Source organism: Polyodon spathula, chromosome 4 (genome assembly GCF_017654505.1).
Source record: "Polyodon spathula isolate WHYD16114869_AA chromosome 4, ASM1765450v1, whole genome shotgun sequence".
NCBI classification, from domain to species: Eukaryota; Metazoa; Chordata; class Actinopteri; order Acipenseriformes; family Polyodontidae; genus Polyodon; species Polyodon spathula.
The window spans coordinates 9,938,594-10,082,772 of record NC_054537.1 but is presented as its reverse complement, the minus strand read 5'-3'; the positions used below and the strand labels follow the sequence as shown (position 1 = coordinate 10,082,772).

Genomic DNA, 144,179 nt, shown 5'->3' with positions numbered 1-144,179 from the left:
GGCATCTAAAATGGCTAATAAATCTTGCTTCCCTGTCAGTGGCTACAATACAATAAAGACTTTTATTTACAACTGCAATAAATACTCATAAGCATGTAAATTAGCTTGACTGTTATGAACAAGAAAATGTAACAGGCTCAGTGTTAACATCCTCTTTCTGCTTGTTCTTTAGCAGAAAAAAAAATGTTAAAGCTTTCAGTAAAAAAAAAAAAAAAAAAAAAAAAAAGAAAGACAATTACACAAATTGGGTTGAGCTCGAGAGACAGAGTGCCCCTTTACAGCCGAGTGAGTTTCATGCCAAACCAGAAAACCCAGGGGCTCACTAATGTGACTGAGAGAGATGGTGTCAGAGCCTCCCTGGCTGCCCCTGTGTGATTGATGGCACAGGGGTAGCTACCCAGCCATTAATTCTACATTAATAAGTACCACTGATTAAATGTTGACAAAGTATCGTGTGTTTAAAGTGGCGGGTGTGCAGGACGCCGCGAAATGGACTACGCTGCCTAACGGAAGCCGAATGCAGACTGCAATTAAAGTACGTCACTCAAAAATGACTTTCATTACGCCTACTAAATACAAAGCAAAGGGTTAGTCACAGCAATGCTAACATAAAAAATGTATGAAAGGCCAGCACGAAGGCAGTCTCTTCGGGATTACTATGTATTTAATAGCTTGAGAAGGATTAATCTGCCAAACGCAAGTCTTACAAAATTCTACAGAGCTGTTTCTGTAATGGCACCTTTTTCACTTAAACGTCACTTAAAACTTAGAAAGTAACATCAAAAATATGTAAGGAAGGTAAACACAATATTTGTTTTCCTCTTAAAAATGTTAAATTAAGAAGCCAACCTTTCCTGGTAAGTTTCTAGTACTTTTCTTCAGTTCAATTTATTATTATTTTTTTTTTTTTTTTTTTTTTTTTTAAAATCAGTGATTTCAAGCAAGTCTCTTAATAATTGTTGTCATAACAAAAGACAATATAAATGCTTTATTAACAGGTAAGAGGCATGGCTTTAATAATATTGTATATAGTTTAGAAAACTAAAATGCCTCCCTTCTGTGCTTCTTTCCTGAATGAATAAATAAACAAAGCAGGCTCCTAACTAATACACTGTTAAAACTATTTGTCATTAGGCCATAAACATAAGAAATATTAAGAAATAAAGACAGCCCAAGATGAATTGGTTAGAAACAGTTATATGTAAACACCCAAAAACATATGATGTGCAGTTATTGAACTATTCATTCTTTCTTGCTAGTGTAATAATGTTAAATTGTTCTATTTACTTCTGAATAATTGGCAGAACATTTTACACACTTCAATATATGGTCCAGAATGGTATTTGAACCGCTCAGATATGCAGCGTGTTTCTTGTTAGTTTTGTAATTACCCCGCCAAGCAGTCAAGTTAATGAAATTTGTTTGGAATCTAATGTTTTTTTTTGAGGCAAGTTGTAAAGTTATGCAATTTAACAAGACTGATAACTCAAGCAGTTCAAGTCAGTGGCACTGTAGTACCAGCGGTAAGGATGTTGAACAGAAGTAAACAGCGAGTTTGATAGAAGGAGGATAAATGTTTCCTTGCATTAAAAAATATTGGGGGAGGGACTCTGCACTGGTGGAAGCAGAATAAAAAAAATGGACCCCATAACCTTTTTTCTTTTTTTTTTGGCGGAACTTTTGCACCAACTTGATCTATAAAAGTTTCAAAGAGACAAAACATTATTCCTGATGTATCAGCAGCACTTTTTTCTACTGAATTTGACGACACATTTCTGCAAGCTTTTCTTTTTTTCTATCTCCTGGATCATAAGGGATGAAGCTGAGTTGTGATCTGTAGAGCCACAAGGCAGTGGATACTGTAATAAACAGATCTCCTGTTGGAATTGTAATCCCTTTTCTTACGTGAGAACTCAGATTTGTAGTGGCAGCTAAAAATCTCCAGGCACTTCTGGGAAATACACCAGCTGAGGCAGAAACTTTACTCGTGCTCAACCAGATTGTTTTTTTTATTTGATTTTTGGTCAAAATAAGCACTTGTTTCTTGGTCTATGTGAACATGGAGTGTGATATCTGATCTTGTGCTATATAAATGTCATAAATCCATCTTCTGTTATTTTTAGAGCTTACTAAAATGCTAGGTCTTGTTAAATAAACAGTTTCAAAATCACACATGGTGGAATTGTTATGTGGACCTTGCTAACACTTTGACTTTATGTGTCAAATAGATTCAAAGTATTTAAAACAAGTGGAAATGTTACAGAAGGTTTGACTTGTCTGTTATACCTTGAAGTGGTAATGTTTGTGTACTTATCTTATGAGCTTTTGGCCTTCAATTGTCAAACAAACATTTGAAACTGATTCTAGCAACATGTGTCTTTTGTGTTATGTCCAAATTGCCCTGTTTTGCATTTTTAAAGTTGAAAATCAGCCGACCATTCATTTTCTGACAGATCATGCAAAGGCAGACCAATGTGGAACGAAGTGGAATGATGTGGTTTGAATTTGTAAAGGCTTTAAAAAGGGCAGATAACAGGAAAGGGATGTTGCACTATTCTATCAATCCTTTTCTACTAAGTGTATTTTTTATTTAGGTCCATTGCAAATAGACAATGCTCTATTACCATATTAAGGTGAACTTAAAAGAATAAAGTGCTCTCTGTAAATGTAGGTTAACCATGAAATATCAGGTACCAAACAAACACACAATCTATCAAAACAATACTTAAACAAGTAGCTACTATATTATCCAAGGGGTCTGGTTGTGTATGGGGTGTCTGTCGTCACTGAACGAAGTGTACAGAGCAGCACACTCAGTATCAAGAAGAGGAGGCACAACAACCTTCTAGGAAAGTAAACTACCACATAATGGCTGCATATGACAACATATATTATACTTGCCGCTTTTCATTTTTCAATGTTTATTTTGAGCTACTTTCGAGTTTAATGTAGATACCCTGAAAATGTTTTTTTTTTTTTTTTCCAGGGCTTTCGCTTTTTAGATACTGTATGAGATTATTTTTTTTCAGTTACTTCCCAAAATTATTGTGCAGGTATTCCAGGCACAATATGTACAGCACACAAGTACCTTGTTTCCTCTGCTGGCCTCCACAATGAAATCCTTATGGTCACGGGCATATGCTTCATGGGTTTTTTTTGTGTGTAGGCATTTTTTAAAATTTGTAATTCTGTTTTAAATCCTACGAGAATGTACAATCCTCCTTATTTTACTGTAATATTGCTTTAAATCCCGCTAGGAATCTCGTTTTAAATCTCACAAGCGTCCCTCTCTGCAGAGCCTCCAATAGAAATGTAGGAATTTGCTGCCACTCCAGAGTTGGGGTGGGTTTAAAGTATTCAGAGCGAATGAATGCGAGATACAAGTCAGGAAGGTGGGACATTGCGACACTGCATAACTAACGGCACTGGGAAAGGGGTGAAGTCAATGTGAATCGAGTAATCATTTCCAGTTTTTTTCTGGCGTTTACTGGAAAGAGACTGATTGCATTTTTTTTTTTGTATCAGCTGTGTTTTATCAGTGTTTATCGTTAAAAACCAAAAACCAGAAGCCCTCATTATACTAATAAACCAGATATACCTCATTATATCTCCTCATTCTTCCTTTCATAAGGAAATGGTTTAATTGTATCTCTTGGTAATGACTCCTGTGAAATTGTATCATATGAAGCCAGTCATGTTTCCTGTTAAACCATACATTTAAAAAGGATTGAATCCAAATCCTAAAATGACTCGCCACCTGGTTGCACAACCCCAAAACCTCATGTGTTTCTAACCACTGTCAAACAGCTGTCTTTTACCACTCAAACTGAACACACTGAAACACACCCTACATAAAAACAAAAATAAGTAACCATTAAAATCAGGAGATCTGCAGCAGTACCAACAATAAACAGATACATATTTTGTCATTTAAAAAAACTTCAAATTACCAGACTCTGGAGAACAAAGGGCATTTCTGCAGATGTCAGCTCAAGCTCACCAGCACCTGGCCAGCAGGGGCCACTGTAGCACATAAAGCATAGGCCCTGGACTGTAAATCCCATTGAAGCGCTCCCTTTGGCCCCAGTCAAGACAGGTCACAAAATTAAAAACAGCAAGGTATCTCGCATGACACATCCATACACTCCACACGGTACTGCTTTTACTAGCTAAACTACTGAGGGTCCCCTCTTCACTTTGTGTTTAGATATTATTGGTCGGTACACCTTTTTAACTCTTTTTAAAAATCACGACAGCACAATATATCAGTGAAGCACAACTCCTAACACAGGTCATTCTTAGGGAATAAAAAAAAAAAGTAAGCAGATGTTTCCCTTCAGTAAATACAACAACAAAGTGTTTTTATTTGTAGAGAGACACTAAACCAGATTTATTAAGCTTGTGTCTTTCATTATTAAATGCTATTTAAATTGTCTGCCTTTATGAGCGTTTTGAAGGGTATGTTTGGTAGCTATTGCAATGCATATCTTGTATTTTTTTTTATTTTTTTTTATATATTTTATTAGACTGATCTCATAAAAATATCTTTGAAAAAACTGCAGAGTAGGAATTAGCCTTCTTCAGTTGGCTGCACAGCAATATGAACTGCACTACTGGTTTTATTGTTGATTTTATGTATTTATTTATAAAGCCTCTATACTAGTGTAACAGCTTCATGCATGCACTGGAGTTTCTACACTGGCATAATAAAAAAGAGCAAATGTGAACGGTACACACAGTCAGTTTCACGTTTCAATTTAACAAGTGAAACCAGGGCAAAACCAGCAAATATACAAAAACAAATATAAATGTATCACAAAATCAAATAAAAAGTCTGAACTAATATAGAATCTACAAGAGGCACGCCAACAGAAAAAAAAAGCCACAGACACTGGAGCTGATGAAATGAATACTTGCAGGGCCTACCAACAACCTCCTCTTACAAAGCTACTTGGGGCCTGGAGGGCAAGCCCACTCCAGGGTTCACAGTCCAATGGGATCATTAATTACTCCAGTACGGGTAAAGGTTTAAGTGGTTCAGTTAAACAATTAAAAACAGGGTTGGAACAAAGAACAGGACAAAGAAGGGCCAACTTTTGCCATTCCAGATCTAAAGGATGAAAAGGGAATAACTACACTGTTAAAAGGGTTCATGAAAATGATTATATCAAATATGAATATATAAATTCCCAGGAATCACATCTAGGAATGCACAAACAAAGCAGGCAGTCGCTTATTACTTTCTAAGATCCCTTGTGTTATTCTGCTCTCCCACAGATTTCATGAAGCGTAGACGGGTGCTCATTTTTTGAATGCGGACTCTAGAAACAAGCAAAAAAACAACGCCCATCACTCAAACAATGGTTGGATTAATCGGTTTTGTAGCTAACTGCACCATACAGACATTGGTACTTGAGCAGTTGTACGTGCTGGCACTGAAATACTGAAAATACTCTCAAAAAGATCAAAGAGCAGTTTCTAACCTTCAAATAAATAATGTGTACTATGGGAAATGACAGGGCCATTAAAAATGAGCATTATACTTGGAATTCATCCAGATGTACATTTAGTTACAGACATACTCTCTTGGAAAATATATCTCCAGTACCACAGGCTATGTACACTATTTGTTTCCCCCAAAAGGTAAATGGAAACTGAAGGAGCCGTATTTAATTATGCCTCCAGGTAACCAGTACAGCTTAGCCCTGTTAGTCCTAGCTGAACGAGTTTTAACATTAATGCGTTGTTGTGTAGAGCCAACAGAAGCTGGACTAGTGGATGGGTGTCCTAGTCTATAGCCTGTCAATGTCAAGTAAAGGAGCAAAAAGGAAAGAAGAACGAGTAATTGCCAGACAGCAATTCATGTAAATAATCAACAATAAGATCATATTATTTCTAACAAAGAGCTTCTTTTTTTCTGACAGCCGGTGAAGGGCTAGGTATACTGATGGTGAATCTATTTGAACAGCTCAAACACTAAAAGCAAATGGCAATTTAAAACAGCAGTTTCTAATTTGAGCTGCTCTTGCCCACCTCATGGTTTCAACATGGTCATCCAACCTGGAAAGGTGACAACATGCTATCCTGATTGTGACTGTTATGGCATAGCCTGCAGCAGTGTATAGGAGCTCTATTCAAGGGAAGGAAATACAAATAAGGTAATCCAATCAAATAAGGACTCGTAGGTTGATGTGGGCTGACAGGCAAGGTATAGCTAAAACATGCTTTAATATAAACTCCAACGTGTGTACTCTAGTACAGTATTTATAAAAATTTTTTTAATAAAAATATTATATATATATATATATATATATATATATATATATATATATATATATATATATATATACATATATATACATACACACACACACACACACACACACACACAGCCAGTCAAAAGTTTGAAACCAGGTTTTTCATGATTATCTATTCTTTTAACTGTATAAACTTGTCTATAAACATGTAATATTTCATTATATGATACGTGTACTTATATAAGCTGATAATCATAAGTGAACTGCATTTAAAATTTTAATTTTTAAATGAAAATGTAAATCTTGCCAATTTTAATGAAACCCAAAGCAAGGGGATTTTAGTCTGAAGTTAAAGTCAGTTAAAAGTGTAAAATGTGTAGAACACGGTGTTAGAACACTGGCCTAAGTATAAAAGTGTCTTTCTTTGATGTTCTCCGAGTTAACTAGCATGTTACCCAATTAACCTTTTGCAGTAATTATTGTTAACAGGTGACGGTCCATGATTACTATAAATATAGGTAGCATAGGCACAAGTTTGTCATTCCTGAATGTAAGGGAGAAGAAAATGGCAAAATACGCTCAGTTAAGCAAAGAAAAAAGTCTGTAATTACTTTATGAAATGAAGGTCAATCTTTAAGACAAATCACAAGAACTTTGCAAGTGTCTGTAACTGCTGTGGCCAAGACCATCAAACGATTTGAAGAAACTGGCACTCATGAGGACCGAACAAGGTCAGGCAGGCCAAGGGTGACCTCAGAATCAGAGAACAAGTTCACTCGAGTCACAAGTCTGCGAAATCGGCGATTAACTGCCTCTGAAATACAAGCTCAGCTGAATGCTACTAGAAGTACAGATGTTTCAACATCAACTGTTCAGAGGAGATTGCATGAAGCTGGCCTAACTGGAAGAATTGCTGCAAAGAAACCATTGTTAAGAGTGCACAATAAGAGGAAGAGACTTGCCTGGGGCAAAAAACACAGAAACTGGACGTTTGAGCAGTGGAAGTCAGTCTTATGGACCGATGAGTCAATATTATATATATTTGGGTCCAACCGTTGAGTTTTTGTAAGACGCAGACAGGGTGAGAGCATGCATGTGTGGTTCCCACTGTCAAGCATGGAGAAGGCAGTGTCATGGTCTGGGGTTGCTTTGCTGGTGACAGAGTTGGTGATCTTTACCAAGTCCATGGTAAGCTCAACCAGCATGGCTATCATAGCATACTTCAGAGGCATGTCTTTCCATCAGGGTTACAGTCCTTCATTCTTCAGCAAGATAATGACCCAAAACACACCACAAAGTTGTGCAAGAACTATCTGGCGAAGAAGGAAAGTGAAGGACAAGTCAATCTAATGACCTGGCCTGCCCAGTCTCCAGACCTCAATCCCACAGAACTTGAATGGGACGAACTGGAGAGAAGAGTCAATGCAAAGCTACCCACAAGTGCCCTACATCTCGGAACTGCTGCAGAAGAGCTGGGAAGACATGTAGGGTGATTTCCTGCTGAAACTTGTTAACCGAATGCCTCGTGTTTATTAGGCAAAGGGTGGCTATTTTGAGGAATCCAAGATTTAGACACAATTTTAAATTTTCTTGAACTCTGCTCTGATACTCCTTATGTTTTGTTTTGTATATTGTAACATGTGTTTCACATGTGTTTAACAAGTATTTACAGAAACGTACACGACGTAAAACACTGTCAATTATGAAAAAAACCTAGCTTCCAGCAAGTGTACTCAAACTTTTGACTGGTACTGTGTGTGTGTGTGTGTATACACACACACACACACACACACACACACACACACACACACACTCACTCATGGATTGTTTTTTGAAGAGGTTTGTAGGTCAAACAGTTCTTTAGAGAGAAAATTGAGAATGATTGTGAAGTGCCAACCTTCTTTCAGTAATCAAAACTGTCTTTACAATTCTTAAAACATTTCTTAACGGGGTATACTTACAGCACTGTGTTTTAGTATGACATACCATGTGAGAGTTCCAGTGAGATTTTATAGTTCATGCGATAATGTATAAAATATATCACATTCACATTTCACCTTTTTGCATAAGGGGCTACTAGTTATGCAGTATAAGCCTAAGGAACACATACAAATGAATCCATATAGTGGTGCTCAATAATCCAACCTGACAATAATTGAGACACCCTCACAAGATATGCACAAACAGCCTATAATGGATTTTTGAGAGACATGCTCATCATCAGGTTTAAATCTTTGCGGTTACGTTTCCGTCCTTTGCCCATTCATCAGCAGCTCACACTCAGATACCCCATCTTAAAATGTCTCCCAGATATCAAGGAACGTAGATGAGAGGCAAGTCAGGTAATCACCCACATATCATAACCAGGTGCCAGTGACAAGGTCTACCTAACAATTGCAGATAGTAAAAGGAGGCTGTTTGGTCCAGTGGTTAAAGAAATGAGCACATGTAAAAGGAGGCTGTGTGGTCCAGTGGTTAAAGAAATGAGCATGTGACCAGCAGGTACCCGGTTCAAATCCCAGCTCAGCCACTGACTCATCGTGTGACCCTGAGCAATGTCACTTAACCTCCTTGCGCTCCGCCTTTCAGGTGAGACGCTGTTGTACATGACTGCAGCTGGTGCATAGTTCACACACCCTAGTTTAGTATCTTGTAAAGCACTTTGTGATGGTGGTCAACTATGAAAAGTGCTATATAAAAATAAAGATTATTATTAATACTGTATAGCCATTGTCAGTTGCTAATTAAAATGTTTTTTTTTTTTTTTTTTATTACTTGTAAATGCTTTGTGGAAGCTGTTACCACAAGGGGGTGGAATCAAAAAACATTTTGCTCCACTGTATACTGTATGTATAATTTCAAGGTACTTAAAAAAGAGACAGCATCATACCTACATTGCATATATTGGAGATGAAAATGCCAACACTTTTCTTATTAGTGTAAGCGTAATCACATAATTCTTTTCAATATAGGCAGGTGTTAACAAAGCTCTTTTCATCTACAAGCAAAAAAGGGTTCTCATCACCTCGGAATTTTAATCTACACCTTGTCAGACACCTCTGGGTGACTGCTAATTTGCATTTATGTTTGTATTCATTTATATTTTATCTTAAAATGGCCCTGTCACATTTTGTAATACTGACTATAGGTTGCTGTATTCCCTGATGCATTTTGCAATACCTGGCTCTTAAATTTTCCACAAAGCACAAGAGTGATATACTGTAGTCATTCCAAAATGAGACAGGCTACTTTTTAAATAGCTGCTGCTATCCTTACACAAAACAAACAAATAGAACAGAACTGACCTGTTCACCTGTAGCATGGTATTACTCTCCTGTATCCAATATTTAACATGCATCAACAACCTGATCACTGGAGCATGAGTTCTGTTCAGCGTCATGCTTGGGTACGCCTACTAGGTGCATCCAATCACAGCAAGGAGCTTCCAGGTGCATATATTTGGCAGCATCATCACAGGTGTCCACCAACAGCCAATCACATTAGTTCCTACTTCACCAACACAAGCAATACAAAAAAAAAAAAAAAAAAAAAAAAAAAACTAAAACCATGTCAACTTGAGGCGCTGGGAAGTTTTTCAGAAGCGTGCAAGTTTTTTTTTTTTCTTGTTTAATAGAAGCTTGTGAGACACTGAATTCCTGATGACACAGGATTTACAGTGAAGCGATTGTTTCCGTTTTTTTATGATTTAACACAATCATATTCAAATGAGGGAGGGACTACCAATATGAGTCTGGGTAGGGAAGAATTAGGTTGTTTGCAACCCAAACAGAATGCCCTGCCATCACCAGTCCAATAAAACTTCTCATAAATCTATCCACATAGTTCTCTCCCTATTACCTTTCTACAAGATCTTTAAAATCAAAACATCGTCTTTGTCCAATAATCACGAGTTACCCAGCACTCAATGGATCCGATGAGACCATGCAATGATGCACATGCTTTGTGCTACAGCCAGTAGAATGCAATCCATACCCTGACTGGCAAGAAGGCAGATCGTTTCATTTACAGTGATACCAGGTTATGAGAACAGCATTCTGAAAGAAAGATCCTTTTTCATCATAGTTCAACAGAGGCCAGGCTGGCATGCTGTCAACTGCAAGGTCACCTAACAAATCCACCCAAGGTAAATTGGCATGTTAAATCCGCACTTTATGAAGCTCAATTCACAAACAGTTCAGAGATACTGTCATTCATATGCAATAGATTATTCAACAGCTGCGATCACAGAGACACAGGCAATCTATCCAAGCAGGGATGATTGTTTTGAATTTTGACCAGTGTTGATCCTTGTTGCAGTTCTAGTTACATGCCATTCAAGTTATAATACACAGTCAAGATCATCACGTGCCACAAAGCATGTTAGATTCTCAGAGTGAACAGATTTACAGTACACCAGTAATTCTAATTAATGGAGTTATGGAGGCACATTTCTTTAACACAGCGCAGCAATAAAACTAAATGGCCAATTATTTTCTAATTATTACCTGCCGTCTAGGAAGCTGAGTGCATTCATAGGAAATGTTTCTTATAAATGGCAAGGTTTTTTTTTTGTTTTTACACACACTGCTGCTCACCACAATTAATTTATTACAGCATTAATTGAACTTTTATAGAATGATTAATGCTAATCCACTTTGGATTTAACAACAATTACTCATTATTTGAGCATAACAGCAGTTGACAAATTGTATGTTTCCTATATTATTAAAATCAGAAATCTGTCTCCAAATTTTGCTATTTCCCTTTTTAAAGCTGTAACTAGTTAGTGGGTAATTTCCCTATGAAGTAAAAAAAGAATAAAATACATAAATAAACAAATAATGCCTCAAAAAAAGACTCTTACTGCACTTCTGTTTAAATATATGTTTTTTGTTCCACTTAGTTTAACATCCAACCTATACTTCATAACATCAGTCTAATACTAGTTATTGCACTAATCTACAAGGAGCATATTGGATATTCACACAGTACCTCAGAACTACTTACCAGGAGTATGCAGATTCACTTTTGTAAACATCCTGTTGCTGAGTCTGAAAGGTTGTGCATCGTTTACTTTAACCACACTATTGCATTAAAGAATGCAAATAAACTACTCTAAGACTTGTGTTAAAGGGTTTTAATGAATAGTTGAGATTTTAGTGGTTTGGTTGTCAATAAGTATTTACATGAATAAAACATTTTAAGAAACAGGCAGTGCTTGTCCAGTAACAGGTTTACAATATGTAAATGCAATACAAGCAGAGATCTGGTTTCCCTTGCATTCCTCTGAGGTTCTGCTGTCAGTATAACAAGCTGTGAATGAAATGTGTCTGACAGGTGCTTGCTCTTACTGAAATGGGAAGCCAGCAACCATATTAGTCCTGATTCAAAGAGTCATGACAGTTCAGCACCACTGTTTTTTCCTTCTTAAATAAGCACGGTTGTTAAGCTTTTGAAACTAATGCATCCTTTTTTATGTTGTGGTGTTTTAACCACGTCCTAACATGGGTTCAGTAACAGCTTGCTACACTACTCTTTAACACTTTTCATTTCCCCCTAATTCAACAAATTCTCACCTGCAAAACAAGAACTGTATCTGTGATTACGCTGAGACAAATTCCTTTTATTGTTTACTAATATAATATTACGCTAGGGTTTCTCACCATTTTTTTTTTTCACCCCAAATACTTAATTTATATTTCTATCTTAAAAGAACAGATAACATCCGGTCACTGGATCCCTTCAAGGGACGTTTCACAGCTGAAAATAATGGACAGTAATAGAAGAAAGGCCAAGATAAATGAGTATGTCTTTTAGATGTATGATTGGAGCGAAAGACTATTACATTTGAATAAAATGTATTTTCACTGGTCAGATGCATACCTGTTGCAGAGAATAAACCATAATAATGATTTAATAATGAAGGTTGCCATATTCTAATCCAGAATACATATTGCAGTAATATATTGCATTTTACATCATTCCATGCTGGAATACAAAACAAGTCTATGAATAAATGAATAAATCCCTCCATTTCAGTAACATTGGCTATCTTTAATTGCTCATATTTCTATACACAGTATACAGCTTAATAACTGCAACACAGAGCTCTTTCTGTCATCCTGGTTCGTAGCTGGTTCTCTGGGTGTGGAATCAACACATACTTAGTTTGCAACTTACCTGTGATGTATCATGCTCCACTCTACCTAACGGGTGGAGTGGAAGATTCATTTTGGGTTATGTTATGCAGACCAGAGGAATGCATGAAGAATATAACTAAGACTCAGCATGACAAGACAAGCCTGCAGTGACCTTAATAAAATTTAATTCCAGAGGTGGGATCAATTTCACTCTCCATTAAAAATGACCAATTCTGTGCTAATCAAACTGACAGTTAGGTTTCCAAACAGCTTTCTTTGACCAAGCGTAACACAAGATTTTCTAAAAATACACACGCTTGCTATAACATAACATGTATTTCCTTAAAAACTGCACACATAAGACCTATACAGCCAATGGAGATGCATGGCAGGAACAACCATTTTAAGACCAATTTAACTTTTAAGGATGAGCAGGAGTGAGACTGCTGAACACAGATGGAGCTCCTGAAACACCAACCAACATGCATGTTAACACCATTCTAAATGAAGTTATTCTTTATCAAAAGCTGTCTTGTAGGGATTGGATTTCATATTCTTGTTACTTTCAGCTCAGTAATAAAACTGATTCTGTCCTATCATACTACTCAGCATAGTGTCACTGAGCTGCTGATACCAGCACAGAGCCCAAGTGTTGGGCTTTATTCTGGCTATTGCTACATATCAAAGGCCTGGGTGGTGTAATTATGTCCTCCTGTTTTGATTGAGTTGTGTATTAATTTAAACACAGCAGTCATTTAATGCACAATAAAAATAATAAAATAAAACACACAAATAAAAAAGATAAATACAGTCTGAAAAGGTCAACAGTACAAGCATATTTTACTATTATTACACTACAAGGATGCCAATGCCTTTGTTTGCGAGTTATAAGTTAATTGCGCATGATTAGAAATGATGAAATATAAAGAGGTGCACTGGTGCAGACAGAACTGACTAAACCATTTAAAGAAAAAAAAAAAAAAAAAAAAAAAGCAAACACCGGTATGTCAAAATTGTCATCTTTGTCAGCAAAGCGCTGTCAAATGCATCACTTCCATCTATAAATCAGCAATGTGCTGTCAATCATGCAGAGCAATTTGAAAATGCATCTTCTTACTTTATTATGTTTGCAGTTAGTATTTAATAATCCTAATTTCTACAATCTACAGTACAAGATAATAAAGCTATGGAAACTGATTGCACCATTACTGACCGTGGATCCAAGAGAGCAGAATAATCATGGAATGCATATGGCAACATTAATAGGAAATAATAGTGTGCAAGTGTGGGAGCAAGCTATTAAAACTGTCTTTCTCTGTGTAACCCAAGAACCTTGTCTCTGGTCTCCATTTTTATTACAGCTACAGTAAGTGTACTACTGTATAGCAGGGGAAATAAACATACATCTAAAATAATATTGTTCAGAAAAAAGGAGAGTTGACTTCAATAGTCTAATGTATCATAAAGTGTAATATTGATGAATATACAGCACATTTTGGTCCATTACATTCATAAATACACATTGTTAGATTTCATTTGCTTCTTTACTAATTGTATGTGTCTTTTGTACGTCTGTGTCAGTTTAAGACGGAGGTGAAGGAAGAAAATCAAACGGCTTTACTACACACGGTTTTCAGAGTTTCAAAATTCATATACCTTTTTTAATAACGTGTGCCAATCAGTGTGGCTAATGAAATGTTAACCATTTCTATCAATCATATAAACTGAATGCTGCTTTTCGGCCTGCTTATCGCTCTATGTATATCTGTGTGTGTGTGTGCGTGTGCGTGTGCGTGTGCGTGTGTGTGTGTGTGTGTATATATATATATATATATATATATATATATATACACACACACACACACACACACACACACACACACACACACACATATATTTTATATATATATATATATATATATATATATATATATATATATATATATATATATATATTTATTACATAAAGTTAATCTTTGACTTCTACATAATGTCAGATTGCAGACTGGATTGTAGGCTGTCAGATTGCAGACTGGATTGTAGGCTGTAGATGTGCCATCTAAGCATTTATGAACAAGTTCAGCTTGCATTCTGACATATGGCACGTAACTTTCTTAAAAGTTTAAGGTGTCAACCCTGTCTCAGCAGTATCTACATAACCTAGTCCAAGAAAAAAACAGTCTTTATTACTATAATAGTCTGTCAAAGGTGTTGCTCATTTTTTTAAAGCAAAGCCCAAGAATACACACATGTACCTAAAGACATAAAAATAACAAACTAATTATTGATGAAAGAGATACAAATCTTTTATATAAAGCACAACGACTTTACAAAACAGATGGTTTGGGATTTAACAATCAAATACCTGACAGAATGAAACCCTATATGTTTATATACAGTCAACATGTTAACTCGCCTGGTGGATAACTTGACACCTTCGCTTAATTCGACAGACAGTCTTGGTTCAGAATATTATCCTGTGAGAGAGAAAAAATGAACCTTGGTTATAAATCTCCCTCCCGACCTGTAAAGGGAACAGTGTGCCCCGGACTGGATGGTTTGACAGTTCATTCCAGGGTCAGTCGGAAGTAGTCCATTAGGAAGGGAGCGGAGCCACAGTACACCAAGTCAACACCCCAGACGGGAAGTGATGTGGCAATCGAGGATTGCAGGTACAAAAGGGGAAGTGGCTGAGCAAACTGCTCCTTTGTTATGGTTACCAATGAACCGCTGAAGGACTGTGACATACCGTGAACGTTTAATGTTTGTTTGTTTTGTCATACTAATTGTAAATGTTTGTTTTTGTTACACGTACCAGGAGCTGTCACTAAAGGCAAACACCAAACTGGACAACACTGCACTACTGTTCACAAATAAATGTATTTCACCACTCACACTTGAAAAGCACTCACAGTGGACTTGTGACCGTATCTTTGTCCTGTGTGTGTATTTACAGTAGTTATTATTTCGGGACTAAACCCTGTGGGTTTTACTGAGCAGTACACATAGCTGTGTATTGCCATTTATTATTAATTACGGTTGTCAAGTGACTTTTGGATTATAAATAAAACATCACTGCACCGTGAACGTTGTTGTTTGTCATACCTTGAGCACTGCATCACCTCCACACCAGCACACTGAAAATCACTTTGCCACTCTGCATATAAAATATATGCATCCTGCCTCTTATTGGTTTTAATTCGACACCACGCTTTACTCATAACTCAACACTTATTACCAGTACCAAAGGGATAAAAACTATTAAAAAGACTAGTGGATAACTCAACACTGTTGTTTCACGTGACGGAACTCTGACTGGAAACAGACTGTTCATTCATTCCTTTGCAACTACCAAGTGCAGCTGGTTACAGGATCAGTGCACAATGAGTCAGAAGTGAAAATGGGTTATCATTCAATTGCCTTTAAAGCTCAGGTTATTCGGGATAACAAGCTCATCAGCAGAACTTTTAAAGCCTGTGTTTTTGTATGCGAAACAACTCGACAAAGTTTGATTTCTGTGTGAAACTAAGTTGTTTATTATTGGGGTCAATAATCACCAAGTTAATTCTGTATAATGTACTGTACATTTCATAACTTTTGCTATTTTTGTGTCGTCAAATTCAACAGTACAAGCCAACACCTAGAAGTATAGTCAACAGTTTATGCACAGTTTGTGGTTGGATTGTTTTCATAAAAATAACGCTGTAGTTATTTTATTAATTCTTATTTCAAATTGAACTATACGAGTTGTACCGTGTATAGCACGACTCGGTCGTGTCTGCTGTTTTTCATTCAAACCAAGCGCTTAATTACTTAATTATACCCTTAGTTTAACGGATAGTTTGCTTAATTAGACAATTTTACTCGTTTTCAGCTCTTGAGTATTTGCATATTTCAAGTTAGCTATAACATCTGATAAGTAACTGCAAGTGTTACCTTGAAACAAGTTAAGCGCAACAAATGTCAAACCTTTTTCAAGTTAAACAAAGCGAGCTCACTTGCCTTAGGCGAGAAAACATTTGCAATGTCTTGCTGACTTGCTTTCTTATTTTCAGATGCACACATGCAGATTTTTTTCTTTTACTCTGGTGTTAAATGCAGGGTCGACTCGCCGTGTTGTACTTTCTGTTTTGCTTTGGGAGCGGGAGTTTTGATGACATTAGTATGAAAGTTCAGTTAACAACGAATCAGGAAAGCGAGCCAAAGGTTAACTGCATAACTTTGTTGTTTTCATTGGCCATGATTATTTCGCTGGCACTACAATGAGGGAAACTACAATGCTTATTTTTACATTTGCTTGACTTGGGAAGTTGGCGGGTGGCAGACAGCAGGGTGGCAAAATAGCAGGGAAAAACAGCACTGTTTTTATATTGGTGACATTTGTTCAGAGAGAATAGCTGGCGGTATGCGGTATGGCACAGTGTAGCGTTTCCCAAGGGTGCAATATTGCGCAGGTATATATTATATATATATATATATATTATATAGATATATTATATATGTATATATATATATATATATTTCCCCCAACTGTTCCTATTTCTCAGCTTTACTGTGACTCAAACTGGTGCAAATCAGTCCTGGGCACCGACAGACATATACAGGTTGATACCACCTCCTTGAGGAGTTCACACAGGTTCACAGCAGATTCGAAAGCCATTTATAAATGCCAAGTGCTTTCAGCAGCTTTGTGTCAAAAGCTCTGGTTTGATGCAAGTCAGCCCATTGGTTTTTAAAAGACAGCTTTGCTCTCAATCCACTGTTCCTGATGGAACCTCGACAAGTGTCAATTCCTTCCTTTTATTAACCATCTTGTCAAGGGCTCTTTACTCCAACATGTTATCTTTACAAGAAAAGAAGGGGAGACATCCATGTAGCAGCCATCAGAACCAGCACTTTAAATGAAGTGCCAGCCAGCGATCTGAACCAGACTGCACATTTTATGATGGAATACCACAATCTATTGATAGACGAGTGTCAGTGATATAACAGCACCCCCCCCCCCCCCCCCCCCCCCCCCCCCCCCCCCGGAGAGAAATCATACAAATGGAAGACCTGCTATTGCAGTATCTTCTCAGATATCTAAATCAAAATTATGATGTAATATGGATATAGTGCATTTCCTTTCCAAGTATCAGTAAAAGCTGTACTTTAGGGTAAACTGTTGGTTAAACACGCTGAGGTCAAATCATACAATTGTGTGCCAATAGCGCATATAGTCATGTATGCCAACATGCATAATCGAAGTCTCATTTGTTTGAACACCTACACAACAATTACACAGCCTTGTACAAAATGCACTTGTTTTCCTCTTGTAAGAATGAAATACTGTACTATAAGCTTTAGTCAGGAGATGTCTAGTCCTTCGTCTTTCTATATGATGGCCTGGGTATATTACAGCCACCAAATTATACAAATCAATCATCTCTTTCTGTCACTATGTTAGACATTTAAGTTCCTCCGAGAATGTGTTCACACAAAAAAAAAAAAAAAAAGGGTCACTTTGAGACTTGGTTAAAGGCATGAAGAACAAAAACATTATATCCCTACAAAAGGAATTTGACTTGTTTAGAAGCAGTTGCTCAGCATAGTTTACGTAAACTGCATAAAAACCTGAGAGAAGCCCCCACCCCCCCACGTGGTTATGGACAGGAAGATTAGCTTATACTCTTAGCAATTCAAAACATTCTGATTAAACTTGAAGATTAACAATCTTCAAAACACAATCACCGCAATCCCAATCATAACTCCTAATAAATGTTAAATGATGTTGATTTCCCTTTGCTTCACAGCTTCTCTGCTCTAGCAGAATCTTCTTAATAACGTGGTGGGGTATTACTGTGAATCAAGAGACAGGCATTCAAAGTGCTCTAGCAGTATGAACCCACTGTGTACATGAGCTCAATTCATCAAAAGGGTACAGTAATCCAAAGGAATTACAACACCCTTCGCTCAGCTTAATGGTTTATTTAATGAGAACAAAAGGTTTAAGTAAAGCAGATAAAGCTCATAGCTTCAGAAAAGCTGAAAAAAATCCAAGTGCAGCTATCAGAGGTGCACACGTGTCTACAGAATACAGGATTCGTTTATCTAGCTTGTTTGCTGAGGAAAGTGTTACCATGTTACGTTATATACACAATTAATCATTCTTGTGCCTAAAAGTGCTGACTGTTATCACATCTTTAAGCAGGTTCTTAGTTGGCCGTAAAGGGACAGTTTTACAACACAGTGCTAGCCTATTGCTGATTTGTCATTTCAAAATTGCATACTTTCTTGCAGAATATGTATGTGTGTCAGATATATATTTAAAAAATTCTAGCATCACAGTAAAACTGTATTTACCTAAGAACTAATCCAGAAATAGGAGGTTAGCCAGTGCTAGGTGAGATTTTTAAACCAGAACAAGACTTTAGCAAGGACACTGTGTTAACTGTGTTCAATATTTAACCTGTATGATTTTCTTCCAACTGCCCAGCACCACCTGACACAAAGCCTGCATGTTGTACTAGCTAACAGGAGTTACCAAAAACACGGTTTACCAAGCTTAGAGTTCCTTGCATGTCAAACATGCTTAGATATTGAGATTTTAGGAAATCCGAGTCCAAGGTGGTATGGCTATAGTCCTTTAACTTTCCAAGAGGTTTGGTAAGCAAGTTCACTTTGGATCTTTAATCACAGAATAATGTTTTAAAAAAAATGCAATGAAAAGAATAGCAGTAATAATATCCATGGTGCTGTGCTGCCATTAGTCTGAGGGTCCCAGCAGGATACTATGATATGCGGCCCATTGGGGGGGGGGGGGGGGGGGGGGGGGGTCATCCCCCTTGAAAATAGCAAGGAGAGCAGTTTTCCCCACGGGAGCCAGTTGATATATCACTGACAACCCAGTTAAGACAGCTAATGCTACGAACCAGGGGAAGGTATTGACCCACAGTTGCTAGGAGTGAAAATGTGAGATTCTGCAAGTCATTCAGTCTTGGTTCTTTATCAACCTGTATATTAAGTGAGGGGTGACATGCAGAAAAACACAGAAGTCTAAAAAGATAGTGTAAGATTAAATGTACTTACTACTTGTAGGTTTCTGAACGAACATATTCAAAAACGTGAGACACTCCCAGCTGGAACTGGTCTGCAATGGGAGTGACCCAGGGGTTGTTCTCGGCTTTGAAAACCTGTTTGGGACCTGTCAGATCCAGGTTACCTGAAATATTAATACAAGACAAAACTATTAGTTTGGATGGTTAGCCAGATTCTCTGGCACTGCTGTAGCTCATCAAGGGACTCCTGAGGCTAATTACATGTCTTAAGGATTACAGTGCTGAAAGTCTACAGAGTACATTCAATGATGTAAACTTTATATGATTTCAATTAAATATCAGCAAACTTTTATCTAAAAAAAGAACATGGGAAGTTTTTCATCAAGATGAAAATATTATTATTATTTCTGGTTTTGGTTTTAAGTTAAAGCCTCTTTAACATGGTAAGTTAAAGCCTCTTCACCGTGGTATTGAAAAGGCTTTAAAACAACAGACACAAATGTGTTGGTTGAAATTTGTTAGGAAAGCTAAATTGCTCAGCTCTCTCCCTCTAGACAAGTTTGTCTATTAGGACTGGAGGTTGGAGACACCAGCTTGTAAGATGGAAGCAGGCTTCTTTCTTTCACGTAACATATTACCAGACATGCATTTCAGTTTAATTTACAATGAATCACGTTTTTATCAGTGATGCTGTTAAATAATAATAATATAGTGTACCACTTTACCTTACAGGACCCAGGAACGTTTAATAAAATAATAAAAATGACATTTTATTATTTAGTTAAACCATCCCGGTCTGTTTTACATAGCATCATACTGCCGCAATAAAATAATTATAAACACATGATTCTAAGCTTGAATGACACACAAGGCATTAAACTAAAATACATTAAACAATGCAGCAAACCAAGTCCATCTCTGACTTAAAATAACCAATCAGGTAGCAACAACAGACTACCAACCTCTATAGAGGGCTCCTTATATTGTTTTTTGTTTTTCTGAATACTGCACTGTATTTTAAAAGCTTCTAAAAAATGTTGTAACATTGGTGAAAGAAACAGTTAAAATCATATTTAACAAGTCTAAATTTAACTGGAAAAAGCCTTAAAAAGGGATGCTTCACCTTTCACAAATACTGTGCTCGGACTGTCACAATGTGTAAAAGAATGACAGTTGCTTCAAACCAGTCGATCAACAAGTCCCAAGTTCTTCACGAGCTTCTCTGTCAGCTCAGTGAGGTATGTTCTATTAAACACTAGCATGCTGAATGCGTTTGACCCTCGATGTCAGTCAGACAGCAAGAGCCCTAACAGCCTCTCGCTTCACTGCTCCCAGCTCGAAGCCTCACACCCATCTCTTTTATTAGAGTTGAGCATTTCTGGCGTTGTAACAAGGATCAAGCAGCAGGCAGAGGGATTAAGCAATGTGACAAAGAGAACCTAATAAGCTAAAACCGCTGTTTCTAACAATATATGATGGCTGGCAGGAAACTGGCTCTTGCTGTTCATTGCTCAGTTGCTAGGATAAGGCCACTAGGGTAAGCCAGACAGCACAGCGATTAGTGGTAACCCTTCTGACCAAGGATCATGTGTCATTCAAAGGTTTGTTTTGCTATTACAAATTAGCTCATTGTATTCTTTACTTGAAACTCACAAAAAAAAAAAAAAAAAAAAAAAAAAAAAAAAAAAAAAAACATACCTCCCTAGAACAATGGTATTAATAAAAGATGAAGATAAAAAATATTTTGCAAGGTACATGAAAACCTAAATATTTTATTAAAACTAAATAATAGAACAAGATCATTCATAAAAATATATATAGGTAAATTAGGAATTATGTAAGAGCCAATCAAGTCACGTGAAAGTCGCCGAAAGACTGATGAACCCCAAACAGGGCGAAGCATTTCTGCAGGTACTGTACTTTAACTTTTATAACACTGTGAATGTATATGTGTGTGTATATATATTATATATATATATATATATATACACACACACACACACAATCGAAAACCAACAAACCTGATGAAGACACGTTCGTGTCGAAACGCATCGTGCTGTACGTAAATTCTTTTAACATGAATAAAATATTAACATCAATTTTAATTTAAAATGTGTTCCTTTCATCTTATTTAAACTGCTCATTATTTTGAAAGATCTACATGAGAGTGCTGCCAAGCCTGTCTTCTGTATATACAGGCTAACTTGACTACAATGAACCCCCATGGGACCTGGACAAATGATTGTTATATCACTATAATAGGGTTTGGCATTTTTCTGTATCAGAATAATGACAAAACAGCAAATTTGAATTGATGATCAATATATTTTTACTTTTATGAAGATTCATTCGCATTGATCAACATTTGAAAGGTATTGTGACAAGGTGCTCGTGTCACATGTGTGGGTAACCGCATTGCAAGACAGAGAGACATGGGAGCTGGAGTTGAAACACTGGTACAGGCGCACAGGACTTAAACACAAAACAGAAAGTAAAAAAAAAAAACAGGTCATGTGACGCTACCAACGATGGTACGCACAGAGGACACAATACAGAAGACAGGCAGGCAGCAAGCCTCAATCGAGCGCACGTCTGCAAGCAATCAATTGATCAAACATAACAACTCCAAAAAGCACACAAAACAAACCCGTTTCCACATATACATTAGACCAACAGTAATTTCCCATCGTGCAGGGCAATTGCACTGCACGATGAAAACAGTAAAGAAATGAAAAAGGAAAGAATGTACACTTACATGCTGAATACAGTAATTACATGTCCTTTCTCTTGAAAAAACTATTCAGCATCGATTGTTCCTCACGCCCGTTGCCTGGACAGGCAACAATTTCATTCGTCATGATTCATACTATAATAGGTAATCACAGAATTAGTGAACAATGGTCTTTGTTTTCACTGAGAAAATAACACACCTGACACTGGAGAAAGTTCAGTGTATAAAATATTTTATATATATATATATATATATATATATATATATATATATATATATATATATATATATATATATATATATATATATATATATATATATATACACACACACACAGATGCACAAAAGAAACGCAACACTCAGGTCTAATGGACTTAATCAGATATTTCAAACATAGCTATCAAACAAAAATCACAGAAAGGTGAACAAAAATACAGATCAAAGAATCATGATACGTTATGAAATGTGATACACTGTCAAAATGAAAACATTACAAAGTTAGTATCGGGTAAGACCTCCCTGAGCATTAACACAATTCTGGCAGCGTTGATGTATAGATCTAATCAGCCTCTGGATAGACTGCTGTGAGATGTTCCGCTAATCTTCCTGTGCAGCTGCAGCCAGCTGGATGTGGTTGTCTCCTGTGGATGGCACTAGCAATTTGGTCTCACAGATGTTCTATTGGGCTCAGTTCAAGAGAAAAAGCTGCCCACAGCAAGACCTGGAAGTTGTTTTCTTGAAGTTGTTCAATTGAAATCCTAGCACTGTGTGGTCTTGCATTGTCTTGCTGGAAAATCAACACTTCCGGACTGGCTTGCAGGAACGGAAAAATTGTTGCCTAGAGGGCTTCGTCAATGTATCGCTGAGCAGTGACGTTGCCATCAATCGCACCAAATCTGTTCTTGTGTTAAAGGGGATTCCTCCACACATCATCACACTTCCACCTCCCCACCGTTTGGCTTGAACAAGTAAAACACTCCATCACTCTTTCTGCCACCACCATGTTCTCTGGCCCACAGAAGACGGCAATTCCATCTCTCCGCTTTACCCCTGAACGGCCTCCGAGCATGCAAATCATTTTCATGCAGACGGCGAGCTGCAGTCATTCTGCTGATGCGCGGGTTATTTCTTCCTGGAATTTCTCGTGCTGTAGCCACTGCAGTCTGAAAACGATTATGCAGAAGGATCAGTTGGATGTGACGGTCCTGGGCCGATGTGGTGACCCTCTGCCTTCCAGGATGTGGCCTATCCCTCATAGAGCCGGCTTCCTGGTTTCTCTGGACTAGCTATTTGTTTTCATGTTTTCATTCTTCTAAAACAAATGTTGCTCAATGAAATAGATTTAAGAGATTTTACTTCAACTCTATAGGTGGTCGCTCAAGCCTATTGTAGTCGGAAGCCCACAGCAATACACAGGAGACTACTGGCATCAATTGCTAGCTATGCTAAATTCAAATTCAGTCGTGGGGTTGAGAAGCAGTGTCAGTAGCCACCGCTTCAATGGATACCCGTTGTCCCTTAATCAACCAGCCTCTCAAGACTGTCAATTGTTGAAACACAGCTATCAATATACAAATAATACATAAAGCAGCAATTTTAATGAAGGGAGAGCATTCCATAATTTAGGTGCTCTACAAGAAAAAGCCCTAACTCCCGTGTTACTTTTGTTGACCCTAGGAATAACCAGCAGCCCTGGATCCTGTGATCTCAAGGGAGTGGTTTGGATGATACGGGGTCAGTGACTCCTGCAAATAACTAGGCACTAATCCAATCAGGGCCTTATAAATTAACAGCAACATCTTAAAATCAATTCTATACTGCACAGGAAGCCAGTGTATAGAGGCCAAAACAGGGGTAACATGTTCACTTTTTCTGGTTTTATTCAGAATTCCAGCGGCGGTATTCTGAACAAGCTGCAAGTGGGATACCACATGTTTTGAGACACCAGAAAAAAGCGCATTACAATAAACAATTCTAGATTAAACAAAGGCATGCATTCGTCTCTAGGCATCAGATACAGAAATAATTGGTCTAAGTTTGATCAAAGGAGACACCCAAATTCTTAATTTCTAGTTTAAGTTTTAATGAGAGACTGCAAGGGTCAAACTCATGTAATCCCACCTTTCCTTTTAGTTAGTTCTGTGATCCCACTCGCATAACCTTTATTTCGTCAGAATTCAACATTAGAAAATTCTGTTACATCCAATGCTTGATGTCAGTAAGGCAAGTAGCTAATAACATCCAGGAATAATAAATTCCAGGCTTTGGAGACATATACAGCTGGGTATCATCAGTAATAGCAATGAAAATTCACTCCAGGCCTATGGATAATGTCACCTAATGGTAGCATATATAATGAAAACAACAAGGGACCTAGTATGGAGCCCTATGGAACACCACAGACAACTACCGATAATGAAGATTTGACCTCCCCAATAGAGACAAACTGAAACCTATTAGAAAGATAAGATTTGTACCATGACAGGACACGGCCAGACAGTCCTACTGTTTTCAAGATGATTCAGTAGGATGGAATGGTCTACAGTATCAAAGACAGCACTTAGATCTTGAAGAACTAATACTGATGGAACGCCAGAGTCAGAGCTTATCAGCAGATTGTTCACAGCTCTGACAAGGGCGGGCTCGGTGCTGTGTGCAGCATGAAAACCAGACTGAAACTTCTCGAACACACCATTAAGACATAGAAACGTTTGTAATTGAATTGCAACAGCTCTCTCTAAAACCTAACCTATCTAAGAATGGTAGGTTGGAGATTGGCCCATAGGCTTTACCACAGCTACCTTAAGTGCTGAGGGAACTGTACCGGAGGAAAGTGAACAATTTATATATTTTTTTTAATGTGGGTAAAATATGCAGCTTTTTTTTTTTTTTTTTTTTTAAATTCTCTTCACAATTAACAATTAATTTCCTAGAAGTGCTTACTGTAGTTACATTTATTTCTAATTTATATATATATATATATATATATATATATATATATATATATATATATATATATATATATAATTTCAGTCCACAATCACATTTAAAAATAGATATCCTATTTATTCTGTTTTCTGATCTCTGTATGCTGCCGATCACGCTTGAGCTGCACGTTTTATTGTGTTGGTTGTATGTGTAATTTCTAAATCATTGCCCCAAGTAAATTTTGGTGACACAGTCTCAATGGGTACATTTCCTGGTTAAATAAATACATTTTAAATGATTCTATTTACAGTTAAGGATAATAATAATAATAATAATAATAATAATAATAATAATAATAATAAGATAATAATAATAATAATAATAATAATAATAATAATAATAATAATAATAATAATAATAATACATTTTAATTAAATGGATGAAGTAATTGTATCAATTTAATATGTCATTAAAACTGAGATTTACCAAGATTATTTATTTATTTATTTTAAACCGCAAGATTAATCACATTTTTTTTTTTTTTTTAAAACGCCTGACAGCCCTAATAAAGAGACATTCCCTTTCTCAAAACTGTTTCTGGTTTCCACAGGGTGAAACAGCTCACAGAGATATCAAACCGCTATGTTATGTAAAAGCAGTAAAATCTGTGCATAGGAGAAAGTATTCAAATTGAATGATTTTCAGAAAGCCTCCAACCATAACTGAGCTCAGCACAGGTGGTGCTATCTCTTATCTGGTGACGCAACGAGGTAAAGCTGGAGACAAGCCGGAGATATAATGGGACCTTTACATCAAGGAAGACTGCAGCTTCTCTAATTCCACACCAGTAAGAAGGAACATTTATAAAACAGTAAGTCACATTCTGCACAAAGCAGAGCATGCCTGTCAGATTTAGCAAAGCATGATAAATGAGCTAAAGAAGGACAAGCTCACAATGGCATTTCTTCAGTGCAACACACAGCACTCTCTCAGCTACGTCTTGAAGAGCACGCTACAGCTCAGGTTTTGAACATTATCTAGTGAACTTTAATGTCTCAACATCCATACGGGCTTTGCAACACAATTACTGAAGCCTGTTTAGTCAAACAATTGATTATAAAAAACTTTTAACCTTTTAATATTTTAAAGTGGCAATCACATACCCTATACAGTTACAGTATTTGGGTGATGTTTTACATGGCTCCATCACTATATTGCTATACTGGCAGCACATATGTTTGAATTAAAAAAAAGTGTAATAAAATAAACCATACAAACAGGTATTAGCAAGCGGTTGAGGTTATAAATAAATACATAAATAAATACATACAAAAAACTATAACTGACATCAGAAGCCTGCAGTCTAATGTATAAAATGCTGATTCCCTAAACAAGATGAAAGGCTAGATTACACTGTGCTATGCATTCATTTTCCCTTCTTTAACTTGACTGCATTCAGTATTTAAAAGTTTAACAAAACAGCTTTACAATGGTTTTTAGAAAACAAAGATTTCTGCCTCAAACTGAGAGTTTTACAGAAAATAAGGCAGAACATTTTGAATGAGTGCTTTGAAATAACAGTTCAGCTTGAATTGCCACGACTGTACAGCTTGTTCTTTTATTATCTCAATGGTTATGCCTAAATCCCTCTGAGAATGCCAACTTAGAAACAAAGCTCAGATGGGGTCATGAAAACAGCAGAGCTGTGCAGACAAGCACTCCGAGGAGATCCATTTCAGAGCTTTATTAACTAAGCGACCAGGGTCTGGTAATGTATAGTGATGAATATTGCTCTACACAATACATTTCACCATTGAAAGACAAGGGTAGGTGCTACCGTAGGCGTTTAGGTAGTATTCCTCTGCTGGGAAATGGTATGGATTTCAAATACATTAACGAAACCTAAACTGACCTTGATAGCCGTTCTCTTATTGTACATTTTTTGTAAAGGGACCCACAACACTGAATGTTGCCCCAACTCCTACCTTAAGGATGCTGTGCTCACTGCAAGCACCCTAGAAATTAAAACTGAATGGTATTGTGAGACACTCACCCAGTTCAGGGGGCAACACTGTAAGCCGGTTCCCTTGGATATGGAGCTCCTTTAGCTGACTGAGGTCCCCAATCTCTTTAGGCATCGAAATAAGGTCATTGTCCCTTAGACTCAGCTAGAAGGAAATGCAACAGTATTAGACCTGTTTTCAATTATAAATCTAAATAATCAATAAAAAGGACTTTCACCCCGCCCCCCAATTCCCTTTTTTTTTTACTCCTCATTTCTTTAGGAGTCTCAGCAGATAAACACTGAAGCACCAGGTGTTGCTGTTTCTTTCTGCAAAGTAAACCCAATCGCTGTTCAAATTGACTTGATTCAAGACCAACAAAGACTGTGAAAAGTGAATTGATGTTCCCCGAATTTAGATAAATTACTCACAATCTGCAGCTTCGTGAGCTTCCCAATATCTGGAGGCAGGATTTCGAAATCGTTGTCACTTAGATAGAGTGCACGCAGGGTGGCTGCAGATTAAACAGCAATATATAAACAGGGTGACATTAAACCAGACCATTTGAGCCTGATCAATAAAACAAGCCAAGTTTGATTAATAACTGTGTCTTGGTGAATAGCTTCTGACATACCCCGGGCACCCAATAATAACAGGCAAGTCAAGCTTAGATTTACTGGCTTGTTCTGTTAGCACCGTGCTGAGGAAAACATCCATATCCAAAACGGATTGACACACTTAACTACTTCAGAAAAGCTAAAGTCTGTCAGGGGCTCCGCACACTCTTTCAGATTAGCGCTGTCACATTACACAGACCCTAATTCCTTTTGTCATGTTTGTGTAATGCTTTTTTTTACAGGAATGTGGATTGTAGGAAAATAAAAAAAAAAGCATTCTTACTGTTTTATTTTCAAATAGTAGGGTAAACAATCTGCCCATTCTGAAAAATGACTGGACTTGACTACTTGAGATTATTTATTTTTTTGTGTGTTTGTTTGTTTGTTTGTGTGTGTGTGTGTTTGTTGCAGTTTAACTCCACTTGTGTGGATAGTACTGCTACCAATGATGTGGCTGTGCTCGTTTATCGTTCAGTGAAGCTGTGGCACAGAACTGCCGTGGCCATTTCAAGCTTAAAACACTCGAATTGAATTTGATAAATGCAATATTAGTCTGGGGCCTAGGCAGCTACTCCTGTACTAAATGTTATTGTTGTTATTTTGAACTGCCAGAAAAAAAAGAAAAAAAAACTTAATATTGAAAAACAAAACAAAAAATTGTCACCTACAAAAACAATACAATAAACGGTTAAATATTTTATGACAGTTACAGCACCTTACTAGGTAATTAATCAAACCTTGAATTGACAGTTATGATTCAGACTTGATGAGTGATTAGCAAACAGTGAAAAGAGAGGATTGACATTTTTCTAGAATGGTAATTCAAATAGCAAATTAGTCCTTGTCAAATTGTAAGCGTTAATGAACGTTCCAAGAAAAACAAATGGTATATACTTTTTTTCTTTTTACTGAATGACATGTATTACATTTAATAAAATAAATATGCAGTGTACCTCAATGGAAGCATGCGCAATGTCTACACAGAGTTTCAGTAGCTTCTCTCTCTGCATTAGAGTATGTGGACTAATGAATATCTGTAGGTTCTGTTCTATCTGTGAGATAATGTGGATTGCAGTAAGTTAGTTGTGAGGAATCAGAGGTTTTTCTTACTGAGGTAGAAGAAGTTTCCAGGGAGGGAGGACTCGTTGAGGTTGTTGTACGTCAAGTCGAGAACCTCTAGACCTGGCAGTGACCCGAATCCTCTGGGCAGGGAGTTTAATCTGTTCATGCTGAATGACAACACAGAGACACTACCATGACACATCTGCACAGCATTCTCACTTACACAGAAAGAAAAAACTATAGAAAAATGCACAAGCAATACAGACACCTGGATTAAAATTGAATGTATTTTGTGTGTCTCTATGACCTGATTGCTGACAGGCAGAGCTGACGCCAGTTTAAAAAAGGAACCCGGGACGTGAATTTTTGAAAGCTTATAGATTGGAATACGCTCTACTAAAATAAACCAGTTGCCAGTTATTTTACACTATATATTTAACATATTTGTTAAAATATTTCCAAATTATCCTCCAACATCTAGGCAAACAATTCATTTGCTCTGAATGAATTTCAGCATTTGTTCTTTACTGATGACACTTGTTCACTTATTATTCACAAAAAATATCACATCTGTTAGGACTGTGTAGGTTAGCAGCAGCATGTGACTTTGTAACATTGAAGGCGATCATGGACTTAATAATACAGTGAAGTTGACCAAAGGTGTTCTGTCTTCACTCTCTATATACAGCATAGTAATTACATAAACTCATTCATAAAGCAGGATCCTGACCAAGGCTGCCTCTTCCCAAATGAGGAGAGTATCATTCACAAAAGCAAGATGTGCGCAATGATAGAAGGTGAGGAGATGTTCAGTATGGTATGATAAGCATTTTAATACACTTGCGTGCATGCCAGGACTGAATGAGTGTAGTCATAGTCTGCATATACAATTAGCCTTGGAACTACATTCATTGGATAGAAAGAGGGTTTCTTGTATCTGCTGTCAAAGTGAGTTTCAGTACTACAGAAGTGCATCTAGTCTGCTGTTCAACATGCTTTCACTTCTCAAAAACCCTTTCTAGTAGTTATTCTGCTACAGACAAGAACAATACAACAACATATGAAACCTGACAAATTTCGACAGAGTATTGCAAGGTCGGTAGCTACCGACTATAGACCTGCTAACATTGTAGCTTTGTTTTATTTCAATAACCACATTTATTTTAAACGATATTACTTACAATTATGTTCACTGTGATTTAGCAGTTGGTTCCAACAATTTAACAACAAATGCTGGATTAAATAAATATAAAACTATAAAGAGGGACAAACAAGTATGATCTAGAATCCAGAAATAGGTATATGGGGTTTTTATGCTGGGCTGTTTTTTGGATGAGAAGAAGAAGAAGAGATAAAGTCCATGCTTACCCCAGGTTAAGGTGTTTGAGTTTCTGAAGGCTGCTTAGTTGTGTTGGGAGCTCTTCAATCTGGTTATTGAAAAAGTTCAGTACTTCTAAATTCTTCAGATCAGCTATGTTTGGTGGAACAGCTGTGTATACAAAAAGAAAGCTTTACTAAATAGAATGCACAGTAAATAGTGACACGTCAATGTATCCAGGAATAAATACCACAGATCGAAGAAGGAAGAATAAACCTACTGTTTGCAAGTGCAAGATGGATTAGTCTGCAAAAATCTAATTGTGTCTACAATTTGGAAGAGGCATTCTGTTGTCCTTCTTTCAGCTTGTACAGTGTCGTTGGAGATGTCCTGAAAGCTGTACTGGAAACGTGATTGATACCTATGTGCTACTGGGAAAGGTTTATCCTTTCGAATGCCGTATTGGATTGCTTTGTCTTCAACTATACTGGTACTGAATGTCTTCAGACTGAGTGTTACAGGTACATTTCATTGATACTGGCAAAACTTTTGACTATACTTGTCCAATTAAGGCACTACACACACTTAGCCAAATAATTCTCTATCATTCATTAATTAACAGTCTAGGATGAATTTGACTTCTTAATGATGAAGTGTTTTAACATGAACGATTTATTTCTCCTTTGATTCAGGTCTTATGAGGGAGGACTTTTTGATCAATTCCGATAACAAGGCTCCCATCAGACTGCACACTGATCAATGTGTATTCATTACCTAGAAGTATAAAGTAAGGAACTAAGAGCATGACATGAATAGCATTGCACAGATAAACCACCATGCTAGAACAAGACCATGCAAACAAATACAATGACAAGAGGGCAAATTCCCACTTTAAAATGAAATGCATTAAACAATGTCTATTTGTACTGTTATTTAGCGCTTAGAAAGGATACAACAGGACCTTTTTTTTTTTTTTTTTAATCAAATGGATCAAAATCTCCTGCTATGCACCTGGCATTTAAAGTACAGCTGAATGCTGTGTTCCCCATAAGCCTGTAGAACTGTGTTCCCTATTCTAATTGCACAAGCTAGAAAGAGGCTGTAATGCATTTCATTTTCTTTAGGATAGTACTTGATCACATTTAATTAGACATGGCAAATCTTGCATAAAACATCACCAGATTCAGCAGAATCTGAGACCTAATTTAGAAAGCTTAACCATCTTACGTTTTAGTGACAAATGTTAAAGGACACTGAAGAACCTGTCTACCTTCTGTCACAGAGTACATAGATAATATATATATATATATTAGATATATATAGATATATATATTTATATAAGTAGTATGTATCATACTTTATCTGAAATAAGTTTTCACTAGCATGATAAAGCAAACCGAAGTCAAATTCATTGTAACTTTGAAACTTTATTTTTTAATCTGACACGACAATGTTATCTAATCACTTTGTGAAACACTTTATAACACTTCAATTTTATTAATAATAATAATAATAATAATAATAATATAATAATAATAAATAATAATAATAATAATAATAATAAAATACAAATGTATTATAAAATTATTTAAATATTAACAAAAGAACACATCTTGCAACCCCTTTAAGAAAAACAGCACAGACAAGGGGGGTTAAAATAGCTACACAGCTTTAAAAACATGCTCTGTGTTGCAGGAGCACTGCAGAGCTACAGGCAATTGAGTTTCCCGGACTTGCTCAGCTGATCAGCTTAGACGGCACGAGAAAAAAAAAAAAAAAAAAAAAAAAGAATTCTCTCAAAATATCTACTTACTTACTCTAAATAAAACGTCAAAGAAACTGAAACAACAGTCAAATCTATTTGCATTTGGATTTGGAAAACTCCATGAAAATGAGAATGTAACTGAGGAGTAGTTAATTTAGCATTTTAGCCAGCTTGTCTTTGACAGTAACTGAAAAATAAAGAAATATGTTCACTTCCCTGGGTTTGTTATATAGTTATCTTCCCTGCCATTTGATTAATATAGTTATATTTCCTGGCATTTTATGTATATAGTTCCCTGGTATTTTATGTATATACTTCACTCACTGGCCTTTTTTATGCACACAGTAAATAGTTCCCTGGCATTTAATGCATATAGTTGCAAGTAGTTAGTTCCCTGGCACATCGATTTTATACAGTTTACCTCCCTCAATTTAAAGATAATAAATAAACACCAATTACATGAAAACAAAGTGCACATATACATATACATGTCTCCTCTTATTGTCCCTGTTTGTATATGTTGGCCATCATAAAAGTTCACTTGACCACCATGTTTTGAAAGCTAGTGGCCAAATTACCATCAGCATACAAAGTGATTTGTCCCACCCTGTTCTTAAGATACAGTCATCAACAGCTCAGCCAATCACCATGACCTCCATTCACAGTTCAGGATCTTGTAACAAAAATACATGAACAGTTTATTCATGCTTGAGACAGCTCTACCAAAGATGCAGGCCAGTGAAAATAGAACTTCAAAGAGCTTCTGTGGTTACAGAATTTTCTCCCAACTTATACTTTAATATCTTAACCAACCCCCCAAGGTTCTCCAGTGTTGCAATAAACTGAACTAAGGTTGCCATATTAAATTGGTCTGTAAACTTGTTGTGTCTCCTTGCTTGAAGAGGTGCACTCGAAGTATGAATGCCAATTACTACATTTGCTGCACGGCTTATTATTTTGGAAGAAGCTGATTAAGAATTCACAACACTGTACTAAAGGATTAAAATAAACCGTTCTTGTGCTTTGATTCAGGTAACAAGGCAGGCCATTTCAATTAACTGCAGCAGATCAGTCAAGCACAGAGATTTAAAGGGAAGATAAGAATGAAAGTGTTGCACAGCTTAGTTAATGAGACAAAGAGGGGACAAAATAAAGAATGGGCAAGCAACTGACTTCTCAGGCAATATCTCTGGACAACAAGCTAAGACACAAAATAAGTTCATTTCAATTGTAACGAATATTTTGATTGGCAAAATAAAAAAAATAAAAATAAAAATAAAAAAATACAATGCCGTGAAAAAGTATTTGACCCATCTGATTTTCTGCATTTCTGCACATTTTTCACATTGAATTTGGTCAGATCTTTTTGTGGGTTGCAGTAGTATATGGAGGGAGTCGGAGACAAAAAAATGACACTAAAGTTTGGTGCTTCTTTCATTTGTTTGGTGTGCAAGGTAATCAAACATGCAATCTTCAGGTATGAAAAAGTTATTGTCCCCCCTAGTTAACTCAACCCAATTAAATGGATAGTTAGGGTTAGCTGTGAATACTTTGGTTAACAATCAGGCCTGATTTGGGCCAGCCCTGCCCAGTATAAATGGCCCTTACCATCACAGTGAAGTTGTCAGCACACAGGTTCTAGAGGCACATCATGCCACGATCAAAAGAAATTCCTGAAGACCTCCAGGAAAAAAGTTGTTGATGCCTATCAGTCTGGAAAGGGTTACAAAGACATTTCTAAGGCTCTGGGGCTCTACCAAACCACAGTCAGAGTCATATTCTCCAAATGAAGAAAGTTTGGGACAGTGAATCTTCCCAGGAGTGGACATCCTGCCAAGATTTCTCCAAGAGCAAGGCATAAAATCGTCCAGGAAGTCAAAACGAACCCTAGAACAACATCCAGTGATCTGCAGGCCTCTCTCGCCTCGGCTAAGGTCAGTGTTCATGACTCCACCATCAGAAGACACTGGGCAAAAATGGGATTCATGGCAGAGCAGCAAGGTGAAAACCACTGCTCCCTAAGAAGAACAAGTCTCAAGTTTGCCAAAAAGCACCTGGATGATCCTAAAGAGTTCTGGAACAATGTTCTATGGACAGATGAGTCAAAAGTGGATCTTTTTGGCCAACATGGGCGTCGTTATGTCTGGCAAAAACCAAATCCTGCACTCCACAGTAAGATCCTCATACGGTCATGTGTGGTGGTGGTAGTGTCATGATTTGAGAACGCTTTGCTGCATCAGGACCTAGATGACTTGCCATCATTGAAGGAACCATGAATTATGCTCTGTATCAGAGAATTCTACAGGAGACTGTCAGGCCATCCGTCTGTGAACTGAAGCTCAAGCACAGCTGGGTCATGCTGCAAGACAATGTTCAGAAACAAACAAGCAAGTCTACAACAGAATGGTTGAAAAACAAGAAATTTAAAGTTTTGGAATGGCCTAGTCAAAGTCCAGACATAAACCCCATTGAGATGTTGTGGCAGGACCTGAAACAAGCAGTTTACGCTTGAAAACCCACAAATGTCACTGAGTTGAAGTAGTTCTGCATGAAGGAGTGGGCCAAAATTCCTCCACGGTGCTTTGAGAAACTGATCAATAACTACAGGAAGCGTTTGGTTGCAGTTATTGCTACTAAAGGTGGCGTAACCAGTTATTGAGTCTAAGGGGGCGATTTCTTTTTCACACGGGGCATTGGGTGTTGCATAACTTTCTTTAATAAATAAATGAAATAAGTATCAACATTTTGTGTTATTTGTTCATTCAGGGTCTCTTATCTAATATTAGATTTTGGTTGAAGATCTGATAACATTCAGTGTCAAAAATATGCAAAAATGCAGAAAATCAGACAGGGGGCAAGACATGGCACTGTAAGTCATCTCCCTGGTATTTGGCCAAAACACATCATTATAATAAATCAAACAGACATATATATATATATATATATTAATACTTAGTTGTGAGGTGAATTAGTTCACAATCCTAAAAAATATTCAGTTACTCACCATCACACTTTAAGCCAACTTCATTAGAGGCTGAACAACAACAGCAGCAGCAAAAGATCTAACCCGATTCCTTCTCATTTATGGTACTCCTTTAAGGCTTAGGGCACAAGTTAAATACAGGCTCTGGTTTACAGGCTTTCACACAGATTAAAACCTGTGCTGTATATGATTTTGCAAGTAAGTTACATTGGAAACAACTGTTCTTCACGATATATATATATATATATATATATATATATATATATATATATATATATATATATATATATATATATATATATATATATATATATATAGTATTCATGCACATGCAATCTACATGCATTAGCTCTAGTCTGTGGTCCATAGTTATAATCTTTTTCAGCTCCATTTTATCTGCAGAACTGCTGGCAACCTTACTATATTCCATTGACGTGAACCGGGGGGTAGCTCAGATTGAACTGTTAAGTGTAAATTTCAGTTTACACCCACATTTCCCTTAGGGTACAAACATTTCATGATCTCAGAGGATATTAACCTTGCTGGCTGGCAGGTGCTATTAGAGCAGTTCTCCAGATAGTAGGTCAGCTATTAGATCCCAAATTGAACTGTAGCACTGAGGTGTAAATCCTTAATATCTGGACACAGCAGTTCAAGCCAAATGAATAAAGGTTATCATATTTTGCTTCTTGGATGGTCACATTCTAAAACATAGTGCTGTATTTGGATGCAAAGGGAAAGCAAAACTGGAGGTTGAGAGCTGATGAAACAGACCGATTCTGTCCTTCCAGTAAGGATTGAAATCACATATCACCTGGGCACTACAGCTTGTAGCAGAAAATTAACGCAAATTCAATCAAAAATAAAATGACAACTTACAAGAAATATGACAACAGATGGAGGACAAAGCTACTGTCAGAATGGGGACCAAGAACCAGATAACAGTAAAGTGGGAAAATGTGAAACAGAAATATGTGGGCACATGATGGACAGGTATTATCAAGAACAGGAAAATCAGGAAGGAAGTTGTCAAGACTTTCTATCCAGCTGCAGACTGATAGTAGCTGATAATCATGCTGCTTCTGAAGAATGCATGTTCCATATTAAGAGCTCCAAGGCATATTGCAACTTAAATATGCTGCAATGTATTTTTATAACCTACCCTTGCTTTTAGGTTGTACGGTAGGAGAAAATCTGGATTTCATTTTAAACATTTGGCACTGTGAGCTCCTTTAACAGCTGTTATTGCCAAGACCATTTTCTTCAAGCAGTTAGGAAGGGTTCAATAACATTTTAGCGGGGACCACCATCATTCTGCCTTTTTGAGCTCTTTGTGCACAATATTTTCTTCTGAATGCTATCTGGTATTCACAAAACACAAGCATGTATAGGTTACAAGCAGGATTTTTAGTCGCTAAATGAAACAATCATGAAACAGTGGATCACCATGTGTGCTCGATGTAAAAGGGTTCTTCAGATATCGAAATGCACTGAAATGATAAGCACCGGTAGTTGTGGTATCCTTGTGCGAGTCATGCTCACAGGGTACTGCACCCACGGCAACACTATAAAACATGTTAAACACAGCAATCGACCTGTTAAATACATCATTCACTTGTGCAACCTTTTAAATAGCATATTATATTACAATATATTATTTAATTGGTTCAATTGATGACTAAGAATGAAAAATCTGAATCTGTTAAATAAAAAGTTCAAAAAAATATGTTGCACATATTTATGTAAAGGAACAAGCCAGCTGAAAACAATATCATTTGGAAAGACTCATGACTCAATCCCAAGGGCTGAACGAAACTGAAGTACAGTAAGCAAGAACACCCGAGAAGGTGTGCCAACCGTGTACTACCACACACGTGTTTAAATGTGTAAAGGGGCTTATACAATGTCTTACTGTTGCTTTACAAATAAAAGTGCTTTTGTTTTTCAAGTGTGTGAGGAGGCTGTGTTCCAGGCGGTCAGGGTTGAGGTCAATTCCATTTTTCCAATTCCCATTCCCTTTTAATGAATTTCAAGTCCTGAACTGGAATCAAAATTGATTAAAAGGGAACGGGTATTAAAATTGGGAATTTATTTTATAAAGGAACTGACTACAACCCTGCATATGGTGTGGTTGTAATGACATATTACATGGTCAGTACAAGCAATGCCTTCAGATGTGTATTGAGCTTGAAATATCTCAACATTATTATGAAACTGATTTTACTGATTAGACTGATATGAGATCCAAAGCAATTGTTGTAACCACGACACTGGAATATTAGCAGCCAATCAGAATATGGGAAATGTCCAAGCCATTTTACACATTCTTACACCGTAATGCCAGCTTGGTAAAGGCAGCTCTGACCTGCATACCAACAATGGGGGTTTCAGCACAAACTTTTTTTTTTCTCATATGAAAGAAGCAGAAAGATTTTTCACAACTTGGAAAAAAAAGTCAGTGCTTTCAATTCTGTACTCAGTAATAATAATAATAATAATAATAATAATAATAATAACCACATTGGATTAAACTATTACAATAAACACAATGTTTTAAGTGCAGATCTAAATGTAAAAAATCACATTGGCAAGAACAATCCACATAGAAAAAGGAAAGGTAACCATAGTAAAAAAACAACAGCTTTGCAATCAGAGTTACAGCAAGTTCTTAAGGGAGCAGAGTTTACAGTACTCATCTAGAAAAGCTCCTCTATAACATGTAATAAAAAAATGCTTAGTCTGTTGCCAACTATTATTATTATTATTATTATTATTATTATTATTATTATTATTATTATTATTATTAACATGCAGGGCATCCATTTATTGACTCACTAGGATTCAATTTTAGTTACTAGAAAGTGAACAAAAACAAAGCATCTCTGGTAGCATACTCTAAGGGGTGTGTCATATCAGATTGAATGGTTTGTAATCGTGAAGTAATAAGGAAATTAAATAAATAAATAAATATCATTACTCTAACCACCTGCATATCCAGAGGTTAAAAACACAATGTGGCAGTGAAAAGGTTAATTTCCACTGGCCACCACCTATAATACAACTTTACTGAGAGAATCATAGAATGCAGTTTGTAGAGATGCCTGAAAGCAAGTGAGCTACATCGTTATCGTTAAGAATATGGTACAAAATCGGTTAATATTCACTGGATATCGCCTGTAGGTAAGCAGAGCTATGATTTACATTTAATCCAAGGGTAAATCAAGTAGCTAACATTTCAGATGGAGCCTTCTGCAGTGTATTGCAATGATGAAGGCTCTACCCAAAGTCTTTTTCTAATTGTTTTACTGAATAATGTAGTTTTGTTTCCCCCAGCTGCACTGAAGAGCTATTACGATTCCCTAGGTGTAAAATAACTGTTTTCAAAAAGAGGTGCTGTATATTTTTTTCATTGGGCAAAGGAAAGCACAGAACATGAACTGGATGCATCAGATTGCTCTTTCTCATCAAAGCATTGCGTGCCAGGGAAAGAAAGATTCTTCCTGGTCAAGACATGGGAAAAGGTCTGCATTGAAGTAAGAAGCACTTCACCCAATAAGTGACCTTTAAAACAGACAAAGGCAGTAAAGGTTAAAGATCGAAAATTGGCAAGGGAAAAAATGTGCTGTACAAATGTGAGGAATGCAGCAAGCGTACAAAGAAACCATTTCCTAATTATATGCAGTTTCATGGATTTAATCCGACTGCTTTAAAAGTTACCAGACTTCAAAATGCAGGTGAAAGCAGCACTAGCAGCCATGGGTCTAGTTTAATGATCGAAATGGTGGCAGATCTTTGTAGCTCTGCCCTTTAATTCCCTTAGTAACAGATCTAAATACAATAAAAACACACTGGAAAGATTTCTGTTGTAAATGAGGGTTTTATGGTAGCATTCTGGCTTTACTGGATATTGAAACTAGAATTATATACAGAGCATGTCACTAAAACAGGAATTTCAATGGACAAAATAAAGCAAGACATTTAAATAAGTGTGCAGTAAACAGTAGACAGTTCTCTCAGTGTTAAGATTCTACCCACACAGCTGTAAACAGTGTTGTGGAACAGTTTTGAAGTCTTCCTGCTCTTCACATTGATCCCAGTGTATTCTTACAAATCAATCAATCATCAAGTTGTTTAATTGGTTACTGTTGTCTCACAGCAATCCATCAGCAAAATGGCACATGATATGACATTTTGTCTGCTGTTGTAAATTGAGCAATACAAAAAAGAAAACCTGCTGAATAATAACAATGGAGTAAGTGGTTCACTTGATCCGTACGTAGAAATCTAAGCGTGACACACAAAGTGCCTTCGCATAACCCCATATGCAACTCCACTGAGAGAAAGTTCAATGCTCAGATAAATGAAAGGTTTGCTTTCTAGCTTGTTTGTTTTTTTTCTGGAAAGTGTATGGGGTACAATTCAGTCTAAAGTAACAGAAGGTATGGAGTGCAATTCAATGTAAAGTACCAGAAGGTGTGGGGTGCAATTCAATGTAAAGTACCAGAAGGTAATTAACAGATCTAATGTGTCATACAGCAGGTGACCCTCATAACAATGAATTTGGATAATTTTATAAATAAGGAATGAACATGTGTAAAATTACTGACGATCTGCCTGTTGCAAACAGATTTGTAAATATGGTACAGAAAGCTGGTTTCCTTTCCTACATATCGATTGAATGTACATCCCAACCTTTATAGAAAGTAGCAACGTCACAATATGTGATAATGATGACAGCAGTTTGGCTGTGTTTCACTGTAGATGAGAGTATTATAACACATTGTAGTACTAGGCAGAATCTTTTTTTTTTTTTTTTTTTAATTACTTGTGCACATGACTTTAAACAAATTATTTGAAGATACTCAAGTGGTTAATTGCACGTAACTGCTCTTGACTAAAAACAGTGGCAAGAGCACCCTCATGTGGTCAACATATATTTAACATACACCTTTACAGTCTATCTTAAAATGAGCATAAATGGAGATTATGATGGAGATGGTAAAATCTCAGACTTTATACAAGTGATGGAGTCAAGTACAGTAGTGGTTACAGCTATTATATGGCAAGTGTTTTAGTCTCTCTTTCTTTAAGGCTGTACATTTTTTAAAAGTATGTCAAGTAATACGCTCCGAGTCTCTATTTAACTGAATCAGTCATTCATCTTGCTGGCGGCTGCTGTCACCCTGCTGTGTTATAGCAGAATAAAAGGACTTGAAATCCCAACCAACGTGAATGCGGGCAGATTCTACTTGTTAAATAATTAAAAACAGTATCTTTACATAAATACATTATACAAACACTTACTTGTGAGTTTGTTGTGACTAAGTACCAGCTGGGTGATGTTAGACAATGCATCTGCAAAACACAAATAGTGCAGAAAACCTTAGTAATGATGCTGAATTACAAAGACAAGGTTTTGAGTCACTTGTAAACAGAAAGGTAAGCTTTTTATGCTGTGGTTATAAATTCAAGAACACCAGGAGATTAGAAAACAAGAGGTTTAATAGGATTAAAGTGAATAAATTCCCACCCCCAGGCATTTTCATTGTCAAGTCAACAGCTTCTCATCCTCAGAAGGTGGAATAACATCAGTACCCACCACAAGGGGACAAAGAAAAAAGACTAAGGAATTACTTTTACCCTAGTGGAAGAAATTAAAACTTAAAATGCACACAAAAACATCAAATAAATAATATTTCAATGATACTCCCAAAATCAGGAATTAGCTAAAACTGAAGACGGATAGCTGCATTATGTGGATTCCAGGTAGTTCTTGTGTAATATACAGCACTATTGAAGCAGAACACAATCTCTGAACGTGTCATATATATATATATATATATATATATATATATATATATATATATATATATATATATATATATATATTTTATTATAGTATAATATAAAATGTAACTTTTTTTAATATGTTGGCTAAGATGAGTAGACTTTTACTCTGAATTTCAGCTTTGTGGCTATTAGTACATCGCTCGCTTTTTCTAAAAAATGTCAAATATAATTAACATGAGTGCAAACAGTAGATACATTCCTCTCCACAGTGTACAACCACATTCAAGTGTAAATAAGGCAGACGCTGTAGTTCAAGCCCGAGTAACTAATACAAACATGCAATTTATAATAAGATATAACCAACAACCTATTTTTTTTTTTTTTAAATCAGTATAAGTATTAATATAAGTATTATAAATCTGCACTGGCGTTTCCTGATACTATACGTGTTATGTCACATTATCACAGATACATTTTTTTTTTTTTTTTTTATAGCTAAAAATTCACCACCATTTATTCCACACATACCAATTACTTCATTTTTTCACTATCAATTATCACTGTAAACAAACTTAAAAAACAACAAGAAAAACAGTACTAGACATTAAGAACTGTACCATACCATCTAGTGGTGAAGTATACAAAGGAAGTCATACACAGTACAACTATACATTAAAACTGGGGGTTCTGATTTTAGGTTCTAATCCATTAATAATTGATCGCATACACATTTAAACCGGTGCTCACCTTACTGCACACTGGAGACTGGTTCATTGTGTAGCTGCTGGGATTTTGTTGCAATATGAGGTGCAGCACTGACTGTGACTCCCACCTGTGCTGTTATTTGATTTGAGCAGCTTTGTGTGCTTCAACACTTAAACTCCAGATCAGAGCTTCTGGGCAATAGCAGAGAAGCCACTGTTTGGACAGTAATAGAAAGTAAACCCCCCAGTAAACTCAACATTTTGAGCTAGAGGGGGACACGCACCAAAAGACAGCCCATAATTAAAAAAAAAAAAAAACATTAAACATGCGCTGCACTGTGGAGATGGTTAGCAAAACAATATCCAGCTCTCCCAATTTCAGAAAAACGCGTGTAATAAAATATTGAAGTGTCATCACTCCTTAACTTTAGGCACAAAATAAATAAAATAAAAAAAACATGGATGCCTCATATGTTACAGGCGATGTTGGCATGTTTATGGTAATGGCTATGTTACCAGTTTAAACAGTACTGTTTAATTGTAGAATTGGGGATCTGACCATTTCATTTTTCAACAACACTTAATCAGCGATCATAGAAGCTGTAGAAACATTAAACCAATATAATTAGCATTGTGATGATGCACACCAATACAGTAATTTGTGATGTTTTACTTGCACTAGAATGTAGTGCATGTTTAAAGATGATCTCGATTATAACTTGTTAAATACACACAATTGTATTTTTTTTTTTTATTGTGAATACGGTTTACTTGCAGCAAATGGGCTGTGCATTGTTGCTGTACGGTATTTAGATTACCCAGCAACAAACTTTTTAGTCACAGTATAGAAATGACACGACAGCAATTAAGAGTGCATACAGTACGAGGGACACAGTCATTCGGTGGCGGACATTTTAATATTCTATTTTTATTTCCACACTAGAATACAGATACAAACACAAATAAGTACTTACAAAGTCCCGCGATATCCAGCATATTAGAGATGCCTCTGTCACACATATCCACCTCTGTCAGGTTCTTTTCCCTGCTTTCTTCCACGATTTTCTTTAATGATTTCGACATTTTCTGTACCAAAATTGCATAAGTTAAAACACAAATGGTTAGAAACTGTTTATCAATCGGCTAATGTATTGTACAACTAGTGGACGCATTAAGGCCACATTAAAGTTGCGAGAAGTTTCATAGGGTATTATTAGTAATTGCTACATAAATGCTGTTAGATACTATTTATTAAACGTAAAACTAACCTTTTGTCAGCAGAGTCCAGATTTTTTTTTTTTTTTTTTTTTTTTTTTTTTTGACAAAGTAAAATATTTAGTAAGTTAAAATAATAATGGATTTTTTTTAAATTTATTTTATTTTAATAAACAGTAAGACAACTCTTCCCCAGGCAGCTGAAAAATAAAAAAGCAGAAGAGCACACCCAACAGGAAGCGAGCGTGTGTGTTGTACAAATGTCCACATTCCCTAAAAGGAGACTTCCTCCGGAGAAACCAAGCGGCGGCTGCGAATTAGGAATGTCGAGAATTGTTTTTCCAAAGGCTGCAATCACATCCACAGACCCCTCTGTATTCTGGTGAATCTGCCTGGAGAAATGCAGCTTGATGAAATTGAAAAAAAAAAATATCCCCGAAGAATATTTACATTGTAGCGAATGGGCTATTTGTTATGGAGGAAGTTGCTACAGTGTTATAAGTCCCGAACAGAAACAATACGCATATCCTTTCCTAGCCACAAAAAAGAAAATATGCGTAGATGTAACGTGTATCATTTGAGATGTGTATCATATGTTTTGTTTTTGGGGGGGGGGGGTTAAAAAAAATTTTAAGCAAGGAGTAAGCAAGATATTCTTAATCGTGGAATGTTATAATGGTAAGTTAACGCTAGTCATTTTCTTACTTTGCATTTAAAAAAAAAAATAATAATACGAGCCCCATCTTTTATTTAATGTGTTATCAAGCATTATGAGATGCGATTAAAAAAATAATAATACAATTGTTTAACGATGACGCAAAGCAGGAAAATTACCTTAACGTGAGTAACATTGCACACCAGATACACATGGAAAAATAACAGCGTGGCAACAGCTCTTATATGTGGTAGTTCCATTGATTAAAGATAAAACAACTTCCATATAATAAATATCGACACATGGGGGTAAAGTTCTCATTTTATACACCGTGTCCTTTACCATATAATATGGTGTGCCATTAAGCGGGTCCAAAAAAAAAAAAAAAAAAAAAACGGGTCCATTACAAACCCTTTTACTGTACAGTTCTAAAGTCAAATGTTTGTTGTCTACATCCCTCTAGACATTATGTGGAATTGTTTGTGCTGAGTTCCCAGTAAGAGGCCAGTCCATGTTTCAACCAAATCCCAACACTCAGCTGGTCACCAGCTAACAGTTGCGGAAGTGTCAGCAGGCTACTGTTGATAATGTTCAAAGAGATCCCACTGCTCTAATGAATAAGCTATCTATAGAGTTCTGATTAATGCATATGTTGTGCAGTGTTTGTGAAATGGATCTCGCTCTCGCTCTCTCTCTCTCTCTCTCTCTCTCTCTCTATATATATATATATATACACACACACACACACACACACACACACACACACATACAGTGCCTTGCAAAAGTATTCAGACCCTTCCTATGGTGTCCCATTTTGTGCAATTACAAAATGATGCATACATTTTTATTTAAACTTAATATTTTATTCAAAACTTGAATGCTCAAACTGAAGACTTCTAAGGGTAAGATAAGTTACAGTAAATGTCAGCAAGAACTAAAAAGAAAAAACTGAAATATGTTGATTGCATAAGTATTCAGACCCGTCAGCTCAATATTTGGTGGAAGCACCTTTGGCAGCAATTACAGCCGCAAGTCTTTTTGGGCAAGTCTCTACCAACTTTGCACACTGGCTTGGTGCAATTTGTGCCCATTCTTCTTGGCAGATTTGTTCAAGCTTGGGGATCGCTTCTGGACAGCAGTTTTCAAGTGTTTCCACAGATTCTCAATAGGATCCGGACTTTGTCTGGGCCACTCAAGGACATTCACTTTCTTATTCATAAGCCACTCCAGTGTAGCTTTGGCCTTGTGCGTTGGATCATTGTCCTGCTGAAAGGTTAATTTTCTCCCCAGTTTTAAGTCTTTAGCAGACTGAAACAGGTTTTCCTCTAGTATTTGCCTGTACTTTGCTCCATCTATTTTTCCTTCAGTCTTAATAAGCTTACCAGTCCCTGCTGAGGAGAAGCATCCCCATAGCATGATGCAGCCACCACAATGCTTGACTGTAAGTATGGTGTTGACTGGGAGATGTGCTGTGTTGGGTCTGCTCCAAACGTAACGCTTGGCATTTAGACCAAAAAGTTCCAATTTGGTCTCGTCGGACCACAACACTTTTTGACACATTTTTGCAGGATCATTCAGGTGTTTTGTTGCAAACTCCATGCAGGCTTTGAGATGGCTTCCTTCTTGCCACCCTGCCATACAGGATACTTTTGTGAAGTGTTCTCGATATTGTTGACTGATGCACATTTTCTCCCATCTCAGCCGTTGAACTCTGTAGCTTCAAAGTTGTCGCTGGCCTCACAGTGGCATCCCTCACCAGTTTCCTCCTTGCCCGGCTGCTCAGTTTGGAAGAACGGCCTGATCTAGGCAGTGTCTGGGTGGTACAATGCACCTTCCATTTCTTGATGATTGAGTAGACTGTGCTCACTGGGACATTCAATAATTCAGTAATTTTTTGTACCCTTCTCTTGATCTGTGCTTTTCAATGACTTTATCCCTAACTTCTTTTGAAACCTCATTGGTCTTCATAGTTGAGTCTTTGCTTGAAATTCACTACCTGACCAAGGAACCTCACCGAGACAGGTGTTTTTATTCTGAAATCATGAGAACCACTAATATTGTGCACAGACAGATGCCATTCAACTTTATATATACAGTGCCTTGCAAAGTATTCAGACCCCTGACCAAGGCTGAGGGACAGCCTTTTCTTGGCAGTGCCTGGATGGTGTGATGCAGCTTCCATTTCCTGATTATTGATCCAACTGTGCTCACTGGGATATCCAAACACTTTGATATTATTCTGTACCCTTTCCCTAATCTATGCATTTGCATTACTTTATCTTTAACTTCTGTAGAATGCTCTTTGGTCTTCATTTTCCTTCAGATTCACAGCCTTACCAATGATCCTTCAACAGTGAGGTTTTTATCCAGAAAATGTGACAGCAACTTTAATGGTTCACAGATGGAGGCCAATGGTAAGGTAACTGTGTCCTTGTTAGGGCAATTTCTTTCATCGGTACAAACCGGGAGCTTCCACAGCACAGGGGTTGAATACTTATGCAACAAGATATTTCAGTTTTTTTATTTTTCTTAAAAATATTTCCCAACATAAAACCAATGTCACCTTACAATAATTGATTCTGAGTTTCAGTGTTTAAAAATAAAATATCAAACAGAACGAAATTTCAATGTACCATTTGTAATTCGGTAATATGAGAGAATTGGTCAGGGGTCTGAATACTTTTGCAAGCCACTGTATGTATGTGTATTATGTATTATATATATATAATATAACAATAATATGATATATATATATATATAGATATATATATATATATAATATATATAGTGCTGAGAAAATAGGGTTTATATTAACAAATTGCATGTCATTTGAAACAAGATGATGTATGAATTAGACAAACAATGAGTAATTAAGATTCAGGGTATGTGAAAAAGTAGGTGAATCCCAGATTTTATCAGCTCAATTAAGGGGATAATTAGAATCAGGTGTTTAAATAATTAGGTAGATCTTCAAGGGTGAGTTTGGGAGGCCCCACCCTATATAAAGATCAGAAACTTTGTGAGTTTGGTCTTCACCATACATCTCTGAGGACCTCAGAAAAAAAAAAATTATTGATGTTCATTAGTCTAGAAAGTGTTACAAAACCATTTCTAAGGATATGGGGCTCCGCCAATCACTGTCAGACACTACAAATGGAGAAAGTTCAAGACCACAGTCATCCTACCCAGGAGCGGTTGTCCTACCAAAATCTCTCCAAGAACAACCCAGAAAATCATCAAGGAAGTTACAGAGAACCTCCGAGCAACATCCAAGGATCTGCAGGCCACTCTCGCCTTGGCTAATGTGAGTGTTCATGACTCAACTATCAGAAACAGACTGAACAAGAATGGTGTTCACAGAAGGATAGCCAGGATGAAACCACTGCTCTCTAAAAAGAACATTGCTGCCCATCTGAATTTCGCCAAAGAGCACATAGATGATCCACAAAACTTCTGGAACAATTTTCTCTGGACAGATGAGTCAAAGGTAGAACTTTTTGACCTCAATGAGAAACATTATGTTTGGCGAAAACCAAACACAGCGTTCGAACAGAAGAACCTCATCCAAACCATCAAGCATTTGCTACCTCAGGACCTGGACAGCTTGCCATCATTGACACAACCATGAATTCTGCATTGTATCAGAAGATTCTAGAAGAGAATGTCAGGCCATCCGTCTGTGAGCTGAAGCTGAACCTAAAGTGGGTCATGCAGCAAGACAATGATCCTAAACGTACAAGCAGATCTACAAAAGAATGGCTGCAGAAGAAGAAATTCTGTGTTTTAGAATGGCCTAGTCAAAGTCCGGACCTAAACCCTATCGAAATATTGTGGCAGGACCTGAAGTGATTTTTCCATGCAAGGAAGCCCTCAAATGTCACTGAGCTGAAACAGTTCTGTAAGGAGGAATGGGCCAAAATTCCTCAAATGATGTGAGCGACTGACCAACAGTTACAGGAAATGCTTAGTTGAAGTCATTACTAGTTGAAGTCATTACTGCTCAAGGGGGTGCCACCAGTTACTGCATCTAAAGATTCACATACTTTTTCAAACATGGATATTGAATGTTGAATCATTTGTGGAGAAATAAATGTTGAAAAAGTATCATGTTTGTTTAATCGGGTTAACTTTATCTATTATTAGGACTTAGATTAAGATCTAATAACATTTTAGGTTTTGAAATATGTGAAAATCCTAAGGGGTTCTTTATATATATATATATATATATATATATATATATATATATATATATATATATATATTTTTTTTTTTCCCTTTTTTTTTTTTTTTCCCCCCCCCCCTTATATATATATGTGCTAATTGTTCCCTTTATTTTCTTTTTTAGTGAGAGACCATTAGAACTCCGATTAGATCACCACAGTGCATCTGACACAGAAATGAAGTGCTGCAGTTTGTGGAAAAATATACAGTACAATATTTACTATGAATTACTGTAGCTATACATAGATCTGGTTTGGGTAACCTATTCAAACATATTTGCAGAATGTTTCTTTGCAATGTTGTCATCTTGCACAATATTTGTATTTCTGCATTGTATCCTATTGGATTAGGTAACTACACAGAGAGATAAATACAATTCCAGGAGGATAACCAACCAGTATAAAAAGTCTGTAACCTTACATTTGCATGTAGCCTTGGTGTCAAATTGCTTTACCAGCTTGGAGCATATTTAACATAAGCATGGTTGCTAATGAGAATGGTGCGCTAATGAAGGTCCATAGCTTGTTTAATCACAACTGGATAACCAGTTTTCTAGATAAACAGGATGCAAAACCTGTATACAATGCGCGTAGGTCATTTCCCCAATTTGAACACAACCTCTCCCCTTACCTTCTTAGGCAGACACATTCCTTAGTGGGGTTTTTCTCTGGCAGATGACAGTAAGGCAGGCACAAGAAGTTTCAATGTCACCGTACTGCTGTGCAAAAACAGAAGGTATCACTCCTCAAATAGGAATACAGCACTGTGGCAGGTGACAGTAGTATTTTTTCAGGGTTTAGTTACAAGAAGAGTGATATTTTATCCTATTTTTAAACCCTGATTATTTTTGGCAGGAACAGATGCCTCACAGTAGTGAACTTTAGCAAACTTTGATGAGCAACAGCATCCAGCAGTCTATTCTTATTGACAGGACATCCTATTTTCAGTTAGCATATGCTGTGAAATATTGCTTTCAGAACTATAACATTTGTTTTAAAGAGCAAGTAGCTTAATTTTTTTCTCTCTTTCTTACTGTCCCTGAGTGGTATATATTTTGATTATTCAAATACTTTTTTGTTTTGTTTTAAAAAATGTGTCTCTGTTAAAAGTCTGTGTTAAGGTCATTTCACTTGCGGTCTGAGGTTGATCTCCAGTTCTATTTCCCTGCTACTGATTTAGCACGGCTAGATCCAACAGTGTTTTTATTGATGTAAAAGCCAGCCCCATCAAGTTTCCTTTTGTTTGGCAGGCAATACACGGCTGAGCACAAGAGGGTGCTAGCTTTTAGAGATATAAAGACGTACATACACTTTGGCTGACCTAGCCTACAGATCATGCATCTATGGTAGACAACTTGAACAGAACTACCAGTCTGAGTCATTGCTTTATGAACCACTCAGGTGATGCAGTGCTAAAGAATGATTTGAAACAGCACAGTTAAACAGTCTCTATTGGCTGATAAATAATAATAATAACTGGCTCTACACACACCAATGTGTAGTGCTCAGTTAAACCATGGGGTTCAGTCCCAAAATAATAACACAGTAAACAAGACACACAAATACACACAAGGTCACTTAATCCAGTAGTGAGTGCTCTTGTGCAGGTGGTACAATACAAGTTCATGGTGAAAAATGGTGCCGTGCACCCGGGTTTAACATTGGCTTTGTAGCAGCAGCTCCTGGGTAGTTTAGCCATCTAATAATGACAAACAAATATTAGTTAATAAAACAAAACTAAATGAAACACTCACGGTTCTTTTTCACTTCACTCCTTTACAGGTCCTTTCGTAACCATAACAAAGGAACAGATTGCACAATTGTCACATCCCCTGAAATACCCATAGTCACGTCTCCTCCAATCCATGACTGACACATCACTTACGTACTAGGGCGATGACTTCTGATACTGTGACTCTGCCCCCCTTCCTGGTTGGCCGGCTTCCAACTGACCCTGGAATTAACTTCAGAACCATCCAGTATGAGGCACACTGTTCCTGTTATACCGTGCACTCACAGGTCGGGAGGGAGATTGCTGACTAGGATTCATTCGCTCTCTGTCACAAGTATTCAAAAATATTTTACTCACAATTGCATGCAAAGTAAACCATATTGTACTGTAACATACCCGGATTGTAACTATATACATTGTAAATTAGAGTCAATCCACTTCTACAAATCCTTATGTAGCTCTATAAAACACCCTGGACTCCCAGACCATGCTATAATGAACAGGAGTATGTTTAAGCTCTGCACTGTGTCTGATTTAAGCAAGACAATTTTTTTTTTTTTTTCTGATTCCAATCTTCAATGATATTTCAAAAGAGAAAGCAGTAAACATTTGGTTGATACCAGGCACTGTAACTGCAGATGGATGGCAAGTGGCTGAGGAATTCTAGTCATTACAGTCTCAGTCTGCAGAGAGTTCTGTAAGCCGATAATTGGAAGTATCCAGATATAAGCGTTATATTGCCCGAAGAGTTTCACAGAGTGTAAGGTTTTACACTGATACGTAATATACATATTTTATTTAAATCAAGAATGTATTACATGCAGGCTTTGGAATTGATGCCAAAAAACATAAAGGACAATGGGTTTTCTTTGTAAACGCATTATCTTATTTAGGGAATCCATTAGTGAACAATGCTGAATTGCTTAGCCATTCAAGGTGTTACTGTTTACCTTTGAATGTTTCTATTATTATTATTATTATTATTATTATTATTATTATTATTATTATTATTATTATTTAGAGTTAGGTGTTACCTGGCAGCATCATCTCCCAGACACGCAGTAGGATATCTCTGATAGGGCAGCAGTCAAGATATCTCTTGACATGTGTCCAAAGAGAACACTAGACAGGATCATTGAAATAGCTGTCACTATGTTGCTAGTTTTCTAATGTTAGTCTGACCCAGTAACAAACAAAAGGGAAGCTGTGGAAGTAAATTATAAACTTTTAATTAACTTCTAAAAGAGCATCTGATTGCATTGTTATTTATTGACAGAGTGGTCTAATGGGAAAAATAAAAGCTGACTGTGCTAATTCATATGTTTCTGTCCCACCCAGCTACGTGTGCTTGTCTCTCCTTTAAAGTTACTGTAATTAAATAATTCTGTTAACCTTACAAATCAAGTGCATTGCCATTAGTTGACAAAAAATAGTAATAAACCACTGTATGAAACGTAGCACACTTTTGTTGTGAAAATGAGCCTGCCATTACTGATCAATTTGATAGTTTAACAATATCTCTGACACACTCCATGTTGAGACAGTTTCAGTCATAATGCGTAAGACTGGAAAATTGAAAGAGGACTGATAGTAGCCTCTCCATAGTCAGGTTCTGAATCCAAGACTGCCAAAATTATTGATGCTCACAGAGGTAAATCACTGCTGGTCAGTCCACAAGTTAATGGCACCATTTTTGCAGGTCAAGTTCATTGCATTTCAGTGCATAGTGAACAGATATAGCACGCATGCAAAAATATCTAATAAAACATTAATTAACAAAAACACACTAATACAAATTATGCAAATGTAGCATTTCAATGTATTTATAAAAAAAAAAGTACTGATCTCAAATAATTTTTAAAATACTTTTTAAACATAAGTAGACATTTCGATATTTCTGAAACTTATATACGATATAAAAAGATTGCACAGGAAAGGTCAGTTAAAATTTGGCTTGAAACTGCAGTGCAAAGAAGAGAGACTTTCTCTCTACTATGCTACTATTCGCTCTACTTATTACATTAAATTTAATTTCGGCTTGTCCAGCAGCATTGTCATGATGTCTTGAAACCAGTCTTGCACGCTTCTTGCAGAATCCCCTTCTTTAGCTACTCCACATCAGCCTGAATCCTGATGGCAGTGTTGCATATCCAGAGTGAAACTTGACAAAGACTTGGTGAGATGTAGACTTAAAGGGAGCGATATTTGTTTCCTGTATGAAATAGAGAAACACAATATTCATTTATCTATCAGCTTCTCACTTAGATACAGATAATAAACATCCCATCAGATGACAGTAGATCATGAAGCACAGCTGCACACCAGACTTCAGGTTCCAATCTAATTCTTTTTTTCATATGTTTTGAGAAATACATTTATTTAAAACATAAAATAAGACAATCAAAACAAGACAATCCATACCTGTCCACAATATGGCCCTACTGGGGGTGTGCTTGCATCTGGACCATCGTACAGTTTCAGATAGTTGCTCACGCAGTCTCCTGGGTCATCAATGCTGATGAAGGCAAAGTTGACTGTAACCACACGCCCGACTGGTGCTACAATGGTCCACTCACAGTCTGTGTTGTTATTGTAGGTTCCAGGGTAGTTTGGACTGGTAAAGGAGCCATGGTCTCCGTACAGTGTGCCCCCGCACCCTATAAAATAATACAGTTCAAAATACATTCAGAAATCAATTCAAATGTTATCATTTAGTGAAACAAATCTTAAATAGGCTTGCCAAGATTATGGGTTATATAAACTGATAAAAGGACAGTAGTTGTTTTTTTTTTTCAGAAGGGTGATAGGACAATCCGAAAGGCAGATTGTACTATTACAATAGTATTATTATTATACAAACATGCACAGTAAGTGTTGTGTTCATACTTTGCCAATCAACCAAACATGCTCATAGGTGGACTATTATTCTGTACCCTATGATGTCCTAAAAGGCAAATGGGTATTGGTGCAAGTTACACAACAAGACCTAGAACAAAACCCACTGTTTAGAATCAAGAGATGTCAACGTAGCCAAAAGATCACTGTTTGACCTTGGGCAAGTTATGTAACCCGCTCATTATCGGTCCACTCCATCTCCAAGCTTGTGCAACAGGATTTAAAGACAGGATTGCATAAGAAACTGACTTTGCTTTTCTGGTGAGCTTTTGCTGTCAATAATTGCTTTGTTTTTTAAGCTATCTTTGATGAGAATAACTTTGTAATGGGTATGAGTAGAAAACAGTTCATGTATTTTGAACAAGATCACTGTATGGCCATTTGTCTTACCATTTGGAGAGGAGGTCCAGGTGATCTCAAAGCCATTGCGACTATGTGAGAAATCACTTTGGAAGTGGAGGTACAGCAGATTGCTGTTCGGGAAGACTGGATTAGGAAGGGCCTGGCCACAGTATTTACCCAGCAGTGTGTCAGAGGCAGTGCTGCCATTTCTGATCTGAAACACAAGTGAAAATGTGCTCAGTGATCAAATATCTAGATTTACTGAAATGTAATCAATCTAGTATACTTGAGCATGAGGGTGAAGCCTTTTAATTGCTTTTTATTATTTGATCCACATTTGTTTGTGTTTACACCCTTGGAGCCATACACTGGATTTGGTCTAAACTGGGGAGGATGCTATAAGAAATGACTGTGTTAGAATTCACTGTGTGGCTTTGAACAAGGAACAAGGACAGGTCTCCAGTACAAGTAGCCAGTGACATCTTATCCTGATAAACAGGTTTCAGGTGCAGTACAAGAGCATGTAAAGTTTCCACTTTATAAATGTACCCAACACAAATATTGTGCACTTCATGAACAAAATGAAACCCTGTTATCTTTCTATGTGTTGAAACATCTATTTGAAGCTCTTCCAAACTCCTATCAAGGACACTTTAACTACATATTTCAAAATGAAGAAAAACTGTGTTTTTTTCAAAACAACTTTAACAATTCACTCACCTCCAAGAAGTCATAGCTGCAGGTTGGGTGGGACTCCAGATCAAAGGCATCAAAGAAGAGTGAGATGGCGTTGTTTTGTGGGGCTCTAAGAATAATGATGCAGTTCAGGTTTTGATGGTATATGTCGGGCCAGCCTGGACTCTTCAAATAGCCAAAGGTTTGATTGTACACTCTGCTGCAACCTAAAGTAAAATAAATTGTAATTATTTTTAATATTAGTTTAATATTATCCATTATATATATATATATATATATATATATATATATATATATATATATATATATATATATATATATATATATATATATATATATATATATATATATATAGTGAGATAGCAGGGAGGGGGTTAAAATCCTTCCCTGCTAAAAACCTTGTGAGAATGCACATTTGGGTGTTATGGGGTTTAATTGGGTAATTGTTTTATTGTTTAGTAATCCCCTGCACCTGGTGGTAATTGTAAATTAGAGCCAGGTGCAGAGTATTTAAGAGAGGCAGCCAGTCTGTTACAGGCTGCTGCTGAGAGAAGAGCCCGACTGTGTGAGTGAGCAGTCGTATTGAGGTATTGTGTAAGGGTGTTTTTGAATGTTTGTGGCAGGTAAACGGTTTAGCCGTCCTGCGTGATAGTTAGGTTCCTGTTTATGTTTAGTGAGTGCTCCAAATAGGAGCTAGGTGTTTGTTTTGTGTTTATTTCATTTTGTGTTTATTAAAAGTGCGCGTGAGCTCTGTTTCAGTAGAATCCTGTGTGTTGGGTCGTGATTCAGAAGGGAGAAGACCCGTGAGAGCCTGTGTGGCAAGCAAAAAGGTGACTATATATATATATATATATATATATATATATATATATATATATATATATATATATATATATGGTATATATAAGGATAAGTACTGCCGGAAATTAACAAAATGTTTTCGGTTTCTTTTTAATCACTTGATCATTCATCCTTGAGTGACATGCTTGAGTGACTATGGCTGTAGCACATGTACTTAATCACCTAATTAGTGAGACAGTTGATTCAACACAGGATATGGAATGATTTCAGTTATTGAATTGCAAGCTTGAATAAAAGCAAAAGAAAATCACAGAAAAAAAAAAAAAAAAAAAAAAATATGCCATGTCTGTCAAGACAGCAGCGCCTTCGTGCAATCGGCATGTTGGAGGCTGGACTAGGGCAGCATACTGTGGCTCGCCATCTTGGGTGCTCACAGCCAGCAATTTCAAACCTGACGAAATGGTATAACCAGACACACTCTGTCAATGACAGGCCACGAACTGGGAGACCAAGAGTCACAACACCTGTCCAAGATCGACAGATCATTTTGCAGCATCTTCGTGATTTCAATTGTTAATCAGCTCAATAAAAAGTCACTGAACCTGCTCTAAAAGTTTTTCGATCTCTAGTTATCAGTTTCTTTTGATGCTCAGTATATATATATATATATATATATATATATATATATATATATATATATATATATATATATATATATATATATATATTTTTTTTTAAGTTTGGTAAGCCTGCATTTTGAAAGATCCAGCTGTCAAGTCCACTCCTTGCTTCCACTGATGACATCTTTTATCAATGACATGTTACATGCAATGTGTTGCTCCACAAGACTGCTTTTGAGTCTATTGGGAGCAGCCCTATGCTTGTGAATATTAGCAAAACCAAAACAGAGAGCATATGACAATTAATTAATTTATTGTAGTTGTGTGATATCTGCTTGCCTGTTCAAGGCCAAATGGTTATCTAATGTGTGTGATATAACCCCCCACCTCATCCAATATGGGTTAACTAGATCCCCACCCATATTTAATGCAAATATAAAAATATTAATATTCAATTAAAATGCTGTTGTGGAAAAAAAATTAAGTTTTCTAAAACAAAACATTGGTAATACAAACACATATCCGTTGCATTCAAAACATACCTGCAATCTCATATGTTACACTGAATCCGTTTTCTGCCAAATAGTGGTCAGATTTATATGTCACCATAACCGTACGACCGTATGTATAGAAATCCGGGATGGTAGTGTCTGTCCCGCAGAATCTGTGAACCTGCCCATAATCACCCTGTAAGACACAGAAAGTGAACTTTAAAAACAAGCCTTATGACATTGCTATCAAGGTAAATACAGCAATGGACTGGTTGTGCAAATACATTTACTGTTAGGTAGCTTTAAACGTTCTCTTTAATCACAAGGTTATGGGTTCTTGACTTAGCACAAACGTCCACTAATTTGAGTGATGAAAGGGATGTATTTAAAGCTGTTGTGACCCACAATGGTGAATTTCACACTGAAATTCATTCATTTGTGTCTGTTTCTATATTATTTTTGTATTTTTCTGTACAATTCATTAGAAAGGAGGCCATATTTTGTTTGTTTACATCCCCCCAACCTGCAACAACATCAACATTTCACCTAATAAAAAACAGCTCAGAACATTCATTTAAATGATTCTACCTAAACCCTAAAAGGTTTTTCTCCTTGTTGAAAGTGGACTCAAACTGGCACTGGTGGAAACAGAACAAAACTCAGTCCTAAAGGGAAAAACATGTCTGTAGGTAGATTGAGAGTGTTATAATTGCTATCTTTACCATAGGCCAGTCCTTGAACTCCAGGTAGTCTTGGGAACAGCTCTGACTGGGTGGCAAATGGAAATTCTGGACAGACAGTTTGACATTTTCCTGTGCAGGTGCATCCAGGATCCAACGACAGTTGGTGGAGGATGGATATGGGTTGGAGGAAGTAGGAAATGTGATGGTCTGAGGAGTGGTGCTGGCATTGTGAGACCCACCACAAGTCACTGAACAAAAGAAAACATTATGAATAGAACTGTACATCAGATTTATTTTTTTTATTTTTTTATCCTGGTTTCACTAACATTAACTATTGACTCTTCACCCAGGAATTAATGTCTACTGACAGAATGAAAGACATTATTACCACAAACACTACAGTGGCCTATTGCCAAGCATTAGGTTCCGCTGCTGATGATAAAGGATTAGTGAGTCTCTGTCTAATCATGCCTCATCATCGGGGGAAATAACCCTCCCATTGGACACACCCGTTTGAGATCACCAATGAAGATCAGCAGATCCACCAGGGTGTGACAGAGGTGGTCCTAAGTTAGTGAGGTCATCTTTTAGGCTGATCAGAGGTCAACAGGGAAGTTCAGATCCTGTTTAGTTATTTTTTATTAAGACCTAATGACTGGTGTGGGAACTGACAGAAGCATCGATAATTCAAATAATCTGAATGAACAAAAACTAAATTTCTCTTTGAAGTCAACACTCATTCACAGTGCATCCTAAAACAACACCAATTCATCAAATGTTTAAACATGTACAACCCTTTTTTATTTTTTAAAGGAGGATAAAAACAGTTAACATTACAGATAGTGTAACATGTTAAAATGTACTCTCTCCTCTAATAGTCAGCTCTGCTGGAGCCCGGCTCTTTTAGCAAAGCACACAGTACTACTTTTAAATTGCCATTTTGAGTTCTTGACTTAGCAGTGTTAAAACATGACGTTATTTTAGAAAACAAAATGGGGCACTTTGACTACAGATCTCCTCAGGTCTTTAGTTTACACTATTTAAAATGGTACAGTGTACACAGTTGCAGAAACATGCTGGCGATGCAAAAACATATTTTCCCACATTACCAAAAAAAATAGCGAATGGCCTTTAGTTAATGTATATAGTTCAATCCTTGGAAATGCATTGAAAACTGCGAAGCCACTAGCGATGACTTCCTAAACTAAGTGACTCAGCCAGCAAACGTTTGACTTGTCTACAGCTTCTCATGGCTTCCAGTTGTTTTTTCACTGCAAATAGCTCTTATTTCTACAGGGGGTGCCTCTAGGTTAAATCTTTAATCATCATTACTTACACTCTACAGCTGTGTAGGTAGCGTTGAACCCGCTGAGGCTGACACTGCTGTCTGAGACAAACTTAACTGTCAGGAAGTTGTTGCTGGAGGCAAAAGAAGCCGGTATGGTGTTGCCACAGAAAGTGCCAACGAGTGGGAAGTTCTCGTTGTCTCCATCAAACACCTGAAAAGAGAGGACATCAACTGCAGGATCAGCAGAAATTGTGTATGGGCTTTTGGGGCTGAAACAGTAAAAGAAGATATTTCTTTCTTTCTTTTGTTCTTAGGTCTCTCTTGAGAAACCAACAACAACAATCACAGTTAAACCACAATTATAAATTTAGAAAACCATATACAGTAGTTTGAGTACTTGTAACCTCACGGAAGGAATTCATTCATCGGAATCGGAATCTGTATAAACATTCCGTAATATAGATTAGTATGGCTCTAGACAATCACAAATACTGTTTAGTGACTGGATCAACCAACTTTTTTTTGTAGTAGCACTAGCTAAATACACCTTACTTTTGTATAAAAGCAGACGTGATCTGTTTTGTCTAATGCATGGTGTGTTCCACCCTCACAAGTGACACATACACAGAGCAAATTCAGATCCCATACCTTAACATAATCATATCTACAGATTGTTCCAGTAGGCCCTTCCAGGACGAAGTTTGAAAATGTGAGATTGACGTTCATGTTTTGAGGAACCACAATGTTCCACAAACAGTCCAGGTTTGTGTCATATTTCCCATCAAAGTTGATGTCAGGAGAGCCAAAAGAGCCAGTGGTAGAGGTCAGATAGCCGCCACAGCCTTGCTCTGGACCTGTTCAGGAAAACAAATTACATGAATGCCATGTAACAGCGATATTCCACCCAGTGCACAAATCTGTACAAAACCTCAAAAACGTAAACGCTGAACTGAGACACATACGTTATTACAATGCACGCTGTGAAAGATATAAAGTACTGGAGTTATTTTAGCTCACATTTACCCACTGCAAAAATGAATTTGAAATGCTGTCAACAAACGTTTTAGTGGAGCAGGTGGAATTCAGCTCCCATGTGTGAACATCAGAAAAATCTAAATGAATGAACAGCCTACTGTTTATCATCAATAACCATTGGCCTACCTTTTTTCTATTTCCACAATGTTTGGTAACCTTTTTTGATGTAAAACAAGTATCCTGCCTTATGCTCAGGAAGCAACATTAAAAGCTGTTTTCAAGCTAAAACACACACATACACACGTGTGTATATATATATATATATATATATATATATATATATATATATATATATATATATATATATATAAAAGAAAATGCCATATTATACAATAGAGGGCAGTGTTGTTCCTCAAAACAATATAAAAATCCCAATTTGTGCAATATGTGATGAACACACATTATATTAATTGTGTGAATAGGGTAGTAGAGATTATGCTGGGGTTTAAAATACAATTTGACATTTCAATAAGGCATTTTCTGTGCTTATTAATATTTATAATATATAACAAAGCAACAAATGCAGTAGAATTCATGTTTCACTACCTACTTATACTGGTACAAATTAGGTTCCTATAGTGCCCTCCACCAAGGGTCTTCACTAGTGGTCCCACTTCACTTTATCGCTCACTAATGTACAGGAAACCCCTGAACCCTGTTCAGGGGACAGGATCCTTCCTGAGGATATGGAGTGCAGATACAGAGTCTAAATTCAGTTTCAGTAAAGATGAATTCATTAACATCAGCACATCAGATTAATAAAGAAAGACGGGGACAATTATTGATTTTATAGACCCGACAGCTTGAAGCTGGTTCTAATGCATTTGTATGACACGCTCATTAACGTGAGCCTGTATTAACAATCACATTCTTAAACCCTTTGAGATCTAACATGGAGAACCCTGCCAGCATAACCAAACGACATTTGAGATGAGGCATAATAGTTGAACCCCTTTAATCCAGATCAAATTCATACAGGAGGGACTGGGTGTTATCTATCTGCAAACCTACACCATGTAATTATCTTTCCACACTGTACATTTGCTAATTATTTATAACTAGAAGTCTATCTAATTATGGCTATCAATAAACAAATATATCAGTTAATTGATTGTTTGGTCATGACTTGGCAATGCTGTATTATACACATCTGGTTATGTTCATAACACAGTGTGACCACTAGAGGTCTATATAATCTCACAGAACAAGCTTTTGAAGCTTCTCAGAAATCAGGCAAACACTTCTAGAAATAAGCTTACTGCATTGAATTCCTTTTTATATATAACAACAACTCAACAGCTTTTTCTCTATTTATGCATATTAGTTCCAAAGATGCAAGCTCTATTTTTCTATTGTCTAATTACGCTATTGTTTGAAACAATATTTTAACCTTACAGTTTATAGAAACCACTCCACATTTGCTTTATATTAGTATTCATAAAAGCAACTTGGTAGAGTTAGCTTAACTAATATGTTCCTGCTGTTTAGATTCAATTGTCGTTTCTGCTCTCACATCCTGGAGAAGTTATTTGGCCTTATTTATGCTCTCAGATTCTTGTCTTAACATCCTGCTTTTGGCCCATGAACACAAAGTGTGACGGTTTAGTATTTAATCCTCAGTAATGAGGTTGATAAAACCTGTTATTACATTCATCCATGACTCGGGTAAGAGCACTGGGAAGGCAACTGAATTTCTTTAATTGTTTAAACAAATAATGCCACTGCCAAAATGAATAAGAATGGAAAAGGTCAATTTAAAAGTACAAATGTGACTGTTTTCTGCTTTTGAAATAGCTATATTAGAAGCCTGTCATTTGAACTAAGCTGGCATAGCAGCTGGAGTTCCTTGTTACAAATCGAGTTTTTTATTTCTTAAATCATTGCCTTTTATATAAACAGTCAGCAACTCTTCATGTGGCTCACACAATGTCAGTTATCACATATCAATGGTTACCGTTACACAGTTCCTTTAAATATATCCCATGTGTATTTTGTCACAGCAATATATTTTGCGTTTAAGCTGATTTTCTCTTGTTACTAAGGAAACAAAAAGCAATTTTTGTCCTTTGACTGCCGAAAAATGCAACTCTGGTCTGTCAAGCACAAGGAGCGTAAAAAATATCCCTCCCACAGCCACATCCGATCCAAAATAAATTGCGCAGGGGAATCAGAATGTGGAGAATGGAAGAGGGAGTGCAAAGTGCTGGGCAGGGGTGATATTGTACATTTACACACCACATTTCTTCAGTGATTCTTTGTGTCTATGTGTGGCAAAGCGTAAGCCTTGCACAATGAAATATGTAGTTTATTGTATGTTTGTGTTGATTAATATTGATTTAATTGTTTATCTGCTGTGGCGCTCCGCTGGGGACGATTACCAGTCTGCGTGGAGCAGCAGCTGAAAGCAATCAGCTGTTCCAGCGGGCGGGTGGGCGTGTCTCAACGGAGCTTCAGTATAAAAGCATGGCGATCGCTGTGATCGGGGCTGCTGCAAGGCCTGCCGTTTTCACGGTACCTTTTGAGTTATAGTTTGGGGTATTGTGTTTTATTTTGCACTTCATGTACAGTTTGCTGTATTTGTCCTCAGTGCGTTACCATCGCTGGTAACGTCACATGACCACCTTTATTTTACTTTCGTTTTATGTTTTTATTAATAAATCCTGCGCGCCTGTGCCGGCGTTTCAACACCACCTCAGTCTCTCTACTCGGAGAAAAGATCCTCGAGCAGGTTCGGAAGCATTTAAACTAGAAAGGAAGGGGGGAGAAATCAACAAAAAAACAGAAGGGAGACCGCATCAAAACAAGAACAACAACTCAGGTAAGACAACCATTAAATGTATTTATCTAAATGCTAGAAGTATCAGAAACAAAATTCTAGAACTTGAAGCTACTGCACTAACAGGTAACTATGATGTGATAGGTGTTACTGAAACTTGGTTGTCTGAGAGTGATGGGGACGAATATAATATTTGTGGGTATACACTGTATAGGAAAGACAGGCAGGACAGAAGAGGAGGAGGGGTAGCGCTATACATAAGAAACAGTCTTGAAGCCCAGGTGTTAAACCTGGACAAAGAAAATAAAACCGAATCAATATGGGTCAGAATAACGGACAAAAATTCAAAAGGCATAATAATAGGAGCATGCTATAGACCGCCAGATTCAGACGGTGAGCACAATAATCTGTTATACAATGACATTAGAAATGTGTGTAGCAAAGGAGAAGCCATACTAATGGGGGATTTCAACTTCCCCCAAATAAAATGGGAAAACCCGGTGGGTAGCGCTAAGGATGAAATAGAAATGGTGGAAATGACAAATGACTGCTTCCTAACACAATTTGTGAAGGCACCCACTAGAGGGGAGGCATGCCTTGATTTAGTCTTTTCAAATAACGAAGATAGAATAACTAAAACAGAGGTCAGAGAACCACTGGCAAACTCAGACCACAACATGGTCTCATTTGAAGTGTTTTTTAAATCCCCAAAAGAAATGACTAAAGCTAAGGTTTACAATTTTAGAAAAGCAAACTATGAAGGTATGAAACAGAGACTAACAGAAGTAGATTGGAGTAAAATAGAGAAAACACCCACAGAAGAAGGATGGTTGTTCTTCAAAAATGTAGTACTAGAGGCACAAAACAATTACATCCCTAAAGTAGACAAATCTAAATGTAAAACTAAATTGCCAAAATGGTTTAATAGATCAATTAAAAAAAATATTCAGCGAAAAAAGGCACTTTATAGAGCATTAAAAAAGGACCAAAAAGAAAGTACGCAGAAAGAGTACACAGAACTGCAAATGCAAGTCAAAAAGGAAGTTAGAAAGGCCAAGAGAGAAATAGAAATAAACATTGCTAAGGGAGCTAAAACCAATTCCAAAATGTTTTTCCAATATTACAACAGCAAGAGAACATTCAAAGAGGAGATTAAATGTTTAAGAGATACAAATGGCAAAATCATAGATGAAGAAAAAAAAATAGCAAATATATTAAATGATTACTTTTCACAAGTTTTTACAAAGGAAGATACTGACAACATGCCCCACATGTCATCCAGTTCCTGTCCAGTTTTAAATAACTTTAGCATAACTGAGGCAGAAGTGTTAAAGGGACTAGGAGCTCTTAAAATAAACAAATCCCCTGGGCCGGATGAGATCCTCCCAGTAGTACTCAAAGAAATGAAAGAAGTAATTTACAAACCGCTAACCAAGATCATGCAGCAGTCTCTTGACACAGGGGTGGTACCGACAGACTGGAAAATTGCAAACGTAATACCGATCCACAAAAAGGGAAACAAAACTGAACCAGGTAACTACAGACCAGTAAGCCTGACTTCTATTATATGCAAACTTATGGAAACTATAATAAGATCCAAAATGGAAAATTACCTATATGGTAACAGGGTACTGGGAGACAGTCAACATGGTTTTAGGAAAGGGAGATCGTGCCTAACTAACTTGCTTGATTTTTTTTTTGAGGATGCAACATCGATAATGGATAATTGCAAAGCATATGACATGGTTTATTTAGATTTCCAGAAAGCTTTTGACAAAGTCCCGCACAAAAGATTAATTCTCAAACTGAACGCAGTTGGGATTCAAGGAAACACATGTACATGGATTAGGGAGTGGTTAACATGTAGAAAACAGAAAGTACTGATTAGAGGAAAAACCTCAGAATGGAGTGTGGTAACCAGTGGTGTACCACAGGGATCAGTATTAGGTCCTCTGCTATTCCTAATCTACATTAATGATTTAGATTCTGGTATAGTAAGCAAACTTGTTAAATTTGCAGACGACACAAAAGTAGGAGGAGTGGCAAACACTGTTGCAGCAGCAAAGGTCATTCAAAATGATCTAGACAAGATTCAGAACTGGGCAGACACATGGCAAATGACATTTAATAGAGAAAAGTGTAAGGTACTGCACGCAGGAAATAAAAATGTACATTATAAATATCATATGGGAGATATTGAAATTGGAGAAGGAATCTATGAAAAAGACCTAGGAGTTTTTGTTGACTCAGAAATGTCTTCATCTAGACAATGTGGGGAAGCTATAAAAAAGGCTAACAAGATGCTCGGATACATTGTGAAAAGTGTTGAATTTAAATCTAGGGAAGTAATGTTAAAACTGTACAATGCACTAGTAAGACCTCATCTTGAATATTGTGTTCAGTTCTGGTCACCTCGCTATAAAAAAGATATTGCTGCTCTAGAAAGAGCGCAAAGAAGAGCGACCAGAATTATTCCGGGCTTAAAAGGCATGTCATATGCAGACAGGCTAAAAGAATTGAATCTGTTCAGTCTTGAACAAAGAAGACTACGTGGCGACCTAATTCAAGCATTCAAAATTCTAAAAGGCATTGATAGTGTCGACCCAAGGGACTTTTTCAGCCTGAAAAAAGAAACAAGGACCAGGGGTCACAAATGGAGATTAGAAAAAGGGGCATTCAGAACAGAAAATAGGAGACACTTTTTTACACAGAGAATTGTGAGGGTCTGGAATCAACTCCCCAGTAATGTTGTTGAAGCTGACACCCTGGGATCCTTAAAGAAGCTGCTTGATGAGATTTTGGGATCAATAAGCTACTATCAACCAAACTAGCAAGATGGGCCGAATGGCCTCCTCTCGTTTGTAAACTTTCTTATGTTCTCTGTATGCTTGAGCAGCGGCTACCCACACGTGTGACCCGAGGAAGACCCTGTCGCACTATGTTCTTGGTTTTGTAGTCTCCTTTTACTTGGCGTATACAGTACTCAAGTACAGCTTTTAGCTTTGGTCTGTGAGAAATTCTGAGGTTGTCATGTAATCCTGATATTGTGTCTGAAATTTTGCTGTTCTAGTTTTGTATTTACAGCCGTGGCGGGAGATGAATGTCACTGTTCACTAGTCATGAAAAGTAAATTATTAAATTATACTTGCACTGTTCAGATGAAGGCCTGAGTTAATTTCATTTTTACAATATACCCGCAAAGTCTGAATCGGGTCAAAAACAGGTGACAACAATATACCTGCCCTTTGAAAAAATACAACCAGTGCACTAAACCAAACACAAGGATGCTTTAACACAGGACTACCTGCCAGGAATTGCAATTACCACGAACTTCAATCTTCCTGTGTGCACACACATTGTGCCTCTGATTTATCTTGTAATTTTGCTAACCAGCCATGGAGATACAGCATTAAGAACTGCACTGATCTGGTTGTTCCTCTATTTAATTTCTTTATTTCCCTTTGTGTTAAGGAAGTACATTCATCTTCCTTTACCAGCTTACTCCAAGGGTGACCTTCAACTCATTCCCCACCAGGAGAGAGGAGCGATGGGTAGCTAAGCAACGCGCAAGCTGTCCCACTCCTCCGCTTCAACAACTCCTTCACTACACGAAGCAGTGTTTGTGTCCTGGGATGGAAGTTAGCAAAGAAGTTTTAATTGTCGTTATTTTATTAAGTCACTAAGAATATATGACTATATGAAGCATCTGCTGTAAACAAATGCATTCTACTACAGGCATTCTTTGTCACAGAGAACCAAAATAACTAGAAAACCTACCCATTCATTTACGTTTTAGTTTTTAGAAATCAGACCTTGTTTGGAAATTTCTCTAAAAAATGTTTCCACATCCCATTTATTCGCAGCTGTTGGTCTGAGGTTTCTGAATGCTAGACACAGGCATTAACCCTATTGGTTGGTTTGTAAATGCATGCTAAGATCTCCAACCAGATCGCGTTGACTGTTACCAACTCCTTTTGTTTGATAATGCCTACTTTGTACATGAAGTGCACTGACAAGTACTATAGCTGTAGCCTTTAACCTTCCATTTTACTGTCTCTCCTAATAAGTACAGGTAATAACAGTGTATAACCTCCAAAACACTTCTTTTTATGTCATCCCAAAAAAGCCTCACCACGTGGAAAGCAGTGTGACTAGTGATTGTTATGCTATCACTAAGTCTATTATAACCACACAGAGATGTACAGTAACACATGAACAAACAGTTTAAGAAACTTTGCATTTAAACCTGTAAACAACTAATAATATACACAAACTGAAGCTGCATATTGCTATTAGATAACAGAAGTGACTGAAAATCATACTAAAGAGGTTTAAAAAATTATATCTCAAATTATTCTTAAAATATTATCGCTGGTTATTGGTCTTCCTCCTGGTTTCTTTTACTTATTGGATATTGCAGGACTACCAAGTAGATATGTCACACTTCAGAAGGTTTAAAGTGATGTAAATGCCACCAGAGCTACAACTGCTTTAGCTAAATGAATTGCTGAAATAATATTATGTGGAAAAACAATATATGTTGCATATACCTGTTAACTATATAAATAAAAAAACTCCTTGGGTAATTACCAGTAATTGGAATGTAGTTATAATTTCAAGGGGGCTCTGACAAGAATGATTTCCATTGCATGAGAGTAGATGTTGAACTTCATGCTGATTTGAACTCGGCTCTCGCCAAGATAAGCACCAACTAAGACGTAGCTTTGCAGTAAACAAATGTGATCCATCTGCATCGCCATCCATCTGCGTTGTTTTCCATCTGATGATGTAGATATCCTTCTGTCTGGTGTTGATTGCTGAAGTGTAATGCTGGCTCCAGGGATCAGCTCATTTTGCCTCCCCAGCGCATCAGCACACACAAAGGCTGCGATGCTGGCTCCAGGGATCAACCCAGTGCGGTCTCCCCAGCGGGTCAGCATGACAACCGTCTGGATTGAGCTAAGTAGGGTACATCTCTGGGGTCTTCAAGTGGGCACCTTCCATCCTCAGTGTTTCGTTGACTAGCCCACGACACCTCAAGAGGGCTCAACAGTGATTCTGGTGTCCCAGCATCACCCCCCTCCATCCCCCACTCAGCTCAGCCAAGCTTACTTTCCTGTACATCAGCATTGCTTTCTTTATATTGTGCCTGAGATCCCCATCCAGAATCTTTCCATCTCAACCACAGCCAGTTGCTTCTCCTTTCTGCTGCTTCAGATAACTTCTTCACTGTGCGACGCAACTCTTGGCCACTGAACCTGACGTCTCTGAGAAACCGGATTGTATAGTGTGCCACAAATCCTCGACAACCCATCTCCACTGGGTACACTCTGACTCTCCATCCTCGCTGTTCCACTTCAGCAACTAGTTGAGCATACCGAAGTTTCTTCCTCTCATACGCCTCATCCACAGCATCTTCCCATGTCACTGTTAACTCTACCAGATGAATAAGGCGTGCTGATCCAGACCACAAGACAATGTCTTTTGTGTGTAATGCTTTGATGGAACTGGTGGCAACTTATTGGTCAGGTTACATTTGTCTTCCAATGCTAAGGCCAAACATCGCAGCAACTGGTAATGGCGCCAAGTAAACCGTCCTTGGCTAAGACTCACCTTACGTCCTGTCAAAATGTGCCTTAATGTTGCAGGTGATAAACACAAAAGACATAAGGGATCCTCACCCACCCAGAGGTTTAGGTTCTGTGGTGATGGGAGAACATCATATGCTGATCTGATAAGGAAACTGAATGAATGTTAAATGCATTGTAGTAAATATGTGTGAAATGACTTTAGGTTAGTATTGATATTATACAGCACTTTGACAAGACTGAATCTGGTATTACAGTGTACAGGTCTTTGAGCAGCACACCTTCGTTAACAGTGGAATTAAGTTATTCACCTAAAGTCTGCCTGAAGGTGGCCCTCCAGCCCCCTGCGTTGACGGAGTAGTCTGTCTTAAACACCAGGAACAGATTGTTTGAGGAACTCTTCAGAGTTGAAGGGATCACCGTGCCACAGAACTTGCCCAAGAGAGGGGCCAGGGTGTTTGCTCCATCATAGACAGCTACATAATCAAAGGCGCAGTTGGAGGAGGCCTCAAGATGGAAGGAATTAAATCTACATGGAAAACAATCAAATGATATGACTTTGTTACATTGCTGTATACGGTGAAATAATCTTTCACAAACAGTACAATTCTTCTTCTTACATGGTTGGTATGTTGTGTAAAAACTGAAAACAAAAATTCCAATTGTGTCTTCATTAGTGATAATGATGTGGCCTGCTAGTCTATTTCATCCTATTCTCTCAGAACACAATAGGGTAATACAAAATATCTTGGAAAATATGAAGCCTATTTTTACACTTTTGTCTTCAAAGATTGGAGACACATGGATCAGACTCGTCTCTCTTGTGTAGCTGAAAGGTCATAACTTTAGAACATTATATTGGTTACAACTTTACAGAGCCCACATTTCTTTTGCAATTTTCCAAAGCAGCAACTGATAACTTACTTCAGGTCGACAACCCTGTTGTTTCCAACAATGATGTGATAGGTGCAGTTCATGTTGCTGTGGTAGTCAGAAACTGAATGAGTGGGACTGCTGACTGTACCAGTAGACTGGTTGAAAATACCACCACAGGCTTTAAACACAAAGAAAAAGGAACACACATAAGAATAATGTCATTTCAAACACATGTCCTAACTTTGAACAACCTACAGTACAACTCTGATTAACATATGAATGGCAATGCTTATCCAGCATATTATATAACCTAATGGCTTGTTAGCAAGCAGCTAGAATTAGTTAGAATTGGTTATTAATGAATATCCTTCCCTGGGTGCACAGAGTGACTGGACGGGGCGTCTGAATGATACATTCAATCATAAGAAGTATCCTGCTGAGCTCCAGCAGATATATGTCATTCAATCAGACCATCTGTAATGGATTAACACCATACTATAATGGATTTCCCTGTTGAAAACATTCACGGAGCTGCACCATTCTAATGATTCATCTCTACAGACCGTTTGGAAGTGCTGATATTCTTTCTAGTGCAACATAGACTGTCACGCAGAGCAAGACAGAAGCCTCTCTCTGAAAACCACGTGAGGGATTCAGTGCCTAAGGGGCAGCAGTGTTCATTCCATAGAATCTATTTGGTTTTATTTTGTGCAGACTCATCAAGTACAGTAAAGCAAGTCAATCTGTGGGAAACCACAGTTATTTTAGCAATCTTTCTGTTCAAATCTGCACATTTTAGATCAGGAAACATACAGATTTCCCAATACCATTAACTTTCTTTTAGAAACAAAACTAAGCAGTTTCTTGTTTGCTATAACGAAGGTCATACATAAGTGTTAAATACCCACTTTCTCAGATTGTTGTTTGGCGAATTGAATGTGCTTTACAGAGAGGTTCTGATATAATTTAGGAAATGCAGCACAAACAAAAATATGCATCGCAATCTGCACCAATGAAGCATTTGAACAGGAAGGGCCAAACTCAAATGCAAGAGATAAGCTGACTACTAGCTTGCTCAAATCTGACTTGATCTCTCCAATGGGAACTGTCAAACATAACACTTTTAAAATCTCATAACACTAAGTTAAAATCTCTCAAATACACCACAACCTTATCTCACGTTATTAAATAAAGTACAATAAACTGCTACTGTCAAAAAATCAGGGTTTTAAAAAATAAATAGTACATTTTTTTTAAAGCTAACAGAACATGGATGAGTTTACCTACTGTTCTACTGTTAGCCACCCCCGATGTTGCACTACATAATGTGCCTTTTAGCCTTTTACTTGTAAACAACAAAGCTTCACTAGGGATGCTAATGTACAGTAAAATGAAAAATCCCTACTACTGGTAATACTATACATAACTACTCCACTGTCTGAAACAGACATTTATTCGGCTTACAGATCACAATATAAAGTGGAATGAAGATACTTACAGATCACAATATAAGGTGGAATGAAGATACTTACAGATCACAATATAAAGTGGAATGAAGATACAGATCACTATATAAAGTGGAATGAAGATACTTACAGATCACAATATAAAGTGGAATGAAGATACTTATAGATCACAATATAAAGTGGAATGAAGGTACAGATCACAATATAAAGTGGAATGAAGATACTTACGGATCACCTCATACTTAGCCAGGAACCCCTTAGAAACTACTATATAGTCAGAGTAGAAGTTCAGTAGCATTGGTCCAAAAGTAGTGAATGGACCGGGAATCTGAGAGCCACACAGAGTTGTTATTGGGGTTCCTGTATCTGTGGTCCCACTGTATATCTTCAGTCCATCATAAGCACAGGTTGAATGGGCTGTAATAGAAAGCAAGCAAGTCAACATACTGTACTATGGCTGAGAACATGTAACATTTCAAGTTTATCAGATACACATTTATCATAATCTGTTACAGAGGGAAAAGTGAAACCTAGAAATATTGAGCAATACAAATAAGGTAATATTGTAAGCTCAGCAGTATGTTCTTTATTGTATATATAAATATGTCATTTTATTTAACTGATCATTTGACTCAAACATTCATAGATTCATGCATTGTGCTTTTTTAGCAAAAGGTCAATAAAAGAACAGTATAAAACAACATATAAATAGCATATCTGTACTTAGACAAACACTGAGAGACATGACTGTTGCAGCTGTCAAAATACCAATTTAAGTCTTTATCAATAAAACCACCAATTTATATAAAAAAAAAAAATCATGTTGTGTATTTTTTGTGATATTTCTAAAGCTTGGATAAAGCTGTAATTAAGTAAATACAACATAATTTCCATTTATAACATTATGAATTGCTTGACTGAAAAAATACATGGATTTCAGCTATGCAGAAATCATGATTACAATCCTTACATGATGCAATTGAATCAATCTTATATGTCAGTGTATTTTTGCTTTAAATGGTCAAGGCTATTATGTCAAAGAGGCTGAAGGGCAGTTTTAATGGGTCAGTGCACTTCCACTACCCTTGTGTGAACACTGACACTTATCATGTTCCAGCCTAACCATGGCACAATAGGGTTAAATATAACTGGATGAGGAGCTTTATCAAGGGCAGGGGTGGACAAAGTTGACCCTTCCAATCCAAAGTTGACCCTTTGTTTCCATGTTCATGACCTATATTATTTTCAAATTTGAGCACACCTAGTAGTACTTCTTATAGCCCAAAATGTTTAAATGTCCCGTAGAAAGAAGATTTGAGGATGCTTATTCTCAATTCTCTATTTGCTTATAAATCAAAAGTGTTTATTTATCAAATCCATTCATCAAAAAGGTGCAGGGCACGAACGAGTCCAAACAAGCAAAAAGATAGAATGCCTGCATACTTGTGAAGCTCCACATCTTCTATTTAGTTTATTAAATAAATGTTTTATATTCTGTAAAACAAATATATAAAAGTAGTGGAGAATATGGAGTACTCGTTTTAGATTTCTGGCACAAAAAAAGACAGCGCTTGCCATGGTTTTGTAACAGACAACAAGAACCTTGCTTTTACTTTTGCAGATGTCTTTAATAAACTAATATTATTTAGGGCTTGGTCTTTCACGTGGTTAAAATCAAATCCAACTGCTGGACCTCATTTATTCTTTGGCACCATACATGCTAAAATAAATATACTTCTTGTATTGAGCTTTTTTATAAGCAAAAACCTTCAAAAGTATTAAAACATTGTATCAGTATGTAATGATCATACTTGCCCAAAGCTTACCCCAACTACTATGCTTTATTTATTTAAAACAATGCAATTATTCACATAGTAATCTGACTGGATTCTGTTCATTTCTTGTCTGAACGTGAGATTAAGTTTACATTGATGACATGGTAGTGGTACACAACCAACAGCTATTATATGTACTGTAAATAAAATGAGAACGGAAGGACTCCTGGACTATTCAATTATCCCAGTTTTCCAGAACAACATGCTTTGCAGGAAAGAGATCACAAATTTATGCCATTCAACAGTAGGACGTTTAGCGATCAATTCCAATCCTGAATACTGAAATGTTTAGAATCTTTCAATAACCTTAAACAGCCAAGCACTGTTTTTTAACATTTTTCCCCAAATAAGTAACTGTTTGTGAATTAAGACAGAATTATTGAAACCCAAGATACTTTTCAGTTCTGGTTCAATATGCTATGAAAAAATGTAAGAGTAATATTTAGTTTCATTGAATTAGCACATCATCAATCCAAATAAACTGAATTATGCCTTTCATACTGTACCTAACCCTGTTAAAAGAATTTATTTTGATGGAATTTGATTAAACTGGATGACTGTTTAGTACTCTGTGCACTTAATGGAATTAAAAAGACATTCTGAGCTAGGTGTTACAGATCTGTACAACTGGACAATACAATATACATCTGTTCATTTAATAGACTTTCATTAGTCTGTGATGCATAATACAAGAGAACAAATATGGCCTGCTTTGTCAAGTGAAGAAATGCAAAGGCCAAAGCTTTTAATGATCTGAAAAACCTCTTTCACATTATAATAATGTGTAGGAAATACAGGAACTACTTTGAATATGCAGAATTGTTTTTAGACCATCTGAATCACACCAAGGAGATTTGAAAAGATCAAGAGTGAACACACTTACATTCTACTTGGAAGGTCTCAAAATGCAAGACAACGATTTTCTGATTGCCTGCATCAATGAGGTAATTGCAGTTGCTGTTGACTGGGTAATGCTCTGGGTAGTTGGGTGACACAACACGTCCAACGGGGGCAGTGAAGTTAGCACCACAGCCTGGCAAACATAGAAGAATCAGAAAAGAGGTTAGCACTACCATGTGTTTGCATTTAAAACATATACAGTCAATTCTTCTAAGCATGCATTTCAAGGGACCAGCAAATTCATACTGTCATTTTTATTAAGGTAACATTAACACTGAAATCAAATTTCAATTACAGAACAATGAAAAGTATTATACATTTACAAGTATTGTGCATTTTATTGAAAATACAGTTGTAAGTGAACTTAAAAAGTATACATTGCAAATTGCTGCATTTGAGGTTTCCTCAACATCAGGGTATTGAGCAAATTGGACAAGATGATGACTTGCATCCAGTTTGCTGTTCATAGGCAATGTTTCAACACCTCAACTTTTATCTGCAGGTTTTTACACTTGTACTTGGAAATAGCATGATGCTTGAGCACCATGGCAACTCGAAATGCATCACAAAATCAGTGATCCCAAAATAGCACAATAATACAGAAGAGAGACGCTAATCTGGATGCAAGTGAATAAATTTCCCAGTACCCTTTGCACTCCGCTGTTTGAGTGAGGGCTGTTCGTTTTAGTCATATTGTTTTCCCTTAGGGGATCTCCAAAATAATTAGTACTAACAGGAAATTCGTGTTACATTAATTCATATTACAATAAGTCATTTTCAATAAACAACTGCTAAATTTGGCCAGGTAGAAAATTAGTATTAGGAAATATACCCAATCCCAGTTAGTTTTAATGAGAATTGACTGTATTACAAACAAGTATATAGTCTAAAATGCACTATTCCTTTCCTTTACAAATATTTACCCTGGAGGATCCAACTATGGGAAAACATATAATTTCCAATATGGTTTTGAATGCTATGACTTTGTTTTTTTTTCTGGTGAAGCGATTTTCCAGGGTTACAATGGGATGCTTACACCTTCCCATATGTCCCTCAAAAGTTATTACAGTATCTTCAATATCTACCCATGCAGGAGTAATATTATTATTAAAAAGTTAACTTGGTTGTAGCAAAAAAAATAATTACATACTTCTTAATCTTGATCAAGGAAGTGCAATACAATCTGAAAGCATAGCTTGTAAAAAGCTATTTATTTAACTGAGTGTAGTACCTTATATCTTTTTTTTTTTTTTAAATAAAAATGTATATGTATATTTTTTTTTTTTTTTTAATTAGACATTTGAAACTATAACGATTGGAAGAACACAATTTATTTAATTGACAGATCTTATTTACATAACATCTTTTTACCACACAAAACTAGGGAATTAAGCTACTTGCTTGGTGAACTTCAATATCTGAGGAAATTTCTACTCATTAGTGAAGGGATTCTGAACAAATTTTTCCTTAGTAAGAAGTCGCTTATTATCCTGCCCGTGTACTGGCCTGGATGAACTGCATGTAATAACAGTGCATTTCAAACTATTGTCTGAGAGTCAGGCTTAGAATCTCACAATACAACTGGGTCATTGCCAAGGTATCAAACCTTTACGCTCGCTGAACTCCAAACATTTCATCAAACTGGGAAAAACACAGTATTCCCATTGCTGCCAAGGCATTTAGCCAGCACTTTGTACTCCACAGTCTGGCAAATGAATAAAGGAACAGGAAAGCAAAAACTAATTTAAAAACGTTACATTTTAGTGAGCACCTCTGCTGCTTGGCCCTATATAGTCTAAACAGCATTCCATATGCTTACAGCCTCCTGGCACTACTGCCTGCACCACAAATCATTCTGCACCCCCGTGCTATTGTCCAACCTAGTACTGTTGAAGTCTGTTTTTAGCTGGCATCTTTGGATTCAAGGGGGCAGGTTTGCTGTAAAACAAGGCATATGAGGGTCACTGTGAAGTACGTACGGGTGGTGTACACAGCTGAGAATCCCTTCCCAACCATGCCTTGAGACTGGAACCTAGTAGTTATCACATTGGCTGGAGCAATGAGCGACGCTGGAGCAGCAGTCCCACAGCCTGCTGCCAGCAGCCTTTCATCCACTTCAGCAGGGCCTCCCCACACCTGTGGAGACAGAGGAAGAGACAGAAAGATGGGGTGAGAGGCTATACTCAAAATCTAACAGAACAATGCAGTAAATCTGACTGCCCTTTGCATGCTGCATCAGCGGTTCCTATACCCGCTGGTGCTAATTATTTCCAAAGGTGCCCTGTTTCAATTACAACGTTCTGATCTTCTTTCCCCTGCTGTTTATCTACCTGCACATGATACATGATTATTGAATCCGAATTTTATGACGAACAAGAAATGTTTAAAAGAACAAATTTGTTCAAATGTATTCATAACTATAATTTAAAACATCTAAAATACCTATGACACATAGCATCAGCTCTATATGCCTTCCCCTGCAATACCAACCTTTACATAGCTGCTTTGGCAGAGTCCGCTACTGTCAGGAATCTCAAAATCACTGCTGAAGCTCATTTCCAAATGGTTGCCTTCGTGGGCAATGACCCTCCATGTACACTCACTGTTAGTTGGGAAGTTCTGAGGGTAGCCCGGTGATTTGATAGTACCGCTATCTGCATGGATAGTGCCACCACAGCCTGCAGAAATGTCAAATGCATGCTCATCACTTTATTTCTTTATTTGTTTGATTTATTCATTCATTCTTTAACCAGGAATAAACCCATTGAGACTGAGGCCTCATTTACAAGTGTCCTTGCAAGACAACCAGAACATTTCACATCGTTAAAAACAACATCACCCTAAAAGACAATATCATACATTCAATCTGGGATCAGACACGTTTACACTTTAATAATTCTTGGAACCTACTCATTAAAATAAATGTAATCATTGCTTAGTCATTAGAAACAGTTAAAAATGTATTATAAATATAGACATATAACTGACTGGTTTGCTCTGTTGGTTGCCAGCTATAACCAGCACACTTTCATCTCAATGAACTGAAACAATCCTTCACATCTTCTGTATGACGCATGTGGATTTGCCCAAGCCTGGAATGTTGCACATTTTCACAGTGAATTAATTTTGTTGCAATATCTCCGTTAGTCCAATGTTGTAAAGTTAATGCATTTCTACACTATAAAGGGAAGCACTGAATAAAAACATATTATTGAAAAAACTATTCACTGTCAATGTTTTACACATCCACTATTAATAGGAACCCCTCATAACAGGATGCCTTGCTTTGACAGACATTTTTGACATAGACCTAGCTCTGTATGGGAATGAATCGTCAAGATACTAGGTATTCTGTTAAAAAAAAAAAAAAAAGAAAGAAAAACTGAAATATGCCATACAGTATTTTTTTAATCAATACAACAAAGCCATTGTGATTTTTGGATACAGTAATATTTTATATTGTCCAGCATTCCTTTAAGTATTACTGATTTTCTTCAGTTAAGCTCTAAATGCAAGTACACTTATATGATAAAATCTGAATCTAATCCCTTTGGAATCGAATCCTTGACTCATAACCCTGTAATGTTCCTCCTACCACAGCAATGCAGACTGGGGTTTAATGTCTCTTGATAGCCCCAGAGAGACTTAAATAAGAGTAATTTCTAAAAGGTCAGCAATCCATGATGTCATGAGGCTGGTCTTGCCATTGTGCTGCTATTTCAAACTAATGCTCTTCAGATTGAAGGGAATACATGTATTTTAAAAAAATCAAGCGGGTCATGAAATACCTTTTTCATTTTCCACTCAAACACAGTAAAGACAACAAGCTGAGATCATGTGCAAATGAACATGTGTGTCATCAACACAGTGTAGAGGAATCAACATATATACACTGGGAGTTTGGAGTTGTGAAATGTAGTAAAAGTGAACAGAACTCACAGTTTATGGGCATACAAACAGCAGACAGCACTGACTTTCAAGATCTGCTTTTGATCAAAGTATGTTACCCTAAATGTGCATTATGAGTGTATTTTAAATTTGGGGTGAGATATCTTCAGATTAATTTGTCACCTCTTTACTAATAGTTTAGATACCTCATTGATAAAGTATCCTCAAAGACTGTGTCTATACTGAAAGACTGTGACTGTTCATTCTTCCTGTTACACGTTGATAACATGTTGTCTAAAAAAAACTACTGGTTACCGGTAACTGTTTTCTCACACATGTGGTGCAAAGACATTTAAATAATGCAGCGTGTGCTTTTTTGACAATAAGTAAGCTAAACATAGGTTGCATGGCAGGTCCTGTGTGCATGCAAAATAAGAGCTTTTGGTATTCATGAAACATATTTAAAAACACCCTCTAACTTCACAGACTGTTTGTAAACAATATGAAATAAAATGTTACTTTTGTGAATAAGATTTGCATTACCTGATGAATCTGTTGTCCAAGTTGCATAGAATCCACCTGCTTGAACACTGTGGTCAGAGATAAACACCACCACAAGTTTGTTAGAGCCTGATTGGATAGTTCCAGGTGAGTTGGTACCGCAGTACTGTCCAATCACAGGTGATCCTGAGGAGCCACCATTCATTATAGTCACAGAGTCCCACCTACACTCCGTGTGTGGCTCCACATCAAAGTAGCTGAAAGTGAGCTGGGGAAAAAAAAAAAAGAGTTACATTTAGTGATTATTATGTACATTTGTAAAATGTTTAGGTCCATTATCTGTATTGAGAAAGCCCAAGTGAAGAAGGTGCATAATGGGTGATTAAAATAATCTCTGTTCATGCTTAAAGCAAAGTTCCCTTAATTAAGTCCCCTTTTTCATTTATTTGACTGCTACTTCAGCACAATGAATAAGGATACTGATTCTTCCACCCTGAACAAGTGAGAACTTCAGTGCATTGATGATTTTCCAAATAGTTAGGCTGAGAAACTAAAACTGAAAGACGGGGAACCAATAGATACATATTTTCTTTGTGAAAACGAATCACTTACTAGTTCAATTTAAACAAAATAATGTTATATTTTAAACTGCTTTGCTCAAACAGCATCCATAATTTAGATATACTGTAATCATAGTAAACATGGTAAGCAACATTAGTCTGCCTAACCAAGTAACTAATCCGTAAACTAACTCAAAAATTATAAAACAATCTGTTTTGAAGAGGAAAAAAAAAAAAAACTCACAGTTATAGTGTGGCCTTCAGGTGCCTCCAGTAACCATGCACAGCGGTTCACGTTGTCATAAGGACTTGGGTAGCTGGGGCTCGTAACAACTCCACTTACTCCCGTCTGCAAACCACCACAGCCTGAGAGACAGAGATGGACACACAGTAGCAGTGATGCCTCTTCTGGGAACACTGGTCACAGCAACTCTAGTTTTAACTCTAATTGCTCAGGTTTTTTGTGATGATTTTAGTACATTTGACATTGAACAGTACACTGTATTGGAGCTTTGAAGAGGACATCTAAATGTTAAACAATGTAAAAACATATTAGCACCATATATGTAAGTACACAGTTGTATCAGAAAAGGGTTAGGGTCATATCAGGCAAAATAGTTTACACATTAAGTACATTTTAACTATGCATAATAACATTGTAATTTTCTAAGTAACTACTATGTAAATACACAGTAATTAGACATACTTATATTGCTGCTGCAGTATACTGGGCCTCCTTATAAAAGGGAGCACTGTATAAACACTAGCAGTATGTAGAAAAAGCAGTATTTTTTTATTTACCTGTAAATGCATATTTGGCATGGAACCCAATATCCCCCATAGTGTAGTCAGACAAGAAGTGCACCCAAATCTGAGGGGCATAAACAACCAGCGGCACTGCGGGGACAGACTGTCCACAGAACCGGGCTAGTAACTCCCCATTAGCATCGCCTGGGACAGACATAACATGAAAGTAATTTACATTTTGAAGCATTTTCACTTTGTAGATTGAAGAGACATAAAGAAGCAAGCACACACATTTTTTATCTGTGATGTACTTTGGCTTTGCCTGCTTTCCTCAAGGGATTCGGAACAGGTGTCTTCTGAAATGCCCTTACATTTAGCAGTATTACAGAACTGGTGTAACTCACCGAATCTGAACTCAATGTAGTCCCAATCACAGGTTTGGTGGTGCTCCAGGTGAAAGTCATCAAAACTAATGGATATGGAGGAGTTCAAGTGAGACGGGTTCTGGATGATCCATTCACAGTTCAGGTTATTGCCGTAGCTACTCTCACCATCATACCCAGGAGAGGTGAAATTCCCCCCATCGGGAACATTCAAGATACCGCCGCAAACTATAACACAACAACAAGGAAAAGAGGCGATTGTTTAAATGTGCAAACACTGTTTAAAACAGGTTAATCTGACAAGCTAATTCACTGTACAACAATAGAAGCGAGTATGTTTTTTTTTTCCACACACAGTAACCATTAGATTTTCCATTTCAGAAGCCGTTTGGGAAGCAATCATGTTTTAATAGTCACCAGGTTGATACATTACAATCTGCAGGACTGATGCACGCTGACAGCTTTCTTGAAGTCTGTCTTCCACAGTAAGATGCTGATTGCGCACTTACCAGCTTCTTCATCTGAAGAGTAGTCTGCACTAAAACCACCATTGGAAACGGAAGCATCTGTGACAAAGACCACTGCCATGGTGTTTCCTGATGACTTCACTTGTGTTCCAGAATCTACTTCTCCACAGTACCTTACCAGCATGGGAGCGCTGAGAAGTATGCCATTATATACCTGATGGAAAAGGAACATGTACAATAAAAAGTACATGGACCAAAGGGTAAGTATACAAACCACTAAAGTTAGTTCATGTGAAATAATTTGCATTCGCTTGGGTTTTTTGGTAGTTAATTGCATTTAATTAGGTACAAATTTAAAACAACCACAAACTTAAATTAAAAGAAGATAACTCTGTGCTCCATAGAAATGGGATGGAAAGCAATAAAGAAGGGAGGGAAACACTAATGCAAGAAATCATTCCATTATTCATGGTATTTATTTTTTTAAATCTGATGCCCCACTGGACTGGGTAATATATACAGTATATCTCCTTCGGTCACATAATGCATAATGTTTTAATATTGTGAAAAAAATCAAATAATGCATTATAAAGTAGATATAGTTAGGAATCATAACATGGTATGATTATACACACAGTGACTGAAGTTGATATGCTATTTAATGGATTCCTTACAGCATAATTTCTTACAGAGGTAAAGATCTTTAATCTATATTTAACGCTGTCTAATGCTATTTACTCCACTGACTTACAAGAACATGTACAATGTGATAACAGCAGCAGCTTTGCTCGTACTTACAGCTACATAATCATAGTTGCAGTTCTGATGCTCTTCTATTCGCAGGTCATTGATGGTGAGGGTCACCCGTCTGCCCTCTGGCACAGTGATTCTCCATTCACACACCCGGCTGTGTGGGTACAGGTTCGGGTAGTTGGGAGAGGTGATCGTTCCAGACGCTGCATTGAGGTCACCTCCACACTCTAGAGAGGATAGAGTTTGAGTTCAAGCTAGGTTGTAACTGAGTCTTTTGCGATAGTACCAATGTATAAATGCAGATATAGATATAAACATTAAACACATATAAGATATAAAAATGATATAAAAAGCAGCAAAATCTCTTTTTTTTAAAATCCTTTAATGCGCAATCATGAGGTATTTCAGTTGTTATGGCAGCCATTCTAGTCAAGAAACAATCAATAAAGGACCTGATTTGAATCAAGGCTTTGTACTGAGCCTTACGTGAATACTACTGGTCTAAAGGCACAGTAATACCCACCTTCAACACTGGCATCAAATCGCAGACTAAACCCTGAGGCACTAACAGAAGCATCACTGACAAATTTCACATAGGCATAGCTGTCAGATGTGTCTACAGGAGAGGGTAGATTGTTCCCACAGTGTTTACCCAAAAGTCGCCCTGTGTAACAGAGAAAGGAGTTACCATTTCAAAACCAATTGCAATTCTAGCTTAGCAACAGGGTAACATGTGGACTCACTCAGAAGGAAAGTTTTGAGCTTAGCGAGGCTGTCGAGAGTACAATTCAGTCGACGATTCAGGTTAAAACCTTTACAAAATTGTTAACTACAACAGGACTGGGAAAGTCTAAAAGTTACATAAGATAGGTGCAGTGAATGAGTAAGAGTGGAATAGCATCACTGAACAGAAAAAGGGCAGACAGACCTTTCAGGGCTAATGTCTGTTTCAGAGCTAATCTCTTCCAAATGTGTACGTCATGTAAAATGCTAAACTAGTTTCAAAGGCAACACTTACCAGTTGCATTGTGCTCTCTGACCTCCACATAATCATTACTGCAGTCTGTAGAAGCCTGGAGGTCCAGTGCTGTAAAGCTTATTGTGAGATAGTGGCCAGTTGGTCCCTGTAGGTACCACTCACACTGAGAATTATCAGGGTAATTGCTTTCAGGATGTCCAGGACTGTGCAAAATACCACTTTGTCCAACCAGCCTGCCGCCACAAGTTGCTGTAACAAAAATAATTTAAAAATAAAATAAAAACATGAGTGGATTGCATTTCATTGTTTTAACTACTTTGCTGAATCTGATTAATTAAATGTGTTATTATCATCATTAGGTGTATTGGGGCCTTGATAAACATGAGCCCTTCAACCTCTTTGGTTGTTATTGATTTGTTCTGAAAACTTTTGTTAGTTAATGTTAGTGATGGTGAGTCTTTGCTGGAATAGGCACATAACTAAATGTCTAAGAAATGCATAGTTCAAAAGGCAAGCCCATGGGTGAAGCGTCATATAGGTGTCCAGCAATTGTCTTCACTTTACCTATGGAATACTTGGCTCTGAATCCCTTGTGTGTGACACTGCTGTCAGTGCGGAATCGGAGGTACATGACAGAACCCGTGGATTTCTGGGTGGAGGGGTGTTCCTGTCCACAGATCTTGGCAATCAGAGGGGCGTTGGAGCTCGCACCGTCACGCAATTCCAGATAATCATATGAACAGCTATGACAGAGGGAAACAAGTTTAACCATTTTCAACAAGGACACTCAACAGAGCATGTTTCTACAAAAGACAAGTGCACCCTGCTATACAGCTTGCTATTGCTATACTGTACAAATGCAACATATACACATATTTTAACTCGAAAATTCTAGCACTAAAATCTACCCTAGTATGATGAAATATGTTTATGATCTAATGCTGAAGTACTAAATAAAACTAAATAAAATACTAAATAAAAATGTGCATTATATATATATATATTTTTTTTTTAATATAGTTTTCACTAGTTTATTGATCTGCTGTTTTGAGTAGATTTATCTCTCCTATGCTACTATAGTGGTATGCAATTTTGAGTGAATTTACCTTTCCCAGACCAGTTTACTGCCTGCAGTGTTGGAAGAGTTAATATTGATGTTATGGATGTATCATCATAACAAAACCAGCTAGCCCGACCTATGCATCTATTTTATTGTGCGCATTTTGAATTGTGTGAGTTTACTCATTTTCATGCTGTTTCTGCTGAACTTGATTCAGTGCCATTTTGCATGTCGCCTGGTTACCTGCTGCAGTGCTCTATAAAAGGCTTTTAAATCTGTCTCACTGGAAATGGAGGAGAAACACTACCAAGTCATAAACAATAACCATTTGTATTCCTCTCTTGAGGAATGTTCTTTTATATGTTATTTGTTCATTTCCCCAGTCATACTTAGTAATAACATTCTATACCGCAAACCTGATGCATTCCATAACTTCCAAAAAACAGCAAATAGTGTACAATTTAATCACAATATGTTATAAAAGACTGTTACAGTCTAAATGATAGTAGATCTAAATGCCACTTTCATTTAACTCCCACAACTACAACACATTCTGCCATTTTTGCATACTTTGTCAGATCTCAGATTTTCAGACCTGCCCCTAAAATATGTCTCTTTGTATTTAGATGTGCCTCTGTTTAGATCAATTACATTTCCCAGTTGTATCTATAGACGTTCATGTCTCTTCAGACAGGCCCCAACCCCAGCAGCAGCCCTTCCTAAACTCCCCAAGAACAGTATACAGTGACACCCTTCAAAGATTTGAAGTGAAAGCTCTTTTTTTTTTTTTGCAGGCATCAAATCATCAAGTAACCTGAGCTACTTCATGAACAACAGGGGATTGGGAAAGTCTACCAGATTCTCTTATACTGTGCTTGGAAGTCTGTATCTTTTTTCTAAACCAGGTATCAGGTTTCTTAATCCATACCAATTCCAGAAATATAGAAAATGATCCATGAATGTTCATATTGTTCCATTAATTGTCTTATTGTTCATACAGAAGCTCCAGACTGGCCCTGTATAGATGTTGGTACCTGGCTGTAGGCTCGATGTAGAACTCGCCCTCGAAGTCCAGTTGAACAGCTTCTCCGTTGGGGACAGTGATGGTCCAGGAGCAGTCCACATTCTGGGGGTAGTTGTTGGGATAGTTGGGGGATGTGATATATCCAGATGGGTCAGAATCACTTATATAAATGTTTCCTCCACATGCTGTGAAAATAACATAGGTAACAGTTTAGCCCCTGTATTGATCTCAGAATTTATAAACTACATGGGCTGACAAGCACTTTGCATTTGGTTTCAGTGGCATTATTTATAGTTTTTTTTTTTTTTTTTTTTAAAGCATTGCATTTAGCTATTTGGCCCGAAGAGTTATTTACATGATGTGAAATGCATATAGGAATGGATATTGTTCCCAGCCACTTACCCAGGCTCAGAGCCTCGTATGTGAGTTTGAAGCCCGGGCCCTCGTTGGAGTTGTCAGAGATGAAGCGAAGGAAGAGCTGGTTGTCTGTGGTGTGCATGGTAGAGGGTGTAGCTGAACCACAGTAACGACCATTCTCACTGCTAGAGCCCAGAGGTGGAGAAGAGGCATCAGGGCCATTCCTCAACTATGGAAAAAACAAAACAAAACCGATATATAGTGCTAGTTATCAATGTTAGTTTAAGTCAGTTCTCTTTTTGATGAAATGCTAATAACATCATTCAGAGGTGGATATGGATAGTACTGGTCATACAGTAAGTCTTGTTTTAAACAGTGACAATGACGATTTGTGTATTTGCCAGTTTACCTCTAGATAGTCTCCACTGCTGCAAGCTGTACCGAAACCTTGAATCTGGAATGGCTGTTCAAAGTGTACCGCTACAGTGAGTCCGCTGGTCACAGCCACGTGCCAGGAGCAGCTCAGGTTAGGAGTGTAAGTCTGGGGGTAGTTGGGAGATGTGAGAACACCTCTGTCAGCATGCAGAAGACCACCACAGCCTAATAGGAAGGCAAGATATGCGTTAAGCTGAGAATTCTGAACATACATGAAAGTGTGGGAGAAATCAATTGCTTGTTAACCTACTTTGGCCCCCATTTGCATTATCACCCACAGATTAAACTTGTTGGTGTTCACACATATCAAACGTTTCAGTCAGTTATACTGTGCTGTAAATAGTGGGTTGTCAGGGTTAAAAGTTGAGTAGTCATTTGGAACATATCCCAACTCCTACTGAGTATTAGCCTTTGTGTGGATGAAGACTAGGTCAGTCATTTAATTGCTTTGGGGAATCCCCCATTTGAGTAGTATCAAACTCATCATGATCAAGTTTAATAAGATATTAGTTACAATGTGTAATACAACCACTACTTCCATAACCCCTACGCAGACAAAAGCAGTAGCTCCAAGGTTCCAACTTTGCTCCACTGGCCATCCACTATGATACATGGTCTCACTAATGAGGTGAAAGAATCCCAGACAATGAGGTTCCCACAGCATCGTTCTGGTAGACTGCACGCCTCTGGGATCGTCATCAAGCAAACAAATGCAGCATAACATGCTATTGTCAGTGCAGCTCTCCTGTAATGTAGCTCCCTGTAATGCAGTAGAGGTAGCCTAAGCTTACTCTTGTGGTAGGAGGCGTTGAACCCTCCCCCGGAATAGCTGCCATCAGCAGTAAACCGAATGAACATGGCATCACCAGTAGATCGGATTGGTCCAGGGAGCTCTCTACCACAAACAGTGGCCAGTAATGGTGACATGTTGGTTTCCCCTAAAAAAAAAAAGGTTGTTTTGACAATGCTGATTTGACGATATTTTGTAACAATCCAAGTACTTTTCAACAGGGTTCTGGACCTTGGTTCTTACTTTCTACAAGATAGGGGTCTGACTACATTTCAGTCTAATTTGCGAAGAGTGCTCATTATTGCAATGACGTCCCTAAATAGTTGAGTGTCTTTACTATTATTCTCAAACAGTTATGCTACAAGCACTTTGTAAGAAGAAGCTTTGATAATCTAGCCTGTAAAGTTCTTAGAAACACCAATTCCTAAGAGGAACTTTTCCAGTTAAAACCTGAGGATACAAGTTGAATCATTTCCCATTAGCTGCACTTTTAATAATTCCCTATAAAACATTAAATTTGTTGAAGTGTGTTTCTTTCACCAAGCAGAGACTGAGTTAAGGGGTGAGAACTGCATCCGAGGTTACAAGTCAAGGTCATGCTCAGTCTTACCATCTCTGATGACGAGACTGTCGTAGAGACAGCTGCTGTGGGATTCGATATCGACAGAAAGGATATTGAGCTCGACAGTGGAGTCTGGAGAGCGAATAACCCAGGTGCACTCCAGGTCATTCTGATAGTCACTGGGCCAGCCGGGAGAGAAGAGGAAAGAGGGGGAGTCCCCGGTCATGAGAACGCCTCCACAGGCACCTGAAAAACAACAGGTACACACGAATCGAATCAGTGATTTAATGACAGGAATGTCTTGGGTTTGTTTCTTAAATTAGAGGGCCCTTAACCGTCTTGTAACATTGCACCTAGAATTTACATTCATGTCCTACATCTTAAACATTGAGCGCTTACTACAAAAAGACACCTCACTGCTTCACAACCATTTGGAAACGCCAATTAGACTATATATGTACATTGTAATTTATTGATAGAATGATATTCAATTTCTGTAGCATTTATTTAAATGTTTATTTATACAGATGTGTGACTGTGTTGTTATTACTAAAGTCATTACTATGGTTAGTACTAAAGAAGGGGCCATTTAAAAAAAGTTAGTAGCAATACAACCCTGGAGTCTGATATATGATCACTAAAAACTCCTGTTCTCAAAATAAGTCTTCAGTTCCCCCAACCCTGTAAATGTTGATGTTGCTTCTCTGTGTTTTCAGCCAGTATACACAAATAAACATCAGCAGCTTAACAGGTAGTTGAGATGGAGAGCACAAGTATGGCAATGTACTGTCATAAAACTCCATTAACAATACAGCTGTGCTCAAAACAACCTCTGCCTCCTGTTCAAGTTTGCATTGGTTGTAAGTGTAAGTGCAATAAAACATGCATTGCTTGTACAGCAGCTTTTGTCCATCACACAATAAAACATGCAGGCAGACCTGGGGCTATGGTGGGTAAGGTCCCAGAGGCCTCAACCGCAAGCCACTCCAGCATGAAGCCCCTCCCACTGACATAGTCATCGGACTGAAACTCCAGAGTCATGGAGCTGCCCGAGCTGCTGACAGGAGGAGGGGGGTGGAGCCCACAGAACTTCCCCAGCTGGTAAGAATGGACATTAGGGCCATCAAAGATCTGCAGAGAAAAGGAAAGCCGTGTTTTATTCAGGAGTAATAGACCTTGGGTGGGTCAAGCCAGGGTCAGCCATTTTATTTTTATTTAGGGGGAAGATCCCCCTCTTAACGACCCAGGACATGTGGATCAAAACAATGGTAAAACAATTGATCAAGTATAATAGATATTTGTTACAATACGTTGCGCAGAGGGAGCTTGTAGTGAGAATAGTATTAAAACCAGGAATCAACCACAAAGTGTCTGCATGTTTTAATGTTTTCTGAAAACAAAAAAGCCAAAAAAGATAACAAAAAAAAGATGTATTTATAAGTTTTGGAAGATGACTTGAACCCAGACACCAATGAAGTATAATCTAGTGAATGGGACATTTCAGAAAATCAAGACATCTCTGATATCTGTACACAGTAGTATACAAAGGCAATTTCCTATTCCTGTACTGCTGCAATTCCAATTGAAGAAAAGAGTTAAAATACTATTTAAAGCACGGACCTTCAGCTTGTCAAAGTAACATTCGTACGTGTCCTCAACATCCATCTCTAAGATCCAAACCCGGATGAAATAGTCAGCATCGACTGTGATGGTCCAGCGATAGTCTGCATTGCTGGGGTAATCCCTTGGCCAAAGTGGAGAGGCAATCTGTCCTGCTGATCCGGTAATCTCATTTCCGTACACTGCAGTAAGAAACACCAGGTACGATGACAATAAAATATCAACACTGTTTATTTATTTTTTAACCCCTGGAACAGTGACTAGGATCTGGGTTGGCAAGTGCAAGATAGCCATTCATCCTCGTCCTGCTGATCCAAAAGCTGGGTTAGGAACACTGAAGCCTATGTACTGTATAAGGATTACATGGAATTATTGTATAGCAACTGATCTGCTAGTATAACATGGTTTGGAAATACTAGTTACTGATGTGTTAAAACATAAGAACTATGTTATTGTGACTGTAAAAAAATACTCTAAATGTTACAATACTTTACTATATGTGTACATGTATTTTAGTATATGCACGGATAGTGAGGCACCATGCTTAGACAAGGGTGCACTGTACTTGATTTGGAATGTAATTACAATATACTATCAAAAGTCATTCATTTTTCTTTTAACTCACAGTGTGCGAATGACGCCCTGAAGCCAGCACCACCTATAGATCCGTCCGAGACAAACTTCACCCACAGGATGTGTCCGATGACCGAGGTGTAGTTGACAGGAAGGGAATCCCCACAGAAGCGCCCCACCAGATGGCCGGTGGCATTTCCTTCCCGGATCTCCAGGTAGTCGTTGACACAGTTCGGACTGGGCTGGAGCTGAAACATTCTGTTTCCATAACAAACAAGACAACAGTGACTGAACCAGGGAAATATGTGCAGAATTTGTATTGGGTCTTCACTTTCATGTAAAGCAGGTGTACCTACACTATATTAAAAACCAATGCAGGCGAAGACAAAGGGTACTCTGATCGACTGAACGTAATGTGGAAGAAAGATATGTGGTCTTAAACTGCAACATCTTAAAGATCTGACTTTAATTAGATAATACAAATTAAAAGATTAGAAACAGTGCTAGTTATTATTAAGACTACAATTTTGTCACAGCAGTCACAGAAATCATGAAGTGAAATTTTGGAAATGGACGTAAAAACACATTTGGCTAGGCATTTACTTTATTTCCTTTAAAATTGCAGTATGTCATGCACTGAAAATAGAAACCTGCAAGTATATGTAAATTGTTTGGTTGCGTATGCATGCAGCATTTATGTGTAGCTATGTGGGTCAGTGAATGAGATAGCTGAGAGAGCAAGCAAGCATGTTAATAGGTGACAGCTAAAATACAAAACAATTGGGAGTCAGCCAGAAGAATAAATGCATCAGCGAACAGAAGTTTACCAACTTACAGAGGCTTTCTTTACAACATGCTGTTTCAGAACCGTATATTTATATTTGTTATAAAAGGACGCATCGTGTCGCAGCCGTTCTGGACGTGCATAGTGGCCGCTGCTGTTGTTCATACTTTAAATACAGACCGCATTCGCGAAATTGGATAAATTGACATTTAAACAGATGTGCTCAGTTTGTATCTCTTACAAGAGGTTTTAAAACAATCTATAGTGATGTCATTGGTACATCCAACGTCTCAACCAACAAAGCACCCAAAAGGGAGAATTTCAAACATTAATTAGAGAGATGTGGGTATGTGACAGTGAGAGATATTACAGCGGCTCTCAAAAGTATTTACCCCCTTGGACTTTTCCACATTTTATTGTGTTACAACATGGAATCAAAATGGATTTAATTAGGAGTTTTTGCCACTGATCAACACAAAAAAGTCCATAATGTCAAAGTGAAAAATAAAATCTACACATTGTTCTAAATTAATTACAAATATAAAACAGAAAATAATTGATTGCATAAGTATTCACCCCCTTTTTCTATGACACACCTAAATAAGCTCTGGTGCAACCAATTGTCTTTAGAAGTCACATAATTAGTTGAATGGTGTCCACCTGTTTGCAATTAAGGTGTTTCACATGATTTCAGGGAGGTCCCGCAGTTGGTTAGTACATTTCCTAACAAAAACTACATCATGAAGACGAAAGAACATTCAAAGCAAATCCGGAATAAGGTTCTTCAAAAGCACCAATCAGGGGTAGGATATAAGAACATTTCCCAGGCATTGAATATCCTCTGGAGCACAGTAAAGTCCATTATTAAGAAATGGAGAGAATATGGCACAACTGTGAATATGTCTAGAAAAGGCCATCCTCAAAAACTGAGTATCCGGGCGAGAAGGGCACGAGTCAGGGAGGCCACCAAGAGGCCTATGGCAACTCTAAAGGAGTTACAGTCTTCCACGGCTGATCTGGGAGATACTGTGCATACGGCAACAATAGCCTGCATGCTTCACAAAACTGGCCTTTATGGGAGAGTGGCAAAAAGAAAGCCAATCTCGGCTAGAGTTTACCAGAAGGCATATAGGAGACTATGAGACCAAGTGGAAGAAGATTCTATGGTCTTATGAGACCAAAATAGAGCTTTTTGGCCTCAACGCTAAGCACTATGTTTGGCACAAGCCTAACACCGCACATCATCCTGAGAAGACCATCCCTACCGTGAAGCATGGTGGTGGCAGCATTACGCTATGGGGATGCTTCTCTGTATCAGGGCCTGGAAAGCTTGTGAAGATAGAGGGTAAAATGGATGCAGTAAAGTACAGAGAAATCCTGGAGGAAAATCTGTCGAAGTCTACAAGAGATCTGGGACTTGGGAGAAGATTCATCTTCCAGCAGGATAATGACCCCAAACATACAGCCAAAGCCACACTGGAGTGGCTTAAAAACAAACAGGTCAATGTCCTGGAGTGGCCCAGTCAACACCTGAACCTCAATCCAATTGAGAATATGTGGAAAGAGTTGAAAATTGCTGTTCACCAAAGGTCCCCATCCAACTTGACGGAGCTTGACTAATTTTGCAAAGAAGAATGGGCAAACATTGCAGTGTCCAGATGTGCAAAGCTGGTAGAGACTTATCCAAATAGGCTCATGGCTGTAATTGCTGCCAAAGATGCATCTACCAAATATTGACTCAATAAGGTGAATACTTATGCAATCAATTATTTTTGTATTTGTTATTAATTTAGAACAATTTGTAGATTTTATTTTTCACTTTGACATTATGGACTTTTTTGTGTTGATCAGTGGCAAAAACTCCTAATTAAATCCATCTTGATTCCATGTTGTACACAATAAAATGTGGAAAAGTCCAAGGTGGGAGAATACTTTTGAGAGCCACTGTATATGTATATTAGAAGGACAGGTGAAACGTTTGACGATCTGTTAAGGGTGTAGATGATGTAATTCCGACTTGTCGCACAGGGTCAGAGACCGTCAACTCCGACCAGAAATGATGTCGAAGTCTGTTGTCGGCCAAAACATTGAAAATAAGACTGGGGTCTATTTTAATGATGTAAATAAAAGCAGATCAAAACAGGGCAACCCATCCCTATTAACTCTTAATTTATCCAGGTGGGGTTTCATAACCCTAATTAACAACATTAAAAACAAAAGAACATTTTTCTGTTTTCCAGTTTCACCCACATCTAAAGCCCCTTTCACACTAGCATGCTCCCTTTTATCTGTTTAATCATTTTATCTGTTCAACTTCTGTGGATTGAATTGTCATCCCAAATGTTGATTAGAGCAAATGTTTTTTCATCCCTGCTGCAATCTGGCTCATGCTGTGTCTCAATCAACAAAAATACAGCTAAACAGAATAAACAGATGTTCCTTGTGGAAGTGAAACCTTCACACAGGCATGGCTGTTTGTTACTTTGTTCGTTTACGAACGCCCACCATGCATTTTGTCTTGCTCAACCCAGGTCAGTGTATCGACTCACATCCTGAGGTGGGTCTCAGCTGACCCAGGTACAATTTGGGTATGTGGTTTTACACTATGCAGGATTGTGACCAGGGTAGCCAGGAACCTGGTCGGGACTCAGGTAGGAAAGCCAGTGTGAAAGGGGCTTAATAAGAAAATATTAGATATTCTAATTTCAGGTGCTTCCCTGCAAATATAACTGTGAAATCATAATTACATGAAGGAGAGCTGCAGGCGGTTGCCAGGGGAGCTCAGGATGTTCCAGACACACTCAATGTTTGATGGGTAGGTGTCAGGATAGTTGGGGCTGTTGAAGGCTCCTGTTTCCATGTATAATGCACCGCCACATGCTGAAACAAAATCAAAGACATTAACAGTTGGCGAGAAAAGGACAATAACTGACCACAGTTTATATGAGAAAAGTAGATTGTGAGGCTTACCTGACATGGAGGCCCCATATGCTGCTCTGAACCCTCTGTCTGAGTCTTGACCATTGGAAATGAAGTTCACTACCAGTGCATTGCTGAAAGATGTGGCAGGGTGTGGGACAGCAGCACCGCAGAAGCGACCTCCAAAAAAAAAGACAAAAGTCAAATAAACATGCAGAAGAACTGTGATAAAAAGCAGGCAAGCTGGCTTCAATTCTCACTCTTTCAAAGGAAAACACAGACACTGACAGTCACAAAACACCTGTAACCTTACACACTTTCCTAAAGGTATAAGAATATCAAATGTTCTTGCATTTAAAGTAGGGCATCTTGTGATGTCGTAATTAGTCCATCCATAACTTTTAACCAGAAACTAAGGTAAAACTATGTTACTAGAAGTTTTATATACTTACCCTATTTGTTGTATATCACAACACAACATTGGAACAATGAAATTACTTAATGCAACTCAAGCAATAAGAGAATCACGGTATGGGTTTAATTCTAAACACTACAGTACGGAAGTCATGACCATTCCAAAATGGTGGCCCATGGAGGATGATGGAAACAATACAATTTCCTGTTCACCTGACATGGGTTTTGTGTCAGGGAAATTCCTACATACTCTTAAAGGAGTTTGCAGAATAATGTACTGTAGAACAGTGTATTGTGGGGAATGTAGTGCATCCCACCAGAACACTGCACAAATCATTCCTTTCACACCACTACTTACCTACTGATGGTGCCTCATAGTTATTTCCATCCAAAATTTCTACCATGTCCGTTGTGCAGTTACCATTTTTGTTTTCCAAACTGAAGTCGGTGAAAGACAATGTGACGTGGTTGACTGTGTAAACAAAAGGATACGAGTCAGTGCATGCCAGGGACACATTTTATTAGTGTATGTGCGACTTGAGCTGTTTCCTATAGCTGGAATGGTCACTGATTTGGCAGTTGAGTATGGAGATAAGGGTTAAAGGAAATCCTGGTGTCCTGGAGAGGCTGGAATAACAGAGTGTGTGTGTGAGTTTCTGAGGTTTATGTAATTATTTATTTATTTAACCATAAGATAAGAATATTCAGTAACATTACTGATGGAATATGATGGCCACAAGAAATATTAACAAATTCAGTATTTAGCTGTCTATTCCTATTGCTACAGAATGGTGACATCCACCAAATACATTTCTATTCAAAACAAAACAGCACAAGGAGTTTATTAAGTCTACATTTCCAAAATGATAACTAATATTTGTCTCTGTGGGCACAAAACAGATACATTAAGCATAGGAGATGACACTTTTCATACATGTTTTCTTTTTGTTCTACATACATGGCTCTTGGGCTTGAATGATCCAGCTGCAGTTTTGATTAGAGGGATAGTTATTAGGGTACATAGGCGAGGCAATGGCTCCACCAATATCATCAGTGGTGATGACAGCTCCACAAGCTGCAATAGAAACAAACCATGTCATTATCAGCCGAGATTTACACTGCATGAGGTCCAACCCCACCTCTTTGCTTGGAAAACATAATGTACTACATACATTAATGATAAAAAAAAACAGTGTGTGCCATGTCAACACATAAACAAGTGTCTATAACAGAAATCATTCATCGGCTCTTAGAAAATCTATTGGATAGAAATGGCCATAGAAATCAGATTAAGAAGAACTTGATTTAATTCTACATAAGTAACGCCTTAAACCAACAGTTTTTAAAAAATGACTTATTCTGGAAAATGTTGCTGCTACTTTCATACATAAAGAGTGGCTTGACATTTCAACATACACATGCTTGACTGTATATGGAGCTGGTCACTAGAAGAAAGTTTACTGTATATAGCTACTGTAGGTGGGGAAGAATGGCATTCAGTAAATTAGGAGACTGAATTTAGAGCTACAAGTGTCTTAACAACCACCATTGTTTCAAGGGATAGTACTCTACCTTCAACACAGATTTTGGATGGAATAAATCCAGATTTCTGTCTTAATTTAAACTGGGGAAATATTGGACTATGTCTTAATTAAAATGTGCCTATATTTTCAATTATAAGCATAACTCCGGTCGTCAGTTCTCGTTTTAGCATTATACACGGATTGGTTCATGCTTTCCTGTGAACTAACCTTCAGAGAATCCAGCACTAAAGCCTTTATGGTTATAGCTGTTGTCTGATCGGAAGCGTACATAGATGGTGCTTTGAGTGGAGGTGATTGGTGTAGGCCTGCCCAGACCACACAGCTTCCCCAGCAGCGGAGCCTGGCTGCTCGGACCATCATAAACCTGCAGGTGAAGGGGAACAAGAACAGGTCTTCAGAAAACCATGAATGCTGTATGCTAGAGCAACATTAAGTGTTTTCTTTACATCTCAATACATTAGTTGGCAATATAATTAGTGCACAACACCATCATCACAAAGAAGTGTTTTATGTTAAGTTCCCATTACTCGCTGTTCTAGCTGGACAGAGGTCTGCAAGGCTGATTGTAGCTAACAAAATAACTCCATAAATCTCACCAGTCATCTAGCTGCATGTATTATATACATAGCTCAAATATGCAGTTTAGCTGAATTTTAAAGCTGAATAATACATTAGGTGAAATTAATCTCTGTTTAAAAGCCTATTCTTGCCATTTAACCTGGAGAGTAAAAATTATCCCCATCCCTTCAGGGCATTTTTTCCCTGCCACTAACCAACTAGCAGTTTCCCCTACTGACTATAAGCACTAAAGCCAATATAAATGTACGTAACCCCTTTCTGAAGAAAGCACTGGAAGATGGAAGATAGGGAGACAGATAGGTGATAGGCAAATAACATTATGGTTTAATATAAAACACTAACATTTCTTTAGTGACTTAATTTCAACTGGTATTTGGGTTACTAAGATGGTGAAATTTTTGTTTTAGGAGTCATATAAAAAAGGAGGAAACACATGGGAAGCTGTGCTCCAAAAGAAACACAACAACTAAGGTATAAATCAATGGGAGGAGACCCCAGAATCTGGCGACCGCATTTCTGCAAATGGAGTTCCCCATCTAGATGAAAGGCAGTGTAGAGACACAGATTTCTGAAGTTTTCTAAATTTTTCCAACGAGTACGGCTTACTGTGCTAAACTTACTGCTCCATGTAACTAATTATATCAACAAACTTGCACCTGTGAGCAAGTCATTGGTACCTCAGTCGACAGCCAACCCCACATCTCACATTTTCTTTTTTGTATGCATAACTCTGCTGGGCGTGGTACTAATTTGTCCAAGACAGGGCAGAAAAATGTCTTATAGTGCAAAGGCACTGTTAATAAAGATTTCTTATGCTGCATTTTAAATATGAGTCCTATGCTTGGTGTACTAGATCAATAACCTATGACTTTCTTATTTATTAGATTTTTAGACATATTGAATCGTGAATGAAACATGAGACAGATCTACACTGTCTGATTAAACATTGCAATCTGACCACCAGCACTCTGAGTGTCAGAGTATGTTTGATTTCCGAGTGCAGTCGCGTTCTTAAGATGACAAATTCAACTGACATGTTGTTGCATTTGTCACAGAAAACTGACTGTCTAGCACTGACTATGTGCCATATTCAGAGAATGACCAGAAATGTAAACGTAAAATATAAAGGATACTGACTGCTTCTTGAAATGTATTTTTGCTAATACATGGAAGGAAACATCTACTTTAAATCGCAGATGCTCTCTAAAACGACTGTTAGTCATATATACATATATTATGCATTGCAGAAGTTACACAAGGGTTATATAGTCCATTTATAGAGCTGCTACTCACAGCTAGGTAGTCATAGTCACAGGAGTCATGGTTTTCAATATCAAAGTCATTGAATGTCAGAAGAACTCTGTGTCCCTGGTCCACATTGATAACCCATGAACAATCCACGTTAGCAGAATAAGGATTGGGGTAGTTAGGGGAATGGATTTCTCCACTGGGAGCTGTGAATACTCCCCCACAACCTGTGGGAAAAAAAAGAAAATTGAATCGGACCATGCAACACACCCAGTGAGTTTAACAAACCAGCAGTGGTCAACATAAAAAATAAAAAAAAACACAGTATTTGTCTTTCCTGTGCTAATTTTACTTCAAACATACACCAGCATTTAATAAAGCTGACTTTAGGGAAATACAGTAAAGCTAGTAAAGCTAAGCTTGGTAGTCTGATGAGGAACTCCATTTTATTTTGATATGTTATCATTTACTTGATTTTTATTCTAGATGTAAATTGCATACTTACCAAAAAAAAGTATAAACATATGAAATGGAAGACAATAAAAATCTCTATTCTAGCGATGCTAGGTTACAATTGAAAAAAATAAGCAGAATTTTTTTTAAAAGATGATAACTGGGGTATATTCAACTCATAAAAACAGTGATGAACTGAATTACTTTAAATCACTAAATATCTTGATACAGAAAAGGCTGTACAGGGACTCGCATGCGCTGTTAGATGTTTGATTTCCACAGCCTTGCTACACAAATTCTAATCAACGCAGTGGCTATATTTAGACCAGCAGTTATTAAGATTGTCATAGAAAAGGACACATTATGAAATAACTAAATCAAATGTAATATAATTTATGCCATTTAAACTAAAAGTATGATGATAAATGAAATATGAAAGATATAAAATAACTTTTCTACACATTGTACCTTGTTCTGTGGTTTAAGCAGTGGTGAATTTATTAAAAGCACAAACAAATTACAATTCCTGCCTACCACAGTGGCCTGTGGTCCCCCTCACCTCCTTGGACTTCCTGCCAGCTTGCATTGAAGCCCTTCCCGTTCATATAGTGGTCAGTTTTGAAGCGGACCGTGACAAAGTTTCCTGTGCTGGAGACCTGCAGGGGTTGGTTCGGGGGACGTGTTGTGCACAGCTGGGCTAACCTCGGAGATGACACGTCGGGGCCTCCATACACCTGAATGCAAATACCAAACACAACATTCAAAGACCATTGCAACAGCCAGTTCTACAGTTATGCAGAATGACATTGCAGCTTTCTCATTGCACAGTACAGACAAATGTATCAGATTTTACACCAGTATCAGCTACAGTAAAACAACAGTGACAACTAAGTGAGGGTTTGCACTGTCTTGATGAATGCAGTGCTGCAGTCGAGCCGGAACTATTTTCTACAGGCAGCAGTGGTCTCATTCAGTCAGTGCTTCTCTTCATGCAAGGAAAACAGCATTAAGAACTCCTTCTATTACCAACTACTTCTTTAGAAGGCTAACATTGCTAACGAGGACTGCACAGAAGAAAAGTTTTAGAAGAAAAGTTTATAATCAGGTTTTCTCAATTCCAACTGAATCTTTTGTTTACAAGGGGGTATTGCTGTATGGAGTATTGTTTGTAGGTCTACACATTGAGGACGACTAAGTGGGGAAACATGACGAAACGTTTTTCATTATACAGTGCTCCCCCTTTATAAGGCAGCTCTTAATACTGTGGAACAGGTTATAAGGCGGTACAGCCATGGCTCTCATTTGCCCAAAGACCATGGTCTCTTAACTATGACTCCCGACTACAGCATTATAAAGGGGGAACACTAGTAACACCTGTACAGTAGGGGCTGGATTATCATGAGATAAAATTAGACCTGGAACTAAGCCTTATGACTAAGGCCCTGGGGTGTGGTTACTTCACAGTAATCCATCCACTCTCATTCTTCTAATTTATAGAATGGACATTTTTATATCTACAAGGACCAAGCTGTCGTGGAAAAGGAATGTAGATTATGTCTGCACAGTTTTCATATAATCAAATCAAAGGGAATTATATCAACTCCTTGCTAAGTAAATTACTTGAATAAAAAAATCCATCAGCAGAATGAGCTTGTTGTTATTAAAAATCAAACCCTTTCTGGCATAAACTGAGGAAACCAATGATTACCACATGACTGTGCAGAAATGAAGCAAATCAAAACAATGGACATGGTGCTAAAAAAGGGGGGGAGGGCATCTGTTTAGCTATTTGCTTTCAAAGACACAATTCAGATCTAAAATAAATGGAAGAACACAAGTCACTTGGAGCAGCACAGCAGGTATTTGTATAAGGCCTGTGGTTTAATCTGTGTTTTTCACATTCTTTCTGCCTTGTTAGTTCCATTGATTGTTACAGTGTAAGTCAGCATTCCAAAGCTGTGAGCAACAGAATGGTGGTTTAATGGGGCTTTTGATCATGTTACACACATCTGATAGGAATAAACTGACACTGTTAATAAAGCTCAGACTTTGGAGGTAAGAAGGTTAATTTAAGTACATCATAATACAGGTCTCCAAACATTTTTCCACTTTTACAGTACGTGCACTGGACTTATTCTTCAATGGCTAGACTGCAAGTTGGAAACTGTTTTGTGAGGGGGAGGTTTTGTTCTCAAAATAAATGAAAGTGGCCACTGGATGAAAGAATTGCCAATTCCCTTCCCCAAAAAAACATACTGTAGCCCTTTGACATGCTGAATGCAGCTTGTGTCATTACAATCGATTCCCATCAACGCTGAATGTGAGCATGGGGGTGGATAAGAGGAGGCTTAGCTCATGTATCCCACAGCCAGATTTCAGTGAAGGATAGCACATCATGAGGAGTGCTTCTCATTAGGCTGTCTAATCAGTGTCTTGGTTACAATGGCTCTAGGGTAGAAGCTGACCAAGCTTAATGCATGCTTCTGAAACTTGGTGGGATGTCAAGGTCCTGAAATGACCACTGGTGCTTTTTAGGGTCCTCTATTCTGGGATGAAAACTCTCCTGTCCAGTTAAAAGCAGGAAGAGGAATGGAACTTAAGTCCCTTTTCACACTGGCACTCCTAACCAGGTCCAAACCCAGTTCCTGGCTAACCGGGTCATAATCCTGTGTAGTGTAAAAGTTTCACTTCCACAAGGAATGTTTCTGTTTATTCTGTTTAGCTATATTTTTGTTGCTTGAGACACACCATGAGTCAGATTGCAGTAGGGATGAAGAAACATTTGCTCTAATCAACATTTGGGCTGTAGGTTCGATCCAGAGAAGTTGGATGGAAGCGTCAGTAGCAAGCTGCTTCCAGGGCATTGATACGTGTATTGCTTACTTGCGTCTATCACCCAGCTCAACCCTGCTTTATCAAAAGCAGTGTGAAATCGCATACCCGACTCGTATGACACCGGGTCCTGTCCGGGTAGGTTCTGACCCGGGTAGATCATGCTAGTGTGAAAGGGACTTTAGAGAAAACTTCTATTGTGAGGGATCTATTGTGTTTAAGGTGTGACAAGGAAATCCTCATTTATTTGGGCTCCATTTTAATTATAAGGATTTTACAAGCACAGTATACTGTATTCATTCAGGGCTTAATATTTTAAGAACTGCTTGCATATTATCAGACCAAGACAAGTTATCAAGATTTACCCGAATGAGAAAGCCTAAAAGCAACACGGAATATATACAAATTGTGTATCTTAACTGACAACGACACAGGCTAGACATGTGCTACTTCACTTTGGAGAGCAATTAGCAAAAAAAGAAAATAGAAAAACTGTAAAGTAAAATAATGTCCATCGGTTAAAGGCTTGAAGAATGAAAACATATATGAAGACTGAACACAAATATACATATGCAACTTTTAATGTATTGTCCCTGTTTTTTTTTTTTTTGTTTGTTTTTTTTTTTTTTTTTTTTTTTTTTTTTTAATCAAATGTTGATAATACTTAAATGAAAAAGGATAAGGCTAACATCTCCCTACTTTTTTTTTTTTTAATTATTATTCTTACTGAAGTTCTTCTGAGTGTTTGAAGTAATGAGGGCATTTTTTTACTGAAATCAGATACTGTGAAATACCACATCAAAGCACTGATTGGCTGGCTTATTTTTCAATTGGGTGTAAGAGGAACTGGAATTTGTTCAATTTTTAATAGCTGACGCCACCTTTTCCATGAATTGTGTTTCATTTTGAGATGCTGGCAAGAACTTGTGAATGCATTTAACCAGAAGGTGGTACCACAGTGCTGAGGCTGCATGAGGACAAGTGGTTGTTGACTTCAGCCTGTAGCCTGACGACCAAAATATTTACTAGACTGACACAAAAAAAGGTATTCCAGGTTAACTGAAACAATAGCTTTGGTAGCTTCTATAATGCAGCATTTATGAAGGTATGTTTCAAGCATAAGTTGTTTCTATCAACAGTTGTTTTCTTATACAGTATGTCAAATAAATCCTGCTACACATTATTTGTGATGTGAAAATGTTTTGATAAATAAAAGTGAACGTACCTCTAGGACATCATAGCTACAGTCAGGGTGGGATTCAACATCAAACTCGTGGATGGTTATTTGAATGCTACTTTCAGGGGCTGTCTGGATGTGCCAGATACACTCTCGGTTGTCAGGATACCTGCTGGGGTAGCCAGGGCTGTTGAATAAGCCATGAGGGCCAAAGAGCTCCCCACCACAACCTGTGTGGAGAAAAAAGGGTAAATGATGTGTATGGATATAGAGTATGAGTTTATATATACATAGTATGGGTCCCCGTTCATGTTTTGTACAGAAACAGTATACATTCGTTGCCAAGTGGATTGTCAGCTGTCCAATCTTAATTCACCTATGCTTCTAATTTGAAATGATTAAGCATTGTGCTTGGGCAGAGACAGCACCTATATATTTAGCATTACACCTTTAATAAAACATTAAAGAATGCAGTCCTTTTGCGCAGAGAACTCAACCCTTGGTATAATTCTCATTACTTTATTGGTTTTCTAATAAAACAAATGTATTGCAGCCCACAGTGTTGCAAAACCTCAACTTGAAACATGTGACAGAGAATTGCTTGGATTCCCTAAGTATCTGCACAGCCCTAGTGGAAAGTAAAACTGCATAGAAAACTGTCTTTCAAGTAATTTGGCTATGCTGTTTGCATTGTAGAAAAAAAAAAAAAAAAACATTTACCACTGAGCAATGTATCTGGTAGATTAAGACACCTGACAGTGGACAAGAAGATTGTAGGACTACCATCATGATTCCAATGGGCCTCTGTATGTTTCTGCTTTAGATGCTTAATATGGGCACCGTTTCTCTTAACATTAAGAATTTAGCCTTCATAAATGAAGCCTTCATGAACTGTGATTCTTTCAAAGCAGTATCAAAAGTGCCCATGTGACTTTTTAGATATTTTGTCAATCTCAAGTCTTTTACACAGACTTCAGGCAGTTTATTTCGTGAGGTCCGTTTTTCACTTTCCCTCTCCAGACTCATTTCACACAGCATAAATGAGCAACGTGGTAGACACCCGCCACATATAAGACCAGGGTTAGACTACCTGCTGGAACCTCATCATCTGGTACAGTGCTAGGCTGATGCGCTAAACTGAAGTTCCAATAAGGTGAACCGAGTCACCACTTTTAGTGAATCGTAAAACAACCCTGATGGCTTCTCAGTTAACTAGTGGGAATTGAAATAGGATTTAATTCCTGAGAATTGCTGTACTGCTAAGCATTAAAAAACAGAAACCTGGTTCAACATAAATGGTACAACCCAAATGGAAACAGTTTGGTTGTAAACATGCACTCAAGAGTGTGCTTTGCAGAAAGTCTGTGTTTCCAGAAGATTCTTTTTTAAATGTTGTTTCCTGCTGGTTTTGTGATATTATATTATATTATATTATATTATATTATATTATATTATATTATATTATATTATATTATCACACAGTTTTGATGAATGAGGTCCATTGAACCAAACAAAAACCCAACCAATTGAAAAGGCTGTAAGCAATACACTTTGCAAGAGAGTAAATGAGATTGATCCCCACAAACTCACAAGTCTATAAAACAATGCTGCCACTCTGGAATAGGCAGGCCATCTGTTATGTATGGCAGGCAGCATCATAACTGCTTATTAGATCAAATAAACAGTATCAGAGCTTATTTCCAAATTAATGTAGAATACAGATACATTTACTGTATTTATCAACACCATTCTTTTTTTTTTTAATTCTGCTATTTACTATAATGTTTATCACAGGAGAAAATACTGCTGTGGCACTGTGGTTGCGGCTTTGATTCAGACTCAGTCGAACATGCCAGACAAACACTGGATTGTCTCAATACTAATGACACTGCTGGTCCACAACACAAAACCAGACTTTTGCTATAAATTTATATTCAGAGACAATGCAAGCTAACACTGCCTGTCACGCTACACAACAGCCATGTCTGTACATCGTCAACTGGCACCTACAATGACAATCAAGTACAATCTGTAAAAACAACTAAATAAATGTGACTCGTAAAACCATGGATTGCAAGGACACATAGCGAAAGCGTTCACTAACCCCGACGCTAGAGGCATCTTAGACCTTTCCTAAACTGATAGGTTAGACCAAAACCAGCAATTGCACCATTTTCTAAACTCCACGTATTTGCATACTTGACTTCAGACATAGAAAGCATGAGTCATCCACAAAAAATGACCATGAAAAGGCTTTTGAGAGTCTGACACCAACAGCACCTCCCCCTTTCCCTCAAGGAAATCCAAAAATGCGTCTGTCCCAAGACCGGTTACTTAGACACCAAACAGCAAATAGAAAGTGATAAAAATAGAAAAGTCATGATTAGGGATCATGAGGAAGAGGCTTCATAATAATGTGGCAGCAATTTTCCTGATCAGTGTACAGATGTTTTATAAATTACTTGGGTCGGGATTTTTCAACTTCATTCTGTTTTAAATGTTAAAAATGACGTTAACAGGACTCCATTTAATGTATGCTTCTAAGTAGGGAGATAATTTGGCACAAATCTTTTTAAATCAAATTTTTATACATTTGGCATTGATGTGATGATTCAGTTGTATCTGATTTCAATCTTTACCGTATTAAAAATGTGTCATCTAGTTTTTGTTTTAGGTTTTTGATACTTACATTTGATCAAAAATCAGTAATAATTAAAAATAGAGATTTCTGTAAATATTACCCACTGATACAGTGTCACTTCACCCAATCGGCATGAAGGTTTTTTTCCCCCAAAAAATAAATGACTTAGAATGTACCGTAAAGACATCTGTTTTAAAATTTAAGTATATTATTATATATATATATTATATATATATTATTATATATATGTATATATATATATATATATAAATATATTATGAACACTTTTTTTTTTAATAAACACTTTTGTTCCCATGATGGGTGCCTCTTACTTTGTTTCTAGCTAATAAAAAAGCAAGCTAACTGGGAATTCAGACTAAATGCCATTCGATTGTGTTTGTATATCATGTGTAACAACTGGATGTTTGCTGCAGTTGTTGGGTAACTGACTCAGCTAAACCCTGCTGAACTGATACACTCCAAGTTTTAATATGGCTGGATTCCAAAGTCCAATGAAAAGCAGAAATACTAAGCATGAAGCCACAGCCTCTACTTCACTGGCATGCTTTTGTTACATGACGGCCTTAAGGAAAAAGTTAAAGAAAGGGGGTGGGACGCGTTGCTTGTTTTAACTTAGCATTTTCTTTTTGTCATTAAGGTAATTTAAATCAACTCTCAAATCACTGTTGCACTTTTTCTATACATATTGATAAACCGTCTTTAAATAAATGGGTTTATATTCATTGTAATAATTGTCAGCACCATAAGATGAAGCTATTCATAAGAAGGCCTGCATCATCTTGGTAAAAAATAAATAAACACATTCAAACCACAAACTTGAAATCTGATGTCACCCACTCTCCCTAGAAAGCAGTCTAGAAATCTTTTCAATTCACACACATTAAAGTGACATCACTTCTATCGCTCAAGGAGGCAAACACTGTTCTCTGACATTTTCCCTGTTGCTTCTAACTCAACATTAATCCTGTTCCCTTTAATCCTCTGCAGTTTGTTCAAGTCATTCCTCCTCAATGCGTTTCTTGACCTCCTGGTGTTTGTGCACAACTTGAATGCCTGATCCCAATAAATTGCTCAGAGCTGAAAAGAAGAAGGGGTGATATATACTCTGAAGCAGTAACCCTCGTTGGGGCCTCAGCATCGAAATGCAACTGCCACAGAAAAGCCACCAAAGCTGAATTGTGTGTGTGAAGTAATTGCATGGGCAGTGCTATTATGCTATCTGTCGTGGTGAAAGACAAGGAAGGTCGTTGATTCAGACTAGAAATTTTAACTGGATGCCAATTACTCCTGCAGTCTGTTGATTTGTGTTGTATTTAGCACCAGCATCCCTAACGTTGACATGCATCTTTAGAAACCACTCCTGAATGTGTCGACCAATGTGAGTACTAACACTGAAGATCCACACATTATATTCAATTCATAACTGTAAAAGTTAGAGTCAAATTTGTTAAATTTGAGCACATAACAGCTGCAACATATTGATACTGTAGTGTTCATAGGCATGCAAACATTAGAACAAAACTACTACAATTAGTAGGAAAGAACTTTAAGTAATGAGATTATTAGATAGTATAGATTAATATATATATATATATATATATATATATATATATATATATATAATTATATATATAGATATATATATATATATATATAACATGATGCTGTGCACATTCCTGAGATCACATTAGTGTTAAACACTGTCCTTCATCTCAAAAAGGTAAAGACTTTTTAAAGTGACGTTTACACATATCATTGCAAAGTGTGATGCTGAGCTCATTTAAATAAAGACTTTAAATTATTTGGTGATTGTAAATTATAAACCTTAAAAGCAACAACAAACAATATCCTCCTAATTTTGGTGTGTCTTATCCAAAGGAAAAAAACATCCTATTTTAAACAACATTTACATTACAAATAATTTGTTTTACTCAGAAATCATACAAGTCTGTTGTATTAACAATAAAGTAGGAAAGTACTATGCACTGCTCAGGATCTTTCAGCCAATCAGAGCACACCTTTTACCTTCTGTATTCCATGACACATCATGGAGAAACCCTTTCTTGACATCAACCATGCTGTATTCTCCATATCAGCACGGTTGATGTCACCACATCATACCAGAGGCATTCAAAGTCCATTCAAAACATGTCATCACAAATCAGACGCGTTCCTCAGCTACTTAACGATATTCTATTCATCAAACATTTAAATCTTTTCAATAAATTGACAGTGGACTAAATAAAGGTTGGTAGTGATTAGAAAACAAATACAGCTGTTTTTTTTTAACTTGTGTATTGATAGTAAATCAGTATACAACAGTTATAGGACGCTGAAGGGCTGCATAGGGGTTATATCGACACTCTTAGTGCTTAAACAGACCTTGGATTTTAGTCTCCACCCATTCACTTCTACTGTTGCTGATATTCTGTCATACACAGACGTTCGCTGACCGCAGGGTCGTCTACAAATTCGATGTCCGGTGACATACGCCTTTAACATGACTTTTTTCAAAGCTGACATTAATGAAAAATCTAAAAACAGCACCCTCAAACGATACAGTGCTTCACCACACACACTGTTGTCACAAAAACCTGCTTTAATCTTACACATATTTTACATTCCCTAAAGACGCAATACTCAGATTTCTTGAATCGAATTAGAACATTGTTTCATAATTCAGCCATCTGTATGCATTAATTCATCAGAAACATACTTCCAAAAAGAGTCGTTACCTCCCCTAAAATCTGCTAAACAGGCAGCAATGGACAAAATCTGAAAAAGTGTTTAGTCAATGTGACTAGGCAAGAGGGTATATATAGTACATTTTGAAAAAAGTCTGCATTTTTCATCCCGCCTTGCTATAGTGCAGCCACGGCTTAACTCAGGATATAGAAATGGAGGCTGACACCGAGCGGGTGCTCGTCTATTCGTCTATTTCATCTATGTGCACATAATATTCCACTCAGATTTCTGAAATGGTCATACATTGGCTGCTGCATGAAATGTCACATGTTGGATTTCCATCAGCCAGCTGAATTACACAAAAGGGAGTAAAAGTTCAGTTGGCAGCCAGGGAGTAGAGGAGAGTTGACTGGAAACAGAGCTGGGAAGGGATTGGGGGTCGTATCTTACCGTTTTGGTACCAAAGCATCTGGAAGCCGTTATGTGACACAGATGAGTCAGACACAAAGACCACATGCAGGCTGGTACCGGTAGTGCTGTTTGTGGGGGGAGGGGTGTTGCCATAGAATCTGCCAATGAGATTAGACTGGTTGTTTGGTCCATCATAAAGCTGAAATAAGAAGAGTTCAGACTTTATCATTGTACTGCATATTCAACAGCATTACATGTGGAAGGGCAAAATATCCTTGGTTAGGTTTGTATTCTCTTTCATTTGCAATGTAAACAGACACCTCTTGGCAATAACATGCTAACTCTGATTTTAAAAAACACCTTTGGTCCATAATCTTTTAATACATTTGCCAGCTTGAGTAATTATAACACAAGGTTTACACATTTCAAATTATAAGAATATTTAGTACTGTACAAGAAAACAAAAAATAAGCTTTTTAAAACATTCAGCAAACATTCCCTTCAGCAGACATATAGTGTTCAAAAAGGGAGCCAATAGCCATGAAGCACAATGCCATCAGAGGCAACAGACCCCCGGTTCTCACTGTTTCATTTTCAAAGTTTCAAAGTTTAACCTTTTATTTTATTTGACAAGAAAACTAAACTTCTTGTTGGAGAACCTGGGAACAGACAGTGTACCTACTAAGGTAGTTAGACACCCAGTGAACAAGGGGTTCAGTATTGGTATATCATCTGATGATTACCAGGATATTCATTGAAGAACAAAGCAGTCAGTGTCTGGGGCCTATGTAACCGAGTTGCGGTGGTTGGCACTGCCACAAAGCTGGCTCCTTAGGGAGTGAGGTGTATAGAAAAGCCACCTCGTTAAAGGAGCCTTTAGCAATAATAAGACAGCAAGCTACTTTCCAGATAAAAAAATCTGGAAGCAAAGGTCCTTATAATCATTGCAAGGGAACAAGCATGTTATTTAATATACCAATTAAAATAAACCAAACAGCTAGCTCATGTTGGCACTGGATTACAAGAAAGCAATGTGTTTATTAAAAAAAGGTGCAAGATGCCAGTACCCTTACTGCTATTAGCTGGCACAAGCACAAATAAGACTTTTTTGAGAACAAGATACAGCCAGAATTGTCAAACAAAAATAAAGTTACTTTGTGCAAATCAGCATAAGAGCCCTCCTTTTTCTATAAACTCATATATTATATTATCAGCAATTTGCTGTAAGAGCTAAGAGACTATATATACAGTACCTACTATATATATATATATATATATATATATATATATATATATATATATATATATATATATATATATATAATATATATAAAGAAAACATCATTTCTAAAAAGAGGGTCCATTGCAATAGAGAGCTGACTAAAGCTTTTTAAAAACATTTTGGATGGTTACCACCTGGTATGTCACAAATATGCCCACTAATTAGAATTTTGGCATCTGCTGTCCACTAATACTGGAGGAGATAATTCACATCTCATTCAGTTTAAAACTCTTGTAATAGCCATTATCATCACAGCACAGCATCACATATCCAAATCAAGGGGAAGGAAACCAAACTAGTCATCTTTTAGAACCAAATGTGAGATTTCTGACCAAGCAGAAACACAGTACACAGATCAAAATTTCAAAAGTACAAAAACAAAGTCCACATGAGGGGTAAAAAGGAAAATGTGCTACCAGGTATAAAACTGCTCTCGGTACGATTTCAATCTGCAGACTGCTGGAACAACAGTGATGTAGTGGAAATGATCCAGAAACTGATAGCAGGGCTGCAACTGGGTATTTTATGTGGAGAGTCATTCAGCAGTGATGTTTTTTCTGATGTGTTTGTTCATTTGTTTGTACATTTATACAAAGATAATAATGTGATATGATTAAGACAGTAGTTCCACAAACTGCAAAGAGAATGGAGGACAGTGGAACAAGAATTCCACCACAAACCTGAAACTCATTCACATCTTTCACAGCAGGGCATCCATTACTTAAACAGACAGGTACGACAGGATGTGTCCTGTATAGTGGATGTCACTAATTTGTTCCTGTTTTGATAGTAGCTGGGAAGCAACCCACAATAACATTTTTAATTACAAAGCAGTTTTTTAATGCAAGTATTGTAAGAGAGCATTTATTTAACTTTTTCACTTAGTCCAGTGGTTGAATATGTTGTTTTGAGTTAGAACAATTCCATTGATAGGTGGGTGTTGGAAACCATATGGTTGAGTGCCTTTCGAAGGAGGTTCTATTTAAGATTTCAGCAGGAATTAATTTGCCTCCAGAACTGGAAGAGTGAACATTAAGGAATGTGCTAACCTCCTTGGCAAGTAAGAACCATTACCAGCTGCTGCTTCTTCATGCTCTGTAGAGCTAATTATTCAATATGGCAGCAGCATTTAGGAAACCAAATAATGTTACATGAAGCAGTGTAACCAAAAAGCTTTGTCAAGGGCTCTATCAATTATATAATAATACAAATCTGAGGGGGGGTGGGAGGGGGGGGATTTTCAATCGGCTAAGAAGAATATTCTAGTATTTATTTTTTGACAAGCAGAAAAACTAAAATGAATACAGCAAAAAAAAACAATAGAGAGATGACAGCTACGATTAGGAGAAATCTGATTGTATTTATTGCACAGGCAACAACTTGAGTGGCTACTGGTCTTCCTGGAGTGCTAGGACTAAAGGGACTAGAACTAAACCCTGCAGAACCCTATCAGAAGGTGTGGATGATCACCTTAACTTCTCGAAACAAATCATTACTAAGGACAGTAAAACAAAAAAAGGTGGGGGCTAAACAGTGGGCTGAAAGATTTAACAAAACCATTGAAATATATTATATATAAGCCATCTGATTTTCGGTTTTAACCGATAAAAACCAATAGAACACCCCCGATACAAAATAAATGAAATCGGTTATATTCAATAAACACAGGAAAAACACTGGAAATGGTTATTCAATTCATATTGACCCCTTTCCCCATGAAAAAATAAAAATAAAAATAACCTGCTAAAAAACTGTGTGTAGTGCAGTTGGGCATGTAGTCCAGGGGTGTGATAAAGAACTACATCACCCAGATAGATGCCTTGGGGTTTGTAATTAGAGCCAGGATGACTCTAATAAAATGAGGGACACCTGACTGTAGTTAATAAAAGCAGGTCAAGGGCTGTTAGCTGTCTTTGTGAAGGCTAAGGCCTGTGTGGAGCCAGTCTGTGGAAAACCTGTGTGGGCAAAAAGGTACTTTGTGTATTTAGAAGTGTTTTGTTTGAAACTTTGGTTTGTTCCTGTGTTTTATTTCTTTTATGTTTTAATAGGCGCTTTACCACAATTTTTAACCAGAATAGTAAACCTAAAATAAACAATACATAACTATAAACACTAAAGAGAACTATCATTTTACAAAGGACAACAAATAGTAAGTGGGATTTCTACCAAGTAAGCGCAGCAAAAAGAGGTTGGACTGCGTCAAACAGGAAATGAAAAAATGCACATATGGACAGTGAACTAAGCTCCTAAATTGAAGGGGTGATGTACTATGTTTGTGTAGCAACATGTCTTGGTGACCAGATTACAATTCTGAGAAAAGGAAGAAACAGCTACTGCCTTTATTTAAATCTAAGAGGACTCTAAACCCACAAATACAATGTTGCCATGACACACATCAACTGGGAGAACCCACAGCTGTTCACTGTTAGCCTTTATTGAAAGCAGGTTAATATATTATCAGAAAGCAGGAAATTATTTAAAAGAGAGCTCCACACCTCTCTCACCCCCTTAGTACACTGAAGGAGACCTGCGGTGAGGTTTGCTGCCACTAGTGTGGTTTCTACTTTCTGAATAAACAGAGGACTTCTTTCTCCAGTGTTGTCAACATGGCACCTTTCACTAAATATATTCAGAATTTTTACATACTATTTGCAAGTAACACCAATCTTTGTAGACACTGATGTGCGGTTACTAATATTTAGTTAGCCTGCGACTGCGTCATGCCATGGGCGTAGAAGTATTTTTGTAGCATACTTCTGACCTCATTGTCATATGTCCAGATTCTGATAGTTTCATGATCCCATAAGCAGTTCTAAAGATGTACAATATGTTCAAATGTACTGATAGGCATCTCCCATGGGCGATAATCAAGCTTTTCCATTTTGCTTCCCTAGGATACAAATCAGTAAATTCTCCCTCCCCTATAGTGGAAACTGGGTTTCTTTAAATAGAACGAGACAACAATGTGATGTCACCCTGCAGAGCTGAGCCATAATACCTGCCTTGGTATAGAAATCATAGAGCGTTATTATGTGTAGTGTTTCATTGGCTACTTTAAACAAAAGCTCACACACTTTATATCCTGGACTGCACAGGTTATCATTTTAAAAAGACATGCTAGCATTACATGGTTTTATAACCAGTCTCTAATAATAATAAAGTCAATAAGAAATGCATTATAGATAAAAAGCCGTCTTTTGTCTCTGTTTAGGGATTGGCTTGAGATCAGGAAGCATGTTTACCTCAATATAGTCGTAAATATAGAAAGCCTCCAGGTCAAACGCAGTGAATGTGTAATTGATAGTGTTGCCAGCTGTAGCCTGGATGGTCCAGCTGCAGTGTTTGCCATGGGGATAAGCATTGGGATAGTTGGGGCTCTCCAAGACACCCCTGCTGCGATTGGCAATGACCACTCCCTGGCAGACTGAAACATATAATGAAAAAAGTACATATGATGGTATTCTAATAGCCAAAACACTCCAGTTTACAATGATATACTAGTGTTCTTAAATATACAATGGGTACTTTCTGTGCGAGAAACTAAGTTCTAAAATACACAATATTTATTAGCATTATTTTAACAGGATATCTGGGTCAGTTATCTGCATATAGTGGGTTACATTAGTTTTCAGAATAAATATTACCTTCACTTAACTTTTAAGTCAATAAATAGTTAATGTACAAAACAGCACATAACAGTCTAATTGTATGCCCTTAGTTAACTGACAATTCAACACACTTGTCTGCTGAAATAAACGTTTGTGCTTTCAATTTGCACGTGATACACGACGTCCGGGTACATTGATGCCCACCCATGTCACTATACAGTACAACAATCAAAACCAATGAGGATCAGGGCAAGCTTCAAGACCTCAGAATTAAAGAATACAGTATTGAGCAATGCCTGATTTTAACAGGAAACGTGAAAGAGCAATACTAAATACAACATAACTCTTCCCTCAGACGGCAGCTAGAAACTAATACAGGCAAAGCCCAGAAAGGGTCAAAACCACCTCAGAAACTCCTTTATATTTCCACTGCTCTGCTACACTTGTCTAAATTATATCCATTTAACTCAAGCACAAGGTCCAGTTGCTTCAACAACAAATAATAAAAAGCAACCCTTGCACTATCCATTTTTATTTATTTTTTTATGCCAAAGTTTAGTTAATATTTAACAAAATCTTAAATTGCAATTGTGCTGAGGTCATTTCTCTTACAGTGCAATAGCTGCTTTTAAAGAAATCGCTGGTCTGTGTTAAATAAGAACTGAGCCTTGGCTTCAGCAGAAAGGGTAATGTTTAATAGTCTTAAAAGAGAAGTCAATGCTTGTGCAGTGTCGGTTCCGGAACAAACTGCCTTGGGAACAATGCTGAACAGTCCATGTGGGACAAGGCATTGGGATCCAAGCTTAGAAACCTCTGTCTGAACCTGCTGGAATGCTTACCTTGATTATATGTTGCAACAAAACCTCCTGCTCCAATAGACTGGTCAGTTCGCAATTTAACAAAGAGGCTTTCCCAGGTGGACTGAATTGGTGCAGGAATCTCATTGCCACAAAGTTTAGCCAATGGCATGGCATTGGTACTGTTGCCATTATACACCTGAGGGTGGAAAAAACAAAGGGTTTAATTGAGCACAATGTACAATGTCCTCTGTTTGCACACTGAATGTAGGTATTGTTTTATAAAAGAGAAGTGGTTGGGAACTGTGCGTGTGACAGCTGGTTCTCGTCTGATAAATAAAGGAGGCATTTGAGACTACTACTGGCTGCATCAGTACTTGCCTGTTACAAAAGAGCCAGCAAATCTCATTGTGATGTATTCTATTAACTGAAAACAGGATGCAACTAGTGAACATGAAGATAAGTCTTCTGAGTGGATACAGACTGAGACTGAGCAGAAGATTTTAAACCAGAAAGACAGACTGTTGTCTCTAATGCAGCCAGGATTTATGTTAAATATAGACCTCTGTAACTCTGTGTAGCTGCTGAGCCTAGCTCTGTCTTCAGCAGAGCAAAGAAGTATTTTGCTTACATGTATTGTTGCATAATTATATAAGAAATAACAACTGATGCATATAATATTCAAACCTGTGGTTTGAATATTACCATCCAGAAATGTTAAACTAAATAAAGTGCTACATTATGGTGGATGAGTTTCCAATTTATTTTGTTCAGCAAATGCATGAGAGGCCCAAGAAGCAGCTAGTGTCCACAGCAGTATTTCATGAGGTATAATACTATATGCTACAATACTATTGCGGTTCAAGTATAAATCCTTAAATGTCACAATTGAGAAAATTACCCTCCCTACTTTTCTTTGGTAGCTTGTAAAACAGTTCAACGTACCACAAGGTAGTCATACATGCAGTTTGTGCTGGACTCCAGGTGGAAGTCACTGAACCGAAGCTGTATCTGACTGCCGGGGTTGGTCTTCAGGAGCCAGTAGCATTCAGCGTTGGGGTGGTAGGGCAAGGGGTAGTTAGGGGAGGTAAAACTGCCAGTCAATGTAGTCAGGGCTCCACCACAACCTGTGACCAACAACAAAAGACTTCATACTTCCAAAAAACGTCTTGAATTGATATAATATTACTATATCAATTGACAATGCACTATTAAAAAGCACCTTAAAAGTTGTCAAAGAAGGGGTTTGAAACCTATAGCCCTGCCTAGTCAATCACATATTTTCATGGACCCCTTTTGTTCAAGTTCAATGCATTCTTTTAACTTCTCTGAGAGTGCGTGTACAACACGTTGGTGAGGTTTTAGAATGGGGAGCTGCAAAGTGTGTAGACCAATATGGTTGAGTTTCTGCCTACAAAAGCGAAGGCCTCATTCTCAACAGATTCACCATCTTCGCTACTGATTTCTGTAAAGGCACAGCAAAATAAGTTTCTATGCTTTCACAAAGTTTCCTACCTGACAATGTCCCATCCCAATGTGCCATAAAGCCTTTGTAAGTCACAGTGAGATCTGATGAGAACTTTATCCACAGTCTGTTGCTATGGGAGATGACAAGGGGTGGGGAATAACTTCCACAATATTTGCCGATCAGTGGGGATGTTTCGTACCCTCCATCTCTGTTACAGACATTTTGAAAAGCAAAATATAAGATTATGAATCGTAAACTTGTTATTGACATAAGTGTGTAGTAAAATGTTAAAAGATATGCTTCATCATTAAAGTTTTCATTTAAATGTGTACCGTTTTTTCATAATTTAATTGCTATCTGCATAATTCTAATACACAGTCTTGCACAGTTTGAAAATGTGTTAGAAAATATAATAGCAATGGAAAACAGGCTAAATATTATACATATTATACAGAACTGGTGAAGGGATGTACCATGTACAGTACTGCACAACATAACCCATCAACGACTCAGAAAACCCACTTACCTAATTTCAATATGATCGTAATTACAAGAGGGGTAGGTGTGTTCCAGTATAAAGTCAGTGAAGTTCAGCATGATCTGACGGTTTGTCTCGACGATGATTTTATAAACGCACTGTCGGCTGTTGGGGTAGTTGTTGGGGTAGTTGGGTGATGTTAGTGTCCCTGTGGGTGCAGTGTACACTTCTCCACAGTCTGTGAAGGGAAGCAAAACTTTACAGTTAGAAAAGAAAAATGTTGTATTGGCTTGTTAGTCAGGTCCAAAATTACTGACTTGGGGGTGGGGGGGGAATAAACCAGAACTTGTGGATGAAATATGGAAACATTAGTTAGTCAGCATTATTCTGTAGGGCTTTGTAACAGATTTTAAATTGCTGGTGCCCAAATAGTTCCACAGGGCTCACCCGTGCCTCGCCCCACTACTCAGATTCTGTAAGAAGACGACGCTTTGCTCTCTAAATGGCTAACATCCGAATCAGTTATTTCAACAGATACACACACGCACGCATGCATGCAGAGTACACACACATGCATAGAACTTTCTTCTTGTTATGGGTCAACACATCCAGTACCTCAAGTACTAGACACAACAGCCCTCCAACACATTTAACCAGCAGATGTACTTTGACCGGAAATGTATCATGGTTTCTATACAGTGCCCCTTGCACAGTGAGAACAGACTCTGTGAATTGATCTTGGGGTGAAAGTAAGAAACCCATTGCATAGCGGGTTTTAATACCAGCTTAATTAGCCACAATGTATAGGTAACAAGCTCAGGTGTGTCTCACTAAACTCAGAGTAATACCAGGGCTGGATCAAACTGCTATGCAATGGGAGTCTTTCCATCTCTGTGATATAACACTCAATTCAATGCTATGGAACTTTAAGGGACCTGTGGGAATGAACATGCATGCAAAATAAATGTAGCATAGACTTTCATGTAATGCATCTACCCGGTATTATAATGTACCAGCTTTTTGCTATTGTTAAAGGAACGTAGTTCCAAACGAAGGTATACATGAGCACTGCTTATGTAAATACTACTTGCTGCAGTATGGTTCCATTATACGAGCACTACAGAATTTACCGTTACCAGCATTTGGGTAGTTTTTAGAGGTTCAGGCACTCAGCAAAGCAATGCTCTAATAAAGTCAACTCCAAATGCAATGGAAAATCAAATTACTGTGATCCTGAACTCACTGCTGGCATTTAATTAACTGGCACATTTCTACCAACCAAAAGAAGCACAAAGACCCTTTGTGGAGTTTCGCAAATAACAAACTGGAAAGGCTTTTGGCATAGCATTTGGTGGCATTTGGAGGGGGGGGGGGGGTTTACTCCATAAACATTTAGTTTGCCATGCATTCAGACACAATCACTATTTTAATGATAAAATCTCAGGCTTGGTTGAATATGCTTGGCTCGGGTTGTTTATATAAAAAAAGCGCTTTACACAGTGATTTGGCTGTAATGATAAAGAAATCATTTAGTCAGCAATTCTTAATAATGGCATTTTAAATAAATAAGGTAACATTTAAAACTTTGCAATCCCCCTGATTGGAAACATTTAATTGGAAGTCTTTTTAAAATGTCTGGGGGTCCCACAGGTGGTTGGCAAGACAATGAGTCTTCTATTTCATTTAATTTGCCACCATCTTTCTTTGTGAGAGCTTTCCAAATACATTATTAATCCTGTGTGGATGCCAGTGTTGAAATTACCTCAGAATTTTGGAGGAATGTTTTGACCAAGTGTTAGATACAAGAGATGGAAAAAGGAGAACATATGCAAGACTTTTTACAGTACAACAGCATTATACAGTAATTATGACACCCTGCACTGGAAAAGAACTAATACACTTTATGAGATTTGTGATAATAGGACTACTGTTCACACATGGCGTTCTTGCCTTGCGAAATGAATAATGATAACAAATTTCCCGTTAACCTGTAGTAATGCTTTCTAGAAGAAAATCACCAAATGTTTCAAAACTGCTGCAGAGTTCACCCATTTACAATACCGCTTAACAGAAACACTCACATGGCAAGCTTTTTTTATTGATGAGTCTTTGAAATTTTCTGCTATGCATTGTGCTCAGCAGCATGAAAAAACATGAGAAGCAGCAATGCTCACTCGCCCCATTGCCTTTCACTCAACTCCACTGTTGGGCCATGACAGTGCAGCATATAGCCATCCTCTTTCATCCAATTCTACCAGAGTGAGAGCATTTCTGGACTGTACAAAGTTGGCGAGCAGTCTTATTATCTTACAGCTTGTACTCTTCTGTATTATCTTATCTTACAAAACCACAAGACCATTTTGTTATGTAGTCTTGAAGTAACTATCCACACCGACCATTCCATGTGTTGATTTTGTAACTTCTAAGATAGTGGGAGGAAAATATGTTCATGTACACAACACAAAAATGAGGTATAGGGCCACCACTGGCAGGGCAGAAGAGCACTGAATCTACCTGACAAGTCTGCAATGTTCTAATCATTCTGGATATGGAACAACCAATCTCTACTTCTTTCAGGGATGACAGAGGTGGAATGCTGCGCACAAAGTCAACATTGTTTAGAGAGAGCCTCATGAAACGAGAGTTATTTGTGAAGTCTTGGATAAAAAGCACCTGCCATTCAAGCACCTACTATCAACCTTCTTCAAAGTCTCTCAGCTCCACTGGCTTGCCCATTGTGACGATACTGACACTCATCGAGGAGATGCAGACTTTAGGAATGCCATTTGCTTAAAAATGTAATTAATTATACATGGGACTGCCAACTTACACAAAAGCATGTGCTTCCATTCTTTGTGTTCTCCCTGTTTTAAAAAAATGAAAGCGGACAGTGTTCAAAGATTTTAAAATAAGAGACATGAAGTGGGACACTGGCAGCCTGGTCAAGATTCTACTGTGTTGGATTCACAGTAGATGTTATCTAAGGCATTAGGATGTTATCTAAGGCATTAGGTACTACATCAGCAAACTAGGTACTCATGCAAGCAGAAATTAATAGCGCACCAGAAACATTTCTAGAACCACATCAGTCTTGGCAGGAATTCTGAGGCTTTTCAACATCTACCAAATAATCACTGAATACAACATGCTTCTTTGCTGTACGTCATTCATAATGAATGAGGTGCTGTGGTTCCAATTACTCATTATAGCTTTCCAAAGACATCTCACAGTACAGCTTTACGTTTTACATCACCATATAGAATTAACTAATTTTGCTTCACAAACCTGCTGAATAATGTTACATTATTGAATTACATACCGCTTTGCAGTTTTGAATATAATTAATGAAAAACTGACAAATTTAAAAATGTGACATTTAGAAATTCAACAAGAAATACTGTAACACTATTATGGCTTTTGGTAGCTTTTTCGATATCATTTTATAGTTTCTTTGATTACATGATGTTAAATAAAATATCTAAATTATTTAATATTAATATTTCTTTGGTTACTACAGTTCAAAGACTCAAAGTTTTTTTTTTTTTTTTTTTTTTTTTTATTGTTGAATAACATTTTCTCTCTCCTCACCAACTGAAATTTGAAACCCATACATCACCGTTACATGGTTTGTACAGCTGTTGTGATTATCTTACCGCTGTTATTCTTCTGCAGTTTTAACAGAATTAAAACGTTTCCCACTCACGATAAAGCCCGTTCTAAATTCTTTGTACATGATGCATTTCTGTTTTGTGCTTACCTGTGGTGGCATTGATGGACACATAGCTGGCAGAGAAGCCCTCTGTGGATATGCTTGAATCTGACACAAACAGGACGGTCATCATGTTGTCAGTGCTGGTAAGTGATGGGGGAGCTGATCTTCCACAATATCTAGCAAGAACAACGGAAATTAATACACTACTACTGCCGCATGCAATATACAGTAAAACCTGTCTAATCTAGCACTGCTAGGGAACAGGAAATTGTGCTGTGTGTGGTTTAGAAAGGTAACTTTTAAAAAAGAAACAAACGTACGAGACACCAGAATGATGCCGAATTATACAGAATGCCAGTGGGTCTGGATTAGACAGAGTTTCTGTATTATTAGTTTTTTAATGCCAATGATTAGCCAATCAGAGGCTTTGGCAAATACAAAACTGCTACTTCACCAACAGAAAACATTGTGTTTGAATTATTAAAGTAGGTTGGTCCATTGAAAAGTATCAACAAAATCAACCCAATAGTTTACAAGTGGAAGTCAGCAATTCAGGAAAGGTGCAATGTGGTTATGTAGAGCACATAATACAAATTGCAGATGACTGAAGTGACTTCTAACAGTTAACATTAAATGGGCATATGTATGTGTTTATATAATATTTTTCAGTCATTAAAAAAAGAAAGTCTTACCTTCCAAGTTTCGTTCCTGTAGTGACAGTGCCATTATCATACACTTCAACATAATCGTAGTCACAGTTATGGTGGAACTCCATGTTAAACGAAGTGAACGTTAGGCGAATGATGTGCCCGGGCACAACAGAGATGTACCATGTGCAGTTGGCTCCATGTGGGTAGTTTGTTGGGTGGCCTGGGCTAGTAATTATTCCAGTAGGTCCAGTAAGAGTCTCCCCACAACCTAGAAAGGTTAAAATGGCAAATTGGAAACTCTCAAAGATTGCATTTTATAAAATGTGGGATTTGATTTCTGATTCTGCTGCTGGATATGAAATTAATATGAAGCTAAAATGTGCTACTTAAAACAGCTTTGATATATTTCAAAACCTGCCTATTTTATTTATTTATTTGTTTTACCACAAAAAAGGAAAGCCAAGAAATGCCACTGACATGTAGTGTCGACATTAAAACTGCAGATCACACACTAATATAAAATATTTATTTGCTGTATGTATTAATGTTTTCTTTAAATGTGCATTTCTGTGGTATAAAATCACTTTTTAAAGTGCGTCACAATGATTACCTGCTTCTGCTGACCCGTACTCGGCTGTGAACCCAAAGTTGGTGACAGAGGAGTCCGTCACGAAGCGGATGTACATGGACCTCTGTGTGGACTGGGCCGGGGCTGGAATTTGTGTGCCACAGTATTTACCAATCAGGGGGGAGCTGGCTGTAGCGCCATCCCTGAGCTTTAACCAAAACAGTTACAGTGATATCAGTAGAGTTTGAATACCTCAGCAACCAACACAAATCATTATGATCTGGTACTCCTTACCTCCACATAATCAAAAGCACAGGAGCCATGGCTCTCAATATCAAATGAGAGGAAGTTCAGCGTGACCACCTGTCCGGCGGGCTGTGTGATGACCCACGCGCATGTCTTGTCGTGGGGGTAGGCGTTGGGATGGTACGGAGTGCGAATAGTACCTGTACCAGACAGGACTCCTCCACAAGCTGAAAGATGACAGAACTGAATGAGAAGCATTTTAAATGCACTGGAACGTCAGCAATTGCATTTATGTGGGATGTAACAGAGACTATTCAATAGATTTTTACAATTAGTTAGCAATGAAGGACAAACAGCAAACTTGTTAATTTACACAATATACTTTACTTCTGTTAAAGGTTACACATCTAAAGGAAGGCAGGGGCACATATCGTTTTTTAGCCCACACACTAATTTGCAAAATATTGTGAACAGTCTAATATTAGGGGACCCAACCACTTGAGGGATGAGTATTTTAAAGAGTCAAATCACCCAAAGACAGCTAACATTTGACTTAATTCACCACCACTTCACATGCATATGATTCTCTGTATTAAGGGAGTCAATCTTTGTACTTCTTACCGACTTGATATATAGCTCGGAATCCTCCTTTTGTTATGGATGCATCAGACTTGAATTTGATCCACAGCCTGTTTGACGTGGATACAATCGGAGCAGGAAGTTCAGAGCCACAGTACTTGCCGATCAGCGCATCAGTTTCTATGGATCCATCCCGCACCTATAATACATCCGAATTATTCACATGCTACATAACAGCTAGTAAGTTCAAACAAGTTTCCTTTCCCTGGTATTGGTGTTTGGTCACAATTCTCTTGAGTGTGCATGAGTGACCTATTTACTGACCTATAAACTTGACTCAAATCAGTCAAAAATAAAAAAATATATATATATAAGCATATATATATATATATATATATATATATATATATATATATATATATATATATATATATATACTATATATGAATAACATATATATATTATAATGTGTAAAAAATGTTAGACTCTGCATTAATGTTGTTGAAGCTGACACCCTGGGATCCTTCAAGAAGCTGCTTGACGAGATTCTGGGATCAATAAGCTACTAACAAGCAAACAAGCAAGATGGGCCGAATGGCCTCCTCTCGTTTGTAAACTTTCTTATGTTCTTATGTTCTTATTAGTGGTACTGGGATTATCAGTGGTAGTAGTAGTAGTAGTAGTAGTATATCTAGGACAAAGAAAACACTTAGTTAATACAAAAGTAATAAACATAACTGAAGTCAGTAATAAAAATGTCAGACCAGTCAACGGCAGTCTGTTTATTTTTTTCCCCATAGTGTTTTAAGAATGAGAAGTGAACAGAGAGCTTTCACATTCATGAGCCCTACTGTACATCTAAATGAAGAAAGGGGAGATAATAACAGCCTATCAATTTATAACAGATATCAGCCTCTCTGGTCAGATCTGGACCTGTTATGTCCCCTGAGAAATTCCTGTTTTATACAGATCTGATTTGAACAAACCTGATTATGTTCATATTCCAGCAAACCGTCAATGGGCACAGATGGTAGCAAATCTACTGGGTATAATGTGCTTTCACTAGTAGCAATGGGATTCCATTGGAGAAAACACAACAGGTACCACTTATTTCATATCAGAATCATAAGAACAAGCTGACAGGTTTACATAAACAAGTATTTTTCCGCTAAATCAGCAAAGAAGAGTTCTGAAAGAAAGCATGCACACATATTTAGGTTTTCAGAAGTGTTGTACCACAAATCTGCTTTGTCCATTGCATGTAACAATATACCTGTGCACTGAATCTGTTATTTTCAACACACCTACTCAGAGACATGCACACTGTAGTATTCAAAATAAAATGCACAAAGAAATGTATTGAAAAATTGCATTTACGCCTGTGCTTAACAAACTAATTATAGGTCTTGAATGTCAGGAACATTGAATCCAATTATCAGCCTACTCAGTGAATACTAGGACTTGCCCTTTCAGACTGAGACAGATTGGCAATTAAACAAATGAGACTGTCCTTTCCATCAGTCCAGCTTATCAAACAGTTTTATTTTTGCAAGCATATATTGCCGTTTAGGGCATAAGGAAAACAAGCCATTTTTTAATTTATTGAATCATCAGCTATTTATATAATACATTTTCAAATTAGAAAAACATGCTGTTTCTTGACTATAATCTCAAATATAATCAGGTTTTGGCATGCATTTAGATGTTAAATTGAAAAATAGAAATGCAACGACAAAACAGCAGCTCAGCCAGTCTGGGATAGTATCTCAAGACAATATGTTAAAGGATTAATGAAATAAGGTTTAGAGAATGTGTCCCACAAAAGGTTGATGTACTAAAGTGTTGTGGCTGTCACAATAGTCACAAACCAGTTGCAAACGAGTCAGAAGTCTAAGGTGAAATGTACTAAACAAGTGCAATGCTGTTAGCAACTTTTTAGGGAATGCTTTGCAGCAGCAGTTTTTCTTTGCTGTTCAGATGAATATGTAATTATGGGCCTTCCTGCTTTAATTTAGAAAAAGGGGGTGGAGACAGTGCAAATGAGTGTTTTCAGATATTATAATGAGATGCGACAAATTGCGACACTTACACTTGCATCAATTTATTAAAAACTTTTGAAAGCAGTCGCAATTGTTACTGACATTTCCCAGTCTGCTTTTTCTCGACCGTTGCAGTTGTGCTCAACGCATTTTTGAGGCAAACATCCAAATACCTGTTTTTCCCTAAAAGCCAAGTGTACTTAAAAGCTTTGAAAACCAGTTTCTATGACATTTCTTGTTTCCCCAACGTGCTGGGAGCAATAGACTGCACACATGTGCCAATAACCCCTCCAGCTCATTGTGAACATCTGTACAGGAATAGGAAACACACCTGTTCTGTTAATGTGCAGGTAGTTTGTAATTGTGCACAATTTAGCACTGCATCCTGACTAACTAAAATAAAAAACTGACAGTATACAGTCGGCTTATAGGCTACTCATTATAATACAAATTAGTGGTGTATCAATGCAACATTTGTTGCTGGTCCCTTGAAATTCGTATTAATGTGAATTGACTGTCCTCCTGTAAGTGCCATAACTTGTCAATGTGGCACCATGATCTATTTTGCATTAACTGTCTAGGCTACTAAGTAGGCAAAGTTAACACCAATATGTACAATGCAGCAGCATGCTTTATTTTGTGATACCGGTAGCCTACAGGCTAAAGTAAAAAGAAAGTGCACTAGGTGTTCATTTGATTTTACTATCCTGTATATTGTATAGGCCTACTGTACAGATTCATATTTTTTTCATAATGTAACGTGTAGCCTGCCCAAAACACATTAGTGTTATTTCAGCACAATGATTTATACATTTAAAAAACACTGAGCACTATAAATATATGTGTGTGTGTGATTTTATTGTATTTTTTAAACCCAACACCTCCTTATGTCAGACAAACACATCCGGCTTAGCGAAGGGCTACTGTGCAATTATGAAAAGCTTTTTGATGGAAACACATTTTTTATTTGGGGTTGAAGGTTGGGCCCCACTATAGAATCTGATGGGATTAAACTGCCTTTCATTATTTATTCAAAAAAATGTTACACAACTCTCGCAATGCTAGAGATCTCGCTAAGACAGTGCAAAAAATATTTAAATGAGTATATTGCAGCTCTCTTTGATAACATTTTCTCTTTGTACATACAACATGTAAACTTTGCGAATTGTTGCAACAGAAATGCAAATTGTGGTTTGTGTGTGATGCGACTGGCACATCTTAGTACATCTATCCCTCAATGTTATTCAATATTCAAGCATATGTGGTGTTTGCAGTTTTAGCTGGCCTATTATATATTATTAAATAACAGTTAACAGAAAATAAATAATGTACATTATGTAAATGTAATGTGCATTACATGTTTATTAGCTGTTTGTTAACAGTTAATAAACAAACAAAAAAAAACGCCTTTAAAATAAAGTGTGACCAAAATAAATTGTCATCTCATTAGGGGGAAAATACAAATTCCCAGTAATAATACATTGTTTACCTGTTTAATATCCTATTATTCTTTATGATTCTCTATTCGTGTTTCCGTTTAGATAATTATTTGCCAAGCTTACTTTTTAATCCAGTACATATTGCTTCTAAAACGACTCCTCAGGGTAGGTTGTGGGGAAGCAAATTAGAATCATACTAGATTCAGGGCACTGTGCAATGTGAATAAGCTTCCCTGCCTCACTTCCCAATAATGATCCTTGAAACCCTCAGAGAGATCAATCAGAGCCTGATCAATGACGAATCAGTTTACCTCAACATAGTCGAAGTTGCAGCTGCTGTGGGACTCGAGGTCTATGTTGGTGAAGTTGAGGTAGATGAGTTCATCGGCTGGCTGTCTGATGATGTACACACACTGCCTGTTGTTGGCATAAGGATTAGGCCAGTTGGGAGAGATGATAATGCCCTCACTGTCTGTGTATGTCCCTCCGCAGCCAGGATCAGCTGGAACACAAAGGACCCAGGGGACCAATTGGTAACATCTGCTTAGAGCAATTTCAGTGCTAGCCCATATATATTAACCAAGGTCTATAGATTTAATACTGTACAGAAAATAAAGCAGGTTCTTTGTGAGACAAAGTATAAGGAAATCAAGGACCACTGGGTCATGCATCTTTAATTGGTTACAGGGCACCATCATTTTACAAGAAATGCATTACGGTTTATAAACATTAAGTAAAACGGATATGTGAAAAAGCATGTGAACTTTATCACTGATATAGATTGAAACAATGTGGCAATGAGAAGCTTCATTTATTCTGTTCTCGACCAGTAATGAGGCTTAACTAAGAGAATCACAGAATGTAACTGTGTCAACATTTGAAGAAACCATCACTATTCTGTGACCATAAAACAGATTATTGTTGTGTCATAGAGTTCACAAAGAGCGCATTTAGGGGAATTATAACAAACATAATAATAAAAGTTCTGTTAATGTTCTATCCATATGTTAACTTTAACACATAATTGTACAAGTGCTTTAAAACAATTTAGGCTCAAAACAAGGCAAGTTAATGTTAACTACATGGAGGGAAAGTATGGTTTACTGCCAATTACTTTATGATCTCACATAAATGCACATTTTCCTAAACACAAACATGTCAACAAGCTTTGACACCAATCCTACAGGAGGAATTGATTCCATCAACAAGTCTGACGAATTAGTAAAGTTATATAACTCAGCACTTACTAACGCCCTCAACTCTGTGGCACCTAAGAAGTAAATGTGACCTAAGTGTCTAGCTCCCAAGCCTTGGTTCACACAAAACTTGATTATTCTTAGACAAAAGTGCACTCAGCTGAGCGGCGTTGGCAAAAAACATAGCTATAAGTTAACAGCTGACTAATTCTTTCTTAAGTTAACTAGGAAACAGTACCGTCAAGCTATTTTTATAGCTAAGAAATCTTACCTAGCAAATCAGATCGAAATATCCAAAAATCGACCAAAAGAATTATTCAGGGCTGTAAGACAATTGTCTAATCCTCAATTTATAGAGCAGGTACTCCCCAACTCTGTAGAAACATGTCAGGCGTTTCTTTCTTTTTTTGATAATAAAATAAAAAATCTTAGATTAGACATCTCTAAAGCTTCGACCCAAACTTCATTTTGTTTTCAGGGGAAAGCTCATTTGTCTAACTCTTTTTCTAGTTTCAGTCAAATTACTTTGCCTGAACTTACTGCAAATCTTTGTAAAATTAAGCCTACTTCCTGTGATAGCGATCCTTGTCCTTCAATGTTGGTTAAACAGAGGTATACAGTCCTTGGGCCCACCTTACAAAAAGTTGTCAACTCTGGGTTCTGTTTCTCCTTTACTGAAGAAAGCTACTTTGGACCATACCCTCTCCATAATTACCATCCCATATCACATCTACCTTTCCTAGGTAAGCTCACAGAAAAACATGTTGTCCAGCAGTTGCAAGAATATCTAACCCCCTTTCAACTCCTCGACATAAACCAGTCCGGTTTTCGCCCCTTCATAGTACAGAGACAGCTGCACTGTGTGTGGTTGATGATTTACTTCATATGCTGGACAAAGGAGGATCAGCTCTTCTGATCCTGTTAGATCTCTCAGCAGCTTTCGATACTATAGACCATGATCTTTTTTTGCAGAGGATGGAGCGAGATGTGGGCATCTGTGGATTGGATTAAATCATTTTTAAATAATCGCTCTCAAAAAATAACAATGGGGCCCTATTCCTCTTCAGCCTGTCCAGTCACTTGTGGAGTCCCTCAGGGGTCTATACTGTCTCCTCTACTTTTTAACATTTATGTGCAGCCACTGGGAGACCTGATTAGGGCTCATGACCTTTGTTTTCATCAATATGCTGATGACACAACAGCTATATTTGGAAATATGTAATGAACAGGATTTTAATTCTTTGTCTGCCTGTCTACATGACATTACTGGCTGGATGTCTGCAAACCGGCTTAAACTCAACCCAGACAAACGTGAGTTCTTATTCGTTGGATCAGAATCTAAACTTGCTGATCTGAGACTCATGGCATCTACGCTTACCATTAATGGAACTCATTCTCTATTTGTAAACACAAACAGGAGTCTAGGCATAGTGCTGGATAATTCTTTGTCGTTTATTCCACAGATGAGGCATGTAGTGAAAATCTGCTTTTTTCATCTGCGGATAATAAAAAACATCAATCCGTTTCTGTCTGTCAGAGATTGTGCTACTGTCCTGAATGCTCTGGTGACCGCTCGTCTTGACTATGAGGGATTGCCGTGGTGTAGGACTAGGCTGCTCCGGAGCATCCAGAATGCCTCAGCCAGACTCTTGAATGGTCTGTATCATCGAGGCCATACTTCCCAGATATAGCTTGATTTACACTGGCTCCCAATCGAACCACGAGCCCAGTTTAAATTACTCTATCTAATCCACAAAGCTCTCTACCAACAACGGCCAAAACATTTGGCTGAAAAACTGCAGATTTACAACCCAAATAGGAATTTGAGGCCTTCAACTACTATGATTGTGCGCCAACCATGTTTTAAATTAAAACAGTTTGGTACTCGAGCATTCTCAGTCATTGGTCTAAGGATCTGGAATGCTCTTCCAGCTGAACTCCACCTCACCTCAGAGATTATTCCATTCAGAAAAAAACTAAAAACATTTTTGTTTAGTAAATTGCGCTAAATCTGGAAGTCTATTCAGTTTTATTTTGATATCTTTATGTTTGTTCTGTGTAGATTTTGTGCTTATTTTATTTAATATTTACTTTTATATGTGTTGCATAAATTCTAGACCAGCTGATATGTAAGACTATGTTTAGGACATTGTGCAGCGCTCTGAAATCCCTTTGTGATCTGATGTGCTTTATAAATTATATAAATAAAATAAGGTCAAGGTTCAGTGTTTGCAACAGCACAATGCTGCATTAGACAAAAGAGCCAAACCATATGAAATTTCACATGACCCCAATAATGATACTAGACCCTGATTAGTCAGCCAGAAGATTACTAGGAAGAAAGACACTACAGTTGTCATCATTTGAACACAACAATTTTAGAGGGCTACTCTATGGTTAAAAATGTTTTTTTGAATATTTGTGAACTGTTTCTAAAAGTACCTTAAATCTGTTTTATCCGTTATGAATCTTGTGACTCAAGGCAAGCAGCAAAATCAGAGTTTCCCCAACAGCATATTTACTTTACTGAGAACATTTTACTGAAACAACCTCCAATGTGGGTCCGACACAAATAAACATCTTTAGCAAATGAGATGAGGGTGCTGGTACAGAGTAAATTCTAGCTTGTTTACTTGAACTGAAGTTACCCAGCCTTCATCCCAAAAGCCTTAAAAAAGCTATGTTAAAATGAAATATTGATACTAACAGCTTTTAGATTTCAGTCACTACCCATCAGTTAATCTGTAATTTCTACTTTTGCCCTGTCTTACATAATATCAAAGTTGTACCGCAGAAATCCAAAACAAATGCTGTAACTGCATCAATACATTAACGTTATAGTAAATTGAAATTATTTTTAGACTTTAATGTTAACTTAGCTAAAGGTAGTGTATACTTACTTCATAAATATTCAGCCAAACCAAGGTTAGTGTCTCACAATACTCACATGGTGACGTTGTGTAAGTGATGTGGAAGCCCCTGTCGGATATAGAGAAGTCTGAGTGGAAATGGACCCATGCATAAGGCCCAGTTGTCTGCAGTGGAGGAGGGGATCCGGTGCTGCAGTATTTACCAAGGGAAGCATCCTCTGGCAAGAGTCCATCTCTAATCTAGAAAAATACATAAAAGAAAGGCTTTGTAAAACTGCTGTAAATTAAACACAGACTACAGTGAAATTTGTCCAATAGTGCATGTGAAACAAAAGTAATGCTTCCTTAGTCTTAAAATCCATGATTAATTAGACAATTATATATATATATATATATATATATATATATATATATATATATATATATATATATATATATATAGATAGATATATATATATATATAGATATAGATATATATATATAGATATATAGAGAGAGAGAGAGAGAGAATGCTGTAGGCATTTCCTGATGGTGTGTTTGGGTGCTCGGTACTTAAGATTCGGTAAAAGTTTTCAGATTCTAGTGGGCCAAATGGTTTAATAGCTTCTAAAAATCAAATTTTTTTAAACAATCTGGGAAGTTTATAATCTGGTGATGTATTTCCAATCATTTGCATTCACCTGTACTACATGGCTTTGCAGGAAATATAAAGCATGTGTTTTTTTAAGAGGGAATTCACAATTAAGGTACAACAAAGGGGAAGTTGTGTAAGTTAAGCACAATGCTTAAATCATCTAAAATCTCAAAAGTGTAGGTGTAGTGGGAGTCACCTCGAGGTAGTCATAGTTACAGTTGTCATGATGTTCCAAACTCAAAGTCCCAAAGGAAAATGTAATGAGCAGGCCAGGGTTGACAGAGATAGTCCAATAACAGTCCCTGTTGGGCGGGTAGTTACCAGGGTACCCAGGTGAGTTAATGGAACCGTATGTGCCAGTCAGCTCACCCCCACACTCTGAAAAGAAAAGCAATGAGAATAGACAGTCAGACAAATACAGTCTAATAAACAACTTGCAAAAATTGGTCTGTCTATTCAGAACCCTGTTTGTAGAATCTTATTTTTACCAGAATATTAATTCAAACTAGTTTTACAGCTTTATACATGAGACAAAATGCAACTGTCAAGTTTTACAAAACTGAATCCAATAATCACACTCAAGTTGTTTAGTTTTCAGAACAGGAACATGGATAATACAACTTTAGTAAAAGACTCAAAATCCTTGGTCTTAACAACTTGAGGCTCAATTATATTAATGCTGTGGCTAGAGAAAGGCTGAATAAACATATATGAGATGAAAATACAAGCTGGTTAGCAACGGTAACCACAAAGTCTCACTCTGACTTCATACAGAATATGGTTTCTTAGATTTTATCTCTTGAGTATCATTTAGTTTCAAAGCCATTAAAACCACTAAGTACGGATGTGGCGTTAATTCAGAAATGAATGAGTCCAACGCATAATGCAGAATGGTTAATCACAAGGTATAATAATGCTGGCTAAAATCATGCTTGGGGCTCAGATTATACCAACTAACACCAGAAACAGATCAAGGTTAAAGGAGCAATAACCAAGATTTTTAAATCTTCTTTGCTGTTATCAGCTCTATTACATTGATCATTTATATATCTATATATAAGTTGGGGCAGCTGGGTCTTTGAGCTAATATACTATATATATATAGATATATATAGTAATATATATATATATATATATATATATATATATATATATATATATATATATATATATATATATATATATATATATCTCTGCGTTTACAAAATTGAAGTATAAATCCAAACATTGATCAAGCGTAACTGAACAGAAGAAAAGGCACACTAGTGATAACATTAAAAAGATGGATTTTACAACATTTTACGACAGTGCCCAAGTGGAGATCAGAGCCCCCTGCATACAGTCATTATCTCCAAATAAATACCCGGCTCCCGTGATTCCCAAGCCACTGTAAATCCGCCAGCACTGACGGAGTGATCCGAGCGGAACCAGAAGTACAAGGAATTGTGGGAGCTAAAGAGCTCTGCTGGAGCAGCGGTGCCACAGTATTTGCCAATCATGAAGCCAGAAGCCGAATCCCCATCATGGATTTGCAGGAAGTCATAGTTGCAGCTTGAACTGCTTTCCAAATGGAAAAATGGGAAGGTAATACGGAGAATCTAGGAAAAGGAAAAAGATTTGAAAGGAGATCTGTATTCAAGTACCAGATTACTCCTTTTCATTCTGAAAAAGTGTTTCTTCTCGATTTACACTCTCTGTACCAGGACTGGAATAAATGTACTGCATCTCTGTAAGATTGTCTACCTTTTTATTTTATTTTTTTAAATGAAATCTTAGACAGTTTATTCAGTTAATCTAAACAATGGTGGATCTAAATACAGTACAGTCAAAAGAATTAGGGCCCTGACTGACAATTTATAGCGAGCTTAACTGATTTTAACGGTTACACCCCTACTTATTTCTAAAATTAAAAAGTTAAAACATGCTGAGAAAAACACTTTTTAAAAGCCCAATTTCATAACTTAAGGTTTTGTGACGCAGCAAGCTGTTTCTAGAGAGGTTCTCAAATGTTACTCTGGGTACTTCACATACCTTGTCTGAGTCGGTCCTGATAACCCAAGCACAGCTGACCTGGTGATCATACTCGTCACTTCCAGGAGTGTTGGGATAGCTGAATGTACCTGCCAAGCCATTGAGATATCCACCACACACTGCAAAAAAACAACAGCATCAATTTAATAATTCACAAGGGTGGCATTAAGACTCCCACTGCATAGCAGTTTTACCCATTGCAGGTTTTACTACAATATTGATTAGCCACGGTACATAGGTAACAAACTGAGAAGTATTAAACTGATAGTAAAACCAGGGGGTCCCTGAGTGGCTCGTCTATTTAAAGCACTGCTGCTGGGAGCACAGGATGAGTTACACAGCTTGGATGCCACCAGCTTGGGTCCGGGGCTCTGCAAAAAGGCTGAACTTTGCTGGGGTTCAACACTGCACTAACCCTGGAGTACAACACTGCACTAACCCTGGAGTACTTCAACACTGCACTAACCCTGGAGTACAACACTGCACTAACCCCGGAGCACTTCAACACTGCACTAATCAAAGAGTACTTCAACACTGTACTAACCCTGGAGTACAATACTGCACTAATCAAAGAGTACTGCAACACTGCACTAATCAAAGAGTACTTCAACACTGCACTAACCCTGGAGTACTTCAACGCTGCACTAACCCTGGAGTACTTCAACACTGCACTAACCCTGGAGTACAACACTGCACTAACCCTGGAGTACAACACTGCACTAACCCTGGAGTACAACACTGCACTAACCCTGGAGTACTCAAATTGGGGGTCGCAGAAAAATGATGGCGGGGTGTTTAACCTGAAAAAGTCTACATATTAGATACAATATATTACGGAGGGGTAGTGGCAGACGCAAGTCACTTCAAGGGGTCCCAAGTAGAATTCATTTTTAGAACCATTGCAATAAACTATATCCTTAGTTGACGAGCGATGTTACTCATTCAGTGTTACAGTATGTAGTACCTTGTTGAGGGGTCTGACACTGTGGACCAGTCCAAGACTGGGTACAAGTGCAGGTGTAGCCGTTGATGCCATCAGTGCAGGTCCCCCCGTTCTGACAAGGGTTGCTGGTACATTCGTTAATATTCTGATTACAGGTAGCTCCAGCCCATCCTGGATCACAGTTGCACATATAACCTGTTGTAGTGCTCTTGAAAATAAAAAGTGAATTATTTAATAAAACCTTCAAAAACACAGTGTTTTATGTTTATACCAAAAAACTCGCTGACAGTTTCTGTTTAGCTGTTTATCACTATCAAATCAACAAACATTAATTCACAACTTTTTAAAAGATAGGGTTGGTTTTTTTTGTTCCTCTCTATGAACTTCCAAGATATTTTGGGGTTTTGAAACAGTAGACAGAAGAGAATACAAAAACTTAAGTTTACCTTTAGGATATTGCAGTTTAGTCACAGGGCATGCCTACTCAATTACATACAATTAAACTCAATGTCAATTAAAAACTCAACTTCAATAAACTCATAAGGAAATGGATACGTCATATATGAAACTCACAATGCACTGGCCATTCACACAAGGGTTCTGTTCCTGGCAGATGTCACTGAAAGGAGCACAGCCACTCTGCCCATAACCATTGCCAGTATATCCAGGAGGACACACGCAGGTCGGGAGGTTACTACCTAATAGGAAGAAAAGGACCTGTTGTTTATTTTTTTTCAGTTATTTCTTGTTTATGCTGAAAGCGTCAACATATACTGTAATTGCTTTGCTATAAAACGTTTGATAGGCGTTGCACTGTAGTAAATCCTTCCTTGATTTGATATCACTTCTCAGTGTACTGCAGTGTACCTTGCTGAGGACCTATACATTGACTCATTGTTAAAAAGTGAAATTAAATTTGACAAATTCTCAATGTTATGAAAAACAGTAGGTTGGGAAACATTTGACATCTAAGTTTCTTACCGTAACGTATACAAGAACAAACACTTTTTTTGGTCCACAAATTTGAAAATATTGGAAACAGTGAACTGTTAGTGGAGGAGGGTCCATATCCAGCACAGTACATGTATAATTTACTGTCAACAAGGCTTGACTGTGAATGAACACATTTGTGAATATCGCAGTGTGAAATAATAACATGTACACTGTGTATTAATGCATTTTTGCATAACACCACCTATACAATGAAGAAATCCTTGACAGATGGAGTTATTGCTATTGTAGATTCTTCAGGAACCTCAAGAATATGTGATAAAGAAAGAGCAAACAGTACCAAGTTCCATTACAACTTAATGAGAAGTTCTGAAGACATACTGTAGGTACAACTGTAACCTACATTTTGACTATGTTGAATGAGATATATCTAAGTATCTGTAGCTGTGCATATTTACCAATTATACTGAACTTGTTATTCACACCTGACAATACTTTAATCAGATTGCAAAACAAAAAGCAATTGCAAAACAGCCAGTATAACAGCCATTTACAATGTTTATCTTGATGTATTCTCCACCTTTACAACTTAACTGTTCGTAATTTAAAGGATCTATAGGAGTGTGCTGCCATAACGGTTTCTGGTACTGAGGACAAGCGAATAATCAACTGTATCAGACACAGCCTCTCTATTGTTTATTCCTTTGTGGTAAGCACCTCGTCACAATAAACTTTTGGTGCATGATATAAGGGAAAAAAACACAGTCATCTATCAGCATTTATTTATTTATTTTTTTAGCTGATAATGTACGCTGACATTCAAGCTTAGATTTCTTCCAGCACAGAATTGATTGTTTGGTTTGGAGCTCTTACTAATGATGCAAGAACACTGAAACAGTCATTTGCCTTGCAGTGCTGTACAGCGTGCGATCAACCTGCAGTAAATATGTCTCAAAACAGCAGTGTTCTGAAGACAACAATAGGATAGGCAAGTTGGGCAAAAGAACAGACTTGATGCTACATTAAATACAACGATGAACTGCGAGTAGAATATTATTTTGATGCTTTAAAAAAATGTTTTAAGTTATAATAATAATAATAATAATAATAATAATAATAATAATAATAATTATTATTATTATTATTATTATTATTATTATTATTATTATTATTATATTATTATTACTATCAAAAGGACCTTTTGTAATTTGTGTTTATCTTGCATAGTCTGCATTCGTTGCGGGTGTATTCAGCGGCATTTTTGCGGTATTTTTTAAGCAGTAAATGCTTAAAATAAGAATTTAATAAAAGTTTTTGTAGTTGACATTAGGCAGGCTACATTTTCTTTTCTATTGTACAGTATAGGTAGAAGTTATAATATTGACAGCAAGTTGCTATAAAAGTTAATGTCACATTATATATTTTTTAGTAGTATAAATGCAAAATGTTATTTTTCTGTGACTGTTGTAAAACAAATGTATAAGTTGCTGTCAGGCACATAATATAATACTATGTTATTCTTTGTGTTCATTTTCTGAAGTAAATACAACAAGTAAACGATATCTGTTCATTTTTTAATATCTATAATTATAAAACAGTTTAAATATAGTCCCTATACTAGTAGATGTTCCTGTTCTACTAGTTTACAATAGCTTAGCTGCACTATCAACTATTATCAGTATCGGCCCATAGATAATCATCGACTAACGGTATCTCGATCCTATTATCGTACTATCCCCCGATCGACTAAAAAATATCCCATATAAAGCTTATACCCCCTAGATATATATATATATATATATATATATATATATATATATATATATATATATATATATATATATATATACAGCACCAGTCAAAAGTTTGAGTACACCGGCTTGAAACTAGGTTTTTCATGATTATCTATGCTTTTAACTGTGTAAACATGTCAATAAACACTTAATATTTCATTTTATGATACGTGTACTTATATATGCTGATAATCATAAGTGAATTGCATTCAAAAATTTTATTTTTAAATGAAAATGTAAATCTTGTCAATTTCAATGAAATGGTCACCCAAAGCAAGGGGATTTCAGTCTGAAGCCCAAGTCAGTTAAAAGTCTGAAATGTGTATAACACGGTGTTAGAACACTGGCCTAAGTATAAAAGTGTCTTTGTTAGATGTTCTCTGAGTTAACTAGCATGTTACCTAATTAACCTTTTGTCACCAATTATTGTTAACAGGTAAGGGTCCATTACTATAAATATAGGTAGCATAGGCACAAGTTTGTCATTCCTGAATGTAAGGGAGCAGAAAATGACAAAATACGCTCAGTTAAGCAAAGAAAAAAGACTGTCTGTAATTACTTTAAGAAATGAAGGTCAATATTTAAGACAATTCGCAAGAACTTTGCAAGTGTCTGTAACTGCTGTGGCCAAGACCATCAAAACATTTGAAGAAACTGGCACTCATGAGGACCGAACAAGGTTAGGCAGTCACAAGTCGTCAGTGTGCAGACGCTGACCGCCTAATTGCCCCTGAAATACAAGCTCAGTCGATTTTACGATATCTTTATGTCTCACACATCAACTGTTCAGGTCTCCTATTTGTGAAGCTGCTATATATATATATATATATATATATATATATATATATATATATATATATATATATATATAGATAGATATATAGATAGATAGATAGATAGATAGATAGATAGATAGATAGATAGATAGATAGATAGATAGATAGATAGATAGATAGATAGATAGATATAGATATAGATAGATAGATAGATAGACAGATAGACAGATAGATAGATATGATATAGATATAGATACACACACACACACACACACACACACACACATTTAACAGCACAACAGCAGCAGGACACAAGTGTACCTGGATTGCTCGCACACGAGGCCAGTGGGTGACATCCACCATTATTCACAGAACAGATGTCAGCCTGAGTGCAGACTCTTCCGTCTCCCTCGTAACCTGGTTACACATTAGGGACAAAAATAGATTAGGGGTCTGTGTCAGTAGTGATTTATACTGATAGAGTGCAGCTAATCCCTAATAGACCACACTGCGGGTAACAGCCATCACTAATCACACTTGCACTCTCATATACCTCATTACATAGTTACACATTCAAATGAACACATATCAATGAGATTTGTTTAAAAAGAGAACAGATGACCCTTTACCCTATATTGCTCTGTCTTAATAAATTGGGGCCAGACTCCACCGTTAAGGTGTAGCTGCACAGGAGTCAGCTGTTTTTGGTTGTGGCTTATTACTTTCAGAAAAAAAAATTCAATAAAATGAACACATAATGTTTGTAAGTATGGGTCTAATAGACCAGAAAGAGGGATGCATTAGTGCATCTTCATTCATACAAAAAGGCCAACCCCAGACAAGCAAAGAGAGAATGGAGATTTGCATATCAGACTGGAAGCTACTAGTTTTGCCAAACGAAACACTTTCCCTGATGATGCTGTACAGAATGTATTCCTACCTGGTGGGCATTGTCCGCAATGGAAGGATCCCATCGTGTTCAAACACTGAACCATTGGAGACGTGGAACATCCACCATTGTTGCTGGCACACTCATTGATGTCCTGGCAGCTGTAACCATTCCCTTGCCAACCTGGAACACATTGGTAATGAAATAAGAAATGAACGGGTCTGTAAGACATAAACTAAACCAAATAAATGAGAATCAATAATACAAGCAACTTGACAATCAGTCAGGTGTGGACCCTGTATACACTGTGCATGGTTTAGCAGTTTCATATAGCTCCTCTAGAATGCTACTGCACGTTAGCAAAAGATCCATACTTCTGTGTACAGAATCTGAGTGTACCAACAATGTATATGACATCCATCCCTAAATAACATGCAGAAATAAAACAATGTGTGAGATACTGCAAGCTTTATCCAAAATATTAGGGTATTTTTAAATGGTTTATTAATGTAAAAATGTTGTATTCAAAGCAAGCATTAGTTCTTTGTAATATAGGTTGTTTGATTTGGTGGCATCAGCATGAATGATGCCTTTACATTTATAAAGTTTCCCAGGCTAACCTCAGTAATAAACCATGTAGAAAGATTTGTAAAGATTTTGGAACAGATGTAGGCAGAAATTTCACAGTTGTTCCTTTTTTTCAGGATTAAGGGACGGGTTTGTTTACGGTTTATTTAAAACAGATTTATCATGGAATGTTTCTCTTTTGCTAACCAGCATCAGAGCAAGGTGTGCTGTATTATAATCTTCCCAGTCTAGCCATCCTTCTACAGCTTAATGGTGCAGGGTCATCTCTGCAGGGTGTTGCATGCTTATTTTTAATGGGATTATTCCACTGCTGGTGTCCATTTCCTTGGAGGAACAATGGCTATCCCCGGTCCCATTGGCTAAATATTTACACAGGACAGAGTTTAAATCCTATCCTTTAGGCAAAACAACCCTTTGAGACCACAGTAGCCATTTAAGAATATTTTAGGACAAGACTATGAAACAACCTTTTCGGTCAATCCCTCAATTGTTGTGCTTCTACCCCTACAGTACCTGCTGGACAGGGCCCACAGTAGTAGGAACCCATGGTGTTGAAACACTCCACTGGAGGGTTGGTGGAACAGGGCCGGTTCGGGAGGCTGCATTCATCAACATCAGCAGTGCAGGCTGGGCTACCAGGGGGGGACATCCAACCATTGTCACAGATACACTTGTACTTGGGCTTGAAACAGAAAAAAGGCATGCAGGTTTTATAGTCTCTCCTTAGGTATGCCACGCACACCAATACAGCAGTCATTAACATCTATAACACCACATACATCTACTAATTTAGTGAACATTTAAACGCAATGCTGTTTGCTATGATCTTCTCAAATTATTGGTTAGGAAATACACACTTCACGACAGACCCATCTTTGAATGTCTGATTTCTTAGAGGCTGCTGGAGATAGATTAACCAGATGAAGCATGGCTCTTTCAAAGCCAAGCATTTGAGACAAGAACAACACTGCATTGAAGGTAATATTTACTACCTTAATTTATTAGCGTATAGTCTTTAAACCCATTTGTTTCATGCTGCAACATAAGCACAGAATTACAACAGACCTGAAGTTGTAATGAAGTCCCTAACCCTGTTTTTTTTTCTACACTGTTTCTAATACCCACAGTTTTATTGTGGCAGCTCCTTACATAACACTTAAAGCAAAACTTTAGGATTTCTAGTGGTTTTTCCATACAAATTTTGTATTAAATTATATATTTACAATTAAGCCAGTGAAATGTTCACAAGCTTACTGTGCTTCTTTTTGTTTGTTTGTTTTTGACAATCTAATTGTATTTTGGGTGGTAGTGCGTGAGTTACCTGTCCTGGCTGCACTCTGTCTGAATCAATGCAGATGCCGTGTTCACACAGAGCCTGGGATCCACCCTGACAGTCATCATAGCGGGAAGTGCAGTGTGGACCATACCATTCTGCAGAGCAGACACAGCTGGAAGATTCCAAACACAGAGAAAGTAGGTGTGTGTCAGGAGCAATGCAAAGTGACTAATGTATTAAACAAGCTGTCAAGTATTTAGTTTGTAACATTTTCCTTCTTCCTTTCCTCAAAGTGTAGAGCATGGATCACCATCATTTTAGAGGTCAAACATTTCACTTTTAATGAAAAGATGGACGATGGATACAATTAAACTGTTAGGAACAATCAATAAGTATTATTGATAAAAAGAAAAACATGCCAAAATCTTTCAAAGCATTAGTGAAAATGTGGTGGTTGGTTGTCAGCCAAAAGAAGAGGAAAGCACTGTGCAAATACACACTGACAAACAAATTGATCAGATCATAGTTTTCTCTGGCATTCTTTGTAAAAAGCCTTGCTCTCTTTGGCTGAGTGCCTGTAGGCCCTCATAAAAACCTCTTAGTCCTCTGCTTACTACTTTTTGCCTGTGGGAAATGTGATTTTGCCACATTTATCATATTGGATTTTTGTTTTTATGACCTTTTATAACAGTAGATTATATAAACTGTGAGGGCAAGCAGGTATAATAATAAAAACATGACATGCAGCAAAAGTAACTGTTTCCGATAGAAAATGCATGTACCCATGTAGTATATATATATATATATATATATATATATATATATATATATATATATATATATATATTATATATATATATATATCAAATGATCCAAATTATATGCTCATATTTCAAATGTAAAAAGAGTACCTCCAGAATTCGACACACACACACACACACACACACACACACACACACACACACACACACACACACACACACACACACACACACACACACACACACACACACACACACACACACACACACACACACACTACAGCTAAGACCCAAGTCTTTTCCAAGATGGCTGAACTCCAAAGCACAGAATGGTTTTCATAATTCAGGGCAAGCTATGCAGAAGGTGTCTGTGTCTTTAGTTGTGCTAAACAAGTCAGTTTAACAGAAGGGGTTACTTGTATCCTCCTGGGGTGTTAGTGCAGGTCCCTCCATTCTGGCAGCCTAGAGGTGTTCCAGCATAAATCTGACATTCGTTGACGTCTGCTGAACAGATCGGCCCCTAAAAAACACACAAATAACAAAAGTGAATGAATTATCAATGCACTATTTCAATTAACAGCAAACATATGTGCCAAGTAGAACCACACTTGTGTTCGGTATTAAAGCAATGACATACATTTTGAACAATTTAACCAATGGCTAAAAAAAAAAAATGCATATTGCATATCCATCCACATTCACCCAAATATGTAACTTATCAACAGAATATACCGATAACCAGCAGCGTCCAGGGAATTGCTGTTACTGTGTGCAGTAATGGAACACTCACCTGCCAGTTGTTTGGACAGATGCAATAGAAAGCATCCAGAAGGTTCAAGCATGTTCCAGCATTCTGACATGGATTGCTGCCACAGTTCTTTCTTTGCACAGTCTAGATTAAAGAAAGAGTAAGAAATAAGTATAATTTAGGATTTTTGAATTTCCAAAATTATGATTTAGGTTGTATCATTTATGAACTAGTGTTCTTCTGTATAAGACCAGGTTACATTTTTTTTTTAAATATGAACAGTACACATTAAACAACAAATGAATGACAATAATTAAAAAAAAAAAAAAAACACTCCAGCACATTTATGTCAATAAACTTTATTAGTAAAGGTGAAGCACATCATTACCTGCTCTAAGGTCTGGACCTTCCCTTCCAGGCTTGTCAACTGAAATTAAAATATAATATTAGTGACAAATTTTACACATTGTTAATATGTATTGCACATCTTTTTTTTCTTTTGTTAAACAGTCCCTAGAAGGTAGAATATCCCCACACTGGTTTAAAGTAATTTGCTTACCAATCAGGAAGACTGAAGATCAGAGAGGACTTAGAAATAGATGGTACCAAGCTATTGAACTCTGTAGGCCAGGCCCAGTCTGGGAAATCTCAGTGTGGACTTGTCAAGACTCCTGAACAGCACCTTTTAGTGGATGGCAATGAAGCAACTCGGGCCCAATTAGATTTGTGGTCCCTTACCATGTGGGAGCACAAAAGCCAAAGCATCATTCCTGTGGGTTCTCGTCAAGAGATCTGACACAGAGCGAGCTGGAGTCAAACCATTCTTACAAGATTCACGCTGCACTTCCAGCTACACTGTTTTTACCAAGAGACCTGCTGATGATCCAAAGATGATCCTAAGTGCTGTATTCATCTGCACAGCAAGCATGTGTCTAACAGAGTGGAGGCTGGGTTTACAATAGAAAGGAAAGCTTTAAGCCTCTTAAGGGAGAGTTCAGTACAATGCTGAGTTGATTTATGCTATTTCCTTGTTCTGTGGCATGTTAAAAAAATAAATAAATAAATAAAAACAAAAATCCAATCCTCCAAGATTACAGTGCTTTTTTTAAAAATGACTGAGCAGCAAACACAGGTGATGTATATAGAGAACTATTCACCAAAGCTATTTAGGGACTCTGAATCGCAGTAAACTGCATAATTTAATTTAATTTGTGGGATAAATACAATTATATCCTATCGTTCGAGAAGAGGTCAGACGGGCAAAGTTGTTTGCAGTATATGCCTTAATGCCCAAGCTGTAAAAAAATTGGATGTCCAAAATAGCTGACATGAACAGATGGATCACATGATGGACACTGGTATAATATGTTCTATATTGCTGTAATAAACATGTAATAAACATGTTTATGGAACAATGAAAACATCAGTGTGCAATGGTTGAGTGCTTCTCGCTCAGTCACATGCTTATAGTCCAAAGGCTCCCTTGAAACTTAAAATGCCTTCTAGAAGCTTTTTAAGCATATTTTTCTAAAATACACTGTTGGATATTACTGTTAAGGACCAAGCTAAACTTGCATCGCTCATGCGTGGCACACAGCTATATCAGCCATAAACTTAAAAAACACACACACACACACACACACAAATGCCCAATGGTTTTCTTATCTTTATGACAAACCAACATATTTTCTTTGTCACATAAAGCAGTATTTTGTAGTCTTTGTAGGAGCGTTTTTCAATACTAAAGGAAGACAGAGCATTTGCTTTATATTGGATACGTACTGTATTGCACACTGCTTCAGATTTTGCAAGCCACCAGTATGTTTCTGATTTCATAACCATAATTGGTGCAGTGTCACACTAACTGACACTTACCCTTGTATTGAGTTGGTTGATTTGGTTGGAAACATTTTGAGAACCAGTATTTTTAATTGAAGTGATGTCATCTTGGTTTTTCTTGATCTAAATAATAAAACAAAAACAAAAAAAAAACAAGAAGGTACTGGTATTATAAACGAGGCAGAACTTAAATGGGGGAGAGGGACAGTGGATTTTATCAGCATACTCAGATACGATATACAACTAACCAAGGTGTTGTAAGTAAGTGGCAAACATTAGCCACAGAGCTGAAGTTCGAGTTTGTATTTTGTGCTGTTTTATGGTGTCTTTTCCTGGTTCATCATTTCCAGATATGTTTTCCTCTATATTATATATATATATATATAATTCTAATCTCCCTTTTTGGTTCCTGGCGGTATCGCACCCTAGCCTTATTCACTCACTCACTGACTCTCACTTTGTCTTGTACTCCTCCACCCCAATAGGATGAACACACTGCTGCTCTGTGAGAGGTAATGATACTGTACTTTAATCTTTACTCTTCTCTGTAAAGACAATGTAATGTCTAATACTTTTAAGTTATTTACGTTATGACATGTCGATACCAGTTTCCAAAACGTAGTTGGGATATCTGGACTTAGTAAAACGAAGTTTTTCAGCTTACTTTCGACGACTTATCTCATTGCAATTGTATAATTTTAATGATGTCGAAACATCAATGTGACATATCAAATCTAACATAAATACTGTACAGTACATTGTACTATGATGGCATCCATACCGTAATCTTTGCGATCTATATATATATATATATATATATATATATATATATATATATATATATATATATATATATATATATATATATATTATATATATATATATGTCCCAGCACAGGGTAAAGCACAGGGGTCTTAGTAAACCTCACTGAAGCCTAAGCAGCTACATTTAAGCCAAGTGCAACATTTAACTGCAGAGCATTGGGGAGCAGAAAAACAGGATGTGCACGTTTTTTATTTTTACAAATGTTTCCCAATGTTTTACCTGATTCAAAAGTTGCGTCAGGTCCTGATCATTTATTCTCACGTTTCCGGATGACCCTGTCTTGAATTCTATGTTCTTGTAATTCCCGGTGTGGAAAATTAAATTCCCATTATCTGAAGTCATGCGGGGCCTTTTAAACAAAGGATTATTAATGGCCAGTATGCATTGCACAATCCGAAAAAAAACATACATGCATTTATTTTCATGTTTCAACAGAAAGTGAATACCATTCAAACGTAGTGTGCAAACTTAGTAGAACACCCCATTGCTTCTGTAGCTTTCATATGCTGTGCATTTGAACTCAAACCACTGGAACTGAATCTTGGAAAATTGTCAAAATAGGCTAATTAACGATTGCATTTTAATAGGCCACACATGCAATTAATTTAAAATATTAAGAGAAATGGAACACGGTCACAAATGATAAAATGCATGTGGCTTTAGAAGTTGTTTAAGATGCCAAATTAAATCTAAAGTGGTCTAATGTTCACATGCAAGTAGGTATATAAAGGATATAAACAGACAAATCCTGCTGTGTTCTAACACACCCGTACCCTACTGTACATATACAGGGCAGCCCAACCCCCAAACCTACAAACTATAATCTTGTGGTATATAGTTTTTGCTGTTGTTGAATATACAAGTTAAAGTACTTACTGGTCACTTGTAATGTCTCTTTTCTTTCTGCCTTGTGCATGCTCTTCGGATTCACAATTTAATCCTGAAAATATTAGAAATACAACAAGAAGCCAAGGGAGCTGGCCTGTGTACGGCATCGTGACTGCTGACCCTCACACACTGCTCATGAAGACAGAGGTATCAAAATGGAACATCAACTCAAAAATCTTGGACACTTTAACCCAGGATGATGCACTTTGCACTTCTAATGTAGAATAGATAACAGCTGCTCCAAGGTTAAGAATTAGAAATGCATTTAAATACAAACTGCTCCTTCAATGGAAATGTGGAATGTTGATTAACACAATCTCTGAATGCAATTTAGTTTTAACTGCAAGTATATAGAAAATACTTTCTATTGGATATCACTACAGTCCAACAAACATTTACTTTTAACAGTTTATTGAAAAGGGCAATGTGCACTCAAACCTATATTAAAGGGTATTGGCTCTGACGAGTGCATGACACATATTTCATCTGTTAGAATCACGTGATTTTCTTCTAAAAACACCATTTTAAGACACTTTAAGTACCTTCAACATATATAATTCTGCCACAATGCTCAATACAACTAATGCTTACCAAGGTAACTGGAAAGTCGAGACATCAGAGCTAGCTTGAACTATTTTGAACTCTAGTGGATCTTAAACAGTCCTTTTAGCTTGACCTTTACCCAAGGAGTGATGTATTGACCCCCGAAGTAAATAAACATTCAGTGGAAGGTTCATATTAGAAGTGGGGTTGCAAGTTTGAGGGAGGTGGAAAAATCATTGAGTAAGAAAACTATGGAGATTTTTTTAACCCAATTCAGCTGATTATGGTAAAAAGTTGAAACTAATAATAAAAGTATGCTTAGTCATTTAGTACAGCAGCAGCACAAATCAGCTGGGCCAGTGTTTTTTAGAAATGGAATCAGACCAATTGTGTCTATGGAAAATTCAGAATATACAAAAGATTACTATGTTTTTTTTTTTTTTAAATACAGTATGAAACGGGCCAAAAACTAAATATTTTAAGTAGTAAAACATCAAGCAAAGTCTACAAATATTTTTAGACATTAACGTATTCTATCGTAAGGTAAGGCGATGTATTATAGCTATATTTAAGTGGCTGAAGTTAAGAGAAACACAGTATTTCTCAATTGAAACTAAGCAATACAATATAAATGTAATATTCAACATACATACAATGGAATAGAAAGTTCATTCCCCTCAGTCTCTCTCAATGGAATCTTTATTATTGCTCCGTTGCTACTTTTTAACAATGTAAAAGCTTGGCAACCCCTTACAGAGGATGCTTGATTATGTACTATAAATAACACAAAAGTACATTTTTGTATTTAATGAAGTTCAGTCAGTTTGAGTGGCAGTTACGAGAACAGTTGTGCCATTGGTATCTTGTGATAAAGTACAAAATTAAAACACAATGACAAGTGATGCATTTAAAATTCTTTCGTATAAAAGATCAATGAAAAAAACAGCAAAAAAAATAAATAACTTAAATAAGTTTTTTCTTGTCCCTTTATTTTTTTTTCTGTGGGAGAATTACATAATTCACCTCAGGATGTAAGAAGATACCCAACCCTGCATTTAAACATTTAAATCCAGTTAACCCTCATTGCAAGGACTATTCCTTCTGATGGAATACTGGGAAGCAGCTGGTAAACAAATATGAACAATCAGTCTGTTGCTTATAGCTGCTCCTGATCAATTGTAAATGTCTTGATTAAAAGGAAGTCATGCCACATTTAGTTCCATCCGGATAAAGACTTAGTTCTGAATATGTACACAAAATGTACTCTACAATTTAACTGTCTCTTTCCAGCTATTCCACCATCAGTTTAATAAGTCGAGCTACAACACAGGCATTTCGACTGTTTCCTAGAAGTCGATAACGTCGCTTCAAAGTTGTTCTCTCAGGAAAACCTAAAAAAAGAGCACAGAACTAAAATGAATCAAATGCAGATGAAGTTTTCTCTGTTTCATTGCCATTTCACTTTTGTCCTTTACTAATCAGTTAACATGATCCAGTATCATATCCAATGACTAGCTAGTAGGACTTCTAGCTGATCCTCATTAGACTACAGCATTATGAAACCTGGTAATGTGATCACTTTTCGATCTTGGTCTGCCAGTTAAACTGTTTGATGGCAGCATACACTTGAAAACCCTGATTAATTTGCTGTGTCAGATTTCAAGAGCAATGCTGCCCTTAGCCCTGTTTTACATATTAACAGATGCCTTGACACACACACACACATATATGTGTGTGTGTGTGTGTGTGTGTGTGTGTGTGTGTGTGTGTGTGTGAGTGCATGTGTGTGTAACAATGTAGTGCAAGCGTGATGCACGTGTGTTCAGGTGCCTCCACCATATCATGTCACTGTGGGTTTAAGCATCCACCAGTTGTTATTGAAACCCCTTAACAACTCTGCCTCCGAATCAGCAGGACAAGGCTTTGCTCCCATCAACAATATGGAAAAATAATACACTTCATTCTGACATTAAGAATCTATGTGTGCTTGGTAGTAAGTATTGACCAGCATTACATGTTAAGTAATGTATTTAATACACAGTATATATAATACAGACTGCATTGAAGACTGTTTACAGTAAAGGGGAGAGAGCATCTTAAACAAAGATGACAATAAATCATACAAGACAAGTCACAAAAAAGCAACCTGCACAGAATCATGATAATAAAACAAAGGATTTGTTTGACATAAATATACTTCTAAAGATACTTAAGCATTTTGTAAAACCAAAAAAAAAAAAAAAAAAAAAAAGAAACCAATACGAGCTCTGAAGAAGCAAAGAACTGTAAATTACAATACTTACAAAATTCTGGGGGACGTCCATGAAGATTGGCTATCTCGCTAGGAGTAAAGTACCGTAATTTTAACATCAACAACTGATTCAATCTGTCTTCATCTGATAAAGTATGAATGGACTTGAATGCTGTCTGAAACTGTGAACAAACAATATCGTTATGAAACCAGCAGCTTGCTATAGAGAAACAGTTTACCAGGGGAACAAGTCAAAATAAAATTGTAGGACTGAACCTGATCAGGTATAAACACAGTACAGGAATAATTCTCAGCCTAGCCTGGCATCTATAAATGTGATGATCAAGAAGCCTCATGCTCCTAGTTTACAGGGACAGAATGAACAGCAAGCACAGTACAGGGGAGCTTGTGAAAATCAGAATGTGTTAAATATTTCTAGCACAATTTCAGATAAAAATGATTTTCTCCATTGTGTAATGCTCCCTAGCGTGTACTTGATGGTAAATGTGAACCTCTTGAAAATGTTACTGCTGCAGTAATGTCACTGGTAACAGATTGGACACACAGAAAGGATGTCCATTCTACCAGACTTTGTACCAAGTCGTCATGGTAACAGATGACAGACAGAGTTCATAGTAATGACTATATGGACATGCATTGGTGACCATAAAACAAAACCTAGTTCCAGGCTTTTTAAAAATCAACATTTAACCCTTGTAGAATTTTGTTATTTTTCCTACATTTTCAACTTATTTACTCATTATTAAAAGTGATAAATGTAGAACACTACACTGTACCTGGATATCCAAAAAAGACTGCAAGACTGAGCCAGTCCCTTCAACATAATGCCCATACCTGAAAAATAAATAGTGGAAGCCCATTGAGAATAACTACTGTAAGCAGTGATCACAGGATCAGAAGAATATTTTAAATAATCCTGATGCTCAAGGGATTGGACATGTTTATGTGTTTTACTTTTTACATGTAATGCATAACATATATTTTAACACGCCTCAAATATGGCTGTATAAATACAGTGCTCCCCTTTATAAGGCTGTAGTCGGTAACCACAGTTAAGAGACTATTTGTGCTATTTGTGTTCCGCCTGCAATGGCATTATGGTGCAAATGGGAGCCATGACTGCACTGCCTTATAACCTGTTCCGCAGTATAAAGAGCCACCTTATAAAGGGGGATCACTGAACCAAGGTGATAGCATAGCACTTTATTTGTAAGAAGTATCTCAATGCTATTTTCTTGTCCTTAGTAAAACACACTGATCTCCTGCATGTCTGTTGAACAATGTCCATTAGTATTGTGTAACGCAATAGGGTCTTTGGTGGGAGCAGATACTGGCTTAAATTCTGCAGATCCACCTCTAGAAAATCTTGGAGCCTCCGGAGAGATACATCACTGTTGTGATTCTGCTTTCTCTCCAAATCTTCAGCAGTTTCCAGCTTGAAAATGACAGCTTCATTTTCCCCGAGTCCTGCTGCTGGGCTCAGCACCATCATCTGGCTTACTTGTTTTCACTCCATTAATGCAAGCCGGCAGTTCCTTATGTGCACTGTCAGAAACTTTACTTACATTTGAGTCAGAATGTGGAAAAACTTCCAGAATCTGCTAAAACAAGAAAAGACACAAGAGAGGACTGAA

General features: G+C 37.3%; 2 protein-coding genes and 1 pseudogene across 2 annotated transcripts in view; all 3 read right to left on the bottom strand.

Annotated features, from left to right (window-relative positions):
* Positions 1-42,644, bottom strand: part of LOC121314152 (ras suppressor protein 1) — a 43,368-nt gene extending 724 nt beyond the window's left edge. Inside the window, exons 1-8 of the mRNA XM_041247144.1 lie at positions 42,604-42,644; positions 42,310-42,421; positions 40,146-40,196; positions 30,144-30,264; positions 28,824-28,942; positions 27,528-27,610; positions 27,147-27,261; positions 19,466-19,598 (exon numbers count right to left, since the gene is read on the bottom strand). Of these exons, the coding sequence (XP_041103078.1) occupies positions 19,466-19,598; positions 27,147-27,261; positions 27,528-27,610; positions 28,824-28,942; positions 30,144-30,264; positions 40,146-40,196; positions 42,310-42,418 (731 nt within the window). The 5' untranslated portion in view covers positions 42,419-42,421; positions 42,604-42,644. The remainder of the gene's footprint in view (positions 1-19,465; positions 19,599-27,146; positions 27,262-27,527; positions 27,611-28,823; positions 28,943-30,143; positions 30,265-40,145; positions 40,197-42,309; positions 42,422-42,603) is intronic.
* An 8,450-nt stretch (positions 42,645-51,094) lies between these two features.
* LOC121313758 (cubilin-like) lies at positions 51,095-139,184 on the bottom strand. The gene is made up of 65 exons (XM_041246560.1): positions 139,062-139,184; positions 136,567-136,605; positions 136,221-136,322; positions 135,847-135,950; positions 134,715-134,841; positions 133,907-134,075; positions 132,857-132,988; positions 132,238-132,333; positions 128,970-129,094; positions 128,418-128,604; positions 127,454-127,572; positions 126,786-127,020; positions 125,619-125,800; positions 124,866-125,028; positions 121,034-121,224; positions 117,287-117,443; positions 116,714-116,892; positions 116,462-116,627; positions 115,894-116,119; positions 115,247-115,377; positions 111,538-111,727; positions 111,059-111,219; positions 110,489-110,670; positions 109,586-109,742; positions 108,381-108,562; positions 103,896-104,055; positions 98,147-98,328; positions 94,649-94,823; positions 93,682-93,863; positions 92,017-92,173; positions 91,224-91,340; positions 90,624-90,737; positions 89,903-90,031; positions 89,680-89,812; positions 86,201-86,406; positions 85,576-85,757; positions 84,894-85,086; positions 84,004-84,201; positions 83,395-83,541; positions 82,578-82,768; positions 82,214-82,397; positions 81,822-81,996; positions 80,292-80,470; positions 79,767-79,976; positions 79,272-79,412; positions 78,794-78,975; positions 78,038-78,209; positions 77,550-77,756; positions 77,200-77,349; positions 76,643-76,764; positions 75,881-76,106; positions 73,940-74,127; positions 73,429-73,585; positions 71,433-71,582; positions 68,943-69,131; positions 67,297-67,426; positions 66,684-66,901; positions 57,622-57,827; positions 57,022-57,184; positions 55,725-55,933; positions 55,054-55,198; positions 53,115-53,296; positions 52,443-52,608; positions 51,579-51,814; positions 51,095-51,369 (listed from the first exon to the last, which is right to left on the bottom strand). The coding sequence occupies exons 1-65, from the start codon at positions 139,182-139,184 to the stop codon at positions 51,262-51,264; spliced, it is 10,686 nt and encodes a 3,561-aa protein (XP_041102494.1). The 3' UTR covers positions 51,095-51,261.
* A 2,059-nt stretch (positions 139,185-141,243) lies between these two features.
* Positions 141,244-144,179, bottom strand: part of LOC121313757 — a 10,167-nt pseudogene continuing 7,231 nt past the window's right edge.

Coding starts and splice junctions, on each gene's coding strand:
- LOC121313758 (XM_041246560.1), bottom strand. CDS start 139,184: ATGACTTCAGATAATGGGAATTTAATTTTCCACACCGGGAATTACAAG. Junction 111,728..115,246: donor GTCCATCAATGCCACCACAG/GTAAGCACAAAA, acceptor TTCCCTTCACAG/ACTGTGGAGAAGTGTACACT. Junction 73,586..73,939: donor GCCAAAGCAGCTATGTAAAG/GTTGGTATTGCA, acceptor CTGTCTCCACAG/GTGTGGGGAGGCCCTGCTGA.